Source organism: Notolabrus celidotus, chromosome 21, assembly GCF_009762535.1.
Source record: "Notolabrus celidotus isolate fNotCel1 chromosome 21, fNotCel1.pri, whole genome shotgun sequence".
Classification (NCBI taxonomy): domain Eukaryota; kingdom Metazoa; phylum Chordata; class Actinopteri; order Labriformes; family Labridae; genus Notolabrus; species Notolabrus celidotus.
The window spans coordinates 26,560,084-26,682,903 of record NC_048292.1 but is presented as its reverse complement, the minus strand read 5'-3'; the positions used below and the strand labels follow the sequence as shown (position 1 = coordinate 26,682,903).

The window sequence follows — 122,820 nt, the reverse complement described above, 5'->3', positions numbered from 1 at the left end:
AACAGTTTGAACTTAGTCCACTGCAGGAATATATAAATTATATACTCATTCTTATATAGTATGAATTCAGGATCAACTTTATTTTGAAAAGCTACAACATATCACTTTCACACATTTCACACATATTACACATTTCACACATCCCATATTTGAATAGACTGTGTTTTTTTTTTATGATGTGTTCATAAAAATCTGGTGCAATTTTATTTTCCAGTACCATTACAGTACTATATATTCATAAGATACAAGATTTGTACATTTTCTTTAAAGTGTGTTTCTGCATTGGGTATCAAATTCTATACTCAAGGATGAGTTAAAAATGACCTGTTTATTTACAGAAGATAGTCTTATACACATATAAGAAAACTCATCCAATGCTGACATGCTGCCACGTCTTTCTTTTGTCTTGTTCTGTTGTTGTTGTTTTTTGTGTGAAAACTACTAAATAAAAAGTATAATCTATCTATCTATCTATCTATCTATCTATCTATCTATCTATCTATCTATCTATCTATATATCTATCTACCTATCTATCTATCTATCTATCTATCTATATATATATATATATATATATTCAGATAGATAGAAGTGTACATAGTGTATACATCTGTAATACTTGCTAAATTTTATTTTAATTTGTTTTATATTTATTCTATTTCATTTTCACATTTTTCATTGATTATTATTAGTAGTAGTATTAATTATGATTTTTTAATATTATTATTAATATGAACATTCTTCTTCTTATAATTATTCTCAGCATTTTTTAACTATGTAAGTACATTGTTGTGTTCCTCTGTCCTACAGTATGTTGTAAGCTGCTGGAATAAAATAAATTCCCCCAAAGGAGGATCAATAAAGTTCATCTAATCCAAATATTATCTAATCAAATCTAATGACAATAACTCAAAACTTTGGAAATACATTGTTTTTTTACATCTCCATGAAAAGTAGCTATCTGATAAACTAAAAATATTCAAATATAGGAGCTGTGCACGATTGACTGATTGCTTTTTATAACTTGTCATTTGCACAAAGTGCCTTGCCCTAACCCTAACCCTTTCCAAGACACCATATACACAGATGCAGCGGTCCAATAACTCATTACAGAGTCATTTCAAAGTTGCATGTTCCCTTTACAGCTCAGTCTGGTGCTGCATTCACGTGTTGTCTGACACATCAGAAAAACTAGTTTCAGAGTTGGAAAATGCACATGCTCAAGTCAGAGCAACACCTCTGAATATCTGAATTCTCATATATGAGAAACATTTTACTCACAGAACAAACTCTGTCCTCTTCTTTGGAGGCATTAAACCTGCCGGCTTTTAACGCCAATGCTCAATATTTGGCATTAATGCATGCAATGGGTCTTGTTTTCTTAAAAAAAAATTAAATATTAAAAAAGTGATGATCGCTCATGTTTTCATAAAACATGTTAACAGAGCTAATTAAGAAACATCACTTTACTTAAAGTCCCAGATCAACCCTATTTATCTTCAAAGTAAAGTCACTGAAGGAGGCTTTAATTGACTTTCCACACTTGAAAGCCGACTGATATTTCTCATTTGCAATTTAAAAGAGGCGTGCTTCTTTTTCATTTAAACGTTAAAAGGCTCTTCATGAGATATTCATGCCCAGGCAGATGTCTCTGTTCCCCTCAGGCAAAGAGTTCAACAGTTTCCTGTTGATCAAGGTTATACTTCCACTGACCCCTGTCACTTCAGTGAGGGTGCATGCTTATTAATTTGTTGACATGGAGATGAAAGTCAGGCTCAGCTCGATGGTGACTGAATAAGAAATATGTCCCTCTGTATTCTTGAAAGATGCAAAACACGCTCTTATGGATTTGGTTGTATCAGTAAAGTTTGGGGGTTAGGTCATTCGGAGTGATTTACTTCATTCATCACAAAAAAACAAATATTTATTGACAAGTCAAGGTATCATAAGCATTCTTTGTAATGTAAAGTATCTGTTATCCTTCAAGATGAGCAGTAAACAAGACGAGTGTTTGAAACAAGATAACACAACATTCAAAAATCACAGCTTGAAAAGAGTTCACTAAATCAATTTTAAATGTTGCTTTTTCTTAAAACCCTGTGCCTGAATCCAGGGTCTGAAACCTTTGTAGGCATTGACTGTATATGGAATGAACAATATCACTTCATTTCTATCCAGTGTGAGCTATGAACCCTTAAGACTGCCTTCATATTGTGCTGGTGCAACCAAGGCATGCGCAGAAGCAGCCTGGCTGGTAGCATCACAGGACTGACGACATACCTGCAAGGCTAAAACCCACATTAAACTTACTGATAAAACATTAAAGATCCCTAAGGTGAGTACAGTCCATAGCAGAACAGATTCTTGTGTTGAGTTGAAGTGGACACTTGTGACTTTGTAAAGTTAAATGACTCTCTTGTGTTAGCCTATGTTTTCTCTTGCTGTCCCTGCCCTACTCTGCTAATCTGGTACAAAACACTGCATTTGTCACCATAGCTGTCAATCACAATGTCACACCCACTCTTCTTAACCCTAGAACACTATCGCCGGGTGATTTTCACCCGAGCAAACACATTTACATGATTTTCATTATGTTGCGTTTGTCTTGTTGGAGACACTTACCTTATATAAATTGGTCATGTAGGCCAGGGTTAAGCATGTTTAGGAGGGTCATTTAACCCTCCTGTTATGTTCGTTTCTCTGGAACAGCAATAATGTTCCTGGGTCAATTTGACCCGGGGCATATTCAATTATCCAAAAGTGTCAGAACCCAAAAACAATCCCAATGCACATTCTTTTAAATCTAGTTTTCAACTCCATTTAAATCAAGATTTAGTCCATTGGTGATCTTTAATTCTGGTTCATGGTTCAATGAGGATAACTCACTCGTTCTTTCATTGAAATTAATGTTAAAACATTTTTTTAAATGTACATTGGAAAGCCCTAAATATAAATACAATAGTTTTTATGACAGATTTTTGTTTATTTTATTTTAAATTTTGAATTTATTTAATTCTATGAAGTGATGTTGATAAATTAACATGACACCTCTTCTGTCACGCGCTGCCCAGATTTTTATGCTGTATTTAGCTGGTTTGGAAGGCATATATTGCCTATAAGAGACTTTAAAAAGGGTCAATTTGACCCGCAACATAACAGGAGGGTTAAGTAGTTAAGGGTTTTCCATGCAAGTTTTCTGAAACTGAAGTTTCATGTTTGGGGTTTCAATTATAGCTAACACAAATTGTGTTATCTAGCTTAGCTTCCACAAGTGTGAAGTTTCCACCATCCTACAGTGGGACTCTATGAAGTTCAGTCTTGTGCAAAGTTAAAGTTTTTCACGACTGACAGAGCAGCTTAAAACTCCAGATGTTGTTCATAATGGCACTTACAGTGTTGCCAAAAGTAAAGTTACATAGAGAGTAAAGGTACAAGAGTAAAACGGAGGACAACTTCGAACAACTGGAATTCAAACATGCAGACTACAGTAATAGCAGCGTGTTAACTTCTGGTAGTTGTTTGATTGCTCTATACTTTCAATAAACATATGGTGCCAATATATTACTGCACATGTTAAATGTCTTGACACACAGCCATGTAAAGAACCATCCTTAAAGTACCCGTAGCACTTTAATCCAATACACACCAGAAGACTGAATTGTTGAGGCTTTGTTTCGCTGTTACAATACAGGTGATTGGTGATAAGCAGTTCTATTGTTTTTTTCTCAGGTTGTCCTGATGGTGGTTTATTGCCTCTGTAACAGCTGCTCATAGGTGTGAGACTCTTCCTTTCATCAGATAGCTAACACCTTTGTATTCAAATGAGGGCAAATGGAGCCGCAACAAAAGAATGGCCCTGACGTACTGTTTAAAATGTGAGGGTTATTCATTCAAAGACGAAATACACACACATTTAACCTGATACACATCTTCTAAAACACTAATATCACTGTTTCTATAGTGGGTTACCTCATTTTTTGGTTGTAATATAGTCCTTAATTGCAAAAAAACTGCATGCAACATTTCCCTGCTGCTCCATTTAGACCTCCGTTCAGTCATTCTTAATTAAATGTTGTCAATAAATTGGATTGTGCCAGAAAGAAAGTGGAGTGTGGGACAGTGTATTGATTTTATACTTATGAGATGGGATATACATCAAGGGTGGTTTAATGACATTCTCTTGAAAAATAATGCTATCTCTATTACCAGTATGAACTCCAAATGCATGGACCTGTTTAATTCAATTCATACGAAAGCTTCATTTTAACTTAAGAGTCACGTGGCAGGAGACAAATTTGACTCATGTATAATAAAAGTAAATTAAATCAAACACTCTGCAGCTGCATATCTAACCACAGAGAAAATGTCCCACTGGAGTCAGCTGATCCACAGATAACTTACTTCTCCTCCAGAGTTTCTTCAGTGCCTCCGTGTGCTAACTTCTCTGTAGGGAAACACAAACACAAACACAAAACTTAGCAGGAATCTGGGGCAGGCATGGCATGTCGGAGTGTTTTGCTGGCTTGTAGTGATTGATTAGATCCCAGCAGACTCCAGCAGGATTTTGGAAGAGTAAAGGAGAGGGGGGGTCACACCATCCCCGCAGGCCCACTCATCGATGGGCTGATTGCTTCCTCATGCTCTTCTCTGTGGAGGCCTCACAATGGAAACTAACACCAGACAGCAACAGCACCTCCCTGTTGCTTGACAACTCGTTTCATTTAGAAGTAGAAGGAGGGAGCCTTACAAATTTTAACTTTGAGATCAAGTGACTTCCTTTGATTGGACTCCTGTTTTATTTAAATAATCCATTGACACATTTAATAGTGTAACACCAATTTTTTTGTACTGTAATTATGGAACAATGGGGCACTGCTATTTCCTTGAGGATGACTTAAGTTTTATATTATTTTAAAGTAACTCAAAATAATTGGCTTTCCTTACTTGATAGTTCAGTACAATCAGAAATATTTATTTTTTGCCTAATTTCCACTCACGTGTGTGTAGGTATAAGGACGTGAGTCAACCCAAAGTCCATTCACTCCTATGGAAATCTCCGTGATAACCATTGTGCCTCCAAAGCTCTTCCCCTTTGTAACATTTCAGTCCAGAATTTGCCTCAAGTATGTAAAAAAAAAAAAAATTTTGCAGTTGATTTTGAAGACCGCTTAGCTAGCATGCTGCCAGCTAGCTTACATGCGATTTCCTTCACATGAGTTTCTTATGTTGATTGTCAAGCTAGTTTTTATGGTTAGAAATAATGTGTTAATGTAGTTGTAACACACAATGAGTCTGAGAAACTTTCTTGTAAGATGTGGTTAAATATTATGTAGAGTCCGATTGTGTTTTGAAACGATTAGCCTCTCCCTTATTGCTACAGATAGTTTCTATCAGGTTGCTTTACATCTATAAAGAAATGCAATTCCTTAAGTTGGACACTAGATGCATTAATCAATCAATCAATCAATCAATCAATCAATCAATAAATCAATCTTTATATATAGCGCCAAATCACAACAAAACAACGCTTTTACAAACAGAGCAGGTCTAGACCGTACTCTATGTTCTATTATTATCAAAGACCCAACATCAAGACAGGATAAGATCCAGTCCCCTCTTACTGACAGGACTCTGATCTCATTTTAATCCACCATGAGCAGAGCACCTCACAGCATTTAGCAAGTTACAGTGGCAAGGAAAAACTTCCTTTAACAGGCAGAAACCTCCAGCAGGACCAGACTCATGTTAGACACACATCTGCCTCGACTGAGTTGGGGTTGGACAGAGGGATAGAGGAGAATAAGAGAGAGAGAGAGAGAGAGAGAGAGAGAGAGAGAGAGAGAGAGAGAGAGAGAGAGAGAGAGAGAGATGAAAGTGATGAGATGGATAGTAGGAGTAGTAGTAGTAGTAGTAGTAGCTGTTGCTGCTGGAGTCCGGCACGTCTGGAGTCTGGAACGTCCACATCATCAGGACGTCTCCAGCAGTGACTCAGAGGAACCTACGAGACAAGGGAGCTCAGGGACTCCAGAAAGGTCTATGGTTAGTAACTTTAATGGGACATCATCTGTATACTTATGGATCGACAGACACCAGTTAATACGTGAGAGAGCACCTAAATATTTTCATTCTGTCTTTAGCTGCTGATCCACTGCAGTCCCTGATTTTGGTGCGGTTGCAAAAGTAACTCAGGGTGTGATTCCACATTGCATTACAGGATTGTGCAAACACACAGCAGTAGTCCCACATACACATAGACTCAGACAAAGTGCTGTTCCACCCTGCTGGCCCTGACACTACACATTGCTACTGTTACGCCTCTACTTCTTCTGATGGCGGACGAGTGGTGAAAAAACATAGCTTCCCCTGTTAACTGTTGCAAATTTCCCACCTTAAACTTGCATCTCTGTCTCACTCTTCCTCTGTAACTTTTTTCTGGGCACACCAACTTGTGCCAGATGACGGTCCACCTATCAGTCTGGTTTTACTGGATGTTTCTGCCTGTTAAAAGGAAGTTTTTCTTGTCACCTTTACCTAGTTCTTGCTCACTGGTGGATTAAGTTTGGACTTTTGAGGAAAGATTACAAAAAGTACAGTCTAGACCTGCTCTAAATATAGAGTGTTGAAGGATAACATTTGTTGGGATTGGGTTGAAAGTTTGTCTGATTGATAAAGGACCTTTGGCTGCAGGCTCCTTGAAACTGTCCAACTGATCCCATCTCTCCTGCTCTCTGCACAGCGTATACAGTGTACAGCAGCCTTGCAGCGTGCCTCAGCTCTCACATTCCTCTCTTAGTGAAATCATATTTTCTAGCCGCCACTGATTTGTTTGGTCACAGCGGCGCCTGCATGATAGATGTTTTTCTGGCTGTGAAACACCTCCCGTACCCGTCAGTGCACCCCCACCCCTCCACCCTCGGATAGTTTGGAGGTATGTGGAGCTGTTAGTTGGTCTGTCAGTTGAGTAACGGTGCCAGAAACCTCTGCAGCCTGTGTGAAGCACGTACAGATGTTGGCAGTGAGCTTGCCAAGCTGCTAATGCTGTGTGTGGCAGGCTGCCAGACATTATACTCAGAATAGTAAGGGTGCTGAAAAATGCCTACCCAGCATGCCTAGCTCCAGGTATCGCTCTCTGCCAGTAACAACATACAGTTAAGGAGTGGCAAAGGTATGTCTGTGTGTACTGACGTGTTTTAATGGATATATCCAATGAAAAAGTGCAAGAAGCAAGGAGAGTGGAGAATAAACCATTTCATCCAACCATTTTGTTCCAGTATTAAAGTTTTTCATCATCAAGTCTGAATAAGAAATGAAATTGCAACCTCTGTTAGATTTTCTGTCAATTAAAACTAGTGACACTCTCGACTACTTCATTTAAGGACTACAATTTAAAAACCGTGGTAGACTACACACATAAGGACAGTTCTGACCGATTTTGAACATTCCAATACTCTAAATGCACACACTAGACGTTTCCTTAAAGGTGACATATCATGCAAAATGGACTTTTTAATGGTTCTCTACCTGAATGTGTCCCTGGCATGTCTACAAACCCCCCGAGAATGAAAAAAATCCATTCTGCCCCTGTTTTGATTTCTACACCTTTCTGTAAATGTGTGTGAAACGAGTCGTTTCAGACTTCTGTGTTTTTGTTACGTCACAACAATATCCGGTCTGTCACGGAGTCAGAGCTCGGAGCTTGTTCAGCCCATAGACTGTATAAAATAATACTGAATCCCTCCTCCGTTTTTCATTACCTGCACAAATGTGTGCTAACAAGGAGCTTAGGAGGGAGGCATGCTAGTTGTAGGCTGTCTTAATAAACACAAAGGTCGGTTTTACTCCCCACGTCTGCAGATTTGAAGATCTAGTGGATGATTTTTATTTGTCATGGATAAGTGCTAGCGCTAGTTAGCATAGCTACATAGCTACATATCGTAGCTGTAGCTGTGTACCAAGACACACGTCGACATACTTACAAATAAAACAACAAGAAACACAGAATCTGTGACCAATCCTTCAGAAAAGGTCCCGCTGCCTTTCTGGCAGAGGTCAGGTTTACTCCCCACGTCTGCAGATTTGAAGATCTAGTGGATGATTTTTATTTGTCATGGATAAGTGCTAGCGCTAATTAGCATAGCCACATAGCTACATGTTCGTAGCTGTAGCTGTAGCTCTGTACCAAGACACACGTCAACATACTGACAAATAAAACAACAAGAAACACAGAATCTGTGACCAATCCTTCAGAAAAGATCCCGCTGCCTTTCTGGCAGAGGTCGGTTTTACTCCCCACGTCTGCAGATTTGAAGATCTAGTGGATGATTTTGACTTATCATGGATAAGTGCTAGCGCTAGTTAGCATAGCCACATAGCTACATGTTCGTAGCTGTGTACCAAGACACACGTCGACATACTGATAAATAAAACAACAAGAAACACTAAATCTGTGACCAATCCTTCAGAAAGGTCCTGCTGCAGGCGCCTCTCCGTCAGGATCAGATTCTGGATCAGATTCAGAGGGTTGAAGTAACGTGATCTCTGAGCAGCCGTGTATATTCAGCCAACATGTAAACATTAGATCAGACAGACAAACGGTTTCAGCCTACCTGCTTCTTTGATTTATAAACAAAGTTGTATTGTAGTTACTGCACTTTGCCTTTGGAATACCTATAGAGCTGTTCAAAGAATTCCAACGGCAGAGTGCAGTATCTGCATTTTTGGGGCCATGGGTCACATCATGCATTATGCAACTCTCTACTGGCAGGCCTCCCTGCATTCACAGTTAAACCTCTGCAAATGATCCAGAACGCAGCAGCACGTCTGGTCTTCAACCAGCCTAAGACAGCTCATGTCACTCCCCTGCTCATCTCGCTACACTGGCTTCCAGTTGCAGCTCGCATCAGATACAAAACTCTAATCATGACTTACAAAGCAGTCACCAAAACTGCTCCAGTTTACCTGGAACCCCTCATCCAGGTCTACTGCCCTTCTCGCCCGCTACGCTCTGCCTCTGAAAAGCGCCTAGTGCTTCCAGCACACAAGGCCTCAAAATCAAAATCACTAGCTGGACTCTTCTCTTCTGTTGCCCCTAAATGGTGGAATGAATTGGCCAACTCCATTCGATCTGCAGAGTCCCTCTCTACTTTCAAAAGACAGCTAAAGACCCAGCTCTTTAGGAAGCACTATGCACTTAGCTAGACTGTTCTCCACTGTTGTCCCCAGTGGCAGATCATGTCTTCCAGCTACAGTTGACTCACACTGTCCTGCTCTACTCTGGGAATCTGTGTTCAGGTCTTGAGTGACCCAGCACTTGGTACTTTGGTCATTATTGTGGTGATGTTAATTGTTGATGATGATAATGGAAGGTCTTAAATTGGTTGGTTGCTTCATTGTAGATGTTCCTTATTTCGGAAAAAGTTTCACTGTTTGCGTAGTTACTGTACTTTGCCTTTGTAGGGCAGAGTAGTCTGATAGTTCCCCAATTGGAGCCAATATCTGTGAAGTAGTATTTGACCAAAAACAAGGCAGAGAAATTATGCTAATGCTAGTTTTTCTCAATCATCCTTAATCTGTAAATGATAAGCAGCTGTTTGCAAACACAGACTAATCATCATTCTGAAATTTAATTTGCCAGTGTTGCCCCAAAGCGCCTAAAAATATCATACACAAAGTAATCCAATGAGTTCTGCTGCCACAACACAATCCAGAGAACTTGTCAAAGACTCTGTTTAATGAGTCCTTTGGGTTTTCTTAGGTGGCTACAGCAGCTACAGAACCAGCCCACTGGTTGGTTTTTAAGTTGGTTACAAAACTTCAGTTGCATAATTTTATTACTCCAACAATCTGCTGCCGCTCCTCTTTTTGAGCTGACTGTTGAATTTGAATTCCACCCAATCTCTTTGAGTTTAATGAAGTCTGTCTATTAATTTGAAGCAACCCAGGAAAATAAAACACATCACTAAAGTTGCATAAGGATATGAGATATCGCTTTCATTAATTGGAAAAATCTGGATGTCAATGTTACAGCACAGCATTCTGTTGTTCATTCGCATGAGAACATATTGAAAGCGCTCGTGTCTTATGGAGAGGATCTCTGGGCTGTGCTGCGTTCAGGATCATGCCAGGTGTCGGGCCACATTCTCCCACTCAACCCCCCCCCCCAAACACAGGAACATTTAAACGTCTGAACAGTGTGTGTGTTGTCAAGGCTCAGCCTGTGTGAGGTTAATGTTGATGGGTGGCTGAGAGGCTCCAAAGTGGCCCCTGTTAAAGTCTGCGTTGTGTGGCCACCCCCAATTACAAGTCTTCAGCCCCAAAACAAAATGTGTGCTGTGTGAACGGGTCAGGGGGGATAAATGAGGCAGTGTGCAGAGCTGGGTTAGGATGCCTGCCTCTTATAATTAATGGGACGACTGACTTTGGCACGGAGTGTGGTGGGTCAGACTGATGGCCATATGATTTGTCAACATGAGTCCTTTCACTCCATAATTTCAGACCCCCCAAATCACACAGACACACACACATTGCCTGAAAACCAAGCGGAGGAGGTATACTTTCTCTCTCTGATAGAGTCCTAATTCTTAACTTGACTATCTTGCTCTTGACACCAGTGTAAACAGGATTCTCTCTCCTAATATGGAAATCATTACTGATATCAATACCACTTATCTAGGAGTGAAAGACTCCAGCAAACACAGCGGAGCAGCATTCACCCTGGGTTCAAGGTTAGAGTATATGGGACTTTTGCCTGAGGTTAGTATTGATTGTAATTATCTTTCACCCTGAGGTGTAATTGCAGCTCATTTGTAACCCATTTTTCTGTATTTGTTCGCTCTTATTAGACTGGCGTGCTTCATCCCATGATAACCCTGCTGCACCCAGACACACTGACCAAAATGCAGACAAGTCAGTTCAATATCCAATTTACCCTCCCAATCAACCTTTAGCACCATCCACACGAACATTTACTACTCTGGTGACTCTTCCCAACTTACGCCTGGTCCACAGGAAGGTGGGTAATTTTAAAGAAATTAAACTTTGTGGGTTTTAGGTCTTTGGGCCCGATCTACTAAAGGTTTGCGTGTATAAAAACACGTGCAAACTTGATAGCGCGCGCAAAGCTGACGTACTAACCGGAAGCACCGAGGATTGTGTCTTTCAAATGAGCAAAATAGCACTCGCTATCCATTTAGCGTGTTTGCCTTCATGAATATGTAGAATACATGCAGATCATCAGAACGCGCAAAATACTGGGAGGAGGAGATGCAAATGTAATCATTTAGCACACGCAATGTGATCTATCAAACCTGAAGCAGATAGCGAGCGCTGTTTTTGCGTCTATATTTAGCACGTTTGAAAGGCAGGTGCAAACTGGCACAGCGTTACGCACACATGGCTGCGGTCACTGTAAAGCTCATCAGAACATCGCTTTACAACATGCCCGCAAAAGTTGGGCTTACAAGCATTACTAAATGTTTTAGTCAATCAAACCAAGATAACTAAATAATAATAATAATAGTAATAAAACAACACAAATTCAAAGCAGTTCAGCACCACGGATAGCGACCGCATCATTCTGACACCTACTTTAACTTTTTCAACTAATGAGAGCACAGTAGGTCACTGTATCAACAGATATACAGTTTAGTTAAATTTGCACAGCGGCCCACATGTTCACATACAAACAAAAAATCAATATGAAGTACTCGGCCTACTCACCACTGTTTGGACGAGCCTTAAGCTCTGCGGACTTGTCCACGATGCGCTATATGTCCATTTTCTTTGATCTGTCATTCTCAATAGATAACATCATTCACCTTTTCACAGATGGCCTTTCAAATCGTGTTTCTAACGCTGAGATGTCTCTGCTGGAGTTCACCGATGTGTTTATTTCCCTCCTCCACAAAGACCTCCAACTCCATGTCTTCAAACTTCATTTATCGCTTAAGACCACTCTGTTCTCTCAAACTCTACATGGTGACAGCTGATAGCACACGCAAAATCCTCCTAAAATAGGGCGGTCCGCACCACTTTTGCGCTCGTTATCATTTGCGCACGCAGTCTTAGTAGATCACCCTCAACACGCCCAGAAATAGCATGTGCAAAATTATTATTTGCACACACAAATTAGCGCTCGCTGGAAAGTGTCGCCGGGGAGAGGGATGTCTGGGTCAATTTGCTTGGACTGCTACCCCCGCGACCCGACCCCGGATAAGCGGAAGAAAATGGATGGATGGATGGATATTTGGGATCTTAGTAGATCAGGCCCTATGTGCACACGCAAGCAGAGTTTTAGGTCACTGAAAGTATTTGATTTTAAGACCTCTTCAAAGTTGATATATTGAAAACAGCGTTTGTGTGTAATTGTGTGGACAGCAAAAAACAAAGGTTTAGGGATACACTGATGTCATTCCCTCAAGTTGCACACAACAATTGTTTATATGTGTCAACCAACAAACATTTGGAATATCCACTTCTTCTTGAGCTTTTCTTCATTCCAAACAAAGGTCGAACAAGGGTTGTCCACTTGTAGGACAAATGGCCTCCAAGTGGGCCGCCCTGCCATTCCAGATTTCACACAAAAGTGCTGTTATCAGAAATTGAGTATGACTATAGAATGCAGCATTGACATAACATTTCAAATGGAATCTGTAGCCCTTCTATGGATAGTCCACAACAGCACCGTAACGCAGCTCCATCGTCAGCATGCTTTTGTTCTTTCATACTGATGCTGCCATGGCGTAACGTTGGTGTCCCTGTTTGTGATTGGTTTGCTTTATCTAACAAGTCACTGATGCCAGTTGTATCATTGGGAATGAACGGTTTGGTCTCATTGGAATGTGTGAATGGGAACACCACATTACATGGGAGGTGGCATGTATTGGGTTCGATTTACATGACTCTGCACCAAGGGAACAATCCCAGTGAAAGTCAGTGATAACCAAGAATCCTGTACTAAGCTAGGTGATGAAGTATCATGAATGATAAAGGTTGCTCAGGGTGGCTTAATGTATTTGTATGTACTAGTATTTGTGTGAGTACTATCACCAAGGAGGACTAAACTTGCCTCAACTTGGAGACTGAAAAATCAGCATACAGCTTATGCCATCAAAATCTGACAGAAGCATCTAATTTACCATGGCCAAATAACTATACTTTAACATTTATCACCTGTTAGGAATTCTTTTTTTCTCCTCTCACATGCAATTTCCATTAGTGCTCACAAGTTATTATTACACATGCCACCACAATATGATGTAGTGTTACCAGATCCTTGTTATTCAACTCATTTTTGTGAGATCAGGTTTGAATGAGGACAACATTCCTGCAAACAGCCCCCTGGCCACGATCGCTGCCCCTTTATACCAAAGGGTAAAACAGCAGAATATAAACCACTGCACAGAGTAGTAGAAATAATCCAAAATAAACCAAACTGGTGCTGACTCTAAGCTTCAAATGAAAGCTCATGGTGATGATATATAAGGTGAAGTCATGTTAAAGTCTTGATATCTGGGGATCAACTGTGTTTGCTATTCCTCTTCTCACTAATCCGAATCCTTACATGGGACGCTTCTGGTTCTTTGTCTGGCTCAAGGACACTTCAGCAGATTATTTTAGTCTAAGAGGAGAGGCTTTTATGTCCCTGGAATCTCATCAAGAGTTCTATTCTGTCAGATATTTATAGACTTCTACCTATCATATCTTATTTTATGATTCATAAAACCCCTGCAGAGACGTTCTCTTGAGATCAGATGCTTTTTAAGACTCTTGCAGTCCTGCAGGTCCCTCAATAAAGATCTCTCTCTCTCTCTCTCTCTCTCTCTGGCTTGTTTTCTGCTGAACAAGGCAGTAGTCACAGCAGACCTCCTCCCTGCTGAGAGCCTCCAACCCCGGGACCCCCCACCTTCACATGCTCACCTCACTTACCCCTCCCACCAGGAAGAATCAGCGGTGGGTCCTCAGCAGTGATAAAGAAAGCCCAGCTGTTCAAACAGTGGGAAGGAACACAGCGGGGGAGGATGGAGAGATTCATCAGCATATTAGGTTTATAGAAATTCAACTCCATGTGCATCAACAGACCACCTAATAAACGGAGCAAAGTCCAAATGTCTGACCGTTACAATTAAAACTGGGATGTTAAAGCTTTGCACCGGTGCTGGACTGATGGAATTTAATTAGTTTGAGCAGCCTCTTAGCCTCTGTAAAGTCCCCCAAACACAGAGATCCTCCAAATGCTTAAGGAACAAAACATCCTCTTAATATCTGTTAAACTTTACCTTAAAATAAGACTTAAAAAACAGGAACATCTTTTAAATCTGGTTAAAAAAAAAAAATGCATTTCTGATAAAAACTGTTGCTCAAATAAACCAGACATCTTTTGCTCAAACAGCTATTTCTGTGAAAGGAGCTAAATCCTGGATCTCTGTACCTGATCACTTGAAACTAGTTACAAACCTCCCCACATTTAAGAGATCCACCAAATCCTTGTTAACTGAGCATCAGGCCTGCACTCATGTTGGATTTTCTGCATGTTTTGTTATTACCAAATGTGTGTTTAATTGCATCTTGCTGTACTTATCATACATTTCTTTTTCTTTTTTTATCTCAAAGCTAGGGTTGGAATTTGAATGTAGCATTTCCTCAGGACTCAACCCTCCCCCCCCTCCCCTTGGACCTCCTCCAAAAGGACGCCCCCGCTCACATCAGCGCCGCTGATTCACGACCATATGATGGTGACTGATTCAAAACCGGTCCTCAGCACATGGTTTGTGTTTTGCACTACGTCAACTCATGTCTCACTGAGCGGTAAGAAAACACCAAAACATTCTCATAGTGAAAGTTAAAAACACAAACAAACATGAAATGTACACTCTGCAGGAGGCGGGCAGAACGGCAGGACAGGATTTGATTGGTTTCATCATTTGGCTCCTGATGGCAGTGATTGGTTGGTGTTTTCCCAGGTTTACTCAGGCTGTAGATGGCAGCTTTTTTTTTACCTCTTTTTTAAGAACACATTATGTATTGATTACCATCGTGACATAAAGATCATTTTAACCAGTATAACAAAAAGTGGATCTAAATCTGACTACCAACCCCAGCTTTCATTAATTGTTTTAATATTGTACTCTCTCAAAAACCTCTCTAGGGACAGGTGTTGCAAATTAGCATTCGCTACAAACACTATTATACTTGTTCTCAGTTTGTCTATGTGTACTGTATCTGTGAATGCAATCTTCAATAAATGGATCAAATGTTGATAAATAAAACATAGGAAAAGGTTTTTGAATCAGTTCAGTGAGTGCATTTACAAAGACCTGCATTTGATCGCATTTTTTATTATTATTCAACATTATTTATAAAGGATTTTATTTATAATTTTATTCAATCAAAGTTCTTTAAGTATCCTGTTTCTGTGTTTGTGCATGTTAGCATCGTATCCAAATTTCAGAAACCAGAATAAAACCGTATCATTGATGTACCGGCTTCACGTATCCAGAAACCGCTGAGAGGCTGAGGTTGGGCCCAGAATACTGTCTGACACGTTAAAGCAAAAAATTGCTGATGTCAAAAAATACATTTAACCTTTTATTAACGAAAAAGGATAATCAATTCATGATAATGTGCACAAACTAATGGGTAAAGTGATCACTGTGATATCAATCAATCTTTATTTGTATAGCGCCACATCACAACAAACATTATCTCAAGACGCTTTTACAAACAGAGCAAGTCTAGACCACTCTATGTCAAATTATGAACAGAGACCCAACACCAAGACAGGGTAAGACTCAGTCTGTCCCCACCTTAATCCACCATGAGCATTGCACCTCGCAGTATTTAGCTAGTTACAGTAGAGAGGACAAACTTCCTTTAACAGGCAGAAACCTCGAGCAGGACCAGACTCATGTTAGACACACATCTGCCTCGACCGAGTTGGGGTTGGAAAGAGGGATAGAGAAGAGTAAGAGAGAGAGGTGATAGTGATGAGGCGAGTAGTAGAAGCTGTTGCCGCTGGAGTCCAGAACGTCCGCAGCGGGAGGACTTCTATGGCAGCTCAGAGGAACCTACGAGACAAGGGAGCTCAGGGACTCCAGAAAGGTCTATGGTTATTAACTTTGATGGGACAGGGAGAGTTAAAGTAAGTGATGGGGGGGTTGGGGGGAAGGGGGTGAGATAGGATCCCAGTGTGTCAGTGCGTCAGTTCCCCCGGCAGTCTAAGCCTATAGCAGCATAACTAAGAGCTGGTCCAAGCCTGATCCAGCTCTAACTATAAGCTTTGTCAAAAAGGAAAGTTTGAAGCCTACTCTTAAAAGTAGAGAGGGTGTCTGCCTCCCGGACCCTGACTGGTAGATGATTCCAAAGGAGAGGGGCCTGATAACTGAAGGACAGCGGTCAACAAAAAATACGGCGACCCAGCTAACCCCCTCTGTCCAACTCCAAACAAAAGGTAACATGTGGCTTAAATTAGTAGAATTTCCCCATCCCTAACATATTAGCTGCTATTTACCAATCAATATGACATCACAAAAAAACATACAATAAACAAACAACAAAAAATCACACCACAAAATATACAAAACAATAACTGACCCTAAACCTAAAAAAAATAGATACTATATACAGCCTCAAATCATTCATGGCTCCTACAGTGGTTGTGAGAAACCCTGTATTGTCACCAAGAGACCTTGGAAACTGCCTTACCCCAGTATCTGCCAGCTGCTGCCTACCTGTGCAGGTGTTGCCTCAGCCAAATGAAGTATCAGCTAAACAAACCTGGCAGTGGAAGTGAGAATGTCGTACTTCTAGACTTGCGAAAAAGAAACTCAGGTTTGTCTTTTGGTAATGGAAGGATTGAATATGATTGGAAGCTTAGATGGGAGAAAGCATTGAAAGGTGAACAGGTTACATGAATCCCTTGTCTTACATGGAGGCACTAACAGGCTAACAGAAGTAACAAAAGTGAGGGTAGTGATATCAACCCAGAGACAGTAACCATTGCTGAGGCTCAGCAATGATGCATGAACAAAACAAGACCTTTGGTGTTGAGAGTGTGTGAAACATGCATGCGTGTTCGCCACAGCGTGAAGCCTTCCCTGCTGAATGAGGGGAGTAGTGGATGGAAGATGAGTCTCTGCACACAGATCATGACATTTAAAGCATGCAGCAAGAGCCACAGTGGAATGTTTACAACACTGTGATGACAGTTTTTGCATTTATAACAATGGAGTGTGCAAGCCGGTGGATGACCGGACACTTCTCATCATAAAAATGATTCTCAACCTCAGGTGTTTAAGTCATTTTTTGGGGGGTTTGCAGGTTATAAATGTCACCAACCCTGCCAGATCGCTCGCTGTGACTTTCCTTCTGCATTCTCACATCGGCTTATCCTGCCTTCACATGCAGGACATTTTACTAGGGAGTTGGCAGGAAAAGTCTGGATAAAGTCAGAGGGAAAATTTCAGCTATTTGCGTTCACACATGCAGCCCACTCCATAAATTGGGGGATTTTTCAGGAGTTTTGCACACGTGTGAATGCAGCTAATGACAGTTTTTTGGGGGGGGAAATTTCAGCACCAGAAGGTCTTAAAGGCTGATCCTTCTCATTGTGATGTTTATGCATGTGACAGAGTCATTACATTTGCATTTCAAGGTGAAATCACTAAGTTCTCAAGTGATGGATCAAAGGGGGCATTGCTGAAAACAATGGACTCTTAATAGGTGACTCATTTTTGAATAAAGTGAAGGAAGTGAACAGGTCAGATAAGAGATAATGGACAGAGAGCCTGCAGGGGAAATGTGTCTTCTGGTGGTTCTTTGTCACCAGACTTGTTGTTGATTCAATAATGGAGGCTGTTTTACTCACACATATTGGTTGAAGTCTGTTGAAACACCTATACCAAATAACTTATAATCACTTGAAGTAGTTTATTTTATATTGTATAATAGAGCTACAATCTAAACTTAAAGAACTGAAACATCAATCATTTGAGACAATCAATTGTGTTTCCACCAATTGTCAGGGCAGGCTTTATCAGTGTAATTATTTGTGCTGTGTGCTCAGCACTGTAGAAGGCACAGGGGGGGGGTTGCGCACCTTTACAGCACTCCAGGGTTCCCTGATGATTTAAGCCAGCCCTCCTCTTAACTTTCATCCCCCACAAAGCTCACGCTGCCTGTCTCTGGAATGCATGCCCTCCTCTCGTCAGCTCCTCTGTCGCTCCATCCTGACCCATTGTTTGGTGACAGACCATGCATGGCATTCAAGCCCTGCTGGGGAGTTTTGTTTCCACAGCAGCAGGAGATACCTGGTCGACCACCCGGGAAATGACCTAATACAGGGGGAAAAAAACGTAACGCATGGAAATGAGGGAAAAATACATCATATCTTTCTTTGATGTTATTCTGAAGCTTTTGTGCTAAAAATAGCATCCATCCTATTTTTAAGCTAAATGTGTACCTACAGCCAGTTGGTTAGCTTTGCTTAACTTAGCATAAAGAAATGATGAAACATGATGAAAACAGCAATCAAGCATTGACCAGAACCAGTGTGCTTGGTCAAGTAACTTTAAGAAGCATCCTTTAACAAAACACTGACATGTTATCAACCTTATCAACTAGATGGCAAACATTTACCAGTTCAAACACCCTGCAGATAAAACCTAACAATAGCATTGATTTGGAGTCACGTTTCAGGCCAAATGCTTCAATATATTAAAACGCAAGCTAGCTGCTTCCACTGTCTGGCTGAATTTTTGGGGGGATTGTATTTGAACAGGTAGTAATCACTTTCCCACTAAGCCTGTAAACAATGCAAACGCAATCTATGCTAACGTGATGCATGCAAGCAAAGGCGTTTTTAGACCCATTTAAGGGGTGCTGAAGAACCATGATACATGGTACACTTTGAGAGAACACTGTTTAAGGCATTTTTCGACCGGAGGGATTTTACCCCTGAACTATGTGCATTTCGACCGGTAGACCCAGGGTCTAAATTTAGTTCAGGGGTAGATCATCTCCCCCCTAAAAAGCCCCTGCTAGGGGGGTAGTACTTTTCAAAGGTCCCGGGGCTTTCGGGGGGCAGGCCCTGCAATGCTGAACATGTCTAATTGGTAGATTAACAGCAGTGTCTTGTAACAGTGGTCTTCTCTCAGCCCACCATGAATGCGTCTCTCCCGGTGTTACGGTTTTATAAGTGACCCTGTAAACTGGAGACCTTCAGCTGAACGTGTCAGTGTTTGTGGAGTTTACACAGCTGTTGAAACACAGAGGGAGTTCCTGGGAATGCAAACTAGTTTAGTTTTCATTAAGATTTCAAAATATCCTCATCAGATATTTAATGATCGTCTAAAGACGTTTATGAGGGATGCATCCGGCTGAAAGTCTCCAGTTAACAGGGTCGCTGTTTAAACCAAAACACCTGCCGATCTCTGCCACGGCTTTTTGAGTTCAAAAGGATTTTAAAGGCGTGTTGAAACGTCTTTGCTACTCGCTCTTATCTCCTCTCACGTGTTGATTCAGTGAATCCATCTGTGATGAAATATAGCACCATCTAAAACAGCACCAGCTGAGTCTCTTCATGCTAACAGGCTAACTGTTGTGTTGCTCATAATGATACCTGCCTGTCCGTCTGCTTCTATGGTGTCATCTAAGATGAATGGTCTTCGTCTTTGTTTTACTGCCCTCTACTGGTCTGGTGGTGTAGTGCCTTTACTGTTTTTTCTCCATACATCACTGGCCTGATTTGCACAATCTACCCGGGACTTCCGCCCGCAGTTGAAACGCAGACAACAATGGGGGCACAGGAACCTTTCAGTTCAGGGGAAAGTAGTTCTCGGGGCTAAAAGACCCCGGAGCTCTTGGTCCAAATGCACCTTTAGTCAACTACTGCTTCCAAGATCACAATGAACTTGTGCTCCATTCTTTTGCCCTCTTTTGAGTTCTGCACAGTGCATATTTTTTAAAAAGGCAGCATAACACAGGTGGAGGGTGTCTGTGGATACAGCTGTGCGATGTCACCTCACCCCTGCCTTCATCCGCCACTCAGGAGGGAGGTGTTGAGGTGAGAATGCAGCCTCCCCCCAGCTGCAGCGCCTCTGACCCAAACAGCCAGGGGTCCTCGCTGCCTTTGTGGAAACAAGCTGACAGGAAAGGTAAACATCAAGGTGTGGAAAGATTCCCTTCCTTCGGTGGTCTCATCAGTCACACGGCCCCGCATGGTTTATACACACCTTTAAATCAGGGACACAGGCTGTAAACTTCAACATAAGCCAGGAGGAACAGAGAGCCATGATGTGGGAGGTGATGTGATGATCCTGCTTAGGTGGAGAGAATTCTGGTGCACAGTGACCTCTAGAGGTTGAACGCTTGCTCACACTGACCTTGCTCTGTGCACCAGACCCTATCTTTCTTCACTTAATCCCCAAGAGTCCTGCTACACTTCTTATCTTTTACCTTCATTCATGCTTCACTGGAGGTCAGAATTCAAGAGTCAGTAGTTTTCATTTTTACTTATTGGTCTGCAGATCATTCAACACTAACTGAATTATGTAAGGCATTTGCATTTTCAATGTGATCATAGAACACATACAGAAATTGCTAAAGTATCAATCTCTGTCCCACATTTACCCATACTTTCTTGGCACATAGTTTCCATTTTCTCTTTTTTTAATTTGCATATTTCCTCTGCCTTTCTTTTCTTCTGCCTCAGGGATTTTTTTCGCTGAGGCAGGTAAGCGGTGCAGACCGGTGGGTACAGATTTAGTTTCTGGAACAGGTTATGGTGGTATGATTCAGAGGCTTAAATGCAAATGTATACTGACACATCAAGTCAGGGGATGAGACACAACTCAGGTTTCAAATTCGAAGACTTTCCACTTAGGAGCAGGAAGATTCAAAACCACTGGAAACCTTGTATGCCTCTTAATTGTATTGCTTTCCACACTGCTCCAAACATAAAACTTTGATTTGATCTAGCTTGTTTTAACACTTTGATGACACTAAATTGCTCTACTTTTAGCAATGAGTAGCTTTAGGTCCTTCAGTGTCTGCAGCAGGCTTCTGAAGACCTTCTGTCAGTCTGTGGTGGCCAGTGCTCTGTTCTTTGCTGTGGCGTGCTGGGGTGGAGGTTTCAAGACGGGTGAAGCCAGGAAGTTCAACAAGCTGGTAAAGAAGGCCCGCTCTGTGGTTGGCCTAGAACTGGACAGTCTGGAGTCAGTGGCTGAGAGGAGGTTGATGGACAAACTGCGAGCCATCCTGGACAACCCCTCTCACCCTCTCCTTGATGAGCTGTGGCTGATGGGGAGCTCGTTCAGTCAGCGCATCATTCCACCACGGTGCAAGACTGAACGCTTCAGGCGCTCCTTTGTGCCCACCGCCATCAGACTGTTGAACAGACTGCACCATGCTGACCACTGACCCCCCCTTGAATAGGTCCATACCATCCCTGCTATGTCTGTCACACTCCATCATCTCATCCCGAACTCTCTCTCTTGACTGCTGCTGGCATTATAATGCATAATATACTGTATTATATAATTATCTTGCTATATTATATTATGTTATATTACATTCCTATTCTAACTACAACCCATGGTCATATTACATACAAATATTCTTTCTATTTATTGCTTAATTTGTCATTACCAACCATAATCACACCCTGTCAACCTGTCACTACTGAAACATTGTTTAATACTGCCTGTAATTACTGCTATTTATTCTTACAATTCCATTTGTAACATTGTATATATCTAAATTGTATTCTGGCTTTATTTATCTATTTTATTTTAGTTATTTTTATTTTATTTTATTTTATTTTATTTTTATTTTTTTTATTTTTTTTTATTTTTTTTTTATTTTATTTTTTTTTTATTTTATTTACTTATTTTGTACTTATTGAAACTTCTTTCTTGATTGTACTTATGTCTGGGTTGCTGTAACAACTGAATCCCCCCCCCCCCCCCCCCCCCCCCCCGGGTGGATCAATAAAGTAATATCTTATCTTATCTTTAGTTTGGCTTTTTGTTTTATCTTCATTTCCTGTTTTATTTTTGTAATATTTATCTTCTTTTTCATGTTGTCTTATGTTCTTGTCTTTTTTTCTTCTTGTATTTTCATAGAGCTCTTCAGTTGCTGTTTCTTTTGTGGGCCAGCACCCTTGTTTATTTTACTCCTTGTGTGTTTTATGTTTCCTGTTTTATTTTGTAGTATTCTGAGTGCATCAAGTCCAGTTTTACTTCCTGTGTTGTCCCCTCCAGTTTGATTGCTCTTCATTAGTTTCACCTGTGTCTCGTTATCACACCTGTCTTTGATTACCCTAAGTGTATTTAGTTCCCCTGTGTTCACCTCTCTTGGTTCATTGTGGGGCTGTTCCATTACGTGCACTTGATTGCACTTTACACACTTGAGCGTGCATGTGCTTAGTGTCTCCTGTTTCTCCAACAATCAAAAGTGCAGCGCTTGAATCTCTATTTTTCCATATTGAGTAAGACCACAGCTGAGCAGTATTAGCCCAAGTATAAATCCCACAATGCACCTTGTTGGTGAAATGTATTCCAGCAAAGTTATTATCTAGAGCCAAGAGATCACTACTGGATGCCACTGAAGAAATGTCACTGTGAGAAAAATGTTTAAAGGTGACATATCACGCTTTTTTCATCAATATATATTGGTCTAAGAGGTCCCCAAAACATGTCTTTAAAGTTTATGCTCAAAAAAACACTTTGAAATCAGATTTTGGTCTGCCTGAAAATCCCTCTTCGTCAGTCCTCCTCAGAACACTCTGTTTTCTCTCTGACCACGCCCCATCAGGAAGTGGATGTGCCTCGGCTCTCCAGCACGTTGATCTAATGTTTACATGTTGGCTGAATATACACGGCTGCTCACAGACCCGCGTTACTTCAACCCTCTGAATCTGATCCAGAATCTGATCCTGATGGAGAGGCGCCTGTAGCAGGACCTTTCTGAAGGATTGGTCACAGATTTAGTGTTTCTTCTTGTTTAATTTATCAGTATGTAGACGTGTGTCTTGGTACACAGCTACGAGCATGTAGCTATGTGGCTATGCTAACTAGCGCTAGCACTTATCCATGATAAATAAAAATCATCCACTAGATCTTCAAATCTGCAGACGTGGGGAGTCAAACCGACCTCTGCCAGAAAGGCAGCGGGACCTTTCTGAAGGATTGGTCACAGATTTAGTGTTTCTTGTTGTTTCATTTGTCAGTATGTAGACGTGTGTCTTGGTACACAGCTACAGCTACGACATGTAGCTATGCTAACTAGCGCTAGCACTTATCCATGAGAAATAAAAATCATCCACTAGATCTTCAAATCTGCAGACGTGGGGAGTAAAACCGACCTTTGTGTTTATTAAGACAGCCTACAACTAGCATGCCTCCCTCCTAAGCTCCTTGTTAGCACACATTTGTGCAGGTAATGAAAAACGGAGGGGGGATTCAGTATTATTTTATACAGTCTATGGGCTGAACAAGCTCCGAGCTCTGACTCCGTGACAGACCGGATATTGTTGTTACGTAACAAAAACACTGAAGTCTGAAACGGCTCGTTTCACACACATTTACAGAAAGGTGGAGAAATCAAAACAGGGGCAGAATGGATTTTTTTCATTCTCGGGGGGTTTGTAGACATGCCAGGGACACATATTTCAGGTAGAGAACCATTAAAAAGTCCATTTTGCATGATATGTCACCTTTAAAAGATGCCAAATTGGTAACATTACATTATATTCACATCTTAACAAGTAGTATGATTCCCCACTTGTATCTGCAAAGATGTTGTAATCCTTCATAATTTGGAGGATTTTATTACAGTCACAAATTACAGTTGATGTGTTGTGTTGGCCTACGTCTGACATGAATCACTCATGGCTTTTCTTAAGAAATTGCCCAAGCAGAGCGCCAAACAATGCCAACGCAATCAGCTGCATTTTTTTGTCTTACGCAATGTTATCTTCTCAATCTACTGCTCGATGACATGTGGGTCGGCAAGTGTGTTCCAATTGCTTTCGAAAAATCCCATTGCACTTGACCACCAAGTATGTGCTTACACACTATATGCTAATGTTCCTTTTATGTGGCAAAAACATCTCCAAAGTACGTGCCTAACCAAGCGCACTCAGTTAAGTGTGGAGAAACGGGACAGGGCGTTTGTGAACCAGAGCCCATGTTTATTTTACTCCATGTGTGTTTCATGTTTCCTGTTTTATTGTTCCAGTATTCTATGAATGTGTCAGGTCCAGTTTTACTTCCTGTGTTTTTCCCTCCAGCTGAATTGCTCGTCATTAGTTTCCCCTGTGTCTCGTTATCACACCTGTGTTTGATCACCCTGTGAGTATTTAGTTCCCATGTGTTCACCTCTCTTGGTTGGTTCATTCCGTCTCTTGTGTTCTCTATGATTCACCTCTTATCCTCACTATTCTGCTAATGGTTCGTTTGTTAACCACTATGACAAAATTGTAATTTGAAACAGTAATGAATTATCTTTGTACTTCTACATCATTGATCCTCAACACTTTTAATGCATATTTCCCCAGAGGAAAAATGTTACTGCTCAAGGCTTTCTCTTCTAAGTCTCGGGAGACAAAATTGGGATTCTCCCTTCAGCCTCATTCAAGTTTCAAATTGTTCTCATTCGTTTCTCCTAAAATTCACTAGGAGAAATAGTTAAACCATGACATGAGTCTTATTTGAGACTTCAATGAGAGATCTCATTAATGGCTCATTTTCTTCTCTTTTTTAATATATATATTTTGGCCTTTTTGCCTTTATTTGACAGGACAGCTGAAGAGAGACAGGAAATGTGGGGAGTAGAGAGCAGGGGACAACATGCAGGAAATGGTCGACTGGCTGGGAATCGAACCAGCAACCCCTGCAACAAGGACTGTAGCCTCTGTATGTGGGGCGCTTAGACCGCTAGGCCACCAGCGCCCAAAATAATCCGTCCCTTTAATTGTAATAATCTTGCTAAATCTGGTCAGCCCTTTTGCAGCCCATATTTTGAATAAATGGTCGGTCACACCTGGGATGAAATCTCTATCTGTTGCAGTTTCTCTCAAAGACACTAAATCTTTGTGAAGTTGTTTTGTTCTCAAACAGACTTGTAAAGGAAGGACCATATTGTGAAGTCAAAGAAGAGATCATTTCACATCTAAATATCTGATCTTGAAGTGGTTCAAATGTTTTAATGAGGATTGTAAGTTTGTGGATAATTGCATTGAAATCTTAATTTTGCAGGGCACTATAAATGTTGATGAAAAGGTGAGCTCAGGCTCTTTCTTTGCTCCATCTGAGCTCAACTTGAGACACAAAAACTGAGTCTGACAAAAACAAATGGATGAGGTTTGATTGAGACAATTGAGAGAGCTCCCTGATTTCTCCACCTGAGCTCAAAATGAGTCACAACACTTGAGAAATACCTGAGAATCATTTCAGATTTTGACCAGATCTCCTTTTGAACTGAAAGGGAGACTAAGCTGAGACTTTTTGAAACTTTTTTCTGGAGGCAAGAATGAGAAACAGGAGACATAAGCTTTAGTCTCATTTCGCTTTCAAACAGATCTCATTGTTGTCTAGGAGACAGAAATGAAACACTTTTGAGATCTCCTCTTTAAAATTATTTTCCTATGGGTCTTAACCCTCCTGATATGTTGGTTTCTCTGGAACAGCAATAATGTTCCTGGGTCAAATTTGACCCGGGGGCATATTCAATCATCCAAAAGTCCCAGAACCCCAAAAAATCCAATACACATTTTTAAATCAATTTTTTTACTCCATTACTAACCATTTAAATCAAGATTTAGTCCAATGGTGTTCTTTCATTCTCACAGATCATGGTTCAATGAGGATAACTCACTCCTTTTTCATTAAAATTCATGTTAAAACTTTTTTTAATGTACATTGGAAAGCCCTAAATATAAATATAACAGTTTTACATGACGTTGATTTTTGTTTATTTTATTTTACATTTTGAATACTTTTCTTTTATGAAGAGATCTTGATAAATTAACACAACACCTCTTCTGTCACTTGCTGCCCAGATTTTTTATGCTGCATTTAGCTGGTTTGGAAGGCATATATTGCCTAAATAGACTTTAAAAAGGGTCAATTCAACCCGTAACATAACAGGAGGGTTAACACTTTTACATTTCACAAAACTGCTGTCTCACTCATTTTAAGCTCAACACAGCTTATAATGTGTTTATCAAAAACATCCAGGGCTCAGAGCAGTATGCACTTAAACGTCCTATGAGAATATTAATAGCTGTCTATGTGTTACTGGACTATAATAAAGCCAGACTGCTGACTAAACATTTATATTTAGTCATGCAGTGTGCAACATTCTCTGTCCAGGCTCTTCTATTGACCAGCCACTGTCATTGTGCATACAATCCTCTGCCATCCCAACAGAGAGGGAATGTATTGTACATGTACTTATTTGTATTGCATATTAAACATAACAATTATCTTCTTCTGCAAACCTTATGTGATTTAAAGTAGAGTTTATTCAGTTAAACTACTAACATTTTTATGACATACTTACAGGAACTCTTAATATTGTGTACATTTGGAAGATATTTTTTATAGTCATGTCTATCTTTGTCAGGGAAAGAGTTATGTTTGGCTTAAACCCTTTTAATCCAGATTGGGTGAACAAAAAATATCCATTGGTGGTGCTGCTGAAAAAAAAAGAAAACACACATTACTTTCAACAGAGGTAAAGTCATTGGACATATTTTAAAAAACAGTTTCAAACAGTGTCTACAGATATAATTGAATAATACCCACTTAAAGTAATACTCATGAACTGGTTTGCCACTGTGACCTTTTTGGATTCTTTTACTACACTGCCCCCTGCTGGTAGGGTATGTTAGATCTACTGACGGTTCCTCACTCATGAGTTGCCCCCCAATCTGAAATCCAACTAACTTTGAATCTTCATAGGTGGACTTGGATGTGTTAGCAAGCATAGGCCGTTTCAAGTATGCATGTTTTCTTATTCAAGCAATCAATCAATCAGACTTTATTTGTAAAGAACTTTTCATACAATGATATTGTAATACAAAGTGATGTACATAAAAATAATAATAGGGGTAATAAAAAAGCTCACCAAAATAAAATACATTAACAAGAAAATATTAAACTAGCAAAGGGAATTAAGATGATACACTATAAGTGAATACTGATATTAAAATACTGAGAGGTAAACTGTATAAATCATATGATGACAAGATGTAATTTATCACTAAATAAATAATAAAATAACTCCAATAAATACAAATTAAAAAATAAGTGAATAAATAATGTATGTGTCTATAATAATATAAAGTAAGGCAGTATATAATTAGACTTAGTTAATTATTGTTCTGTGGTTTGATCTGTTCTGTTATTATTGTATTGTTACTCTGTGAAGCACTAAGAGGAGAAGAAGAAATTATATGTGGGATGAATGCACAATGACAGCCAAATCAGTTCTTCCTCATTCAGTATTTTTGGATTAAAGGAAACACTTGAGACATGTCCAGCACACTTCCATACCAGAGAACTGCTATCCAACAATCCTGTCATATTAGATACATAATGTTAGATAACGGACTACAAGAGCAGATACATGACACGACAGCTCCTCCGAAGTGAAGCCAAAACAGTGGCTTCATTATGTCCTGAAGCCTGCCTCCTCTGTCATTATAGCCGGGACATTTGTCAGTCCTTATCATGCTGTTTTGTGCATGTGTGTTGTTTTTCTGAGAGGTTTAGTTTGAACTAAATGCCAAAAAAGACAGTATGTGATGTCATGATTGACAACTCTTTTGAAATGAAATGCAGATCTTGTTGAACTCATTACCAGATAAGCAGAGTCAAGAAGGAAACAGGCGTGATGTCAATTACTCAATCCTTGGCATTCCAATATTTTGGCTTCATTTTTTATAATGGAAGTGGGATGGAGACACTTAATCATTATTAATGTACAGTCAATGGACTGGGAAGTAGCAACAGACTCTCAATATAACAAAGTGCTCTCCACCTCTGAGCATGTTTGCATCAAGTTTCTGGTTACAGGCATATCAAGCTAAATCTGGGGGTTGGTGGTGTCCAGCCAAGGTATTAGTTGAAAGGTTACAACAGGGTTAATATAGATATATTGAGAACTATGTCATAGGACAGTAAGTCCCATAAACCTGTTGTCTACTACAGTTGCTTGGTCCAATCCAATACCTAACAATCTGGTGTGCAAAGCAAAAGAGTGCCTCTCTCTCGCCTATGATCCGTCTTGCATCAATGTTGATTGGTTTAAAATGGTCTCAAAATTAGGAATCTGATTGCTCCAAAAGTATTTTGTTCTCCAGTGGAAACAAAAAGAATGAAACTGAAAACTGAATGCATCATTTTGTTGACTGAATTCTACCCTTGAGATCTTCAAGGAGCACTTCAACACAGTGCAAGGATGAGCCAGACCTCATAAATCTCTCCCAGTTGCCAGGGGACCAACAGCAACAAATATTGAATAAGTGGATTTAGATTTGATTTAGTAGTCTCAGATCTAATTTGATGAGATTTTGAATGTTTTGAATGCAAAAATAATTGTCCAACACTTTTTCTCCCATGTTTTCATAAAATGAATAGCTCCTAATAGATCACACAGCACCAAATGCAAGTAGGCTTTTGTGTGTTTTGGTCTAGGGCTCTTCAATTTGGGTCATTGCACAGAACAAGCTGGGAGTGTGGAAGTAATAATGAATGCCACAAAGCGGCACATGTACGATCAAATTAATGTAAATAGGTCATCCATGCATTATTGCCTGTATAGCTCACATTATTTATGAGGGATATTTCAACATAGAGCACACAGGAAAGTGCTCAGACATGCCTTCACCCCGCCCCTTAAGGACACAAGTAGAACAGGTGTTGCAAAATCACAAAGCTTGTGAGTGAGAACGCCCGCATGTAGACAACTGTGTCATCAGCAGATTAGACAGATATCTGGCCTATGTACTGGAAATTCATCAGAGAGCATATTACTCCTGTTTAATACTTTGAAAATGGCAAAAGTTGCTAAGTACAAACTACAGGCACAGTATCTGTTAATGTAAATGATTAAAGTTGAATATTCTTCATTGTCTGTGAAGTATTTGTGTGACTCTTGATTAACACACCATTTTAAAGGTCAGAGTTTTTGTGCTGCAGTATTAACTTTAGTTCACTTCTACAGTTTCAAGTGTCACTGGTGAAATTTTTGGACAAGGGGTACTAATGAAAACTAGAAGTAAGTTGATTCAGCAAATAACAAACTGGGTTCGTACGGGTGCTTGAAATCCTTGAAAATGCTTGCATTTTAATGTTGTGTTTTCAAGGTTTGATAAGTGCTTGAATTTTGGCTGTAAGTACTTGTAAATGCTTGACATTGTAATCATATATATTTCACAATTAACAGCAATCTAACTCAACAGATCGATTCAATGGAGAGAAAGAAAATAGTTGAATGTGAAAAATAAATAACCACTCTCCCTGATGGGCTCTAGTGTGTGACATGCTGGTCTGTTGCCATGTGTGACGTGACGTCGCCCCCTAGAGGACAGTGCCTAGACCAACATGCCGGGAGGTTGTCGGTTTAATGAACGTTGTCTGGAAACCATAAATATAAACTATGGATAAGACGTGGAGCAAACCCACGCGTTGCCTACTGCAAAGTCTGCAAAAAAGAGATTAGACTTTTGGCTATGGGAGAGTCGGCACTCTCCAGTCATATGAAAGGTAAGTTTACAGGTGTACTAGCTACCACATTAGCCCTACATGTTAATTAGCCTATTATTTGTTAATGCTAACGGCCTGTTTATGCTACATGCAAGGCATGTGTGATGTAGAAGCACTGTGCCATATAACGTGTAGGTGGTGTGATGATTCCCAGCTGCCGTGCCGCTCTCACCCGCGTGGTGTTTGTAGCTCGGGGCAGGTTATCGCATTGCCGTGGATGGTCGGCGACGAGTCTCGTCTGAAAATACCGTGTGGTGCCTGAGCCAGCGGCCGTGGAGTGGTAGGCTCTCCCGCTGGATACGAAGGCACAACACACTGTTTCTCATCGAAACCCGATTCTATCACATTATGCAATTTACAACTGCTTACAGTACTTAAAAAGTTTGAAAATTGACCTTAAAAGTCTTTGAAAAGTACTTAAATTCAACCATGAAAAAAGTGTGATCAACAGCGACTGTATCAGGTTTTAACCTTACACTTTATATATGTAATGGACTTAGCCACAGTGTTATCACCAAGCGGCATCCTCAAGTCTCAAAATATGAGTCCAATGCAGGAGTGCTAAAAACTGCAGTTCATCAAGTGTCCACTTGAGGCTGGCTCTGGAAGTACCGGAAACCACATACACACCAATTCAAAGAAGACGATCTTTAAAGCAGAAATAAACATGTTTACAGCCTGGTACAAAAGACGAGTGTAGTACTGCCTTTTCATGACATGGCATTTTCAAAGATATTAAGATAAGGAGTTTTCCATTATGAGAGTCACAGCTGACGTGATAGCTGTTGGCTAGGAGGCTCAAAGCCCGCCTCTTTACCTCACACTAGCTCGACAGCAGTTAGATTGACGTCACGGATACTAAGTCCATTATTTATACAGCCTATGATCGGGACAGCCTAAGACTTATTCTATTCTATTCTAATCTATTCTATTCTAACTGTCTACACCTGTAGTGGAATTCCCAAGTTCACTGCAAAGTTGTAATTGTGGCGGTGGCTGACGACAGCAGGGTCTCTATTCTCTCACTAAGTTCAGGTGAGAGTGAAGCTATACCTGTATTATAATGAATGAACACTATTTCTTTAGCTTTAAAGTCCAGCATTTTAATGTGAGGCCCATCTGGAACTTCTTGGCCTTTGACCTTACCCGTAATGGACACCCAGGGAATTTTTTTAAATTTTGCATTCACCTCATTTTTTTAGTGCAGAGGTTGAACCACTTGAGACAGACAGGAGTGATAGCTCTACCTCTTCATTTTTCACACTTTGTAAGAGGAAATTTCACCTTTTTTTTTTTTTGTATAATTTTTTTTATTCACATTTAACCTTAAACACATGACACCAAAACAAATAAACAATAAAACACAGGGGACAATTACATTAACAGTAACACAAAACAACAAAAAAACAAAAACAAGATCCACAAACAGAACAGAAAAAAAGGAAAAGAAGGACTTATACAGACATTAAAGGTGACATATCATGCTTTTTTCATCAATATATATTGGTCTAAGAGGTCCCCAAAACATGTCTTTAAAGTTTATGCTCAAAAAAACACTTTGAAATCAGATTTTGGTCTGCCTGAAAAACCCTCTTCTTCAGTCCTCCTCAGAACACTCTGTTTTCTCTCTGACCACGCCCCCTCAGGAAGTGGATGTGCCTCGGCTCTCCAGCACGTTGATCTAATGTTTACATGTTGGCTGAATATACACGGCTGCTCAGAGATCACGTGACTTCAACCCTCTGAATCTGATCCAGAATCTGATCCTGACGGAGAGGCGCCTGCAGCAGGACCTTTCTGAACGATTGGTCACAGATTTAGTGTTTCTTGTTGTTTTATTCATCAGTATGTCGACGTGTGTCTTGGGACACAGCTACGAACATGTAGCTATGTGGCTATGCTAACTAGCGCTAGCACTTATCCATGATAAATAAAAATCATCCACTAGATCTTCAAATCTGCAGATGTGGGGAGTAAAACCGACCTCTGCCAGAAAGGTAGCAGGACCTTTCTGAACCATTGGTCACAGATTTAGTGTTTCTTGTTGTTTTATTTGTCAGTATGTCGACGTGTGTCTTGGTACACAGCTACAGCTACTGCTATGAACATGTAGCTATGTGGCTATGCTAATTAGCGCTAGCACTTATCCTTGACAAATAAAAACATCCACTAGATCTTCAAATCTGCAGACGTGGGGAGTAAAACCGACCTCTGTCAGAAAGGCAGCGGGACCTTTTCTGAACCATTCGTCACAGATTCTGTGTTTCTTGTTGTTTTATTTGTCAGTATGTTGACGTGTGTCTTGGTACACAGCTACAGCTACGACATGTAGCTATGTAGCTATGCTAACTAGTTCTAGCACTTTTCCATGATAAATAAAAATCATCCACTAGATCTTCAAATCTGCAGACGTGGGGAGTAAAACCGACCTTTGTGTTTATTAAGACAGCCTACAACTAGCATGCCTCCCTCCTAAGCTCCTTGTTAGCACACATTTGTGCAGGTAATGAAAAACGGAGGAGGGATTCAGTATTATTTTATACAGTCTATGGGCTGAACAAGCTCCGAGCTCTGACTCCGTGACAGACCGGATATTGTTGTGACGTAACAAAAACACTGAAGTCTGAAACGGCTCGTTTCACACACATTTACAGAAAGGTGTAGAAATCAAAACAGGGGCAGAATGGATTTTTTTCATTCTCGGGGGGTTTGTAGACATGCCAGGGATACATATTTCAGGTAGAGAACCATTAAAAAGTCCATTTTGCATGATATGTCACCTTTAACTCACTCCTCACACCGACAAGCTCGACCTCAATGATTTCATACTTTTTCTTCTTTAAATAAATGTTAGCTGTTAAAAAATTTAAATTAAATATAGATTGAAATGACAGAAAATATTTGATCACAAATCAAATTTTGCACTACTCCCACAAAAACTTAGGATCTAAGTGCGTGTAATACTTTACCCTATATGTTTTCAAAATAAAATATTTTCAAAGGCTGATGATTTTTCCAATTTCAAATAATATCGCAATTCATCACTGCAGTGTTTAGGTGAGGGAGGACATGTAGCTTTCCAGTGTTTTAAAAAAACTTTCTTAAATACAATAGAGGAAAACAGAACAACCCAGCTTTATGGATATCTGACTCTTACATCTAAGACATCTTGAAATATGCAAATATAAATACTGAAATTAATTTTCACTCCCAAAACCTCAGACAACCAACGCTCTAAATCAGGGGAGTCAAACATGTGGCCCGCGGGCCAAAACCGGCCCGCCAGAGGTTGCAATCCGGCCCACAGAACGACTTTGCAAAGTGAAAAAATTACAGATTAGACATTAACTGCAAATTTTCAATAAAAGTAACTACTATCTTAAATTTGTCCTCTGAGGGTCGCATACAATCATAGTGCTGATGGAGCGCACCTGAACAGCACTTTTTCCTGGGACTTTTTTCTCAAATTGAGAAAATAGATGACTTGCTGTTTGCATAATCCGGTTGAGATTCATTAAGTCTTTTTAGAGCACTATAAGATGATCCACTAACTACTAACACTAGCACAACACCCCTGCATACAACACTGTCCAGCAAGCAAACAGTTCCTTTCGGAGCTGAGGGGTCCAGGATAGCCAACTTTACCTTCTTCATTATTATAATCTCTCTGTTCTTTTGCAGTAAAAATGACACTCTGTGTCAGGTGAATTGAGAACTTGTTTGGTGTGTTTGCAGCAGGTTTCAGTGCTTAAAGAGTAAAATGTTCTGCCCCACTATGAGACTCATCATGGAGAACTGTTTTTGTAGAAAGATAGTTGATTACATTTTCAGCACATACTTGTACTATTTTGCACTAAAACAAAGGGAAAAATGTAAAGTTGTCGTTATTTATAGGTTATTATGTTATGATTTTACTGGTCCGGTCCACTTCAGATCAACTTGGGCTGTGTGTGGCCCCTGAACTGAAATGAGTTTGACACCCCTGCTCTAAATCATGCCAAACTTTCTGAACTTTACTACAGCTCCAAAATCCATGAATCTGAGAGTCCGCATTTCAGACAGTAACCTTTTTTGAACCTATGACAGAATGCAATCTGCAAGATACAACTTGAATTTTTGGGAAGTTTAAAATTGAAAAAATAATGAGCTTTAACTATAGACACCACAGAGTTGTTATACCAAATTAAATCAATAGAAAATAAATTACAGATTTTTTTTTAATAGCACTTGTTATATTCTTCAAGAGTTGTGTGAAAGAGGTAACACAAGAGTTGTTAAACAATAGAAACAGGTAGACTCTTATCTGAGTTTTCCCTCATGGATCATGTTTCCCATAAACACTCCCTCCCACTGGTCTTAACTTAACTCTGTTGTGAGACAAGAAACACATTTTTCTTGGCTTCCCCTGCGAGCCACACCTCTACCTCAACAGCGCATGCCTGTCTGAAGTTTCTGTTTGGATTTGGGGAGTGTCAGCTTCCATAATCTGAGCTTTGATATTTGTGTTTTTATCTATGATCTAGAGTCTTATTGTTTACACTTTCAGACAGTAAGGTTCCTATGAATTCTCAGTTTTGTTGGGATAAGACTAACAATAAAACAATAACTGGTATTCTTGTTAGATGTATTTATTTATACACTGAAGAGTTTGTATGTATAGGTCATTAGAATTTATTAAACAGTTTGTAACAATGAAGAGCCATATACAGTCATGGACGAAAAAGTATTGGCAACCCTGGAATATTTCCAGAAAATACACCATTTCTCCCAGAAATTGTTGCAACTACAAATGTTTTGGTAAACACATGATTATTGCATTTATGTGCATTGGAACAACACAAAAAAACAGAAGAAAAAAAGATAAAATTGACATAATTTTACACAAAACTCCAAAAATGAGCCGTACAAAATGATTGGCACCCTTTTTAAAACTGTGGGTCAATCATTTTATTTCAAGCATGCGATGCTCATTTAAACTCACCTATGGCAGGTAACAGGTGCTGGCAATATATAAATCACACCTGAAGCCAGTTAGAGTGTATAGAAGTTGACTCAACCTTTGTGTTGTGTGCCTGTGTGTGTCACAGCGAGCATGGAGAAGAGAAAGAGGAGCTGAGAATTGTCTGAGGACTTAAGAAGCAAAATTGTGGAAAAATATGAACAATCAAGGTTACAAGAGCACCTCCAGAGATCTTAAAATTCCTTAGTCCACTGTGCGTAATATAATCAAGAAGTTTATAACCCATGGAACTGTGGCGAATCTCCCTGGACGTGGACGGAAGAGAAAAATGAACATAATAATGCAACGCAGGATAGTGCGAATGGAGGATAAAGATCCTCAGTCAACTTCCACAAAAATTCAGGCTGTCCTGCAGACTCAGGGTGCAGAAGTGTCAGCTCAGACCGTACGTCATCATCTGAAAGAGATGAAGTGCTATGGCAGGAGACCAACCCCACTGCTGACAAAGAGACATAAACAAGCCAGACTGGAGTTTGCAAAAATGTAAAAACTCCAGTCTGGCCTCAGTCCTTCTGGGAGAACATTTTGTAGACAGATGAGACTATGGTAAAGCTTTTTGAAAAAGCACGTCATTCTACTGTTTACAGAAAACAAAATGAGCCCTACAATGAGGTTGTTTTGCTGCCTCTGGCACTGGGTGCCTAGACTGTGTTCAAGGAATGACAAGGAAGGAATGACATCTGGAGACTTTCAAAAGATTTTAGGCCACAGTGTCAGAAAGCTGGGTCTGCATCAGACAGGTGTTCCAGCAGGACAATGACCCAAAACATACCTCATAAAGCACCAAGACATGACATGAGACAAAGCGCTGGAGAGTTCTGAAGTGGCCAGCAATGAGTCTGGATCTAAATCCCTTTGAACACCTGTGGAGAGATCTCAAAAATGCTGGGTGTGCAACCAAATATTAAGTTGAGGGTGCAAACAATTTTGTCAATTTTTTTAGTTTTGTGTAAAATGATGTCAATTTTGTCTTTGTTCTTCAGTTTTTTGTGTTGTTCCAATGCACATAAATGCAAAAAACACATGTACAGTCATGGCCAAAAGTTTTGAGAATGACACAACCATTAATTTTCACAAAGTCTGCTGTTTCAGTTTTTATAATGGTAATTTGCATATACTCCAGAATGTTATGAGGAGTGATCAGCTCAACTGCAATTAATTGCAAAGTCCCTCTTTGCCTTGAAAATGAACTTTATCACCAAAAACACATTTCCACTGCATTTCAGCCCTGCCACAAAAGGACCAGCTAACATCATTTCAATGACACACAGGTGTCACACACATTAACACAGGTGTGGGTGTTGATGAGGACAAGGCTGGCGATCAATCTGTCATGATTGAGTGACTGGACACTTTAAAAGGAAGATGGTGCATGACACCATTGTTCCTCATCTGTTAGCCATGGTTACCTGCAAGGAAACACGTGCAGCCATCATTGCATTGCACAAAAAGGGCCTAACAGGGAAGTATATAGCAGCGAGTAAGATTGCACCTCAGTCAACCGTCTATCGAATTATCAAGAACTTCAAGGAGAGAGGTTCAATTGTTGCCAAACAGGCTCCAGGGCGCCCAAGAAAGTCCAGCAAGCGCCAGGACCGTCTCCTGAAGGTGTTACAGCTGGGGGATCGGGCCACCACCAGTGCAGAGCTTGCTCAGGAATGGCAGCCGGCAGGTGTGAGTGCATCTGCACGCACAGTGAGGCGAAGACTTTTGGAGGAAGGCCTGGTGTCAAGGAGGGCAGCAAAGAAGCCACTTCTCTCCAGTAAAAACATCAGGGACAGACTGATATTCTGCAGAAGGTACAGGGACTGGACTGCTGAGGACTGGGGTAAAGTCATTTTCTCTGATGAATCCACTTTCCGATTGTTTGGGGCATCTGGAGGAAGGCTTGTTCGGAGAAGACGAGGTGAGCGCTACCATCAGTCCTGTCTCTTGCCAACAGTGAAGCATCCTGAGACCATTCATGTGTGGCGTTGCTTTTCGGTCAAGGGAGTGGGCTCTCTCACAATCTTGCCTAAAAACACAGCCATGAATAAAGAATGGTACCAGAACGTCCTCCGAGAGCAACTTCTCCCAACCATCCAAGGGCAGTTTGGTGATGAAGAATGCCTTTTCCAGCATGATGGAGCACCTTGCCATAAAGCAAACGTCATAACAAAATGGCTCGGGGAACAAAACATTAAGATTTTGGGCCCTTGGCCAGGAAACTCCCCAGATCTTAATCCCATTGAGAACTTGTGGTCAATCCTCAAGAGGCGGGTGGACAATCAAAAACCCACAAATTCTGACAAACTCCAAGCATTGATTATGCAAGAATGGACTGCCATCAGTCAGGATTTGGTCCAGAAGTTGATTGACAGCATTAGAAACATCTGACAAAAACACCTAAAAACCCTGAAGCAGCAGACTTTGTGAAAATGTAATATTTGTGTCATTCTCAAAACTTTTGGCCATGACTGTATACCAAAAACATTTATAATTGCAACAATTTCTGGGAGAAATGGTGTATTTTCTGGAAAAATCCAGAGTTGCCAATATTTTCGTCCATTACTGTACAAGAGTTCACCTAGGTAGTTTTCGTTGTCTTTATTGAAAAATGTATCATACAGTTATTAATGTGGATAATAAAAATTGAAGACCAGAGTCAGTCAATATATCAAAAAGATAATTCTGAATTAAAGGTGATGTATTGATAGATTTTTTTTTAACAAATGCTGCTTGTATTTTTTTGATGACCATCCTTGAAGTGATATGTTCTAGAAATGAATATCATGAGTTTTTAAACTCTTAAGAGACCAAAACATGTATGACCAAACGACTACAGCACTGGTTCAGGTGACCCCTAAATGATGTTTTGATAAGCTCTTTTCTCATGGATATTTAATGCTACCTGGTGTGGAAGAGTCTCTGAAACAACATCTAGACCTGCATGGGGCACTCCAAACGTTGAGTGAATCCAGCCTAAGAAAACTATTTTTGTGCAGAGAGCTGTTGTAGGGCAGAGTGAGGCACCAAGTTTGACAGTCCTTTGAATATGAGAAAAGACTGACAAAAATAATATCTTCATAAATTATTGAATTGGCAAAATGGAGCCTCCTTCAAAGACAGACAAAAACTTGATAATGTGATATCTTATACAATGCCAATTGACATTGGTAGGCCTAGCATGGCAATATTTGAACTATTATTAACCATGGTGCTCTCAATACTCAATGTCATCTCTATTTCAGCCCATGCTGATGTGTTTGAACTGCAAAGTTAATTCTATACTTTGTGTTATTCTTGCATATGTAGATATTAATCAATGGAAACATGACACTGGGTTTCAAGTGGCATATTAGCTGTACATGTTCTGCAGTTTCATTTTTCAAATAAGCCAAATCAAAATGCAATGTCAGGTTCTCTAAATAGAAGAGAAGAATAGAGAGCATCAACCCTCTGCTATACTTAGAAACGTAGTCACTGCTGCAATTTAGGAATGAAAATTTAATGATGGCATCCAGGGCAAGCTGACAACCAGCACCCTCTGAGCTCAATAAAGAAAGAAAAAGAAGTTCCCTTCTTATTATTTAAATCACTTACAGCACAGAGATGCCTCAAAATGACTCCAAATCAAATGGTATCATGGGTAAAAGAACCCCAAGAGAAACAGAGGCAAGCAGCCAAACAGAAGTGTTTGGACCAAGGCCTAAATTCATCTATTTTTATTCATGTGCCCTTATCTGGAAATAAACACCACAGAGGAAGAGTGCAGATAAAACCATACCACATTTGTCTCCAAGCTTCTGAACTTCCTGAAAAATGCAGCAAAGATGAGGCAAGGTGAGTTCATACAGGATTTATTACGCTCTATCTATGCCTGTGCTCTTGATCCAGGCTTACACTTCACATACTATAAGACTTGAAGCTAAAGATTGAAATGACTCACATGAGGAAATGAGGACATGACCCAGCAGCTGATTGAATTGTTACCTTGCATTTCTTCCTGATAAGAAATCAGGGTTGGGATAATTAAGCCAAGCAAGCCATGCACAAAAACAGATTCTATGTTGGAGCAAATGACTGCTGCTAATGCTTAAAGCAGGGATGTCAGAGTTCTTCTCTTTGATGGGTTTTGAATTGAAGCATTCCAGTGATCACTAACTTTTAGAGTTAAAATGTTAAATAGTAGTTTTAACATTACTATATTACTGATTCAGAATAACACAGGTAAAGCTCTCGACTACAAAAGGCAACATTGCAGCCTCATACATGGGACATTCAAAAATGTATTAGAATTTGTTTCTGCGTCTGTCATTTTTGCATTGCCTTTATATTTACCCCGCTCCTTAAAATTGTACCAGAGGTTATTTTTCCATGTTAATGTTGTTTTGTTGTTTTAGTACTCCAGTTTCATTTTCAGATTTGACAAGTCACTGCCACCATATGCCTGAGCTCCATGACCCTCACATTAATCCCACAGATTGAGCTCAAATGACCCAGATTGGGTTTGGCATATGTGATGCAAGCAGATTTACTCACGCAAAGAACATTTAGGATAAAGAATGCATCTGATACAATGTTGAAGACGTCAATATGAAACAGTTTTAACTAACGGCTTCTTTTTGACTCATGTTGCAACTCAGAAATAACATTTTTACATCCATTTCAGCTTCTTTAAGTGATAGAATTACACCTGACACTATATGTTTTATTTTCTTCAACTACTACTCCAACTACGCCGACAACCACTCATGATACATTGCACTTTTCATATTTTAGGTATTCAATTTGAAAATATCAGGTAATCAATTAAATGAACAAAAATAATTTCCAAGACTATATTGACAAACATGTTCATTTTTATTTTTATTTTTCAATATACAATAGGGGTTATAAGCATCATGGTTTTCTCTTCTTTTTCACTTCTTAATGTAATACTTTATTCAAAACGTGTGCAACGCAAGTAATGTCCAATATACACAGCTCAGCCATAACACTAACCACATGTGCAACTTGTGTTCCTAATATATCGCTCTATATATCACTCCTCTAATGTATGTCAAAGGAGTTGACAAAACATTAGGAACACCTTACTCTAGTACACCACAACCACAACCCACTACCTCTTTAATAATAAACAGAAAGTACAAAGATGGGTCCAATTATTGACCATATAGAATGTACAGCGTCATTTCATTTCCACCCATTTCCAGCTTTGAAGCCAACAGATCGCCTTTAAACTAAACTTGTAATAAAAATGAACACTGGACATAAACAAATATACCAGCATTATAAGAACTAACTATCATGACTGAAAGCATGTTTTAGAAAATGTATTTGACGTTTAACTTTATCTTATAGTTTCACCCATGTTCCCCCTGGAATAATGGTGCAGGCAGGGTTTATGATTTATACTGCTGCCAGTCAGCAGGGGGTGCTGTAAATCCCCTGGCTTCAGCCCCATCAATAATGACAATGTCCTTTTTAAAGGTGACATATTACGCTCTTTTTCATCAATATATACTTGTCTAAGAGGTCCCCAAAACATGTCTTTAAAGTTTATGCTCAAAAAAACATTTTGAAATCAGATTTTGGCAAGCCTGAAAAACCCTCTTCTTCAGCCCTGCTCAGAACACTCTGTTTTCTCTCTGACCACGCCCCCTCAGGAAGTGGATGTGGCCTCGGCTCTCCAGCACGTTGATCTAATGTTTACATGTTGGCTGAATATACACGGCTGCTCGGAGACCCGCGTGACTTCAACCCTCTGAATCTGATCCAGAATCTGATCCTGACGGAGAGGCGCCTGCAGCAGGACCTTTCTGAAGGATTGGTCACAGATTTAGTGTTTCTTGTTGTTTTATTTATCAGTATGTCGACGTGTGTCTTGGTACACAGCTACGAACATGTAGCTATGTGGCTATGCTAACTAGCGCTAGCACTTATCCATGATAAATAAAAATCATCCACTAGATCTTCAAATCTGCAGACGTGGGGAGTAAAACCGACCTTTGTGTTTATTAAGACAGCCTACAACTAGCATGCCTCCCTCCTAAGCTCCTTGTTAGCACACATGTGTGCAGGGAATGAAAAACAGAGGAGGGGTTGAGTTGTATTTTATACAGTCTATGGGCTGAACAAGCTCCGAGCTCTGAATCCGTGACAGACCGAATGTCGTTGTGACGTATGAAAAACACTGAAAACTGAAACGGCTCGTTTCACACACATTTACAGAAAGGTGGAGAAATCAAAACAGGGGCAGAATGGATTCTTTTCATTTTTGGGGGGTTTGTAGACATGCCAGGGAAACATATTTAAGGTAGAGAACCATTAAAAAGTCCATTTTGCATGATATGTCACCTTTAATATACAGTTAATGGGTCCAATGAAAGTAGGATAGTAATGTGTATTGTATCATAATGTATCTTTTATTGCACCATCAAATCGTCTCATATTGTATCGTATAGTATCGTATCGTATTGTATTGCATTGTATTGTATTGTCTCATATTGTGTTGTATCATATCCTATTATATTGTGTCGTACTGTATAGTATCATATTGTAGTGTATTGTATTGTAGCAGATTGGATTGTATGGTATCATATCTTATTGTATCGTATCGAATCGTATCGAATCATAGCCTATCGTATCATGTCACATTGTATGGTATTTTATCAGCTTGTTACATATATTCTCATCCTCTATTTAAACTTGAATTATATATTTTTCTACTTCCACTGTGATTTTAAGTAACATTCCCCTCAGGACCAGTAGCTTGATTTCTTATGTTATCTTCTCTTAACTGTTAACAGGTTGTGATGTAAAACTAAATCTTCAGACTCCTTGTTAACAGCCCAGTTTAACAGAGGATTTTAATTATCTCAGATTTTAAATTCTAACTGCACTTGGACTTTTATTCTTCTTTTTTTCAAGATTTGTTTTTTATTGGCAAAATGCAAGCTTTACAATACAGGTCCAGTATTTCAAACATATTTTCATGTTTTAAACATAGTCATATGAAAGCATATATATACACATACAAAAAATAATAATAATATATACATTCATAAAATGAAATAATAACTATATATATACTGTACATACATACATGCATACACACACACAAATAAATCAATATAAAAGATAATAATGTTAAATAAAATAATTGTATATATGTACTTCTAATGAGTAAGCAGGTACGTAGTTGAATAAAGCAATGAATATAACAATGATAATCAAAATAAGAGAAATAATAGTTAGTTATAAGATAAGGAGAAAAAAAAGTATATTCAATGGACTTTCATTCTAGTGATGATAATATTATTTTTGAATTTATTTGTGGTGCTTTAAGGGGTGATTCGAAGAAATCTCTACACATCATCATGTATTGTCATTTTGAGAGCTGAACAAATTGATGTCCGCTGCTCATTTGTTGACATTTCAACAGCTGTCATCTGTCACACTTACAGAGACAGTCCTACGAGGCTGCACTTTCACAGTGGGTCAACTGACATCTCTGTTAGAGTTTAAACTGATGCAGCTTTTTATTGTTTTGGCTTATGCTTGAGGCTTTGCAAAACATTGGTCTGTGAACCTCTTCTTTAAACCAGGGGTTCCCAAACTGTTCAGCCCGTGACCCCCAAAATTCTGGTGCCAAAGACTTGTGACCCCCACTGTCCCTCAAAGTGATTTAATGTGGCTTCATTTAGCTGGTCTGCAGAAAATGACCCTACCTATATGAGCATGTGTCTGTGTTTCCTGTGCTGTTATGAATGAACCTGCTGCTACTGATGCTTTATATAATGAACTGTTCACTAACCCTAAACTTAGGAGTCATCTGGAAACAAAGAAAGGCAGGAAACTCATTACATTTACTATTTTCAAGGTTTTATTTCAAGTTTAGCTTCTATTTTTGTCAATATTTTTTACTATAATGGGTAAAATGTACTATTTTAAGATAACTTTTGTCATTCAATTTTTTGTATTGCATTTTTTTTCAGTATTTCTTTGTTCACCACAAGTTATCAAAAATGTAAAGGAAGATAAACATAAGAAAAGGAAGGTAAATAAACAAAATAAATAATAAGAAGAAGAACTCATTTTTGATAACTTAAAAAAACATTCTGGAGGACATCTCACAACCCCCCATTTGTGTCTCAACTCAACTCAACTCAACTTAACTTTATTTATATTGCACCTTTCATACATAAAATCCCATTAAAGTTACTAACCATAGACCTTTCTGGAGCTCCATTGTCTCGTAGATTCCTCTGAGCTGCCGTAGACGTCCTCCTGCTGCGGACGTTCTGGACTCCAGCTGATACGGACGTGCTGGACTCCAGCGACAACAGCTTCTACTACTCGTCTCATCACTATCACTTCTCTCTCTTACTCCCCTCTATGTGTCTTTCCAGACCCAACTCAATCGAGGCATGATGGCTGTCTAGCATGAGTCTGGTTCTGCTGGAGGTTTCTGCCTGTTAAAAGGAAGTTTTTCCTCACCACTGTAACTAGCTAAATACTGCGATGTGCAATGCTCATGATGGATTAAGGTGGGGTCAGACTGAGTCTTACCCTGTCTTGAAGTTGGGTCTGTGTTCATAATTTGACATAGAGTGGTCTAGACCTCCTATGTTTGTAAAAGCGTCTTGAGATAATGTTTGTTGTGATTTGGCGCTATACAAATAAAGATTGATTGATTGATTGATTGATAAAAACATGCAGCCCAAAGTGCTTCACAGAATAAAAGATAGACAGAAAACAACAGCAATGGTAAAATTATAAAAGGCATGACTATAAATAAAATACTTCAAAATAAAATAAAATCAACACAGTAAAATTAATAAAATAAGTAAGAGCGGGAAGAAAAGTTAAAAATAAGGTAGCGTTAACAAGATCAAATGAATACAAGAAATAAATAAATAACTAAATAAATGAGATAAATAAATGTTAAAGCAATGATTCAAATAATAATGATTAAAATAATAATTAAAATAATACAAATAATAATGCAATCCAGGGTTAAAAATAAATTACTCCAAATTAAAAACTAGATTAAAAAGATAAGTCTTAAGTTTACTTTTAAAAACAACTTTTAGCAGGTTGTGATGTAAAACTGAATCTTCAGACTCCATGACAGCTTAGATTAACAGAGGATTTAAATGATCTCAGATTTTAGATTCCAACTGCCCTTGAACTTTTATTCTAGTGCAGTGTTTTTCAACCTTTTTTGAGCCAAGGCACATTTCATACATAAAAAAAATCCTGAGTCACACCACCAACCAAAAGTTTTACAAAATGACACATTTAGTCTTTCAATATATGAATGTATTTATCTGAGAGAGGGACTTCGGCTACTTCTTTCACTGTGTCAGGGCAAAGCATCTTATTTACAATAGCTTTTGCAGGTAGTATTATTGTCCCTGCCACAGTGTGTGGCTTTCTTAATTTGGCTAAGAGTTCAGCTACTAAGTAGCTAGCTTTGAGAGCTCTCGCAGTCACCGTTGTAGTTTTTTCTCAACCACCCCTATTACGCTCTTCATCTGGGTTAGAATTTTGTCCAGGGCCCTGTTTGGAGTTTTCATTTTTATGATTCATAGTTTATTGTTATTTTCACAGTAAACAAGCACAAACAAGCAGGGGCACCCTGAACGGCAAGGGCCACCTAGAACTAAAAAAACAAAACAATAAAATTACATACACAAATATACAAATAATAATCATAACAACAACTTCATTTTTCCTTTTTGAATATTTATCCATTGCTTTTGTACGTCTACGTCTTGTCACATACACCTCACACGCATCATTAATTCTATTGTCTTAAATTAACAAGGTCATAAGTGTGCTTCATTGCCACCCAGTGGGTGGGAAGCGCAGGTCAGTACATGGACGAGGACTGAATTACTCCGCCAGTCACTACACTGCAGGCACAGACGCACTACATGGCAAATTATTTGCAGGATATGAATAATACTTTTTTGGAATAACTAAGTGAAATTTGATAATGTCCCACGGCACACCTGACGATCTGTCACGGCACACTAGTGTGCCACGGCACAGTGGTTGAAAATCACTGTTCTAGTGATGATAATATTATTATGTATGAAATTATTTTCATTGTATTAATGGAGGACATCTCACAACCCCCCATTTGTGTCTCAACTCAACTCAACTCAACTCAAAGTTGTTGTGCTTTAAGGTGTGATCCAGCTCATGTGTTGACATTTCAACAGCTGTTATCTGTCACACCTACAGAGACAGTCCTACGAGGCTGCACTTTCACAGTGGGTCGACAGACATATTTCTTTTAGAGTTTCAACTGATGCAGCATTTTATTGTTTTGGCTTATGCTTGAGGCTTTGCAAAACATTGTTCTGTGAACCTCTTTTCAATACAAATAATAATGCAATCCAGGGCTAAAAATAAATTATTCCAAATTAAAAACTAGATTAAAAAGGTAAGTCTTAAGTTTACTTTTAAAAACACCTTTTAACAGGTTGTGATGTAAAACTGAATCTTCAGACTCCATGACAGCTCAGTTTAACAGAGGATTTAAATGATCTCAGATTTTAAATTCTAACTGCCCTTGAACTTTTATTCTAGGGATGATAATATTATTATTTAAGCAATTATTTTCTTTGTATTAATATTTTATTTTAAGTTGTGGTGCTTTAAGGTGTGATCCAGCTCATTTGTTGACATTTCAACAGTTGTTATCTGTCACACTTACAGAGACAGTTCTACGAGACTGCACTTTCACTGTGGGTCAACAGACATCTCTTTCAGAGTTTCAACTGATGCAGCATTTTATTGCCTTGGCTTATGATTGAGGCTTTGCAAAACATTGGTCTGTGAACCTCTTCTTTAAACTGTATCTTCAATTCTGGGACCAGACTTTTGGTTCTTTGAAAACAATCATATGAAGCAGCCCTTGTGTTACTTCCTGCTCTAACAGCACTCCCTATCAACCTATCAGATAACCGCGTCTGCCTGTGTGCTTATCTCCTGCACGGCCCTTCATTCGAGCTCATAGAAGTACTCCAGTGTCCTGGAGGAGGGCTGAGAGAGAGCTGTGGATGTAACGCGTAAACCAGGCTTTACGTGTACTGAACGGCTGAGTCAATCCTTTGGAGCTGCTCGGGTTTTAAAATAGCCACGGAGGCAGCACCGCCCTCTGCAGCTCCACGTCAGGCAGCGGCTCAGTCTGAAAAATTCAAACACTGAGCTGTTCACAACACAGACACACACGCATCTTGTTCCTGCTCCAAGGTCACCGCGCCGCCGGCCATCCCGCACAGGACGCACGCCTCCGTTCCATCCGAAGGTAAAGTAACATTTAATGCGTGTTTACAGCTGACTGCGCTGAAAAACGAGCTGCTGCTGCCGGTGATCAGGAGGATTAACCGGGCTTCTGCTCGTTTTCAGGACGCCACGGTATGCAGAGATGAGCATGTGCTGCGCTGAATGAGAAATATACCAGGAAGGAGGCTTAGTGAGGGGGAATTGAGGCTGAGGATGGATGTTTGAATATATTTGCGTGATGCATTCAAGAGCCTTTGCAGAGTGGGAATCCAAGCCATGCGGTCAATTCATACAAGGAAATGGTATAGGAAAAAAAAAAAATCTTAATTAAAACCAGAGTCATGTGCCTCTTAGCGCACGATGCAGTACATGTAGGCCCTGGGCTTTTAAACTGGCTTCATCCGGTCCCTGTCCTTACATCAGCAGCATCATATGATAAGCCTGCAGTGCTGAGGAATCACTCTGCTGTTCCATCACTGTGTCAGCCCTAGTTTCTCCTGATGGAGACCCAACTCACAGTTATCCATTTTTCAGAATGACACATCACACTGAGTCTATTTTGACTCAGAATATGAAGAGGTTTGTGTATGGCACCAGATGAGGATGTTTCACTTGAGGTCAGCTGATGAGCTGTAAAAATAACATGCCATGTTTCATTGTGCTAGTTTCCTCTGGAAAGTGCAGCATTGTGCTTCTCCTGAACAGTTCAGTATCAAACAGGCCTTTTACCAGAGTAGTTTTCTAGTCTCATGTTTGTAAATGAGAACTGGTCCTCAAACATTGTTTTTACCTGGTAAAAAAAGGTAAAATAAATAAACACAAGTTGCACAGGTGGTTAGTGTTATGGCTGAGCTATACTGGACATTACTCCTGTTACATTAAGAAGTGAAAAATAAGAGAAAACTAGTCCAATGTCCTTAATATAGAAATAAACAATTAGCTTGTGTTGTCTGTCTTGGTACTTGTTGCTGTTGCACAATTTAAGCTAGCTCTTGAAAATGTTCCTGAACAGCAGCCACTTTGGCTAACCGTTACATTAACAGGGTAAGAATAGCCTGAATGATGTAATACAAGACTCAAAGAGACATTAATAAAATACTGTCATGTCATGTCGACCTTGTTATATAACTTGTTGGCTAGCATGAGCTTACACTTGCTTCCATCCAACTGTAGAACTAGACCAAGTGAGGTGGAAGTGGGTAATGGTTTATTTCATTCAGTATTCAACTTTCTTCCTTTGTTTTGGATGGAAAAATACAAACTTCTTTTTTAGAAATAGTAGTCTTGTTATAAAATTGGCAAGGAATTTTTATTAGAGGTCAAGTGGACTTCCTCCCTTGAATTAAGACATCTGAGATAAATTACCCTTAACAGGTGGTAGTTCCATTATATGAATAACTTGATATAGGAACAAGGAAAAACTTGACTTGTTGTAAGTTAACAGTTTTTTCTACTTTAGTCACAGAAACTAGCCCTAATGTTTCACTTTGACGCTTTGCCATCATGGGAAAAACTTAACAAATACATGCACTAAATACCCAGCTACAGCCAGCTGCAAATAAGCTACTGGTTGTTCCTGTTATCTCTGCATTAAATAGCCGTAATAGGAAGAAACACTTGGCCTAGCACAAACCAAAGCCAAAAAAAATCCACCTGTTCAAGAGCCCGCCACTTTACATATTATGTTTCTGTGGTTTTATGTGTCCAATAACTAAAATGTAAGAATAGTTAAGGTAGTTAATGGCTTTAAGGGGGTGTATAAGACTGTTTCTTTGCTAGGTGCAGTCTCTTGTTAGCTTAGCGGCTGCTGGTGGCAGCTCATATTTACTGTACCAACATGGGAGTGGTACCAATCCTCTCATCAAATGCACTTTAAAAAGTGTTTCAGCTTACTTTAAGTGTTGTTGTTTTAAAACAGGGCTGTCATTTCAGTTTTCTTGTTGTAGAGGATAACTTGAACGATATGATTAGATCCTGTTATGGGCCTCTGTACTATAGAACAGTGGTTCCCAAAGTGGGGGTCGGGACCTCTCTGGGGGCCGTGAGACACTTATAATGGGGTCGCGAGATACCTTCCAAAAAAACAGTACGAATTTAGAATGATTTAAAATAGCATATTTTTCCATTATTGTAATAATACAGAAATATAGCTAACTTTGAGATGAAACCATGCAAATAGAAAATGTTGATCTTCTTTTATTTGTCACCACATGATCGCTGAGGTAATTATGCTACTTCTAGCACCTGGAGCTTCCAGTCCCTGGTACTGTTATTTTCAGAGTTGTGAACTAAAAATTTTGGGAACCCCTGCTATAGAAGAAAGAGTGTGTTCATTGTTGCACTAGTTTGATGAATGATCCATTACTGGAACTTTATTTTTCCCACTTCCTAGCTAAAGTTAAGATAGCTCTAGGTGTTCTACAGTTCATTTAATCCCTGTCCATTGGTCAGAAGGTGAGATGTCTCACACCTCGCCCCCTTTTGTTGCTTTCTCTTGCTTTTTAGTGTTGTCCTGCATGTAGATTCAGTCTGTAGGTAAGCTAAACATGCTTTGGTTGTAATTGTCCACACTGTTTGTTTCCCTCAAAAGCAGTGGAAGGTCTGGTCATGTGGGCAGGACATTTTCTTAAGGTAGGGCTCAGGTTTCAAGATCAGGACCTTGTTCCGTGTTCCCTGAGGGGAGTTTGTTTTGGACACAAACCTGCGGTGAGCCAACATCAGCTGATACAAAACAGGGCATTGTGGTCCTACCTAAGAATACATTACACTATTAAAACTAAATAACTGCTTGTAAATTATAAAAAATACCTATATGGTCAAAGTCACTTTTATACTTTGTTTATAATTATAACATGATTAATGTGTTTTGCAACAAAAGAACACCAAAATCATCCTAACTTTAATGTTAGGATGATACCCTGGGAGGAACAGCTCCCTCCTCCTTAGGGATGGTAATCGAAACCGGATCCGACTCAGAACCGGTTCCAATTGATCAATTGCATCGGAATTGTACACCTCAAATGTTATCGATTCTTCTTACCGATTCATTTCCCAGCATGATGTCACGTCACGTCGCGGTACGCTGCATTACGTCACACACTCTGCGACGCAGAACTCCTTTAATCATGAGGAAATTCAAAACATTTCCCTCAAGGCTCCAGGGGCCACATCCGTACTCACACGGCCGAAAATGAGGCACCGAGTGCGGGTAAAATACCTCCGCGATGAACCCTGGAGGAAAAACGTTTTCCCTCTCCAAATTCAAAGTCTTTTCATCCAAGCTCGAGGGGCCACGTCCGACCCACGCGGCCGAGAATGAGGCACCGAGTGCGGGTAAAATACCTCCGCCATGACCCCCGGAGGAAAAGCATTTTCCTCTCCAAATTCAAAGTCTTTTCATCCAAGCTTGAGGGGCCACGTCCGACCCACGCGGCCGAGAATGAGGTCAACCTATTGTTCAGTATGTTCAAGTTGAATATGTTCATGTTCAGTCTTGTGCAGACATCATTTTGGAAAAAATTAAATGGTTATTTTTGGTGTGGAAGACTATGTAGAACTACTTTTTTCCCCTCTAAAAATGCTCAGGAATCATTAGGAGAATTGATAAGGAATTGGAGTGATAAGCAGAATCGACAATGACATTGACATTGATAAAATCTTATCAATTCCCACCCCTACTCCTCCTGTAGTGTAAAAATGTATTTAACAGATTTCCCTCCAAATCTGACTTTATGCACAATGTTGATAATACCTTTAATTTTTCCATTTATGTTTGATTTTAAAATGAAGATGAAGATGGAAAAGAAGAGTGCTTCATGTGACTCCCAATGACTAACAAGACACTTTAGTACACAAACTTGAAGCAATTAGGAGAACTGTCATCATAATTAAGTTTTCACCACCAACAATAGCTGTCAGCAGCACTGATTTTTCAACTGTTTAATGAGACATCATACCTGTCAATACAACTTAATTTTGGGATATTTCTTAGTAAAAGTTTGTGTTTCAAAAAAGACATTGTGGGTAAAATTCACTTCAAAGGCATCAACTAGTGGCTCATTGGTGATTGACAGGACTCTGGTAGAGCAATTTATCTCTTCGATCACCTGTCAATCAAAAAGCTACATCAGTCCTTCACCTTTATTCAAACTTCAGCGTCACTCATTTTGCACTCCACTTGATTTTATAACCCAGCTGCAGCTTCAGGTATGTGACTTCTTGGGACTTCAAAGCTTCTGTAGCATCTGCGTATTCTAAAGTGAAAAGCTGGAACAAAGATTTAAGTGCCTCTGACCTTCACAAAGCATTTAGAGGAGGGGAGCAGAGGGAGCTCTGGATTGGATGCTGAATGTGGGTGTTGGCAGCCGGCATGGAAATAAGGGAGAGAGGACAGCTTCCCATCATGCTGTCAGGTTCAAATAAGTGACGTTGTGTGCAGCTGATGATTCATGATTCTTTCGTGCTGTAGTTTTCCTTTGAGATAATGACATGTCTCGAGGTCAGGTTGTCATAAAGGGGTGTGGGAATTTGCTAGTTCTGTTATTGCATCACAAAAAAAGAAGAAACTATACACGTGTGTGGGAAGCGTGTGTAACATGCACTCTGTGTTTGTGGTTGTCATTAGAATGTGCTTTTCTGTAACATGTTCAATGTAAATGACTGTGTTTTTATAGTTTCTATACTACACTGATTCTATAAACACTTCCTTTTTACTTACTTTTGGTAATTGCTGAACATGTGTAGTAATGTAATTGTTCTTTTCTTTTCTCTTTCCTATGTTGCTGCTCCTCTCTTGTTTAGTTTTGTAGTGTTTGTCTTGTGTCATAAGTCCATATGGGCTGGACACATTTCCAGTGCATGACACAATGAATAAAATAAACTAAACTGAATTTAACTAATCTAAACTATTGTAAACTAATACTAACATTGAGCAGCTATATGTGCTTAGAATTAGGGCTGGGCGATAATTTGATGACGAAAATCATTGTGATATAATTTTTCTCAACAAATGTTCTATAAACATTTGATATGTTTAAATTCAACTCAACTCAACTTTATTTATATAGCACCTTTCATACATTAAAGGGGACATATCACGCTTTTTTCATCAACATATATTGGTCTAAGAGGTCCCCAAAACATGTCTTTAAAGTTTATGCTCAAAAAAACACTTTGAAATCAGATTTTGGTCTGCCTGAAAAGTCCTCTTCTTCAGTCCTCCTCAGAACACTCTGTTTTCCCTCTGACCACGCCCCCTCCGGAAGTGGATGTGCCTCGGCTCTCCAGCACGTTGATCTAATGTTTACATGTTGGCTGAATATACACGGCTGCTCACAGATCGCGTTACTTCAACCCTCTGAATCTGATCCAGAATCTGATCCTGATGGAGAGGCGCCTGTAGCAGGACCTTTCTGAAGGATTGGTCACAGATTTAGTGTTTCTTGTTGTTTTATTTATCAGTATGTAGACGTGTGTCTTGGTACACAGCTACGAACATGTAGCTATGTGGCTATGCTAACTAGCGCTAGCACTTATCCATGATAAATAAACATCATCCACTAGATCTTCAAATCTGCAGACGTGGGGAGTAAAACCGATCTCTGCCAGAAAGGCAGCAGGACCTTTTATGAAGGATTGGTCACTGATTCTTTGTTTCTTGTTGTTTTATTTGTCAGTATGTTGATGTGTGTCTTGGTACACAGCTACAGCTACAGCTATGAACATGTAGCTATGTGGCTATGCTAATTAGCGCTAGCACTTATCCATGACAAATAAAAATCATCCACTAGATCTTCAAATCTGCAGACGTGGGGAGTAAAACCGACCTTTGTGTTTAAGACAGCCTACAACTAGCATGCCTCCCTCCTAAGCTCCTTGTTAGCACACATTTGTGCAGGTAATGAAAAACGGAGGAGGGATTCAGTATTATTTTTTACAGTCTATGGGCTGAACAAGCTCTGAGCTCTGACTCCGTGACATACCGGATATTGTTGTTACGTAACAAAAACACGGAAGTCTGAAACGGCTGGTTTCACACACATTTACAGGAAGGTGTAGAAATCAGAACAGGGGCAGAATGGATTTTTTTCATTCTCGGGGGGGTTTGTAGACATGCCAGGGAAACATGTTTCAGGTAGAGAACCATTAAAAAGTAAATTTTGCATGATGTCACCTTTAAAACATGTAGCCCAAAGGGCTTCACAGAGTAACAGACAGTAAGAAAACAACAGCAATGGTAAAATTATAGAAGGCATGATTTAAAAAAAAAAAAAGAACTACTTAAAAAAGAAAAGAAAATCAACACAGTAAAATTAATAAAATAAGTAAGAGTGGAAATAAATGTTAAAAATAAGGTAGAGTTAACGAGATCAGATGAACACAATAAATAAATAAGATAAATAAATACATGTTAAAACAATGGTTTAGATAATAATGAAAAAAATAATTAAAATGATAATAGAATAATAATAATAATTAATAAATAATGAATAAATCTGTATTTATACCACGCGGCAACCTCCGGTCTAAAAATATGAGTCCAATGCCGAAGTGCTAAAAACTGCAGTTCATCGAAGATCTGCTTGAGGCTGGCTCTGGAAGTACCAGAAACCACATACACACTAATTCCAAAAAGCCGATCTTTACAGCAGAAATAAAAATGTTTACAGCCTGGTTCAAAAGACGACTGTAGTCTGGATAGCTCATTCTTCGATCAGCACACAATGTATGGGGGGTGAATTTATTTCTAATGCAGCAATTTCAAAGATATTGAGATTACATATCTTCCAATGAGAGGCACAGCTGACTTGATTGACAGGCGGGAACACTGTAGCTGTTGGCTAGGAGGCTCAAACTCCGCCTCTTTACATCACAATCGCTCAACAGCAGCAATATGGCTCCCGCCGACGATTGGCCTCAAAACAGCGCTTCAGAAACAGATGGGTGACGTCACGGATACTACGTCCATATTTTATACAGTCTATGGTTTACACCCACTGTAAAAATGAGGGATTCAAGAAGTTTAACAGAGAACTAAATCCAAACACAAGCACACAAATCATCTTTAACTTTCACTCAGGAGCAAAAATCTACCTTTAAATTTAAATGAAATAATGACTTGATATTTACTGTGATAATTAGTGATATCGACTGACATGAAAATTGTTATCGTGATAACACTTTTTTCAATATCGCCCAGCTCTACTTATAATCCAATTTTCATATCTGTAGGATGCAAATTATTGAAGCAGTTTCCTTATCAGTTCTTATTATGGTAATGTAGTTTATAGACATAAGATAAGAGATAAGATAAGATACTCCTTTATTCGTCCCACAATGGGGAAATTCATGGAGTTACAGCAGCAAACAAAAAGGTGTACAGTACAAGAATTTCAACAAGAATATACATAGAAAAAAAATGTTCATCATGCTGCTGTTTCTACACTGAAACCTCTATGCTATGCTATCTATCCTCTATCATTCATCCCTCAGTTTGTTCTAGATCTTATCGTAATGGTTCTATATCTTTTAATTATGTAAAGTATCACATTGCTTCTTTTAGTTAGTACCATCTCTTTTGGTATAGTTTCATATCATAGACTCATGCTCTATCTTCTTGTATTGTATCGTCCACATGGAATCTACAGCTTTGCAGGTCGCGTCATCCAAAGTTTCTAATCTACTTTCAGTGTTCAAAAGTTTGTAATGGAACTTTTTTTTAGACCACTTGAAAGTTTTCATCAAGGATTGTCCCCAGGAATTTTCAGAAGTTGGCTTCAAAGTTCATGGGCTGACAATTGAGCTGAGAGCGTATCACAAGCGTATTGTTTCTGTGGTATTTTTCTCATGTGTTGTTGCTCCAGACCAAGGTGTGTGTTTGATGTAGTGGGATTAGATGTCATGTTGATAACAGGAATGTATTGTGTCCTCTGGGCCATGTTGTGAGAGTTGCCTATTGGGTTAATGATGAACTACTTCTAAAACAAAGTGAATAGTTTTACTGGAAGGTTACCTTAGAGCTAATCTTGCGTTGCCATAACTTTAAGTCTCATGGGACATGGGTGGTAGTGGTGGAGGGGGGTAGGGGGGAGAGGGTAGTCAGGTTCATGCTGGCAGCCGCTGACTGTAGAGGTCAAGTTTCCTTTTGTAGAGTCTGACAGGACTTAAAGCTTCTATCTATCTAAAATACATTTCACTGGAGCGATTGAGTCCTGTTGCTGTCTCTTTGCCCTCTAACTCTGTCAGCGTTCCTTCTGCCGTCCTTCATTACATTTACAGTTCACCAGGGCGTCACAAAAGCCCACATTAAGAGACCATTATTATGTGTTCATGACTTGACCTTTAACTATCAGTGAAAGTAGGAAAAGAACCTTCACTTTGCAAATAAAAAATCAAAAGAAAGATTTTCGCAGTGAGACGAATGGGAGGGAAAAATCCTTCATTCAGGTCTTTTTCTCTTTTAATTGCTTAATATGGGCAGAAATGTGTTCGGTTCCCAAGTGTGAATGAAGTTTCTGTCAAAATACGAGATATCCTCAAACTCCAGGGATCATAACCTTCAAATAATGAGAAATAATATAACACACCATTCTAAAAACCTACTTTTTGTGTTGGTGGTGTTTCGGAATTATTGTTATGGTTTAAGACAAAGTTGCATTTCAGCTCCTTTCAGCTGACTGTTTTGGTTTTGTGGCCCAAAACGTAATTGTTTTGGATCAGTCTTACTGCTCTCATTCTCATTGTTTCTGGAAAAAGATGACTGTTTTCAAGCTCAATATTGAATTGGAGGTTCTTGAAATAGATGGCAAATTCAAGTCGAAGAAACCTACAGCTAACTTTGCGAGTACTTCTTGTTAACCTGTGGTAGCCTCCTTCCTTGAAAGCGACACCCCACTTCTCCTAAATCGCACCTGAAATACAACACTCAGGGCTCAGCTTGGCTCTTGTTGTGAATTAAACCTGAGATCCTGTCTCTGTCCATGCTACAAAGAATGCAGTCTTTTTAGGCGTACTGCCAGGGTACTAAGTAATGTCCTTGGAGGACATAAAGACAAACACCCCCATTCACACACATAGACACGCATAGTTGCACCTTTGCTGTCCAGTACTATGTAACTCAGTCTCTGCTCTTGCTAGTAGGATGATTTGATTACACCATTTGGGTTCCTGGACTCCCGTTTCCTCGTTGGTGCTCTCTGACTCAGGCTTGTTGTTTTAATAAGCTCCCCAAGGTGAAGGCCAAATGGACGTCTTAAGTACACATAGGAGACACTGGACCAAGCAACATCATTTATTTATCAGTCACTTTTTCCTCAATGGATTACCTCTAAAATTATCTAGCACTCTTATCACAAGAAATTTTCCATACTTCAGTTCATAACAAGAAAAGTGTGAAATGAATTACCTTGTCACTAGTTTCCTCATTACTTTGTATTTGAAACCAATCAGCAAATTTTAGCATATGCTAGCACATTGAAATGGCTGTAGACGTTTAGTTATCATCGCTGCTGGTATAACTCATCATGCTCTTAGATGGTGATTTGTAAGAGTGCTTTTGATTGAGTGCATATTTTTGCACTGCAGCTAACTACTCATTCTATTGAATCCATTAGCCCAATACAGTTTATGCATATTAATGCTTGTATGCTCACCAGGTTGATGATTTGATGACCCAACATTGCAATCCCTGTTTTAATGTGTCATCCTCCTCAGTCTCCAAAGTCCTCTTACCTGGGTGACTGAGGTAGGGCCCTATAAAATCCATGATATTTTTTTTCCAAATTCCATTTTATTTTTTTCCCCAAATTCCGTTTTTACCATTCTAATTTTTTGGAATTCTGTTTTTTACCCTTTACACTTATTTTACCACCATATAGTGTGTGCTTTTTGTGCCAGTGAATAAAATGTCCATTGTCATCACATGTATTTTTACGTTTCCAGTCAACAGTATGTTGGCAGAATGTTTAAAAAAGCATGTCACCTGATGCATAGAAGTCATTGGTGAACTGTTCAGCTCTGTATTTTGGAGTAAGAGATGAGATTCATAGTTTTTATGCAGACTTAGCCGACATGTTTAATTTGGAAGGGGGCAGTTGAGTGTTTGTGAGGAGATGCACGGGTGGTGCCACGAATGAGCGGTCCCCGGAAACATTTCCCCAGACAAACATTCTTTGGGAATGTTTGGGAATCTTGTTTCCACTACAGTCAGTATTGTTACCACAAGAGAAATACAAGGTCATGTTAATAAGTGACTAATTTCCTCGTCACTTTAAGTTAATTTAAATTTTGCCAGCCGACTAGTTTAATTTTTTTAATAAAACACTTAGAAACAATCAAAATTTTACACAATTTATTTAACATGGACCCCATGTGGGTTAGCAATGTGCAATTTGGTTTTCTGACTGTGGCTAGTGCTTGCAGAGTTAGCAGAACCAGCCTTTGGTCTTCCTGGCCAGTTAGCATCCACATGCCTGGGCTGATTACCAGTCCCTCCAGGAAGTTGCGATTTCGCGATCGCAACTATCAACGCAAATTTAACCAATCAGCGCGATTTTTTCGCGGCCCTGCAATTTTTTACAATCACCGCAACTTTCCCGCAAATTTGACCAATTACCTCAATCTCAGCCCCTGTACGTCATCAGTTTTGTCATCAATTTCACTTCCTAGGAACATAAACGTAAGTCCTCCCTTGATCGGCACTTTTCAACAACAAAACACGCACAGAGAACGGGTGAAAAGAGAGAGGACAGCAGACAGGACAAGTGACCATGACAACGTTATTATTTATAGATTGAGGGGCTCAGTGTTAGCTTGGTCTCTACCTGCAGCAGGTGTGCTTTATGAACCAGCTCTCCTCACCTCAATGCATCTGTCTCATCTTCATTAAGGATTTTTACCCCCGGTGTGTGTTAGTGACAAAGACACAACCGGGGGACGTCTGTTTACTATTTGATGTTTGACGTTGTTGCCGTGGTTACCGTAAAAAGCTCTGCGTCTACAGCTTGATTTAATCCAGTTTGGTGATTTAACTGACACATTCAGTAAGTTTTGATCAACTCCTTGTCATCAAAGATTCAGATTAATTTCAGAGTGCCGTGAACGGACTGTCCATCAGTCGCTGCGAGGTGCATTCAGGGACCGTCGTAAATGTGCAATACAGTCCTTTCATGGCATTTTTCTGTGAATCAAGAGAATCAAAATACAGTCAGTGGCCACATCAAGAATGTTTTCTAAAAACAACTGTAATTTAGTGTATTTACTTGCCCCTGAGATGTTATTGGGGGACAAAAGCAAAAAAAAATAATCGCAACTTTCACCGCAATTTTTTCAAAAAGCTGGCCCAAATTCAGGCTTTTTTGGGACGCAACAATCACAAAAAAATCCCGCGAAATCCTGGAGGGACTGGATTACGCATTGCTCCAGTTGGTTAGAGAGGTTATATGCCATTTCAGGCTGACACAGCCTACGTATAACTTTCCTCCATTCTCTAGATTAAAGTACTGCCAAAGCACACCACACTACCATTTATGAGATATCATCTGTCCACTGTGCTTTGTTTTTACATCCAGGTAATAAGCAAGAGTAAGAGAGGCAGGAAACGTAGGAAGCAGGGAGTGGGGGAAGACATGCAACAAATGGTCGCGGCCGAGGGTCAAACCAGCGACCTCTGCAATGAGGGCTATAGCCTCTGTGGGGCCCGCTTAGACCGCTAGGCCACTGGCGCCCCAACTGATAAAGCTTTGACTGGCATATCCAAAGTACATTAATGAAATAAATTATTCATTATTTGACCAACTAGTTATTCCAGGGTCGACTAACAGGATTACAATGTTTAATCGGTTAGTCTGTGAACATTCACTTCCCCTGACATGTTCACGTGGCCGGATTCATACCCAAACTGAAGGGAGAAAAGGTCTAAAGTAAAAACAGACTTTGAGGCCAGCTCCCTTACGGTTCCCCACTCCCCCCACTTGCATGGCCCCTCACACCTGGAAGAGATTTGCACACTACTGAGTGCAGAGTTAAGTGTAGATTTGGACCATAGGGGTTTTTGCAAAATAGTAGTTTCAGCTACATTTTTCCATTGTCTTTCAGATGCATCTAATAGAATTGGCATGGAAATCAATATAGCTATCTACACAGGTAGCTTACTGGGTTATACTTGAATCCTTTTGTAACTGACCATGCCGTGTGTCAGCAGAGAGAGGGCGCTGAAGCTGATGCTACTCAACCAATTTGTTGCTTTCCTTATTGTGCTGTACAGATATTATGTAATCTGCATCAAAGTCAAAGTTTAACACATTGAATCACACTTTATGATTAAAATGGTGAAAAGTGACACACAAATTACCCACAGGTCATGGCAAGGGGGTAATAAGGGCATGCCAACGTAACAATTTCAAGGATCTGACCTTTTTGACCTTTCTGTGGAGAGGAGAAGAAGAATTTTCCAACAGTGATCCAAAACTTGGACAACTACCAGACATGTGGACTGCCTTTTGCAACTGATGACAGATTTAGATCCAAACCGGTCCAAAACTATCATCATAGTATCACTACTATTTTCCCTGCATGTAGAGCGGTCCTGTTTCAAGTAGAAGACACCGTCATGGAAAGCATTACGGTCCATATTTTCTTGTTCATCAGTGTCACCAGGGTTCACCCAACTTGATCCTCACACATGCTTTAATACACCACTCAGAGCTGGCTGTGAACGCAGCCTGTCAGTCAGCCCTCTGTCAGCTGCTCTCTCAGTCTGTGGTGTCAGGTGAAGGACGCAGCAGAGATGGCCCATGACGACAACCTGGGTTTATGGAGTTCAAGAAAGTGTCATCATTGTCGTAACTGAATGTTGACCTTGGTTTACTTGACTCCTTCAATACTTGTGGTGCTGATCAGAAAGCAGATTCATCAGGCTTGTTTTGTTGCTCTTTTACGATTGGCCAGTTTTGAGCTTCATATTCAAAACCCATCAACATAAGCTGCTTATGAGTTCTGAGGCTCCATCGTGCATTGTCGTCACGTTCAATCAATCAAAACCGGGATCTACACTGTAATGCAGTGGACAGTCACTAATCTGATTAGTGTGGATTAGACCCCCTGCATGGAACTATGTAATAAAAAGGCACAATCTCCAGCTTTGATGAAAGGGTCAATGCGAGCCATGTAGAGAATTATATTGCTTCTGGGATTTTTTTCCAAGTTCAGGATATTTTGAAATGATGAAACCAGACAAGTTACCATGACCAAGTTTCCAGTTCTACAATGCTTTACACAACTACCATTACAAAATACAAGACCAAAGTTGATAACTGTTTGAAAATGAAACTTAGTCTAGGTCAGATTAATGTGGTTCACCTCAGGTCTGGAAAATGTCCATGTGTCATGTTCAAATTCTGTTTTCCAAGTATTTTATGAATGACAGTTTTGAAGAGATATCTTAACAGATTAAAGGCTGTAACGATTACTATGATAGAGAAAGCACTTTGTAAATGCAAACTGAATTTTGAATCATGTTTAGAAAAGTCAAGTGGCAACCTCCAATCTCAAAATATGACGCCTATACTGCCCTTGCAGTGCGTGGTCTTGTGCAAAGCTAGACAGCTAGCTAACAAAAGATGAAAAAGTCCAAAGTCTTCAAATAAACACACAGGGCTTGCTTTTCCTGTCTTTACTTGAGTCTTGACTGTTGGGCCAATATCTTGTTTTTTGTAAAACTGAAACATTACAGAGAAAATGAAACACATCAGTATACAAACACTGATATATTAATATATCACACATTTACTGAACTGCGTGTAGATTTTACCAACAGAAACTGCAATATACTACATAGAACAGTTTGACTGCTTAATAAGACAACACATACTTCAAACAGGACATTCTCTAAAAACTGCATGTGTTATGTGCTTATGGACACATTTTACTTACAGACAAATAATCTCCAAGGCAGAAGCGTGTGATAAACACATTAGCATCAGCATAAACTGGCATAAACTCGACTCTGTCCGTCTTGGCTGTTTGTGATCCTAACGGTTGACGTAAGACGGAGAAACTGCAAAGATAGGCCGACAGAGGGCAGAGCGGTGAGAGCGCTCACTCTGTAGCTACTTCGGAAAACTAAACAAGAACGCAGAGCGCTCACTCTGATGCTGTTTTCAAAACCCAACTCAGAATAGCTTGCTTACTTCTTAGCTTTTTAATCTACTTTTATCTAACCTATTTAGCTTATAACTTACTAACTTTAGAGACAGCACAACGCCCATGCGGAAGTGTCATTAACTGCAGTTCATCAAGCGTCCACTTGAGGCTGGCTGCAGAAACATCGGAAACCACATACACACCAGTTCAAAAAAGACGATCTTTGCAGCAGAAATAAACATGTTCACAGCCTGGTTCAAAAAACGGTTTAGGTCTATCGGCACACACCGTACGGGGGAGAGGTGAATTTTTTTATAACGTGACAGTTCAGAAGATATTAAGATTACAAGTTTTGCCCATTTAAAAGGAACCCCGACTGTGGGGACTAATAGGCATAAATCTGCTTTAATGTTTGTCTCATACTAGAATGCTTTGTTAAATAGACATGAAGAATTGTTATTTCTTTAAACAGTGAAATTTAGCCAGCCATTGTTTTACTAGCGCAATGCATGCTGGGTTGATGACGTGTAATGGTTGCGTCTTGCCGAGCCTCTGGTTTTCGCCGTGTTTACTCGCTGTCTTTCAGGAGCGTGAAAACCATAATAATGCCACACTGTGCTGCGTTTGGGTGTAATTCCCAGTCGAAGGGAAACAAGGCAGTCCCTCCAGGAAGTTGCGATTTCGCGATCGCAACTATCAACGCAAATTCAACCAATCAGCGCGATTTTTTCGCGGCCTTGCAATTTTATACAATCACCGCAACTTTCTTGCAACTTTGACCAATTACCTCAATCTCAGCCCCTGTACGTCATCGGTTTTGTCATCAATTTCACTTCCTAGGAACATAAACGTAAGTCCTCACTTGATCGGCACTTTTCAACAACAAAACACGCACAGAGAACGGGTGAAAAGAGGGGACAGCAGGCAGGACAAGTGACCATGACAACGTTGTTATTTATAGATTGAGGGGCTCAGTGTTAGCTTGGTCTCTACCTGCAGCAGGTGTGCTTTATGAACCAGCTCTCCTCACCTCCATGCATCTGTCTCATCTTCATTGATGATTTTTACCCCCGGTGTGCGTTAGTGACAAAGACACAACCGGGGGACGTCTGTTTACTATTTGATGTTTGACGTTGTTGCCGTGGTTACCGTCTACAGCTTGATTTGGCTTGATCAGTTTGGTGAAACATCAGACACATTTAGTAAGTTTTTATCAACTCCTGGTCATCAAAGATGCAGATTCATTTCAGAGTGCGTGAACTGCCTGTCAAGTGCCTCTGTCACTGCGAGGTGCATTCAGGGACCGTCGTAAATGTGCAATACAGACCTTTCATGGCATTTTTCTGTGAATCAAGAGAATCAAAATATAGTCAGTGGCCACATCAAGAATGCTTTCTAAAAACAACTGTAATTTAGTGTATTTACTTGCCCCTGAGATGTTATTGGGGGGAAAAAAGCAACAAAAAAAAAATCGCAACTTTCACCGCATTTTTTTCAAAAGGCTGTCGCAAATTCAGGCATTTTGGGCCGCAACAATCACAAAAAAATCCCGCGAAATCCTTGAGGGACTGACAAGGGGACTGGTGCAAGTCTACACAGCTTTCCAAGAGACAAAAAGAGAAGAAAGGAGTGGGAAATTGCTTGTGGACGTACACAACTTCCGAAGGACCCGCGGCTATGTTCTCGCCACTTCACTCCAGATCATGCATTTGATGCATTTAGCCGACGCCCACGCTGGTGAAAGAGCTCACAGGTGCTGCTAGTTATTAACAGACTGAAGCCAAATGCTGTGCCGTCAGTTTTCATTCATAAACAGAGAAAACACCCACGGGGAAAGAGTGAAGTCCACTCGAGGAAACGCCATAGGCAGGAGACGCTGGATGTGCTCCTGAGGGGATGTCAACAACCTGTACCTGCAGATGTAGCCTCTGATGGCGAACCATCTGGCACAATCACGACCACGACCAAGGAGGAAGCTGACAACGAGTCCCCCGATCAGTCAACACAGCAGTCCATAAGTGTGCATTGTTCTCCAAATAAGAGTGATGTCGCAACTCAGGCGGAAAAACACACATCTGATGCAGCGGTACAGTGGCCAGCTGATGCACACCAACTTATTACTCCGGACCACGTTCATGCTGCTAACTGTGAAAATGAGCTGAAAGAACAGTTTCAGGAGGACAGTGAGTCTCTGGATCTTTTCCTCTCAGATGATGTCTTTTTCAGTGAGGGCAGTCAGCCACTGAACAGACAGTCTGATCTGAAATATAACATAAGTTCATCAGAGCCTTCACAGAGCACCCAGGAATCACATGCTTCAGCTGACACGCATGAAGAAACAGACTGTTGCAACCAAATGACGTCACTACCCAAACATCATTGCGACGCAAAGAACAATGGCGGCACACAGTCACAAGCACAGAAAAAAAAAGGTTTTCTTTCTTTTCTTTTGCTGCAAGAATAAATTGCATTAATATTTGACAGTTTGTGACAAACATGACACAAACCAGAAATATATATGCAGACAAGAGGAAGGGGAAAAAAAGAAGAGAAAAGAGAAAAAGAGAAAGAAAAAGAAAAAGAGAAAAAAAAAAGAAAAAAAAAAAAAAAAGAACAATTGCGGCCTACGAGTGAAAACATTTTTTCCAGTTTTATACAAACTAAGATATTTTGAGAGATTTTATTATTGTTTTTATATAGCTGATACAAACATTCATCATATAGGAAAATACGTTTTGGTAGCCGGGGTTCCTTTTAAGGACATGACTGACTTGGTTGACAGCCGGGACACTGTAGCTGTTGGCAAGGAGGTTCAAAGCCTGCCTTTTTACCTCACACTAACTAAACAGAAGTTAGGTTGCGGCCAGCATTTTCAGTATAGCTCCTGCCGAAAATTGGCTTCAAAACAGCGCTTCAGAAACAGATGGGTGACGTCACGGATACTACGTCCATTAATTATACAGTCTATGAGAAAAGTATTTAAAGGCACTATGAGGAGTTTTTAACTGTCTGAGAAACAGACTGAAACTGATACTGATGCCTCTTTATGACCCTCAAAAGCAAACAAGACCATCTACAACAACACTGATACCTTCTCTGTTGTCATTTTTAATGTCTAAAACTGCTCTGAGGGGGTGGGTGTCAGAACAGATGATTGACATCTCGCTTTAGAAACACCCTTTTTTGGCTGTTTTCATGGCATATAATCACATTGTAAGATAAGTCTAAATGTTAAAAGACAATAGGATGAGGTTATTGTCTGAAGACAATTGTTTTGCATGTACAGGACAAGAGATAAGAGGTATCACTTTGTCCACAAGGGGGCGCCATAATCGATACAAGCTAAAAGTTCCTCACAGCAGCTTTAAAGAGTGAAGAACTACCAATGAAGAAAAAATAAATAAATAAATAAATAAATTATGATTTCTTTTCATTTCTTGAATCATCATTTCAGATTAATTACATATATAAAATATAAACGAAATTATTCATTTCAACCTTTGCATTATTTTGTTGACACTCTTTGGCCTCCATACAGATCAGCAGCTTGCTTTATTTATGATTTTTAAACTTTGGGAAATGTGTTTATTGGCACTGCAGTGAGTCATCCTGCTAATGGCTTCCTGTTGACACTTGTATAGAACTCACTGTGGGTGAGCCGCTTCAACACCGCAACCTGATCAGGCGAGAGTCGCAACAAGGGACCAGAGGGAGGTTATTTATTGATGTCGGTAGCTGATGTTCACGGGTCATTTACTGACACTCTGAAGCCTCAAGTGCCCACTTCCTTCCCAGGGCGTTGAAGCTCTTAAATACAGCTTGCTGCTGTGCAATGGGCACTTCCTCGACATTAACAGAGTTTTGTATTTAATAATTGCAAGAATCATGGGAGGCGGCATGGTTCTGCATGAAAAAATGCAAAACTTAAGATTTGTTGTACTTCTGAAGATCTTAAAACATGCTCCTTGGATCAGAACTAATGAGGAAATAACTCACAAGTATTAATCCAGTGTTTCCCCTACCATTATACTTGTGGGGCGAGGCGCCCCCCCAACAGCGGCACCCGCCCCCCTTGGTAGTTCAGTTAGTTTTATTTTCTATAGAGCACCAGATCACAGCAGAAGTAATTCAGGGTTACCTCTCTTATAGATCAGGTCTTAAACTTGTTCCTTTATTAAACAGACTAAATACCCTTGTGTTATTTATCTTATTTACATGACAGGATGTCATTATGCTCCTCTGCTCTTTGTATTACGCATGGCAGAGTTTCGCCCCGATGTGCACACAGACACACAAACACGTGCGCTCACATACACACATCACAGCACAATGATACCATAAATGTTCATCAACAACTCGGTTTTTCAAGACCAAAACGAGACTATGACGAGCTGAAGTTAGGCGTGCAACGGATCAAAAAACTCACGGTTCGGATCGGATCTCGGTTTTGAGTCACGGATCGGATCATTTTTCGGATCAGCAAAAAAAAAAAAAAAAAAAAAAAAAATACGAATACAACTTTGTCCCTCCATTTATTTTGTAAAACACTTTTAAACTTTTGCCAATGAAATAAAAACAAGATTCAACTCAAAATGTACTGCTTGTGCAAAACACCCTATCTGTGGGCCCAGTCCTGCCTCATTCACTGCATTTCATGGCATGACAAGTGAAGGAGCAGAGGAACTTCAAAAGTTTCACCCCATTCTTCTTTCAATCGCTGATTTTCACCGTCCACTTTTCTTTGAGCTGCAAACTTGGAACACACCGTTTTCGTGCATTCTAGGGTCCTACAGCTGGCAAAGTGCCAATATATGAACTGCTCCATAAACGAAAGTGAAAGTTAAAAATTTTACTCGCAGCAGTGGACTCTAATTGACCCAGTAACAGGCTGTCTGCGTATCGTTGACATGGAGACAAGTCCCGGTAAACACACGGTGACCCGACCAAAACACAGAGTGAAGGAATAACAGTTCGGGGGCCACAAATAGGCGGCCGGACGTGGCCCGCGGGCCGCGTATTGACGGCCTCTGGTCTATTGGGTGCGCAACGGAATTTCATAACGTGGCTCAAGCACATTCAGCATTCACTGTATTTCACAGGGAAACCAAAATGCTCCCATACATGTGACTTACAAGATGCAGGAGGTTTTTCAAGTTCCTCTGCTCCTTCACTTACCACGACTACCGCTGCGCTTGACGAGTGAGTGTGGATTGAACATGCGGTCATCACGTGAAATCGCGCAACTTTTTTCATCAACCGATCCGCGGAGCACGTCCGTGCCGAACCGTGGAGAGACATCCGTACGGATCACGGATCAACGATGATCCGTTGCACCACTAGCTAAAGTGCATCACTGATAATATAAACTCAGATGAAAACTTTAGTGGCGGACCGTCGGACATTAAAAGTTCATATTTTCCCCGCTGTGCGTCTAATCTTAAGAAATGAAAGCTATGCATTCCTGTGACAGGCTGAGTTATTATCTGAGGGGCTCAGTGTTAGCTTGGTCTCTACCTGCCTCAGGTGTGCTGTGTGAACCAGTCTCCTCTTCATTGAGGATTTTTACCCCCCGGTGTGCGGGAGGCGTCTGTTTATTATTTGACTTTTCACGTTTTTGCCGCCATTACCACAAAAAGCTCTGCATCTAGAGCTTGATTTAATCCAGTTTGGTGAAACATCAGACACATTTAGTAAGTTTTGATCAACTCCTGACTGTCTGTTCCCCCCAAGCTGGCTTGTCTCTGAGTTTAAATGACTTTGGTGGGAAAGTGTTCAGGACAAGGCTCTAAAAACTGCCTCGAGAATTTCTTCAAAGAATCACAGCAAAGGAGGTATGTCTAGCTGCAGGTGACACAGCAAAGAATATTGTTTACCATGACTTGTCAACTGCAATGAGGAAGATGTTATCTGTGGGAGTGCTACTCTGACAGAGGGGTTTGAACTGTTGATTTGCATACACAGCAGGGTAAGGGGACAGGTCTCAGCCTGCTGAGCTGACCATTTACTGCATGAATTCAACTAACCAGTTTTACCAACTTTTTCTCTACATGTAAATCTTGTCCTGCTGTATTGCAGCAAAGTCCCATGTTCACTGGTGTATTTGAAAGGGCAGCTTAAAGTTCAATCAAAGCCTGTCCATACTGAAATGTTCAAGTTGTAGTGGTAAAGCTGCAGCTAACAGTTGATTCATTGATATAAATTACTTCTATTACAAACACATTTTGTAATATCTATCTCCATCATACACAATGCAACTGTAAACCAACATTTTTTTAGAGTTATTGTTCAAAAATTGCTCTGAATAGAAAAAGAAAACGTGCTGTGTTTACAGGGAGAGGGAAAACTGCAATTCTTTTAAAAAGGACATCAACTACTAAAACACGTATTTCAGCAGTAGGTGAGCAAATTTAGATTATTATTGAACTTTATGTATTTTGGGAAAGACCACTGTCATGTTTAAAAAAGAAAAGTCAACATGGAAGCAGAAAAAGTGAAACTTTACAAGAGGAAAGGATTGATTCAAAAGACCTCACGCTTCTGAAATGCATTTCTTAATTACCTCCACAAAGAGGGATTTTAAGATTTCAGGCTGTTCCCTTTCAAAAAAATAAAAGAAAGAAAAGCAGTTTTTATAACCAACTTGAAAAGGATGATGAAAGATTTAGAAAATTATACAATAGCTAATGTTAGGAAGTTACTAATCAGTCCCTCCAGGAAGTTGCGATTTCGCGATCGCAACTATCAACGCAAATTCAACCAATCAGCGCGATTTTTTCGCGGCCCTGCAATTTTTTACAATCAGCGCAACTTTCCCGCAAATTTGACCAATTACCTCAATCTCAGCCCCTGTACGTCATCGGTTTTGTCATCAATTTGACTTCCTTGGAACATAAACATAAGTCCTCCCTTGATCGGCACTTTTCAACAGCAAAACACGCACAGAGAACGGGTGAAAAGAGAGGACAGCAGGCAGGACAAGTGACCATGACAACGTTATTATTTATAGATTGAGGGGCTCAGTGTTAGCTTGGTCTCTACCTGCAGCAGGTGTTCTTTATGAACCAGCTCTCCTCACCTCCATGCATCTGTCTCATCTTCATTGATGATTTTTACCCCCGGTGTGCGTTAGTGACGAAGACACAACCGGGGGACGTCTTTTTACTATTTGATGTTTGACGTTGTTGCCGTGGTTACCGTAAAAAGCTCTGCATCTACAGCTTGATTTAATCCAGTTTGGTTAAACATCAGACACATTCAGTAAGTTTTGATCAACTCCTTGTCATCAAAGATGCAGATTCATTTCAGAGTGCGTGAACTGACTGTGCATCAGTCGCAGCGAGGTGCATTCAGGGACCGTCGTAAATGTGCAATACAGTCCTTTCATGGCATTTTTCTGTGAATCAAGAGAATCAAAATACAGTCAGTGGCCACATCAAGAATGATTTCTAAAAACAACTGTAATTTAGTGTATTTACTTGCCCCTGAGATGTTATTGGGAAAAAAAAAAAAAAAAAATCGCAACTTTCACCGCAATGTTTTCAAAAAGCTGTCGCTAATTCAGGCTTTTTGGGCCGCAACAATCACAAAAAAATCCCGCGAAATCCTGGAGGGACTGACTAATGTTTTATGTTAACCTACCATACCAATAATATAAGGTAAGATAGGGATATATTCTAAAAGTAATGTTAGCTAACTTACAGCAGTGTTAGCTAGCTTAAGTCAGGGGTGTCCAAAGTACGGCCCGGGGGCCAATTGTGGCCCAAGGTCCATTTATTTATGGCCCCAAAGCTTCCATCTTAAATTGTGTTATTTATATCAAAGAAATTAATCACAGTTTCTTTCTACAAACAAAACTAAAGTCAATCCAGAAACGTCTCAAAAAGCTTCATATGGACTACCTCAGGGTTCCCACGCGTCCTGGAAAAACTGGAAAACCTGGAAAACAGTTGACCAGTTTTCCAGTAATGGAAAACATCTGGAAAATGAGAAAGTAAAAAGGTATAAAGGTATAAAAAAGGACAAGATAAAAAATTAGGAAATTGTACAGAAAAGGCAAAATTTGCTGCATCAAAAATGTTCAGAACTCAGGAAAATAATGATTTTGTTCTTAAAATGTTGTCTGCTGGTCAGAAAAGTCTTAAAAACAACATAAAAAAGAAGTGTGATGAAATCCAGATCGTGATCCTGCCATAGGAAAATAATGAGACAATGTTTTTCCCACATTGCCCGACCCTAATCAAAAACATTTTCCTCCAGAAGAAGATAACGTTTGCTTATGTGTACATGGCTTGTGGAGAACTGAGGACTTCCTAGTTACTGATTTATTGAGACAACATTTAAAATGATTGTTATTAAATAGAGATTTCATATGTAACTTTTATGATTGCTAAGTCTCAGTAGGAGACACTGACCCTGAGGTATTCTGACAACATCATATGTGGCCCTCTTTGAAAAAAGTTTGGACACCCTTGGCTTAAGGTAATATTTGTTAGCATATAGTAATGCCATCTAGAAAAATGGTTAGATGCTTTTGTTAGCTGCTGTGGGCCTGTGGCTTGGCCACACCTCATGGGTTCAAAGTAGGGGCGTATGATATGATGATCTTAGATGGTGAAGGATTAGAATGTGATGACGATCTGCCAAAGCACAGAGATCATAGAACCAGCTGTAGTGCACATTCTATCCCTTGTTGTGTCGTGTCTGTGCCTTAAGTCTGTGTGCCCATGCACAGCCGCATCCAAAGGTTTTCTTTCTGCCCATTTATTAGTCCACTTCAGCACTACAGACACACGGATGAACCAATCAGAGCGAGCTGTAGGCAGTGTCTTGGTTTGTTTATCCCCCCTCCCCTTTTGCCCCAACTACGTGAGAGAAAGTACGGCTGCTAATGAAAGTGAAAGTGAGGAGTTGGTCCCTAAAAGAAACTCTACCTCAGTAATATGGAACTGGGTTGGATTTTCCCAAAGCGACACAACGCAAACAACTATTATTTGCAAAGTTTGCAACAAGAAGGTCCACACCTGGGATGGAAACATAACTAACCTTATTCAACCACCTGAAGAGACAGCATCCGAAAAAGCAGTATGCAGAAAGTCAAAAGGCGAGGAGACCGGTGTCGTGCCTCCATCCACACACACACAAACAACTCTGACACAGGTGTTTGATAAGGACACTCTGTATGAGAAAAAAAGTAAGAGCTGGAAAGATGGAACTGAAGCAGTAACGTTTTATCTTGTAAAGGACATGATCCCCCAGCAAGTGTGCTCCTTACTTTAATGTGTGTTTAAGTTGTTTTGAGTTTTGAGTTAAGAAAAGAAAAAGACTTTGACTAAAAGAAGTTGAAGTTATGCATGTCAATATTTTTGTTTGATGTTAATTGTACTTGGCACAAGTTTTCTAAATTGCTTAAAGCTAGGGTTGGTAATCTCGGAAAACCAGCATGAGTTTGAATGTAGCTTTTCCTTAGGACTCCGTCTAACCCCTCCCCTCCTCCCTCAGAGCTCCTCCAAAACGACGCCCCCCCCGCTCACATGCACGAGCGCCGCTGATTCTCGACCATATGATGGTGACTGATTCAAAACCGGTCCTCACCAAAACATTCTCATAGTGAAAGTTAAAAACACAAACAAACATGGCTGCTGTTAGCACTCACAACTGTCATGCTAGCATTATCCAGTTGTACCGGTGACACGATATCAGGAGAAAAGTTATAACACACATATAATACTGTAACAGCTCTACTGTTGACGTTAAGTGAAGGCATCAGGAGAGGTGTAGAGTGTGTGAGCTGGAGAGAGAGGAGAGACAAGAGGAGAAGTTCTTCATTCATTCAAACATTGATTGTTGTTTTGTTGGTTGGCGTGATCACGGCCAACAGTGACCGGTTATTAAAGCTCAACGTGTTCACGAATCGGCTCATCATCACTACAGCGTCCGGACTGACGCTACAATAAATCTATATTTTCTGTAGGACTTACTGAACGTCATTAATTATTCTGCTTGTTGGTGAGAGCTTTTTAGACTCTGATCCGGACTACAGTCCTGAGCAAAGCACCTCATCAGGTCAGAGGGGACAGGCCTGAGGACGAGCGAGAGGGGCAGTAAATAGAGTCAGGGGAAGTAGAGGCAGGAGACGGGGACTCGGAGGAGTGCACGCTGGGGAAATGTACGCGCAGGAGGAGGGCAGAACGGCTGGATGGGATTTGATTGGTTTAAAATTTGGGGAGCCAAAAAACTGTGATTGGTTGGTGTTTTCCCAGGTTTACTCCGGCTGTAGATAGCAGCTTTTTTTACCTCTTTTTTAAGAACACATTATGTAATGATTACCATCAGGACATAAAGATCATTTTAACCAGTATGACAAAAAGTGTATCTAAATCTGATTACCAACCCCAGCTTTAACTAAATTAAAACAGTGTTTGAACAGGATCCTGTCTGAAATGATCTTTTATCCTTTTATCTTTTTAAGGCTATGATTTTAAAGAGTTAAATCAGTTTGTTTTACTGGTAAATGACTTGTAAAACAGTCTTAATAATCTAAATGAAAGAATCGTGATAAAATAGTGATCGTGTTTTTTCCCCCAAAAAAATCGTGATATGATTTTTTTTTTCATATTGCACACCCCTAGTTCAAAGGACTTTCCAAAGTGGCTAATATCCTTTCCATTTTTCATTCTATTGGCTGACTGTATTTTTGCTGCGTTCTGATACACTGGTTGTTTCACAAGCTTACTGGAAACCAGATTTGCCTTTTCTTATATGCACCATGGGATTAAAAAACACTTATCTCCAGTTGATTATAAAGGTGAATGCTAATGAGTTTAGACAGAAAGCATTACAGCTGTGCACTCTGTCTGCATAAATGTATGTGTTTGTCTGTGTGTGAGGGTGTGTGTGTGTGTGTGTGTGTGTTTCTCCACGTTGGTGAGTTTTGAACCAGCAGTGAGGTGTTGGCAAGCTCTGTTCTTGGTTTTACACCTGTAATAAGGGTTTGTTTGCTTTGCATACAACAGCACCTGCTGATAAACTGCTTCCACTCTTTTTTCCAGTTGATAGCCTCTTCCCTTTTTTTCCACTGCTGAATAAGAGGGGGAGGGCTCAAGGTGAAAACTGGGCAGGCTGTTCTGGTCTATCAGGTAGCGGATATGGATAATTAAATCTCTGTTTGTGGGTGTGTATGTGAGTAAGCACGTCTTCTCCAGGATACAAACCTCTTCTTCCTGTAGTATGTCAGGTGACTGCCGGCAGTTGTTTATGTGATTAAAAGAAAGGACAAAGCTTTTTAAACTCCTTTGTAATTCCAAAGCCCTCTGTATACTGTCAGCACGACCTCCTGCTGCTGATCTGATCTGATCTGTATATGTTGCCAGTAATGAGCTATGACTTTTTCCTATAAACAGCTGCTCAGGCTCAGTTTCATTTATTTCTAAGCTCGTTTTCAAAGTCTATGTGGAATATGTAGAATCTGTGCTTGGGGGTGTTTTAGTACAGGAATGGATGTGGGTATTTTATTTCTTTTGGTAGCACATTTATTGTCAAAGAAATATTGACTGATACACATCAGTTGACCTTGATGTATGCAGTCAAAATGGTTCTGGAGCATAATATACAGTACATGGAGTTGTCTGTAGCAAAAATGCATGGGGCTGGTCAGAAAGCAATCTGAACCTGGACCTCTGCAGCTGCAATGGTTAAAGACTTACTGGAATGAAGAATGTGTACTTATTTGTGACTTTTTGTTTATTTACTTATTTATTCATTTATTTATGTAATAATTGTTTTTTCTTTTCTTTTCTAGAGAGGCATTTAAAGAGAAATGCTTACAACCTGGTGCACTACTGCCTTTTAAATATGTCATGCCCTTCTCTTTTGGAAATAAAAAACAATTGATCGCAAAAAAAATGGTTCTTACGGTGAAAAGCCGGCTGAACACAATCCTCTGTTGTCAGAACACAATCCTCTGTTGTCAGATTACTGCTGACTCCCATTAGTGATAATATGACCAAGTGAAGTTCATTTTAAAAACTGATATTTGAATGCTTGTTGTTGATGGCACATCCCAACAAAAGTAAAAAATCTGCTGGACCCTCTGTCAAAACGCAAGTTAGTCTGAATTTCTGGAATTCATCAGAAATGATTGATCCAGCAACTGTTATTTTTTTTCCTCATGAGTGCAGACAATAGACTTGACAAAGAAAGTCTATTTTGAATATGTAAAATCTGTGCAGTGAATCTTAGGAATGGATATGGGATATACAGTAGTCTCTTTTGGTAGCACATTTATTGTCCAAGAAATATTGACTGATTACACATCAGTTGACCTTGATGTATGCAGTCAAAAGTGTTCTTACTGGGAGCAAAAGCAGGCTGAACACAATCCTCTGTTGTCAGATTACTGCTGACTCCCATGAGTGATAACATGACCAAGTGAAGTTATTTTTGAAAAGTGATATCCGAATGCAACAATCTGTTGTTGATGGTACATTCCAACGTGAGTTAAAAATCTGCTGGCGGGTTTTATACGGGGGGGGGGGGGGGGGGGGGCAGATTGTGATGCAGTAGTGCACTACGGCTCTCCCCCCTCTCTCCCGCCTCCCTTCCTGCCCCCCCTATTTTAATCCACCTCACTAGCAAACATACATACAACAAAAAAACAAACAAAACAAAATTCAAATCATATCACACACACACAGTTCAGGTTTGGCGGGGCCTTAGTGTTTGGCTCGGCCCTACTCGCTGGGGGTCTATCGGGGCTGGGTGGGTGGCTGGTGTCCCTGTCACCCTCCGTCCCCCTGCTGCCCTCTCCCCTGTGGGGGCCTGGTCCGCGGCTGCCCTCGGGGCCGGGTTTCCCGGGGTTCCCTCGCGGTCCTCTTTGGGGGGTGGGGTGGCGCGCAGCTGGGGGGGTGTTACTACGGCAGCCATTGGGGTGTCCCTCCATGCCCCCGCGGCCTGGTCCATCAGTAGCAGGGCGTGGCTGGGGGGCCTGGCTGGGGGGAGTGGTCGGGCCGTCTGGGGGGGGCAGGGGGGATTGGCCCTGCCGCCTCCGCCCTCCCCCCGCTTCGGCGCGGCGGTTGGCGGGCTCTGGTCCTGGTCCTGCCCGTCTGCCTGGCAACTATTATACAATAGACTTGACAAACTGGCCTTTGTGCTTTTGGTGTCCGCCTATCTCTAACAATCTTCTTTTGGGTCAAACAGTAATTTGCAGACTTACCTGGAGGCGCTCTGCATTTGAATAACAAATGGCCATTTCTGGAGTTTCTCTTAGACTTTCAACAATGAAGTGCTCAGGAAACAAACTCTTGACTTGAGGGTGTTGCTAACCACTGGGGTGATTCCCAGAGGCAGAGTATAGCCAATGGCCGATTCTGAAATTCTGAGATTGAGTTACCTATAACCCTCAAGAGTCCGCTTAGTCCATAGCAAAATTAACAAAACACACTTCGATTTTTAATCCCCTCCTTTCCTCTTCTTCTGTTACTGCAGTGAAAGTCAGCGTCAAGGTGGGCCAGTGATGCCGCCCCCAGCCACGGGTTCTGCCGCCGTGCCCCCACCAGACGGCGGTTGGGGTTGGGCTGTGATCTTTGGATGTTTCATCTCCATAGGCTTCTCGTACGCGTTCCCCAAAGCCATCACAGTCTTCTTCAAGGAAATCCAAGTCATCTTTGGAGCCTCCTACAGTGAGATCGCATGGATCTCCTCCATCATGCTCGCAGTCATGTACGCTGCAGGTGAGTCATTGTTTGCTGTTTATCTCATTTTTGACTACAATCTAATTGAAAGGCCGTGCAGTTGGCAATATGGCTGTCAGCCATGGCTGTTTTTTGGAACCAGAAGACTCTTTTTTTTGTAGTGTTATACAACAGGGGGGAGCTGGAGATGAATGAGGAGTTGGCTAAGTGATCAAAGATAAACAGTCTCTGCTTCAAGGCTAATTCGTTAGCATTTTAGCCATTTAACAAGCTTAAAGGTGACATATCACACTTTTTTCATCAATATATATTGGTCTAAGAGGTCCCCAAAACATGTCTTTAAAGTTTATGCTCAAAAAAACACTTTGAAATCAGATTTTGGCATGCCTGAAAAGTCCTCTTCTTCATTCCTCATCAGAACACTCTGTTTTCCCTCTGACCACGCCCCCTCAGGAAGTGGATGTGCCTCGGCTCTCCAGCACGTTGATCTAATGTTTACATGTTGGCTGAATATACACGGCTGCTCAGAGATCGCGTTACTTCAACCCTCTGAATCTGATCCTGACGGAGAGGCGCCTGTAGCAGGACCTTTCTGAACGATTGGTCATAGATTTAGTGTTTCTTGTTGTTTTATTTATCAGTATGTAGACGTGTGTCTTGGTACACAGCTACGAACATGTAGCTATGTGGCTATGCTAACTAGCGCTAGCACTTATCCATGATAAATAAAAATCATCCACTAGATCTTCAAATCTGCAGACGTGGGGAGTAAAACCGACCTCTACCAGAAAGGCAGCAGGACCTTTCTGAAGGATTGGTCACAGATTTAGTGTTTCTTGTTGTTTTATTTGTCAGTATGTCGACGTGTGTCTTGGTACACAGCTACAGCTACAGCTATGAACATGTAGCTATGTGGCTATGCCAGTTAGCGCTAGCACTTATCCATGATAAATAAAAATCATCCACTAGATCTTCAAATCTGCAGACGTGGGGAGTAAAACCGACCTTTGTGTTTATTAAGACAGCCTACAACTAGCATGCCTCCCTCCTAAGCTCCTTGTTACCACACATGTGTGCAGGGAATGAAAAACGGAGGGGGGATTCAGTATTATTTTATACAGTCTATGGGCTGAACAAGCTCCGAGCTCTGACTCCGTGACAGACCGGATATTGTTGTTACGTAACAAAAACACGGAAGTCTGAAACGGCTCGTTTCACACACATTTACAGAAAGGTGTAGAAATCAGAACAGGGGCAGAATGGATTTTTTTCATTTTCGGGGGGTTTGTAGACATGCCAGGGAAACATATTTCAGGTAAAGAACCATTAAAAAGTCAATTTTGCATGATATGTCACCTTTAACTAGTAGGTCAGGTTTGTTAGTCATGTAGATGTCTATAAGATAGTTGACTTTAATAAATATCATGTCTATAAAAAGAAACTGAACTATCACTCAATGAAGAAAAATCAAGCACACATATCCTTGATGGTAAAATGAAACAATAAACCAAACATTGATCCATATTGGTTGTCCAATATTTGCATGGAAAGAGATCTGGAAGGCTAACACAGCTGAGAGGAAAATTATAATGACTTGAGTGATAGAAAAGTTTGCTCCCTGTGCACTTTACAATATGAGAAAATAAGCTGTAGAGATCAAAAGCAGTCATTACTTGGCTCGCTTGACTTTTTCTTCAAAGCTAAACTTAAACACAATGGTTGTCCTTGTTATTTTAACATGGGGGTCCATGGGGCTTTATCCATTTTTGGAGCCAGCCTACTTAAATTTGGCATGCTGCCGGATGATTGTTGGTTTCATTATTTGATGCAAAACAAAGTCTGTTTTCAGAAAATCGATTGTGTCAGTTTGGTACAACTGCAGGCCTTGATCCAAGTACCCAGACATAGCCTCAGTGACGTCACCCATTGGTTTCTTAAGCAGAGCTTTGAAGCTTATGTTGGAAAAGCTGACTCAGCCTCACTTTCGGATCGACCTAACAGTTACAAAGGTGGAGTTGAGGCGGGTCTTTAGCCTCCTCGCTAACAGCTACACTGTGCCCACCTGTCAGTCACGTCAGCCATGCCTTTAATTGTGCAAAACTCTTTAATCTTAATATCTTCTAAACTAATGAGCTATAACAAATGAACAGTGTGTGCAGTATGGGGTGTGTGTGTGTGGTTTGGCCCAGAGGGAGGGAGCTTAGCCTGAAGGCAAAGCTTTTGGTTTACCAGTGGATTCATGCTCATACTCTTACCTATGATCATTAGCTTTGTTAGTGACCATAAGAATGGGATCCCGGATACATGTGGCTGAAATGAGTGTCCCACAAAGGGTGGCTGGGCTCAGACTTCGGGACAGGGTGTGGAGCTGGAGCAGGGACCCCACTCCTTCGTATTGAAAGGAGCCAATGGAGATTGTTCATGCAGCACCTCAAGCTGCTAAAGACGGGCCAGACTCCAGCTGCTACAACTACTATTATCCGTCCAATCACTATCACCTCTCTTTTTTCATCTCCCTCTATCTATCCCTCTTTCCAACCCAAACTCAGTCTCAGCAGATGTGTGTCTAACATGAGTCTGGTTCTGCTCGAGATTTCTGCCTGTTAAAGGTTGCCTCTCTCATGATTCAGGTCTATACCTTGTTCTTTTATTTAATAGACTAAATAGCCTTATGTTATTTATCTTATTTACATGAGGGGATGTCATTTCTGTCCGTCCACAATTCTCCTCTGCTGTCCTTGCTGCTGTAACTTGCTAAATGCTGCAAAGTGCTCTGCTCATGGTGGATTAAGATGAGATAAGATCAAGTCCTGTCTGTAGGATAGGACTGGATCTTATCCTGTCTTGATGTTGGGTCTTTGTTAATAGTATAACATAGAGTATGGTCTAGACCTGCTCTGTTTAAAGCGTCTTGAGATGACATTTGTTGTGATTTGCTCTTGGTGGCCTAGTACTGTGTTTTTATTTCAGATTCAAGATACAGTAGAATATAACAGGATAGAGACGGAGGCTGGGCTGTGTCATAGCATCATGACCTGGATTTTAAACCAAAGCATGACAGGATGAAAACAGAGAATCACATGTCCTGCCAAGCTCAAACCACACAGGAGGATTCAATGGAGTATCAGATACAGAAAAATAATCTATGTTAATTCATGGCAAATAATTAAGAACCTTTGGAGCCAGGAGAAAAAAGTCACCATGTTAACAACTTAGAATGTGTTTATTGCCACAAAACAACATCAAATAACAGCTAGAGCTCACTCAAAGTATTCATGAAGGACACACATCCTTCATTATTTGATAAACTGGCAACATTGCAACCTAACTTTCTGAATTAAGAACCTTCAAGGGTCATAGAGGGTCTCCAGCAGGTCATCTCCTCCATATTGCTATGATCACCTGCTGTATCTCCCTCTCTGGTTCCAGCCTTGCAGCCTCCTTGCTTGGCACCGCTACTGCAGCCATCTGTCCAAGCTGTAATCCTCCTGTCACTCGATCTACTGCTGCTGTCACCATCTGTACCGGTCAACAGCAGGCCTGGAAAGCTCATTTGCAATGTTGTGTTTTGTGGTTGCCAGCAATAGCAGGAAGGGTACTTTGAATAATGCTCCACTGAGATGGAAGAATTTAGATCATCTTGTTTTAGGGATGTAATAAATAAGTGTTGGGCTGTTGGGGCCAGACATAGGCTAACAGTATGTTGAGAAAAAAAATGTCCAGGATAAAACTTAACAAATGAAAAACATATATATAAATACATGAGAAAAAACACATATATAAATATTATTCCCTTTTCGTTTTTTTTTTCTGATACCCTGTTACAAAAAGTTTAATTTTACACTCTTTGACAGCTACAGTGATATTTTGTCCTTTTTGCTTCCTTTACACCACTGCTGACACAGCTTTGTTGTTTTTGTTTCCAACTGTCAGCAGTGTATTTTGCATTCTGGAGTTCCTCTTTCTTTCCATTTGTGGAAAGGAAACAGATAGAACAATAGGTGGCCTCACACTGTCATTTTATGGCATTGGTTACAGTAAACATTAATCTAGACGGAACTAGAAATCCTAAAATGAAAAGACATTCATCATGTTGAACATTTTTAACATGGCTGATTAAATCTGTTCAGTTTTCTCACATCTCTCACATCACAACACCTGGCAATAGTGATTTCTTCTTCTTTTGTTATTAACTGGCAGTAAGCAAACATCTTTTAAATGGGCTACAGCCACAGCGTTGGGGTTGTACCACATTAAATCCAGGCCCCAGAATTATAACAATAATATTAAGATATATTCTTGCAGTGAGATAATAGTGGCATGAAGGATTCAATTTTTAAATAAATCAAAGACTATTTGAATATCCGAAAATCATGACTCATCTCTGAACACCTCTCCAACTATAAGACCCTTGCATTTGCTCCGTGTCAAATTGGGGACTGAGGGACTAAGCAATTTTCATTAGTCATGAAACAGTTGCGTTTCTGCCAGTCTGACATTTCTGTGGTTTAAACTGAGCTTGCCAGGGCTGGGTGTGGCTCAGTGGGGTGTGTGTCATGTATCTCAGTGGGTGCATGTCATTTTGGCAGTTAGGTGGCCCATTCACAACAAACTGAGTACCTTTTTAGAGTGATATTCCAAAATCAAAAGCAATGCGTATCTGCCTCCCTGTGTCTGTGAAGGTTCTCAGTCATCCAGGTCATGGTAATCCAAAGCTTGATCCGTAAGGCAACTGGACTGGTAGGAATTAAGACACCATTTGTCTCCTACATACAATGCTGTTTTTCAATTCTCTGTCAAAACAAGTAAGACCATACTCACACCAAAGACCATGTGACTCTTAAGGCTGATTTATACTTCTGCGTCTCCCCTACGCAGCAGGGGCTGACGCGGACATGAGCACCACATACTTGTGCATCGGTGTGTCCGTGTCACGCAGCAATTCTCCGCCGAAACGCCTGAGGGCAGTGTGGTCTCTCTGAAAGCCGGCCGCCTGCTTCTGGTCCCGCTACAATCTCTGTTTACTTTTCCACAGAGATTCAGAGCGTGTTCTGTTAATCTACAGCTGATACATGTTGCTGTTTATCATACAGACATGATTACATGAAGAATAGAGAGGAGGAGATGAAATACACGGCCGATGTGCGGCCGATGTCCGGGATCCCGGAAGTGTTGTAAATGCGGGAAAGACAAAGCCGCCGAGCGGACCAATCACAGATCTTGCGGTCCGCGTCGGCTCCACGGGGAGTTACATTTTGGAGGAGGTGCACGTCAGCTACGTGCGTAGGCCTCGGCGTAGGTTCGGGAGCTATGCAGATCCCCGGCGTAGGGTACGCCGTTGATTCAACGCAGAAGTATAAATCAGCCTTTACGACTCACAGCTGACCCATCACCCTAACGACTGTCAGGAACTAGGTTAACGATTGTCAGGAGGTACAGAACAACTAACAGAAACTAGACTAACGACCTCACTTCGGACCCTTTGTGACTCCTGGACACACCCACGACTGTTAGTGGCTTACATCTTCGAGCTCTTCCCCAGTCTGGTCAGAACTGAAGAAGCCTTTTGGAGGGTAGGTGAAACGTCTTCAAGAATTTCTACCAGTCCAGTTGCCTTGTGGATCAAGCCTTTCGGAGGAGAGGTGAAACATCTTCAAGAATTTCTATCAGTCCAGTTGCCTTGTGGATGAAGCCTTTCAGAGGAGAGGTGAAACGTCTTCAAGAATTTCTATCAGTCCAGTTGCCTTACGGATCAAGCTTTGGGTGCCTCCCTGTGTCCACTGCCTTTTGAAATTCATACAATTGTCATTTGATGCCATATTCCTAATTTTTGTTCTAATAGACCAGATCTTACTGAACCAGCCCAAACAACTCAGAAATATAGAATTGGCTTACACATTTAAGTTAGGATGGTGGTCTAGCAAAACTAAGTTGGAATAGAGACTTTGTAAGTTAGTTCAGTGTCACCTGTTCTTTTTTTTATTACTATTTTTACTGGAATCCCGGCCACAAAAAATGACTGTGCACTTCCTTGAACATAGTGACTCATCACTATGATCAGGCAGACAAAGAAAGCAACAGCAGTGTCAGAGTTGCCAAGCAAAGATAAACACAGATCTGTGAGATTGTCACTTCAAGGGGCTGTTAACATGGAAACGTTCTCAACAGAAAATGGTTCTATGATTTCTGTCACTATGTAAATGAGCGATACACGGATCCCATGAAAACAGTGGTGGAGTACTGACTGGTGTTTGTGCTGCTGGTTCTACTGAGTTTATTAATGCTTCTCCAGATAAAGTTGGCGGACTTGGAGCGTGCGTTCGCCACAGTCTTCTTGTTTGTTCGTACTCGCCACTCTGCTGAGGAACAGCTTCATGCACAGGCTTGTGGTGTCAATCGCCACCAACTGGTATGCATGCTCAGTCGTTTCAGTCCTTTTTGCGTTGTCATGTGACCGCAGTTGTTTTTTTTTAAAACACAAAGGAAAGACCTCCATTTTTAATGGGGACAGTCTTCAATCAAGTCCTTCTTTGGGCCCCAGCTTGTCTAGCGATAAGCATGAGCCCAGTCTGCAGAGTCTATCGACCACTCCTGTCGACTTCCCTTTGCTGCATGTCTTCCCCCTTTCTACCTTCAACATTTCCTGTCTTTCTCCAGTTGTCTTATCAATAAAGACCAAAAAAGCCCCAATAATAACTTTAAAAAGAATACTTCCAAAAAACCTCCATGAAAACAACACATAGGATAGAGGATGAGCAGTATAAAGAGGACACACATTTCAGATAGGTTAAAGCTATATTGATATTCATGTTGATAAAATGTGAGAAATGATTCACATTCACTTTATTATGAGATCATTGATATTTGATGAATATTTGTGTTTGACCTTTGACCTCACCAGGATGGTATTGACACCACAATGAAGTGGTACACATGTCGGCCACAACACAGACTTTTTCTAATTACCAACCCCTGCTTTATCTCTTCACTGACTGTATATCATTATCATGTGAAGATGTCCTCTATGTGCAGTTGCTAAGCGAGCAGCTCTTGTTACTTATTCATTCATATTGATCGCACTCATCAGCCATTCATTAAACATCTGCTCTCCTGTTTGGCCTCTTATGCTGATGAAGCAATCACTTGTTTAATACCGTTCTAATCCTTTGGTGCTGTATTCTCTTTGAATGTGTGTGTGCTCAAGTTTACGCAGACCATCTTCTACTACGTGAAAATAAACCACAGACTCAGATTCTGTCCAGTGCAAACTACATGTGAACTACAACCTGTTAAACATTAACAAAGTTAAAATAAAAATAACTGGGTTTTTTAAGACTGATAGGCAAAACTGAAGATTTAGCTAACCATTAGCCTCTCTGTATGAGATATGTAGCTTAACAACTAGCCAAAACCAGCGCACAAGACCACCACTGTTCTAAGTTTTACTTTGGTACAACCCTTGGTACACTATCTCAACAACTGTTATTCATTTTACCCTGTGGGCTAGTCCTACAGATAGCTCATTAATGCTGCTCTTACTTTTCAACTAGCATTAGGTGCATTTCGACCAAGAGCTCCGGGGTCTTTCAGCCCCCAGAACTACTTTACCCTGAACTAAAAGGTTCCTGTGCCCCAATTGTTGTCTGCGTTTCGACCGCGGGCTGAAGTCCCGGGTAGATTGTTCAAATCAGGCCAGTGACGTATGGAGAAAAACAAGTAAATGCACTACACCACCAGACCAGTAGAGGGCAGTAAAACAAAGACGAAGACCATTCATCACAGATGACACCATAGAAGCAGACGGGCAGGCAGGTATCATTATGAGCAACACAACAGTTAGCCTGTTAGCATGAAGAGACTCAGCTGGCGCTGTTTTAGATGGTGCTATATTTCATCACAGATGGATTCACTGAATCAACACGTGAGAGGAGATAAGCGCGAGTAGCAAAGACGTTTCAACACGGCTTTAAAATCCTTTTGAACTCAAAAAGCCGTGGCAGAGATCGGCCGGTGTTTTGGTTTAAACAGCGACCCAGTTAACTGGAGACTTTCAGCCGGATGCATCCCTCATAAATGTCTTTAGACGATCATTAAATATCTGATGAGGATATTTTGAAATCTTAATAAAAACTAAACTAGTTTGCATTCCCAGGAACTCCCTCTGTGTTTCAACAGCTGTGTAAACTCCACAAACACTGACACGTTCAGCTGAAGGTCTCCAGTTTACAGGGTCACTTTTAAAACCAGAACACCGGGAGAGACGCATTCACGGTGGGCTGAGAGAAGACTACTGTTACAAGCTGCTAAATCAAGAGAATCACAGCTTCTTCTTTTGAAAAGTACACACACATACAAAAAAGATAGAACAAATAAAAACTAATGAAAGAAAGAGAAATCAAGTGAATCACAGATGTGTGTGATGTTATTGTGGACGGAGGGAGGAATAACAACACTGCGGTTAATCTACCAATCAGACATGTTCAGCAATGCAGGCCCTGCCCCCGAAAGCTCTAGAACCTTTGAAAAGTACTACCCCCCTAACAGGGGCTTTTTAGGGGGGAGATTATCTACCCCTGAACTAAATTTAGACCCTGGGTCCACCGGTTGAAACGCACGTAGTTCCAGGGTAAAGTTCCTTTGGTTAAAAAAAAAAATCGCCTATAGCCAGGACATTAAAGTTCTCACACAGAACTATGCTAGCGACCAAGCAGATGTCATCATGTTGTATGTGCACCATATTTTTGAACAAAGTCACAATTATACCTGTTAAATATTCTGTTTAACATTGCCATAGTTAGCATGTTGACGTTAGCACATAGCTCAAACTTTTTGGTCTGCTACCCCCAAACTAACATTGCCAGAGACTGGAGACCCCATTGTCCTCAGCTGGTTGAATGTTACAGCTGCACACAAGAACTAATAGGACAATTAAAAAACTAAATACTATCACATTGTAATTTCAAAACAGTGAGAAGCAGGATTCAAGTAATATCCATGTTTCAACTGTTACAGTGAGTTGACATTCAGTATTTAATAAGCAGACATATAAGTGATGCCTGAGTTTTATACTGGCTTAAAGCTTAACATGTATCATTTAGCTGGTCTGATGTGTTCACTGAGCTGCTGTAAGTTCACTTGCTGCAACTGTACTCACCAGTCATAATGTCATCATTTCACAGGCAGATGTGTGTCTAACGTGAGTTCTGCTGGAGGTTTCTGCCTGTTAAAGGAAGTTTGTCCTTGCCACCCTAACTTGCTAAATGATGCAAAGTGCTCTGCTCATGGTGGATTAAGATGAGATCAGACTGAGTCCTGTCTGTAAGATGGGACTGGATCTTATCCTGTCTTGATGTAGGGTCTTTGTTAACAATTTAACATAGAGTACGGTCTAGACCTGCTCTGTTTGGAAAGAGTCTTGAAATAACGTTTGTTGTGATTTGGTGCTATATAAATAAAGATTGATTGATTGATTGATTGTTGATAATTTCCTCAGGGGTCATGTGGCAACAAAGGAAAGAAGGAAATTGATGACATTTTTTCAAATGCATGGTTTTATCTCAAATTTATCTACAGTTTTTGTTTATAACTTTACAATAATTGATCAAATATGCTTTTCTAAATATTTCAAAATGTTTAATGTTTATGAATGACCTCTTGTGACCCCCAATCAGCGTCTCATGATCCTTCGGTGGGGTCCCAACCCTCAGTTTGGGAACTGCTTTAGACTACTATAACACTGATGGATGTGCATAGCAGATAACTTATCAGAAATCCCTCATTACTTCTACAAAAAGAACAAACTGTGCATATGTAAAGTCCTTTGATTTGCTCTTTGTTTGAAAGATGCTTTAGAAATGATTGCCTGGCTGTGGCTCGAATATCCTCCACTCTGTTGGCACAGTTTTTCCAAATCATGATTCAAAACTTTTGAGAATGAAGCCACTTTTTCTATATCAATAGTTTGTAGAATAAAAGACAAGTTGAGGCACATTAATATATTAGCCAATCTCTACAGTCTAACAGCTGGTTCTGTTTTAGGACACATAGCATTGCTTAATTATCATGTTCTCTTTGCGACTGTGTGACGAACCTGTCTCTACAAGACTATGAGAGGACATCCAGTTAATTGCATCACTTCTGTAAGCCCTAATTATCTATCAGTGTGAACCTGAAATGTGGGAATGGTGACACAGAGCCCCACCTTTGTTTATGAGATTGTAAACAAACTATTCCCTGAATGTTGGCGGGACACCTACATCGCCCTAAAGATTTGCGTAACCGCTGATTGACCAACATTGCAAATAGACTAGCATTGTCCAACAAACACAGCAGAATGTTTTTGTCGTATGGAGAAAAGTGTCATCATCTATTCTTCCCAATAATTTATTTGCATTACTTTCTGTATAAAGAAGAGCCGAGCATATTTCCTTTGTACAGTGCAGTCCTTGATAGCATTACATCAGACAGCTAGGATGAGACGCATCCCTCATCCTCCTCAACACAGCCAGCGTCGCACAGTGATGATGCCATTAAGCTGCAGGCTGTGTGCGTCTGTGGTGGATCAGTGTTGTTAATCCAGATACGTACAGAGAGACCTGACCTTGGGCGAGTTGGCGTGTGAACAGTACACACCAATGTTTCATCTACTGCCAGCTATAAATACAGGTAGATGATAAATACACAGAGCTGATCTGTTTGCCAGTCAAGTAATTTATCATGGGGCAAGAAAGAAACTGTATTGAGGGAAATACATTAATTCGAAATACAAGGAAAAAAACGCATAGTTGTATTAAGTATTAAGGAGCATGATTTGTTTCCATTTCCATTTTAAGACCTTGTAAATCAAGGTTTTTTTTGTAGAACAGAAGTGTCCCTGAAGAACTATCTGTTAAAAGTGAAAAGTGTTTTCCACATCAAGAGCACCTTGAGGTTTCTGGAACATACTGAAAGTGAAACTGATGGAGTTCTTGGCGCTCGCAGCCTGTCACTGTGTATCTTAGATTGAATAACACACTGTGCCAAGATGTCACTGATACTATTTCCTGTGTATAAAAACAGTCTGTAAACTGTTAGTTTAGTTCAGATCAGAATAATTGAGCGTTCTTCAAGGTAGGGTAAGGGAAGCTGCTATAATAGATGTCTTCACAACAATACATAAAGAAGAAATGACTACTTATGATATGAAGCTGTCACCTGTGACATTTATAATGGCTTACCACAAGTCTCTGTTCTGCAGTTTCTTGCATAAAAACAAGGTGTTTTTGCATCTTGCAGTAAAGAAACTAGACATCAGTTTTTTGATACTTTGCTGTTTTGATTCAGTCTTGAATAAATACAAATTTGTTACAATCAAAAAAGAACAATTGGGAGCTTAAAGGTGACATATCACACTTTTTTCATCAATATATATTGGTCTAAGAGGTCCCCAAAACATGTCTTTAAAGTTTATGCTCAAAAAAACACATGGAAATCAGATTTTGGTCTGCCTGAAAATCCCTCTTCTTCAGTCCTCCTCAGAACACTCTGTTTTCTCTCTGACCACGCCCCCTCAGGAAGTGGATGTGCCTCGGCTCTCCAGCACGTTGATCTAATGTTTACATGTTGGCTGAATATATATGGCTGCTCAAAGATCACGTTACTTCAACCTTCTGAATCTGATCCAGAATCTGATCCTGACGGAGAGGCGCCTGTAGCAGGACCTTTCTGAAGGATTGGTCACAGATTCTGTGTTTCTTGTTGTTTTATTTATCAGTATGTCCACGTGTGTCTTGGTACACAGCTATGAACATGTAGCTATGTGGCTATGCTAACTAGCGCTAGCACTTATCCATGATAAATAAAAATCATCCACTAGATCTTGAAATCTGCAGACGTGGGGAGTAAAACCGACCTTTGTGTTTATTAAGACAGCCTACAACTAGCATGCCTCCCTCCTAAGCTCCTTGTTAGCACACATTTGTGCAGGTAATGAAAAACGGAGGGGGGATTCAGTATTATTTTATACAGTCTATGGGCTGAACAAGCTCCGAGCTCTGACTCCGTGACAGACCGGATATTGTTGTGACGTAACAAAAACACGGAAGTCTGAAACGGCTCGTTTCACACACATTTACAGAAAGGTGGAGAAATCAGAACAGGGGCAGAATGGATTTTTTTCATTCTCGGGGGGTTTGTAGACATGCCAGGGACACATATTTCAGGTAGAGAACCATTAAAAAGTCCATTTTGCATGATATGTCACCTTTAAGAGAGATCTTCCTCTCTGATGCAGCAGAAAGGAAAATGGAATTAAATGTCAGGAAAAAGTGGATTATGTGCAATTTCCTCTCATTACTAACGCTGTAGAATCACTATCCTGACCTCACGACTCAATAATCGAGCATTAGTAAGACAAAAACCTTAGTTTAAATGTGATTCACTATGAGCATTGCTCTCTTTTTCAGAACAGCTTCATTTTCATTAACACAGCTGAATTTTCAAACTTGGAAACTGCCTACTAGAGCCATAGTCTCATCTTCTGGATGCAGCTTAACTGGGAAAGGCCCTCAGTAGTACCCACTAACTGAGAAGATCAGTTTCTGGATTTTAGAAGCTGAAATATTGTCCCATTCTTACCTGATATAGTATTTAGATTGCTTAACAGTTCAGTCTCCTTTGTCAATTCTGTTGCATTATTTGTCAAATGTTACAAAAGGGTGTCAAGTTGGGACAGCAAGCAGGACGTTTTGGTAGGACTCTTCTACTAAGGAGCCATGCTGTTGTAGTATTAGCAAAATGTGGTTTAGCATTGTCTCGCTGAAATATGAAAGGCCTTCCCTGAAAAAGGTATTGTCTGGATGGCAGCTTATTGCTCCAAGAAATGTATGTAACCCAGATGTATCAGCAACCCATGCAATGCCCACATATGCAACCCCATGCCAGCAAGGATGTGGGATTTTTGACTGTGCCCTGATAATAAGCCAGGTGGTCCCTCTTCTCCTTAGAGCGGAGGATTTGGCATCCATGATTTCCAAAAGAATGTCAAATTTAAATGTGTCAGATCACAAGACAGTTTTCCACTTCACTGGTGTTGTCTGTATCATGTTTATTCGGTTACCTCTTTGCATGATCCAATTTTAACCTGCATTTGTGGATGCAACAACAAGCTATGTTCACAGGAAATGTTTTTTTGAAGTGATTTTCAGCCCATGCAGTGATTTCCACTGCAGAGTCATGTCTCTTTTTAATACAGTGCAGTGCCACCTGAGGGGTTGAGCCATACAGTTTTGATTTTGGGCCTAGATTTCTCTGGATTGTTGAACTATCCAAGCCTCTTACAGACTATTGATCCTCTTTCCATCTGTAATTATGAGGGATAAAGCTTCTCTTTTTATACCCAGTCATGTTACTAACCTGTTGCAAATTAACCTCATTAGTTGGAAGATGTTCCTCTGAGTGCTTGTTCTTAGCATTTCTCAACTTTTTCAGCGTTTTGTTGTCCCTGCCCAATCTTGTTTCAAACCTGTTGCTGGTATCAAATTTAGAATGAGCACACATTTTTCATTGAAAATACAACTATCACAGCTCCATCATCCAGTGTGAATTTGCTTACTATTATATGCCTTTACACATTATCTTAAAGGTGACATATCATGCAAAATGGACTTTTTAATGGTTCTCTACCTGAAATATGTGTCCCTGGCATGTCTACAAACCCCCCGAAAATGAAAAGAATCCATTCTGCCCCTTTTTTGTATTCTCCACCTTTCTATAAATGTGTCTAAAACGAGCCGTTTCAGACTTCCGTGATTTTGTTACATAACAACAATATCCGGTCTGTCACGGAGTCAGAGCTCGGAGCTTGTTCAGCCCATAGACTGTATAAAATACAACTCAACTCCTCCTCTGTTTTTCATTCCCTGCACAAATGTGTGGTAACAAGGAGCTTAGGAGGGAGGCATGCTAGTTGTAGGCTGTCTTAATAAACACAAAGGTCGGTTTTACTCCCCACGTCTGCAGATTTGAAGATCTAGTGGATGATTTTTATTTGTCATGGATAAGTGCTAGCGCTAATTAGCATAGCCACATAGCTACATGTTCATAGCTGTAGCTGTAGCTGTGTACCAAGACACACGTCGACATACTGACAAATAAAACAACAAGAAACACTAAATCTGTGACCAATCCTTCAGAAAGGTCCTGCTACAGGCGCCTCTCCGTCAGGATCAGATTCTGGATCAGATTCAGAGGGTTGAAGTAACGTGATCTCTGAGCAGCCGTGTATATTCAGCCAACATGTAAACATTAGATCAACGTGCTGGAGAGCCGAGGCACATCCACTTCCTGAGGGGGCGTGGTCAGAGAGAAAACAGAGTGTTCTAAGGAGGACTGAAGAAGAGGGTTTTTCAGGCAGACCAAAATCTGATTTCAAAGTGTTTTTTTGAGCATAAACTTTAAAGACATGTTTTGGGGACCTCTTAGACCAATATATATATTGATGAAAAAAGCGTGATATGACACCTTTAATGCCTGCAACATGGATAAACCAGACATAGTTTCACAAGAAAAGCCTGTGTCCCTTTGCAGCAGAACATCCTACTTTAAAAGTGATGGACAGCCAGCATCCTCACACTCTTAGCTACATTAGCCTCTATGCTGTTATTCACATTAAATAATTATTAGACATTGGGTTTTGTCCAATGTGTAATGAAGGCCATGCTGCGTCTGGTCAGGAGATGATGAGCCTTTTACAGTGAGATAATGTGCAGGCCCAGGGCCTTCCTCATCTTTCACAATTCTGGTTCGACCAGGCCCCTGAGAATACTGATCACTGCTCTGGATGCAAATGAGGAGAACTCTCCTCAAGGTTGAAAAAGATTCATGCAGAGGATATTTAAGTCGAATGACTCCTCGGCCAGTGTGGCTTTTTAAAATGGGCCTGGCCTGGGGAAATATGGTACATCTTCTGGACAGTAATGAAGGCTTTATTCAAGGAAAAAATACGTCTTTCATTACTTTTCTTACTGCAGTTTGATTTACACCCCCTGTACTTTATATTCAGCAAAGGAGAAGGTGTTAGTTAAAAGGTGGTGAGTACTCTTTAAGTGGATGTTGTGCAACAGAACTTTTTTCATTAAATTAATGTAATAATAGAAAGTTACAGCACAGTAATACGTTTCTTTAATGTATTTTACATTTCTTTTTAATATTTCACTCGAGAACAATTGATTCACTTTAAAAAAAAATTTTTTTTTTCCATAAATACAAAAAAAAACCATACTGAATTTGATGAGTAATTGTTATGATTCCCCTTTTATCAAAAAACTGGACAACATCAGCAACAATCAATGAGAGCTATTTTTGTATAGTGTACAGTAAGGCTCCTTTAAGTATTAGTGAAAATATGTTTATGAACTTCTTTGGCAAATATGTATCTAATGCATCATAAAATGCAAAATTATTCCTTAAATACATTTTCAAGGTTGTCATAAAGATGGTGACCTATAATAGAAGAGAGGTGCCTTCATTATTGACCCTCTCTACCTTGGAAGCCTGTTCTTGTACTGCGTAACATGGGCCGAGTCAGTGCAATTTCTTGGCAAGACTTCCAACAAAAGCCCTAAAGGCAAACACTTCTAGTTACATGTCTTACTTCTGCAGTGTTGGTACTGACGTCAGAGCAGCAGCAGAGATACTAAGGGTTGACCTCAGCAGAGAGCAAAAGTTAGTTTGAAAATCCCTCTGGCATTGTACTGACTGGAATACAAGACCAGACAACAGACGAGAGAAATATGACTTGCTTTGACTTGCCTGCAGGAGTGTGGGAGTATATAAGGCTCTGAGGTTAGAGGGGCTCAAAGAGATAAGCATCAACAATAGTAGTTGGGAGTAGCCCATACAGTATGCTTAGTGGAAGGCTCCAGTGTTGAAAAAAGAAGCCAATGCAGAAGTGTAAAAAAACTGCAGGTCCTCTAGTGTCCACTTGAGGATGACTGCAAAAGCCACAGAATCCTCATAATGCCCCATGTTAAAGGTGACATATCACGCTTTTTTCATCAATATATATTGGTCTAAGAGGTCCCCAAAACATGTCTTTAAAGTTTATGCTCAAAAAAACACTTTGAAATCAGATTTTGGTCTGCCTGAAAAACCCTCTTCTTCAGTCCTCCTCAGAACACTCTGTTTTCTCTCTGACCACGCCCCCTCAGGAAGTGGATGTGCCTCGGCTGTCCAGCACGTTGATCTAATGTTTACATGTTGGCTGAATATACCCGGCTGCTCAGAGATCACGTTACTTCAACCCTCTGAATCTGATCCAGAATCTGATCCTGATGGAGAGGCGCCTGCAGCAGGACCTTTCTGAAGGATTGGTCACAGATTTAGTGTTTCTTGTTGTTTTATTTGTCAGTATGTAGACATGTGTCTTAGTATACAGCTACAGCTACGAACATGTAGCTATGTGGCTATGCTAATTAGTGCTAGCACTTATCCATGACAAATAAAAATCATCCACTAGATTTTCAAATCTGCAGACGTGGGGAGTAAACCTGACCTCTGCCAGAAAGGCAGCAGGACCTTTCTGAAGGATTGGTCACAGATTCTGTGTTTCTTGTTGTTTTATTTGTCAGTATGTAGACATGTGTCTTGGTACACAGCTACGACATGTAGCTATGTAGCTATGCTAACTAGTGCTAGCACTTATCCATAATAAATAAAAATCATCCACTAGATCTCCAAATCTGCAGACGTGGGGAGTAAAACAGACCTTTGTGTTTATTAAGACAGCCTACAACTAGCATGCCTCCCTCCTAAGCTCCTTGTTAGCACACATTTGTGCAGGTAATGAAAAACGGAGGGGGGATTCAGTATTATTTTATACAGTCTATGGGCTGAACAAGCTCTGAGCTCTGACTCCGTGACAGACCGGATATTGTTGTTACGTAACAAAAACATGGAAGTCTGAAACGGCTCGTTTCACACACATTTACAGAAAGGTGGAGAAATCAGAACAGGGGCAGAATGGATTTTTTTCATCCTCGGGGGGTTTGTAGACATGCCAGGGACACATATTTCAGGTAGAGAACCATTAAAAAGTCCATTTTGCATGATATGTCACCTTTAAAATGGTCTGAATTGCCTACTTCTCTTTTCATGACTACTGTTCAGTGACATATTTTTTGAAACTCACCTGTACTGATTGTATAAAGGCTAAGAGTTATGTACAAATTTGTATAGTTAGGGGTGTGGTGAGTTGACCTTTGCCCACCTACATGCTTGTAGTTAGATTGATCAAAAGTAAGGCTGAGACAGCTTTTTTCAAGATGGCGACCCCCATCATTGCTCTTCATAACGCCTCTCCAGGAACCAATGGGTCACATAACTGAGACCACATCCATGATTTATACAATCTATGGTACGGCACCAACATTTTGGCGACCTCCTTGTTGACGTAACAGTTTATTTCACTCCAATTCCAAGTTCCAATTTTTAAAAAAAGTTCTAAACACAACTCAGTGATGAGATCCAATTTTTCAACATGTCACAGTTTTTTTTTGTAATTTGTTATGTTATTAGATGGACATTACACTGTTATAGCTGGTGTGTTGACAACTATGACACTGTACATTCACTCTAAGAAGAACCTGTAGTTAATTGTAAAAGAACCAATCACAGTGGCGGTAATGCTATTATAGTTGACCCACACTTCTAATTGGATAAAGATTAGTTAGATCAATAAGTTGATCTGGTGAACTGGGGATTTGCTTTCAACAATTCACTTAATTTAAGACATTTTCTGACAGCTCTCAGTGACAGAGATGTTAGCAAAGAAACCAAAATACAGGAATAATAAAAAAAATGCTGTGTCATGTCCTCTTTAAGTGCAATGTGTTGGGATTCACCTTTATACTTTAAGCAGCTTAAAACCCAGGTTGTAGAGTAAATGACTTGATGTACTGTAACTCTTTGTTTTCCAGCAAAAACATTGTGTGTTTAAATAAGTGAATGAAATAGCAGTCGACTCTCTTTTATGAACGTCTTCTCCAATTCTTCACACGGTCACTCACTCATCTCAATTTGATTAAACACAAGCCCGATGGGAGTGCAGGGTTTAAAAATGGAAACAGCCCATTGCTGCTATGAATAGAGACTCGGCTCCTGCTGGTGTATAGCTCTAATGGGATTAAATCATTATACCTTCACCTCCAGTGACCCTGAATACCGTAAACATCTGACATGTTTGAGTTGATTTGATCGTGTCCATTTGTTTCAGGTCCCGTCAGCAGTGTACTGGTGAACACATATGGCTGCAGACCCATCGTCATGATGGGGGGCTGCCTCTGTTCCACTGGCATGATCTTAGCTTCCTTCTGCAACAGCGTGGTCCAGCTTTACATCTGCATAGGAGTAATTGGAGGTAAGTCCCCCTGAGTCTACCAAAGGCTATTTGGGTTAATTTGATTAGCCTCTACCTCCAAGTAGCAGGTTCAAAATAAAACCATTGTTGTAGGCAGTATATTGGCTCTGTTATTGTGCTGTGTTTCAGCATTATTTCATGTGCTAACTTCCAGCCAACTTATAGTAAGGCCTTTAAAAGTAGCACAATACTTAAAACACAATAATTTTCCCATGGTAAAGCTGTGGTTTTACCTCACTGAACAACATTAAATCCTTTAGGCTTATATGTCAAAGGGCAGCTGTAGATGCAAAATAAATGTCTAGCCATTTCCCCTGTAAATCATACCATATTATGCATCAAATAATCGATACCCATTTAAGAGGGTATACTTTAAACAGTGCCTTATGCTACACTGGAGCTCTTTAACAGGCACTACTTAATAGAGTAGGTTTTAATATTTAATTCAAGGCAAGCAACATATGGCTTAAATGGGCTTAAATTTGTAATCTACAACCATAATACATTAAGATATGGTTATTTATGTTTATTGCATTGCAAAAATGAAAGAAATGTAGAAAAAGTGCAGATTGTGTAAAAAAAAAAAAAAGAACTGCAGAGGTTCTGCTGATTCACAGAGGGCACTTTAAGGTAAATGCTAACACTAGCATGGTACCGTGCTTACTGTGACATTGATGGCATGATGATTGTTAGCTAGCATAATGCTTAGCTTTTTCTCTATTTTACAAACTAATCGTGGCATGCTAACATTTGTTGAGTAGCATGATACAGTAAGTATCATTGGAGCAAATTGCAACAGACAGCAAAGGTATGTTCTCATTGACCTAAAATATTGGACAATTCAAAGAACCACCTCACAAACATGGCTACATATCAAAAGGATCACTTTGATGGGCAGGTTGCTAGCTTATTTTTTCATACAAGTAGTACAGAAGTGCACAGTTACTTCTAACAAAGCAGATGTTCTAATTGGTTCCTTTTCTAGTTGAGTTTAAGGTGAAATCGATCTGTCTGTTCTTAAGAACTGTTACATTAACAGTTGTAGCATGTCTAATAGTGTTTCATGTATGTCTGCCATCTTTCTCTACAGGACTTGGCCTTGCTTTTAACCTGCAGCCAGCCCTGACTATGATAGGAAGATATTTCTTCAAGAAGCGTCCTATTGCTAATGGGCTGGCGATGGCGGGCAGTCCAGTCTTCCTCAGCACTCTTGCTCCTCTCAACCAGTACCTCTTTAACTACTTTGGCTGGAGAGGAAGCTTCCTCATCCTGGGCGGCCTGCTACTGAACTGCTGCGTGGCTGGATCACTCATGAGACCTTTAGGACCCCCACCTGGCAAGATCAAGAAAGAAGAGGAGTTAGTTGCAATGACCACTACAAAAGAAAAGCGGACTGCTTGGAAAACACTTAACAAGTACTTGGACTTGTCACTCTTTAAGCACCGTGGCTTCCTCATTTACCTTTCAGGCAATGTCATCATGTTTCTGGGCTTCTTTGCTCCTATTGTCTTCCTTGCGGCCTACGCTAAGGACATGGGTGTGGATGAGTACTCGGCTGCCTTCCTGCTCTCAATTCTTGCTTTTGTTGACATGTTTGCAAGGCCCTCCATGGGGTTACTTGCCAACTCACGCTGGGTTCGGCCAAGAATCCAGTACTTCTTCAGCTTCGCTGTGCTGTACAATGGGGTGTGCCACATCCTCTGCCCACTAGTAGAAAGCTACACTGGTCTGGTGGTGTATGCCTTGTTCTTCGGCTTCGCCTTTGGCATGGTAAGCTCAGTGTTGTTTGAAACACTGATGGACCTGGTTGGGGCTCAGAGATTCTCCAGTGCTGTTGGACTCACCACCATCGTGGAATGTTGCCCCGTCCTCCTGGGTCCACCTCTTGCAGGTATGATCTATTTGTTTGAGAGCACATATTGTCAAAAATGTAAGTTATATGAGCCTCAAGTCAGCTTCATTGGCAATGTTTTCAAGGCCTATTGTAACACCTTTAAGGTACTTCAGCTTGCACTTCTTACACGTGCATTAGCGAGTAGGGCCTTTTCTAGTGTTCTTAAGTCACATAAAGCCCTCTGAGCTAGCTTGTCAACAACCAAGCTAACACTCAGCAGACTTGGTTGGTTTCTAAATATTAAATGAAAACAAGCAACTTTTACAGCTGACTTGTTTCATAAATATCTGAACTGTTTTTAATTATTTTGTGTGGTAGAGGATTAGTTTAGTCAGTAGTTGATAGATTCAAGTGGATTACTACTGAGATAAGCTACAGTAGTTTCTCTCATTTTGGGCTCACAGCTCTTTACACTAGGGAAGGGAGGGAACAGGAAGTATTAAAAGCAGCTGATCTTTAGACATATTTTAGGGAAAATGTATCTCTAATTAGGGATGGGTACCTTTCACATTTGAACCGATACGGTACCGATACCCGGTACCTGGGAATCGGTACCGGTACTCAACGGTACCAATTTTCGGTACTTTTGTGTTTTTATGTAGTATAAATATTAATTTAAATAAAAAATCTCAAATTTGTTTAATTTAACATATTTATTCAATTTAACATGAAATGAACAGAAACAGGATTATATAGGCGATTAGATATATTAGCTGACACGTGCTCGTGGCGTCTAATTGCTCTATCGGGAGTTTATCAATGGACACACGTGAACGCCTGCAGACGGGGAGGAGTCAGTTCTCCATCTCTTTATAATAACAGGACACACAACTTACTTGTTGGGCATTCACGCACACAGGAGTGGTTATAAACAGGGTTAGGTAGTCGGAACGAGAGGGTCAGTCTCAACCATAGACTGTAGAAAATAAACTTAATCCTCATGAAGTTCTGCCTCGTGGTTAGTGCACGCGCCCGTCAGCTGCAGGCTCCATTTGGCGCGCTCCTGCGCAGATCCAGAAAGCAGAGAGCAGAGACGTCCACCCGGTCAGTCTGACTTTATTACAGGGCGACAGTATGGAAAATCACCTACTCCTCCACTCCCTCACAGTCACAGGGATGCGTTCAGGTACCGAAACATGGTACCGTTTGATTTTACGTGAGTCGGTACTCGGTAGTACCGACGGAATTCGGTCAGTACCTATAAAAGTACCGAATTCGGTACCCATCCCTATCTCTAATGTATGTGTTTCAGGTACTAATCTATAAAAACCTTCTGCTCTTTTACAGGAAAACTCGTTGATGTCACAAAAAACTACAAGTACATGTATTTTTGCTGCGGAGCCGTGGTGATTTTTGCAAGTATCTGGCTCTTCATTGGGAACTTCATTAACTACAGACTCTTGGAACGCGAACGCAAGTGTGCAGAAATGTACAAACGGACTGAGACAGAAGATCCAGACCAGCTCAAAGATCAAAAAGAGGCTGAAGCGCAGATGTCAGAGGAGTTGGCTGACAAAAATGAAAAAGGTGAGCAACCCATGCAGCGGGAAACTAACATCTAGATCCTACTGCTCTGCCAACAGCTCACCTTCACCTCAGTGGCAAGCTCGCATCTCCCTCCACTATGATCAAACTGAGCTCCAAGCCAAGAAGGGCCTCCGGGTGTTCCACAAGGCTCTATTTGGGGTCCTCTGCACTTCTTTAAAAACCAACTGCCAAAGCAACAGCTATGTTGTCCGAAGCTGTGAGGTGTTGTGTCTATTAGTCAAAGAGTATAAGCTTTGACTATGACAGAAAAATATCAAGCAAAAGGAAAAGTGTAACAATATGTATGCATGTGAGGAGACTTTAAGTCAGAAAATGTAACAGAGTGTAGTACTAACTGTGTTTTGTTTTTTGCCACGTTCACCTCATATCGGATTAAGTGTAAATACAAGACTGACGGACAAAAACATTCATGACACCTTGTGTCAATCAAAGCCAGGATGGATTATACAGCAGGATGTATGTACAAACTCCAAATTTGTGTCAACAGCTAGCTTGCATAGTAGCTAATTCAGAACTGTTAGCAGATTTGAAAAGTTCACAGCCAGAAAATAATTTCTACTTCAGAAATGTGTTTTCTTTTCCAGTTGGTCATGGTTGACCTGTGTTAACTCTGCTCCGAAAATTCTGAATATTCCAAGTTGTAGCCATTCCTTTCTTCCTACTGTCTTCCGATATGACGTGAATGCAGCATCAGTGTGTTGCCACTGTTCCAATAGCACCAGCAACTAAATCCAAACTGAAATATTTCTCAAATAGATATGAAGAAGCAACGACAGGGTTTATTTATGATCACAAAGAACTTTCTTGTGTTGAAAGGTCATTAGTTTAAAAGCTGATAACAGCCAGTGTCAATATTCACTGTACATTCATACCTCGAGTAACTTTATGCATTGTCTTTTTAGACAGATTGTGATTAGTTGGAGGCTCAGGTTGCACCAACTGAACAGCTGGATCAAATTCTACAATCAGGCAGCAACTTCTGCAAGCAATCTCAAAAATTACTATTAACCTTTAAGAATGGAATCAACTCCTAATTCTAATGCTAATGCTTGTAAGATCATATCAGCAGGGAACAAAGGGAGAGTTCAGACCTGTCTTAATGGCAACAATTATCAAGCCTAAAAAGGTTGTCTTGTTTTCCCTGGTTGGTTAACTCTATGGGAAACAATAATCCTGATGACTTGTTGATTGTGTTCCTCGCAGTGTGAATGTAGAGTTCGCAATCCCATTGCACTGGAAATAGTCCATCCATCTGGCGCCAACTGTGAAACAAGAACGCAAAATCCTAATTGCACTATGTGTAATATGGCAATTGGGTGTCCTCAAATTCCCACTTCTTGAAATACAGAACAGATGTTCTCACAGCTGGTGACGCTGGTGCCCGTGTATTATGCTGCCCTCTTGAGCACTGTAATGCTGTGTGGTAAAACCTGCACAATGTCACACTTTAATACTTTTGATCAAGTCATAAAATGCTTCCTGTAGGTTGTCTAGTGTTCCATATACTCTGCACTAAAAAAGAAACTACCATACATCACCCCTAACATCTCTCTAAAATTGCTGCAATCCAATAAATTTAATTATGGTTGAATGTAATTTCCTCTGTGGGCCTTAATAAGGTATTAATGACCAAAACCATCTGCAGAATAGGGTTTTTTGTTCTGCACCTAGAGCCCATGAGCAATATAACCTCTCATTTTATAACAGATATACAGGGAAATATATTTCTTGAACCACTGGGACAGTCCATCAATGATACATTGCCTTAAATGTAATGTAATGAATGCTGGGGAGTTGTACAGTGAATACTTGATAGTATTACATGACGCTTATAGACCGTATTGTTAAATGTGTGACAAACTTTTAAACTTGCAAGAAATCAGTGCAATCTGCTCCATTTGTCTCCGAACATGTCTGAATGTGAAAAGAAACAATGAAGCTATGAGATTAAGTATTGTTGTATAGTGTCACCATTAACTAATCCACTAACAACATACTACTGATGATACTAATCATGGAATGCTTCTCAAGTCTACCTGTATTCACAGTCGTATTGTGTGCTAACAAATCTACTTGACTAACCTATCATTTAGCAATTGAAATGTTGCTGTGAATATCTGTATTGTTCAATATTCTATCCATTCCATGTGTGAGTTTTTGTAAATGTCATCCTGTCGTGCTGTTCGGTTTTCATAACAAAAGCCTGAGGCTTTGGTCTCATACTCCCACCACATGGTGTCCTGTCTCAGATGTTCTAACAAAGCCAAACGCATTTCAATAACAAATGTAATTTTTCAAAGCAATCATGAACAAAAAAACAATGTCATTGTTCCTGTTTTTGTGCTTTGAGTAGTCAAATGTGTATTCACAGTCATGAAAATGGATGTCCAGCTGTGTAGCGGTGGCTCTCCGCCATGTACTGTCCTCACCTAAGACTCATTACAACCAAACACTACGTAAATGTGAAATGTTCTTCTGGTTTGTGATGAAATCCGAGGGAAACGGTGTTGTTGTGTTTGGCTGAATGAATTCTCAGGGTATCAGAGGAGCGTTGTTGAGAAATTCTGCAGTTTCACTTATTGTAAATAAGATTTAATTGAACGATTTGCACACTTCTGTTGATAGTTTATAAAAGCACTTGATCTTTTTCAGCTTGTTTGTCTGACCTCAACTTGGTCTAAATCTCTCCACTTTGTGATAAGGAAGGCTCATTATGACTGCAGCCACAGCAACTGTTATCCTCAGTTCACTGCTTCACTATCGAGGTAAATTGTAGTTTGTTTGTTTGCAAAGCTATTCAGAATTAGCATAGTCCACCAGCATTTCATGCCAACACAGAGTATTTTTATATCACCATGTCTGTACTTTCATTACAGCTTTAGCTGTCGAACAACTTTAATGAAACAGTACACTTAAACAGCAAAAAGAGTGATGCTTTCACTGATGTCACTATGCTCATGTACACATTGACTCTGAATGAGGGAAATACACTGCTGTACAATCACTTTCTGCCAAATAACACTGCCCCCTACTGGTTAAAAACCACCAAGACCAAACGGCAAAGAAAGCCCAGCTTCCCTCTAGGCAAGAGAACACACTCACTTTTTCATTTTTCTTTATAAATGACCAAACATGGGTTCAGTTCCATGGGTGATGGATTTTTTTATATTTTTATGTTGAAGTAAATAGAACAAATCACAATGTACAATCAAAGGGTTAAGTGGAATATAAGGGAATATAATTGAGTCATCATTTAACTTTTTTTTTTTTTTTTTTACATTCTTTTAGACTTTTTTTTAGATATTGTTTGCCAGAAATCAGTATAAAAAGAAAGAAAATGAAGCAGTTTTATTTTCTCTTGGAAATGAAACTTGGCTTTAAGCATTTAGGCCCTAAAAGAAGTCATATAATTCTTCTCAGGGGTCCAGAGATAATTAACAGGATGGGAAAATGTTAAAATTAAGTTGTTCCATGAAATTGTGTAATTCTCTACACTATTCAATCATTGTATTTATTATCAAGGGCCCCCCTATCATTTCATTATAGCAAAATTGAACCAATACAGGGTATCAGGACCCCAATGCAGACCCTAAAAGTCCTAACTTAGGTTCCACATTTTATGAAATTCTACCTGTGATGCAAGACCATGATGTTCAGATTTAAGCAATGCATTTTTATGTTCAGCATTTTCTGTCCTTATTGTTTATTCTATGAACAAAAGGAAAACACCTCTTTTGATTAAATCCTACTAAGAGATAACTGACAGAATAGGACATGCACCAATAGCCTTACCGATCTTATCACTTAGTATTGTGTTGCTTTCTTCATATGTGTGGAATTTGTGTAGACACAGAGGTTTATTTTGAGGTTTTGCTTCTGACCAAATTTGAACGAAATGTTAAATTGAATAAGAAATATTTTCTCTGCTCTTGTTTTATTTTTGTAAGCGCACATAAATGCTGTTTGAAATAAGATGTTTGAGTGTTCACTTTAGGAAAAGAGCAGGATGAATATAGTTTTGTTTTTTTAAACTATTGTGTAGATTTTTTTTTTTTTTTCCTGATTACGGCTTTAAAGTTTGAGAGAGTCTGGAAGACTTGCCTCGTAATGCTCTGTTGGATTGTATGCTGGTTAGCTAATGTTTTGGCTTTTAAAGGCACGCACTTAGCAGCTCACATAGTGTGTAGCTGATAGATATGACTGCTTATTGTATTTCAGAAGATTCATAGTTTGAACTGTGAGGCAGAAATTGGGTGAGTTTAAATTTGCAGGGTAGAGTCGAGAGAGAAGTTTTGTAGCTTTGGTGTGAAGAGTTAGGGGATAAGTGTGTTATCATGGCCGGATTAAATTCCAGTATGTAATCTGAGTTTCTTTTTTTTTTTTGATTGACTTGCCCTGGATTTGTTTTTACTTTGTTGGAAATCCAGTCTCTTTATTTATACCAGATTTTTGGTTATCATTCAAAATCCCATCTTCAAATCAGTGATTTTACATAAACATGTACTCAAATATCTTCCAATCAAGAACAAATCTCGCAACTTCTTCAACAAACTTTCTTTTTATGACTTTTTGGTATTGATTTGTTTAAAAAAAATGTATCAGCATGTGTCGGTGTTGACTGTATACAAGGTGGTTTGCTACTGGGAGGCTGAAGGACTCAGGCTGTTATGCTTCCTGTGCCTTACTGTGCTATATTCACCATATGAAACAGGTTTTTGTGAACACTGTCAAAACCATTAATTTCTATCTCCGCTGATATGCACCCTTGTTTACATGTCATTGTAATCTCTCATTTTATGTTTTGTTGCTAATCATCAAAAATTCAATCCTGTTGTCTTAATGATAAAACCTTGTTTAGACAAACACACTGTTACACCGGTATAGAGTCAAACTATCCATAAACGATTTCATCTTTGCTACAGATTGTGTAAATAGGACTTTGTACACATAGTAAAGGATGCAAATATTTCTATTTTGAGGACAGTTGTGTTCACATGTTTTGACTTAGTGCTGTTCTGTGAACTCAGTCCGTTACGTCCTTCCAGTAGCAGACGCGCTGTGTGCTTTCTCATCAGGGCAAATCTGTTCTGTATTCTGGCATTATTTTTCAGCGTGTCAATCCTTCCACTACCTCTGCAGCTGTCGTGTCAGAGTGAGGAAAAGTACCACACGGGTATCGAAACCTAAGTTATGTTTTTGTAATTCTAATAGAATGTTATCATCTATCACAGTAGTGAAATAAATAAAGTATATATCCACCACGTGTGTCTGTTTGTGATTTTATGGTTTGACTGAATTTATACCTTTAAATGTGGCTATGGGTAAAGTAAGACCATGGTGATAGAAAAGCTTTTACTTTTTAAAGATTAAAAAAACAAGACAAAAATGAGTTAAATGCCCAAAAGAAAACAAATAAATTGTGGTATTGATGTTCTTTTTCCTGTGGAAGTTAAGACATAACTTCAATGTAAATTTTATTATTCCCAAGGAGCATTTTGTTTCACAGCTAGCAATGCAAATGATTTAGTTCAGATTTTTTTAAACTGCATGGGACAAAGTTATTCCTCATTTACCAGAAACTACCTTTCAGCAAAGATGTTATTGTGTTGTGTCAAATGAGTCATATAGTAAATTCTTACTGATTTAAATGCTATATGCTAATTTATGCTGCTAGTTTAAAAAAGTTATGAATCAATCCATTTAATTATTTGTAGAGAAAATGATTGCACACTCAGAACCAATGATTTTATGTCAGACATTTCAACCATCCCTAGTCTTTCAGCAGACAAGTTCATTCCATTAAGTTTCAGATACAGACACACTGAACAGTGATTTGGGGATTTTTCCAGATGATCGGGCTCAGCTCAGCACTAACAGCTGGCTCTGTAGGCCCATTCAGCGCTTTATTAAGGAGTTGTTCTGAATTTAACAAGTGTGTTAAATTTAACAATGATATAACTTAATGAATGGTTAGTATAGGTTCACATACTTTACTAAAGGTATTAAGTATAATTATACTTTTATGTAAAAAAGAATCATTTCTTAAGCACCATACATTAACATCATGTTTGGCATAAAAGAGAACCCATAGGGATATCAGATAAGATGCATGCATAGATAGATAGATAGATAGATAGATAGAGAGATAGAGAGATAGAGATAGATAGATAGATAGATAGATAGATAGATAGATAGATAGATAGATAGATAGATGGATAGATAGATAGATAGATAGATAGATAGATAGATAGATAGATAGATAGATAGATAGATAGATTAAAAATAAATAAATAGATTAGAAACATATAAAGTGGGCTGAATGGTGGTGCAGTGGTTAGCACTGTTGCCTCTCTTCTCATAGCAAGACGGTTCCTGGTTTGAGTCCCTGTGCATGTGTGGGGTATCATTGGGTACTCCAGCTTCATCCCATAGTCCAAAAACATGATCACCAGGGGCCCGTTTCAGAAAGTAGGTTAAGTGAAAATTGGTAAACCCTGAAATGAGGGAAACTCCGGTTTTCGGTTTCTCAAAGCCAGTTCAGCGTTAAACTGACTCAGTTACCCGGGGAACTTACTCCATGAAACTAACCTGCTCGCTGGCAGGTTTGCTTCACCTAACCCTGAGTTACCCCTGCTCAGAAACTGAAGCCTGCAGACTGAAAGCAGTCATACGGGGGGGCACTTTGACACTTTGACTAATGTGCCTGTCGTTTATATTAACGGGAGGAGGAGAGGAAAGGAAAGTCAGATAATACAGATTTAGTAAGAAGCTACAAAGTCCTGAGTTCTGAACAAAAAGAGGATTATAAAATCATCTGTCTGTGGTCTCAGACATGAGTTGAATGTTGCATGGCAGACTTGTTTGATGGGGGTCATAGTGAGTAACATTTTCAAATTTGTTGCCATGGTGAATCGTGTTATCTGTGTTCCATTGAGGAGGGCTTTTTACAACCCCATGCACGAGCTTCACTCAGGGTTAACTTCACTCAAAGTTGATTGAAATAACTGTTCTCACCTGTTCTGAAACCAAACACTCTGAGTTTGACAGCTCAGGGTTCGTCAACCTAGAGTTCAGGTTTTGACTCTGTGTTTGTTAAACTTGCTTCCTGAAACAGGCCCCAGGATTATTGGTTACTCTTAATTGCCTGTAGATGTGAGTGTGTGCATAAATGGGTGTCTGTCTCTCCAGGCTAGCCCTGTGGTGACCTGTCCAGGGTGTACCCTACCCTGCGCCCAGTGACAGCTGGGATAAGCTCTAACCTCCAACGACCCCAAACGGGATAAGCAGTAACGATAATGAATGGACTGTTGGATGTACAAAGCAGTGATTATTTCATTATTTTTTCCTTTTGTATCAACCAATGAGAGATCAGTATAAATATGAATAGATATATTCAGAGAGAAATCATATGTTTGGTCACAATATAAAACTGAAATGACCAACATGTTGACAGCCACAGTAATGGCAACGTTTCTGTCATTACAACAAAAGTTAAAAAGTATAGGATGACACACCCTCCATGTACTGTATCAAAGTTTTAAATATTTTTCAGAATAACAAAAAAGGCCACTTAACAAAGATGTGTTTTAGAAAGTACAGTTGTATTAATGTACAAATCCATTCGCCCCTTCTTTCCTTTTTCATTGTCTGTGGTGATGTACTGTGACTGCTTTGGTATATATTCCAAAACTGTGATCCTTTTTTATCTTTGCTCTGAAACTCACTGACATACACTACCGTTCAAAAGTTTGGGGTCACCCAGACAATTTTGTGTTTTCCATGAAAACTCACACTTTTATTTATCAAATGAGTTACAAAATGAATAGAAAATATAGTCAAGACATTGAGAATGTTAGAAATAATGATTTTTTGTTGAAATAATAATTTTGTCCTTCAAACTTTGCTTTCATCAAAGAATGCGCCCTTTGCAGCAATTACAGCATTGCAGACCTTTGGCATTCTAGCTGTTTATTTGTTGAGGGAATCTGAAGAAATTTCACCCCACGCCTCCTGAAGCACCTCCCACAAGTTGGATTGACTTGATGGACACTTCTTCCGTACCATACGGTCAAGCTGCTCCCACAACAATGGGGTTGAGATCTGGTGACTGCGCTGTCCACTCCATTACAGACAGAATACCAGCTGCCTGCTTCTTCCCTAAATAGTTCTTGCATAATCTGGAAGTGTGCTTTGGGTCATTGTCCTGTTGTAGGAGGAAATTGGCTCCAATCAAGTGCTGTCCACAGGGTATGGCATGGTGTTGCAAAATTGAGTGATAGCCTTCATTATTCAAAATCCCTTTTATTTTTTTTACAAATCTCCCACTTTACCTGCACCAAAGCAGCCCCAGACCATCACATTACCTCCACCATGCTTAACAGATGGCGTCAGACACTCTTCCAGCATCTTTTCACTTGTTCTGCGTCTCACTAATCTTCTTCTGTGTGATCCAAACACCTCAAACTTTGATTCGTCCGTCCGTACCTTTTTCCAATCTTCCTCTGTCCAATGTCTGTGTTCTTTTACCCATATTAATATTTTCCTTTTATTGACCAGTCTCAGATATGGCTTTTTCTTTGCCACTCTGCCTAGAAGGCCAGCATCCCGGAGTCGCCTCTTCACTGTAGACATTGACACTGGCGTTTTGCGGGTACCATTTAATGAAGCTGCCAGTTCAGGACCTGTGAGGCGTCTATTTCTCAAACTAGAGACCTTACTGTACTTGTCTTCTTGTACTGTTGTGCACCGGGGCCTCCCACTTCTCTTTCTACTCTGGTTAGAGCCTGTTTGTGCTGTTCTCTGAAGGGAGTAGTACACATCGTTGTAGGAAATGTTCAGTTTCTTGAAAATTTCTCGCCTGGAATAGCCTTCATTTCTAAGAACAAGAATAGACTGTGGAGTTTCATATGAAAGTTCTCTCTTTCTGGCCATTTTGAGAGTATAATCGAAACCACAAATGTGATGCTCCAGATACTCAACTAGCTCAAAGAAAGGCCAGTTTTACAGCTTCTCTAACCAGCAAAACCGTTTTCAGCTGTGCTAACGTAACTGCACAAGGGTTTTCAAGGTGTTTCTAATCATCCATTAGCTTTCTAACGCGATTAGCAAACACAATGTACCATTAGAACACTGGAGTGATGGTTGCTGGAAATGAGCCTCTATACACCTATGTAGATATTCCATTAAAAACCAGACGTTTGCAGCTAGAATAGTCATTTACAGCATTAACAATGTATAGAGTGTATTTCTGATTAATTTAATGTTATCTTCATTGAAAAAAACTGTGCTTTTCTTTCAAAAATAAGGACATTTCTAAGCGACCCCAAACTTTTGAACGGTAGTGTACATAGATCAGCTTAATTAAAGAACCCTCTGGTAAGGAAAATTATCTTATAATAATCTAGCATAATTTACAATGAAAATAAAATCCACCTGTGTTTCTCATTTAACATTCAGCACACAAGATGAAGTCAAAGTGCAGCACCTCCTGTATCAAACCCTCTAACAATGAAGCATGAGCCTATCAGTTATTCTGCCTGGCAACCAATCCCAACCCATATTTTAAAGATGCAAACTTGGACCCCCAACCCCCTCCGAACCCCTCCCCCTTTTCATTGGTATGCAGAGCTTTATCATGGCAGCACATGCCAATGATGGCTGGAGACCCTCAGGCAGTGTTTCAGGCTAGGTTTTAATGGGGCGGTGAGGGTCAACAGCAGAGGAGAGAACAATACGCCTCTCCGGTTTCCTGTGATAGGCATTTCAGCAGTACCGGGTACCCCATGGGGCAGACCTGTTGGGGCTCGAATGCAGAAGTTGACCTTCAAAACAGAGTCAGACTGTATTTCATGTAAATCTGTGGAGTTTCAGGTCTGCTGCATTTAAGTCCTGCAGGTTTGAAATCAACCATCAGGTTAGCACATAGTCCAACCACATTTCATTAACAATGCTTTCATAATAGGTCAATTACCAAAGGGATGTGGCGGCCCAGTGGAGATGTTAGCATGCTTTTGATGAAGTGTCTGCTAATTTCCACAATCTACCTGCTTCAATCAGCTATTATTCCTCTTGACCTAGACCTACTCTTTATGTAAAGTGCCTTGAGATTACATTTGTTATAAATTGACAATGTATAAATTAAGATGTATGGATTGAATTGGCTGTATAAACATGAAAACTTGGTTTTAATTCGTCCACATTCTAAATATTAAAGCCTCACATTTAAGGACAATTCTCTGTTGCAAAACAACAACTTAATCACTTAGAAATTATTAATTACATGATGCCAAATCAAAACAAATGTTATCTCATGACACTTCACAAAAAGGGTATTTCTGGACTGTACTTACTGTTTTATTATTTAGAGGAACCTGAGTAAAATCCACCATGGGCCGGGCCGGCTTGTGGCAATGTGGTGCCCCATTGGCAAGATTATGATCTGGCAACCCAAAATTGAAAACATTTTATTTGAGTTCTAAAATGCATTTATGGGGATATTTCACCAGGAATTACTGAGAAATATCAAGGAATTACACTCCCAAACAAACAAACAACCCCCCCCCCCAAAAAAAAACAAAAAAAAAACACTGAACTTAAGGGGAGCAGAGGGACTTTGGCGTGAAAGGAAGAAGCAGAGATGATGATGGTTTAGGTTAAGATAAGATAAGATAAGATGGGGGAAATTCTTTTGTTACAGCAGCTTACAACATGGGACAGGGGAATACAACAATGTACTAACATAGTTGTTATAACAGTAATAATAGCAATGACAAGGGTAAAATATAATATAATAAAATAAAGTAAAAATAAAATATGGCAACTATTACAGATATATACACACTATGTACACTTCTTCATGTACATGATACAAATAATTATGATTAGTACTATGGATATTATTACTGTTATTTTTATTATGACTATTAATTATTTACTATTTAGTTATAATATTTTTATTTATTTTTTCGAACTAATAACTATTATTATTATTACTATTCATACTATTATTATTATTATTGTTAGTAGCAGTAGTTGTAGTATTATATCCCTTAATTTATATTAATTCAATTTCTTACTTGCCCACTGAACTAGTTCCCCCCCTCCTTTTTTTAATCTTTAATTTTTAATGTATTTATCTATTATTATAATTATCCAATTTTGCGTATCTCTAATAATCCCCCCTGAATTGTCTTCACTACCTTCTCCCACCCAGTTTATCTCAAACTACTGTCCTATTACAAAGAGACAAACGCCCACACAATCACCCAAACACACACTCACACAAACCCACACACACACTCACACAAACCATAGACTGTAAATAAAAATGGACAGCATTGCTCCGCCTCTTCCCGTTGTAGAGTTCTGAAGCAAAAAAATCCAGCTCCTGGGCGCAGCCTTTGTGCAGCCAGAGCCTGTGAAGCCTTTGTAATAAGCTCCACCCTACAGCGTAACGTCACAAGACGCTGTGTGTCCTTTCACTGCAGCGGCTGTGAATCAAAGGAAACCTGGAAGTAAAACCCTGTTGTTTAAACTTAAATAACTAATGAAAAAGAAACTTTTCAGAAAAAAGAGGCCTTGGACACAAAACAGTCAAATACTAACTACATATCACCACAGCACACGGATGTGGGAAACATTCGTACGACGTGTATTTATTTTTTAAAGTTTGACTGCTCCCCCATTCAAATGAATGGGGGAGACAGATTTTTTGACCTATACTGCAGCCAGCCACCAGGGGGCAGTCACACTGCTGAAAGCCTCACCACCAGGGCCGTATCCGGCATGCTTGACACAAACCCACACACACACACACACACACACACACACACACACACACACACACACACACACACACAATTCTCTGTAATGTTCACTTGCTGTCTTGTCTTTCACTTTTTGTATATTGTGTATGGTAGTGTCATGTCTCACCCGTCTTGTATCGTTAAGCAACACTTTAATAAAATAAATAAATAAATAACTAAAATAGAAAATTATACTCCCTAATGTCATACAAGCATTTATATATGAATATATTTGGATTTGAACATTGACACCATTCTTAGTGTTCTGGCTCTGTACACCACCACAACAAATTTAAAATGAAACAATCAAGCTGGCTTTAAGTTCATACTTTCAGCTTGATTTTGATGGTATTTACACCTCAGATGAATGGTGTAGGAATTACAACACATTTTATATATGCCCTCCACCTTTTTAAGGGACCAATTTGCCCCTAGTATGATCGACTGGAAGTTAGGTTGAGTCATCATTTTCAATATGGCACCCACCATTGCTGGGCTTCGAAACTCTGCCTCAGAAACCAATGGCTGACATCGCTGAGACTGCCTTCATATTTTATACAGTCTGTGTTAGAGCAAGCCAAGTAGGGGGATGCTTAAGTGATCAATTCAACAATATGGGTGCCAGTGAATTCATGAAATTACTTTAGTCATTTTCAGGTCAAAACACTCCAAGATGATGTCAAAAATATGCATTGCTGTTACAATTGGTGCAGTACATCCTCATCCTATTAGACTTCTTTCCTGCCCTTGGAGTGCGGCAGCTTTTTGGACCTTCCAGATTTGCATTTGCACAATTGTGTCTGTCCATAAAACATGAAACTGACACAAGCAGTGTGACTCTGCCTGACTATGACATTTCTTAGCCAGGTACTTCAATTGAAAAATGTCTCAGTGTGTCATACTGTGTCTTTAACTTGCAAATCATCCATCCAATTTTTACATTTCCTGAAAAATCAAACACTTGACTCGTGCAACAAAAATAAATTGAATGTAAAATGTGAGAAATAAAAGCTTACTGACAGTATCCCTGATCAGAATCTGCACATCAGAAGTGGACATTTTCAACCGCCTGATATCAAGCATGTACAAAACCAATGTGTTCTACAGAGTATGAAGCCGGGACACCTGCGTTGGAGTTAAACTGCTCTCCAAGCATCAGTATAAAACCTTTTAATGGCGCTGCTCTCATTGATAGCATGAATGACACCAATAAACGGCGGCCCACAGGCATTCTGACCCAAGCTGGACCTCAAACCATCATGCCCAAAAGCTACAAGCTGCTCTGGTGTCTCAACAAGACACACATTAACCTTTCCTCCGTTATTTTTCTGTGGAGATCTCCCACTTTGAAGTGCTTCCATTTAACCTTCATTTAACTTTTGTGTCATGCGCTCCCAGGCGCCCCACTTTGACAGCGGAAGCCTTTAGAAGTCAGAAACGGCCTGCGGCTATAGATGGCATATCAGCACATCTGTCTGCTGTAGCGCCAGGTTGTGGAGGATAGATCCGGCTGTTTGTTCTCCTGTGAGTGTTCTGCCACTCAGCGACTGGATCTCAGCTCAGTGTCAGGGAGACACTGACACAAAGACATTATCCTGATCTGTAAGGGGGCAATGAGTCTCATTTTTTTAATAATGCAAATCACTCGCTCTTGAGTATAAATCCACTGTTAGAGCGAAATGATTAACTGCTCAAATGTGTTTGCAATGAAAGACTCCCCAATTTGTGTCTATTTTGAACTGAAAAGAGAAGACAATATTTGATAAGGATTGCTGCCATTAGAGCAATTATTAGGGCCTGAGCACTGTAAGTACGAGGACCTAATTATTCCAAAGCTGTATTCCAAAGCTCGAGCAAGGCAAGGGGTCGTTCCCAGACGAAAAAAGAAGAATGATGCATCTCTTCACTTTGAAATGTATATTGAACTCATAAGGGGAAATTATATCCCCATTAATCCTCAAGTTTAAGAAGAAACCTTAAGGAAGTCACATGACTCTCTGACTGCTGATGACACTATAATTATACACATATTACATTATTATTAATACAGATAATAATAATGTTGTAACATTTTGTAATTAAGGTTTATATATATATATGTGTGTGCATGTATATGTATATATATATATATATATATATATATATATATATATATATATATATATATATATATATGTGTGTGTATATATACATGCACATATATACATATACATGCATATATATATATACATATATACATATATACTGTAATTAATTGTAATTGTGTCTTTGGAAATGGTTAAAAAAACTCAATAAACATATTTTAAAAAATGCATATTACATTATATTATATAATATCTTTTTTTATATTATTTGATGTTATATTACAATATTATTGTTTACTATAAATTGCGGTCAAATAATTCCCCCATATTTATTTATTGTATTGTTTAATCTGTCATTACCAAATCATAATCACACCATGTCAACCTGTCATTACTAAATATTTTTTTACTTTGCTGCAACAACTGAATCCCCCCCCCCCCCCCCCCAGTTACTGGGTGCAGGTACTGCCAAGCAGTGTAAAGGCAATGCACAAAAGGACAAAAGGATTTATCTATTAATAGTAAAATAAGGAACATCTACAATGAAGCAACCAAACCATTTAAGACCTTCCATTATCATCATCAACGATTAACATCACCACATTAATGATCAAAGTACCAAGTGCTGGGTCACTCCAGACCTGAACACAGATTCCCAGAGTAGAGCAGGACAGTGTGAGTCAACTGTAGCTTGAAGACATGATCTGCCACTGGGGACAACAGTGGAGAACAGTCTAGCTAAGTGCATAGTGCTTCAAAAAGAGCTGGGTCTTTAGCTGTCTTTTGAAAGTAGAGAGGGACTCTGCAGATCGAATGGAGTTGGCCAATTCATTCCACCATTTAGGGGCAACAGAAGAGAAGAGTCCAGCTAGTGATTTTGATTTTGAGGCCTTGTGTGCTGGAAGCACTAGGCGCTTTTCAGATGCTGAGCATAGCGGGCAAGAAGGTGCAGTAGACCTGGATGAGGGGTTCCAGGTAAACTGGAGTGGTTATGGTTACTGCTTTGTAAGTCATGATTAGAGTTTTGTATCTGATGCGAGCTGCAACTGGAAGCCAGTGTAGTGAGATGAGCAGGGGAGTGACATGAGCTGTCTTAGGCTGGTTGAAGACCAGACGTGCTGCTGCGTTCTGGATGGTGGTGACAAGAGTAGTCAATGCGTGACATTACAAGAGCCTGAACCAGGAGCTGTGTTGCGTGTTCTGTCAGGTAGGGTCTGATCCTCTGGATGGTATAGAGGGCAAAACGGCAGGACCGAGGAACCAGGAACCTTCTAGCTGTGAGGCAACAGTGCTAAGCGGTAATATTATCAGTTTTATTTCATTTCACATATCTAAGCCCCTGTTTGATTATATTTGTTTTGTCTTGTTGATACATTAAAAAAGTTACAAATAAAACATGTATATATATATATAAAGAAACCTCAAGCAGAGCCAGGCTCATGTTGGACAGCCATCTGTCTCAACCGTATAGTTTATGTGAGTTTGTGTTGCTATTTGCTCTTTTAAAAAAGGCCCAGCTGACATAAGTGCTCTATGCATTAATCCATGGCATGGTGGTAACAATGGGAAATGTGAACTGAAGTTAGTTTCATGGCTGTATGGGTCAACAGCAAAGAAATGTGTGTTTTTTCATATTATAGATTTTTATTATAGGTCTGGATTGAGGATGTTTAGAGGGTGCAGCTAGCCCAAATGAAAAAGGTCTGCCATGATGGGTGGGCTTCATCCTCTGGGGAACTCAAATATAATGACAGCAGGTGAGGTATTTCGGCGTGAACCATTAATTCCCCCATTCATTTAAGCCAAAAATTCTCATTTATGTTGGAACTTTGAGGTGGATTTTTCTCACTTTGATAAAGGGTGAAGTTTTGTCCTTCGATACACCAATAAGAATCCACAATTTGAATCCAGTGTGGGGTTTGTGGTTGTTTGCCTGTGTTCCTGAGCCAACGCAGGTCAAATCAGTTTAAACCCACAAAGATCTGATACATTTTTGTACGACAAAATCTCGTTTAATCAATCCCAAGGACATTTTTGCTTTTCAGTCCTAATGAAAGGTTCATGTTTCAGAGAAAAAAAAAAAAACACGTTTCCAGGGCTTTGAAATGCAGCCTTACACCAGAACACACGGCTTGATGAAACGGTATTTTGACTTCTACATTCAGGTCAGCTATCGGCCACCAACCGACATGTCAGGCAGAGAGACATCAGTGAGGCTTCTTTAATTAACAGTTTTAGAAATGCCCATGCGTTTCTAATGAAACCAGCTCCCCAGAAATTTTAACAAGATAATTCCTGTTTTAAGGCTTTCAAAGGATTTGGCCTTCCTTTTCTTCACAGTATCATTAAATATTCCCTATGGCCTCAATGCTTCTTCACTCCTTCATATCTGTCCTATTTGAAGCACAAATTGCTTTACTTTTTTACACAACACTATTCATATCTTTGTTTTACAAATGCACAAAAATGAATATTTTATGGTTTGTGTGGTTACGTTTACATAACCATCCGAATCTGCAGACACTGTTATATCCTCTTCACTGCCTCACATATGCTTATGTATATTTATAGACATATCTGAGTGTATGTTAACAAAGCTCTTTCCAGTGATATTTATAATTCAAATGCTTTTTTTCTGTGGATTCATGCAGTGTCACAGTGACAAACTCTGTCTTTGCATATTCTGTCTGCAGAGAATCAGGCGGGATTTGGACACAGACTCCAGATTTTTCCATCTAATTGAGGTTTTTATAGCTCTGTAATGGACTTATTAACCAAACACATCTTCAAACGGAGCGCTTTGATTCGGGTTACACAAGCGTGACTGCTGTGCGAGGCATCATCCGGCGCTGGAGGGAATAATGAGTCCAGAAGGGGAAATGGTTCTGAGGTTGTGTCGGGGTTTCTCTGGCTTTAGCAGCGATGGAGTCAGACAGTGAAGATCTACTTTTCTGCTTTGATCTGGACTGCCTCCCCGCTTAACTTGTGATGACACTGCACTTAGAAGGGGCAGCTATGACGTGGTCCTCTCCCTCTGAATTTTACCTTAGATGCTCTTAATATGGAGCCCACATTGAAAAGTGCAGCTGCTTATAGGAAAGCTACAGGGGACAAAGTTTGAGTGATCAAAATTCAAGCCGAAATGTTCAGTTGCAGCTCAAAATCTGTGAGACATGCCTGTTTGTGTTCATTTGGTGTATGTCTTGGACATTTTTGCACGACTGTATGCACATTTGCATTCACAAAGCTCCATCCTGCACATAGAGGGCACTCTTAGCTCGGTTTTCTCTGCATGTAACACCACAGGGAAGTTATTTATAGAGGCCTGCTTCAAAGGAGGAGAGAGAGGGAGCAAGTTTTATTGAGGTGATTTTGCTTTTGTGTGACAGAAAGGACAGCTTGGTGTCTTTTGTCTTCAACTTTACAGACTGCCTACACATTCCCTAATCTCTATCATTTAGCAGGAGAAAATTATACAATGGAGAGGCCTGAAATGACTGTGTTGCAGTGACAGCAGTGGTTATTCAAAGCAAAGAAGTCCACCCTGAAGGAGGATTCTTGTTTGATTTTGGACAGTTCGGTTTGGATGAAAAGACTCCAAAATCTGCCGTCACTACACACAGACTTTCTCCAGCTTTATTGACACTGAGTGGGAGGCCAAATGTGTGGACTCCAGTCTGTGTAGAGAGGGAATTTTCTGGTTTATGAGCAGATTTTGTGCATCAGAAATGTCAGTCGGAGTAAGAAACAAGGTTTGGGTGTAACAACTCAAAAACAAGCTCACTGGTTAAGCTTTGGTTTTCTGTCTGAGGCAGGTTTTCATTCATTCATTATGTTTTTTTAAAAAGCTGATCAGGTTTATCAATTCAACAGTATCAGCTGTCCTTGGTTCCTGATGAATTCTGCATCAATAAATAATAACAAAAACAAAACAAACAAGGCCATGGGTAAAAAAAAATGGCTGCTGCCACTGATGAAATGCCAAAATTTATGTCTCCCAAAACTGCCTCTCCTTGGCGGAGTGTCCTTGTTTTGTCCTCAGTGTGTGTTGTTGTTTTTCTTCACTGAGAAATTACGGACTTTAACAAGTAACAAGCAGACTGTACATCAGAGTGTGTCATGTTTTCTGTACAGTCATTTGTCTCTCGTGTTGTGAGAAATTAAGATTACAAATGAGTTTGATCTCTTAATTATGCAGGAACAAGCCAAGTTGCTCTAATTTCTTTGTTGCCAAGTGGAAAAGTGTTTCACATGTTTTTCTTGTGGGACACAACAAGAGCTGTTTTAAACACATGTTTATGTATTATAAACAGTTCTGTAAAGTATTTTATTTTTATGCAACTCTATGCACTTCAGCTTTTTTACATTCTAGATGAAATGATAGATATCTTTGCAACATTATTACCAGGCAATGGATGGTTATGGGAAATAGAATAGAATCTTGAAAGGGTGAGCCAAGACCAAGCAGCAACCTCCAGTCTTAAGATATGAAGCCCATGCGGCAGTGTTAAAAACTGCAGTTCAACGATTGTCCACTTGAGGCTGGCTGCAGAAACACCTGAAACTACATACACACCCATTAGAAAAAGACATGTTTACAGCCTGGTTCAAAAAACAGTTTAAGTCTGAGTAGTTCATTTCTCTGTCAGCACACTGTACAGGGGGATGATATATTTTATAACTCTGTATTTTTGAAGATATTAAACGTACAAGTTTTGACCAAATAGGGACATGGCTGAATTGATTGACAGGTTGGCACCCTGTAGCTTGTGGAATCTTGATTAATATCCTCTATTATAATCATGCATTTTCTTTAAATATAATCATGTTTTTCTTATTATGCTCATGTATTCTTCTTTTAACAATTATATTCATATGTTTTCCATTTTATATGTTTTATTGAAGAAACCAGCAAATAGTAAGGCATAAGGCCAGAGATCTGTGCAGATCTCTGAATAAAGGTGAGACTGAGGTCAGAGCCCCAGTTTCTGCAAGATTCAATGTAGGTTTAGCTTAGAGGTGGAAAAGTTCATCTATTTATATGTTGTATTGCAAAGATCAAAGAACCAATCCTAGCTTTATATTACATTTAAAAGCTAAGCGAAGGGGATTTTTGGTAACTATGCTAAATGTGTTGGTAGATAAAAGAGCCGATGTACGCTTTTAAGAATTGTTGATATGTGCTTTTGATAACCACAAATGTCGTAAGATGAATACGATATGTGCAGACGTGTGCTTTTTGTAAACCACTAGACTGAGGAAATGTCTCTGTTGTTTCCAGGGTACGATGTTCACTTGACAAGACCCTTTGCTCACCCTTTATTGCAACTCACCCACACCTGTTAACCCCCCTCCTTTCTCCCCCAGCCTTTGTTCTTCCTTACATATGAACAACTGTATTAAGGTCACACGTACACATGTTTCCCCCCTCCCTTTTTCCTCCCTTATGTTTGAAGAACTATAAAGTATTGAGCATCTCTGTCATTCAGTGGAGAACTTCAGATGCTCTTGAGTATGCTGTAACTTCTCTCTCATGCTGCATGAATAAACTTTGTGTGTAAACTTTGATACTGAGTTCGAAGCCTCATTTCTGGTCACTGCTCCGCTGGACGATCGCCTCACGGCTGGGTCACCCTACCACAAGCTGTTAGCGAAAAGGCTAAAGGCCCGTCTCTATATGGGTTGTCTTTCGAATTTTGAATATCGCACCCGCTGTTGGTCGGCATCAAAACAGCACTCATGAACAGCTGGGTGACATGATGGATACTACGTCCATTTTTAATACAGTCTATGGCCAAGACCCATGTAAAGCGAAGACCCGCCCACTATACATTATCAAACTCATTACTGGGCTACCAACAAAAGAGCCAAACAAGCTGATCCAAAGTATTGATCTAAAGATGTTTCTATTGATTTGCAATGATTAATTCATGCTAAAGAAAGAGGTAATTCGATGGTTAGTGCTTCCATGGAAACTTGTCAGCCTACTTGCAGGTCAAATTAACATTTGAATATTCATTCTGTAACTCCGAAACAAGAATGTGGACCCTAATATAAAACTCAAAAGGCAGTTCCAGTGTTCAAAGTATGTTTAACCAGGCCAAAGGTCCGTACACAGGAGAACAAACAGTTCATGCAAAGGTATCGAAATAACAAAGCAAAATGCAAATGCCATGTCCAAATTCAAAAACAGGTCAAACTCTGGGGCAAGCACAAGGAAAACAAGGCTGACACAAGGGTATGAAATGAACTGGCACAGAAGGAAGAGGAGAGGGAGCTTACAGCATTTCTCAATTGCTAAAACACATTTCTTGACATCCGCCATGCTTTTCTCAACACTATAAGCACAAAACCCAATTTTCAAACTACATTCACCAAACCTCTGACTCTTCCTGCAAAACCAAACAATGTAGTCAGATCATACCCTGAGTCAATCAGAATTAAAAACAATGCTGAGCAGTCATTACACACTACATTAAAACACTGAACACACAACGCTCAGGACATGAAGCTGTAGAAATGTTTATTGTTCACAGTAGGCAAAATTCATTTTGCAACAACAAAAAATCCTCAAAAAAATCATCCTAAATGTAGCTCCTGTATACAGTAAAAATAAAGTGACAACAAATATAAATGAGAAGAACATTACAGTGTAATCCACAAAATCAAACTGAATCATTCAGCCACAGCATCAGGTCTACGTGCTGGATCAGGCCTCAGGACTTCATTCACATCACAGACCACATTCTCCCTGGCCAGGCAACGGGGGAAAGAAACCCTGGCGTGCCAGATCCAGGCTTATACTGTTTTCATCACATCATTAGCCGCAAATGGAGCGCCGCCTGCAAGCTAGTTCAGGCAGACAACTCGAGCCGCGCTCATCATACTGACACGTCACCACCTCTCATCAGCTGATCTCAACATCCTCATTCGGCGGTCTATTTAAACGGCAAGCCTCCCTGTCTCTGCCTCTGCTTGCAGTGCTCTGCTGTTCTGCTCAGTGCTGCGTGAAGTTTGTCCCCACCTCCTCCCCGGCTTCCACCTGCGGGCTCCGAGGGGGTTAGTCCTATCTCATTGCTCCTAAATGTCTGCTTTAAATAATCTACAAGGAGTAATGAAGTCGGAGCCCACACGCCAAAAACAATACTGTATGCTGCAATAAACTTATTAAGTAAACGTGAGTTGTCTGACTGAAGTGTGATCAGTTCTGAGTGATTGTGTTTAAGCTGTGACACATGTGCTTCAAACATGTTTAACTTTTGCTACCTGTGCTTACCTCTATGCAACACATGTGCATCACAGTGCAACATGGGTTTTAGTGAGTGAGAATGTGTTTGAAGTTGTGTCTAACAGGTGAAAAGTGCTTATGGTTTTGCCAAAAGAGGGACTGATTCAATACATGGGTTCAAGCCGCTAAGAATTTTGTTCAGACAATAGGGTTTAGTGTTTTAGCAATTGAGAAATACTGTAAGTACACACTGAGAGTGGCATTAACAAGACACAGGCGCAACACATTGGGGTAATCAGGAGAGCAGGAAGTCAATGGACCTGAACCAGAGACAAGGGTAAGTGACGAAATATAACATGAAACACAAAAAAGTGCTTCTCTGGTCGCCTGCTGTCATCAGTCTGATTAGCTGCACCTCTGAGCTTAGCTTGTATATGGTTGCTTAAAACTCCTTAAAGTACTTCCATGATATTTTAATTCCATTTGACACCAAGTGCTTTTTTTCCCTTGTCAACAGAGACATTTGTGAGATTTTTGAAAGGGAGATATGCCCATCAAAGCACAGCAGTGTTGTTATTTTCGATTATGGAGTCAGTAAGAGCAGAGAGGTGTAGGGGTGTGCATAAACGCTGAGAGCCCTGTGATTCTTTCTTTAGCTTTTTTTTATTTTTCATTAAGTTTACCTGCTTATTTGAAGAATCTATCTACTGTTTGGCTCTGATGCATTTCATAAAGTTTCCTGCTTTGGCTGTAGAGGATTAAAAGAGCTGTGAGACTGAATCAAAATACTAGTTGAGCTTATTGGAGGGTTTGGCATCAGACCATGAATCAAACCCTCAGCCACATTGCAAACTATTATTAGGTGCATTTCGACCAAGAGTTCTGGGGTCTTTCAGCCCCCAGAACTACTTTACCCTGAACTAAAAGGTTCCTGTGCCCCCATTGTTGTCTGCGTTTCGACCACGGGCTGAAGTCCCTGGTAGATTGTGCAAATCAGGCCAGTGACGTATGGAGAAAAAAAAAGTAAATGCACTACACCACCAGACCAGTAGAGGGCAGTAAAACAAAGACGAATGCCATTCATCACAGATGACACCATAGAAGCAGACGGACAGGCAGGTATCATTATGAGCAACACAACAGTTAGCCTGTTAGCATGAAGAGACTCAGCTGGTGCTGTTTTAGATGGTGCTATATTTCATCACAGATGGATTCACTGAATCAACACGTGAGAGGAGATAAGCACGAGTAGCAAAGACGTTTCAACACGGCTTTAAAATCCTTTTGAACTCAAAAAGCCGTGGCAGAGATCGGCCGGTGTTTTGGTTTAAACAGTGACCCTGTTAGCTGCAGACTCTCAGCCGGATGCATCCCTCATAAACGTCTTTAGACAATCATTAAATATCTGATGAGGATATTGAATCTTAAAACTCTCTGTGTTTCAACAGCTGTGTAAACTCCACAAACTCCACATCGGCTGAAGGTCTCCAGTTTACAGGGTCACTTTTAAAATCGTAACACCAGGAGAGACGCATTCACGGTGGGCTGAGAGAAGACTACTGTTACAAGCTGCTAAATCAAGAGAATCACAGATGTGTGTGATGTTATTGTGGACGGCGGGCGGAATAAAAACATTGCGGTTAATCTACCAATCAGACATGTTCAGTATTGCAGGCCCTGCCCCACAAAAGCCCCAGGACCTTTGAAAAGTACTACCCCCTAGCAGGGGCTTTTCAGGGGGGAGATTATCTACCCCTGAACTACTTTTTCGCCCTAGGTCCGTCGGTCGAAATGCACGTAGTTCAGGGGTAAAGTCCCTAGTTCCGGGTTGAAGTTCCTCCGGTCGAAATGCCCCTATTGTAAGATATCAGGCCATGAAGTAAACTTTCATTTTCATTGTAAACTGTTATTATTATTTCCAAGATCTCATAAGGTCAGTTAAGGCTGGAGACACTCCTTCAAGTGAACTGTAGACTGTGTTTTGGCTAGTAGTGACAGATGCTGTGACGTGGAGATGGCGTTCTGATAACATTTAACAGGAAATCTGAACTCGTGTGGTAACTGGGAGGAGAGCCACAGTATACTTCTAAAAAACATTAGTCATAGGATGCTACTTGGGAAACCAACCTGTTGCCTAATATTGACTTGGTGTGCTTGGAAGCCGCCACATTGCTTAAAATTGTATCAGGTTATTGTGTCGCTTTGTGAAGCATGTAAAATGAGAGTGGGTTATATCATTAAACATGCCTTATACTCATACGTTTAACTGACTTATCTCTGTTGTTTTGTTCATACATCTGCTACAACAAGCTGTAAGACTATAAAATTTGTGGGATAAGTCCATGTGAGTTTGTCAACACAAGTGATTCCCAGCACATAACTTAAAATCATGTGATGACATGCAGATTATTGCAGCTTTAAGTCAATCAATCAATCAATCTTTATTTGTATAGCGCCAAATCACAACAAATGTTATCTCAAGACGCTTTTACAAACAGAGCAGGTCTAGACCACTCTATGTCAAATTATGAACAGAGACCCAGCTTCAAGACAAGGTAAGACTCAGTCTGACCCCACCTTAATCCGTCATGAGCATTGCACCTCGCAGTATTTAGCTAGTTACAGTGGTGAGGAAAAACTTCCTTTTAACAGGCAGAAACCTCGAGCAGAACCAGACTCATGTTAGACAGCCATCATGCCTCGACCGAGTTGGGTCTGGAAAGACAGATAGAGGGGAGTAAGAGAGAGAAGTGATAGTGATGAGACGAGTCGTAGAAGCTGTTGCCGCTGGAGTCCAGCACGTCCGTATCAGCTGGAGTCCAGAACGTCCGCCGTAGGAGGACGTCTACGGCAGCTCAGAGGAATCTACGAGACAAGGGAGCTCAGAGACTCCAGAAGGGTCTATGGTTAGTAACTTTAATGGGACAGGCAGAGTTAAAGTAAGTGATGAGGGGGTGAGCTAGGATTCCAGTGTGTCAGTGTGCAAGCTCCCCCGGCAGTCTAGGCCTATAGCAGCATGACAAAAGCTGGTCCAAGCCTGATCCAGCTCTAACTATAAGCTTTGTCAAAAAGGAAAGTTTGAAGCCTACTCTTAAAAGTGGAGAGGGTGTCTGCCTCCCGGACCCTGACTGGTAGATGATTCCAAAGGAGAGGGGCCTGATAACTGAAGGTTCTACCTCCCATACTACTTTTAGAGATTTTAGGTACAACTAGCAAGCCTGCATTTTGGGGGCGTAGAGTTCTAGAGGGGTAATAGGGCACTATGAGCTCTAAGTAAATGATCTGAGTTCTTCTTCTGCAAATTGCTAAGGCTTGCCTCCTTGGACAGTGCAAGTCAAAAGTTTGGACAAGCCAATGTTTTTTATTTACTTGAATTATTTTTAACATTGTAGATTAATACTGAAGACATCAAAACTATGACATAATCTGGTTTTGTCATAATCTGGATTACAACTGTAGTCAAATAGGGCTATCCATTGTGTACTAACCCTAACTCTGAACAACACAACTGATGGTCTCAAACACATTAAGAAGGCAAGTCATTCTACAAATGAACTCTTGACAAGGCTCATGTTAATTAGAAACCATTCCAGGAAACCACTTCATGAAGCGGACTGAGAGAATACCAAGAGTGTGCAAAGCTGTCATGAAGGAAGAAGGGGGCTACTATACCGAATCTAAAATATCAAACACATTCTGCTTTGTTAACACTTTTTTGTTCATTCAATAACTCCATATATGTTCTTTCATCATGATGATGTCTTCAGTATTAATCTACAATGTTGAAAATACTTAAAATAAATAAAAAAAACATTGAATGAGAAGGTGTGTCCAAACTTTTGACTGGTAATGTATCTTCAAAGGGACAGTAAACAGCAGTAAAATCAGAATAAATTGGAACTGTCCAAACTTAGCTTTAAATGTTGATAGTAGTAAAATTTTACTTGCTCAGAGAGTTGAAATGGGGAAATGTCCAAAAAACAAACAAAAAGCAACTCCTTAAGGAGACAGGACGACATCCTGTCAATATAATAAGAGAAAACAAGCACAACATCGAGAGAGACAATAAAGTAGGACAGGCGGAAGCTAGTGGGACTCGCTCAAATACTGTATACTCAAACAGCATAACTAATGAGAGCTGGAACAACAAGGATGCCACAAATGCACCATTACGCATAAAACTGGAGAATCTGCTGACATCAGAACAGAGGAGAACACAACTGCAATCTGCAGATTTTGGAGTGAAAATCCATTCATCACTTATACTGCATCACAAAGATGTATTTTATTTGACCTTTGTTTCGCCTGCAAAGAAGATTAAGTGCAAATGTCTCTGAGATGACAGCCATGCAGGAGAAATGTGGCTTTGTTTAGAGAGAAAAAGTGAAAAGAAGTCATTAAAGTGAGGTCAAAAATCTTTGAAATCTGTATTTAACACTTTGTGTAACTACAGTGTTTCCATCACTTCTGTTTAAATATATCATCCCTAATCTTTTGAAAGACGCAACTGGGTAATGCATATATTAGAAACGATGCACTTGAACAAAGAAGCCGTCTCACATACAGAATATCAACACAAAAAAACAACAACAACCAAAAGATGACATAGACTTTTCTCTCAGTTTCACACATCGATGTCATTAATCACGTCCTTCAACCCGGCGGTGCGGAGATAATGTGCTCGACTGCCAAAGTTGAGCAAAAGTAGGGCAGTGGTTTGGTATTTAATTACAATCAAAGTGCTGACATCCAAACTAATGTGCTGCAGGTCACAGCGGTTTCTCTGACACCTCGCCTCTCTATCCTGCAAAAACAATCCTTGCACCGTCTGATTCTGATTTCATTTATTACTCAGTTGTTTCACATAAACACACAAAGACACTGATTCCAATATCTTTCATACGCTGCCTTATGCATGTGAAATAACGTCATTTTTTAGGGCATCAATTAATAAAGGGTATAAATGCTGCAACTGAAGCATGCAAAGGTCTGAGCTGTATTCTGATCTCATATAATTATAGCCGTCTGCCCTGCAGGAGTGTCACAACGGGAAGTTTGAATCTGCAGGAAGAGTTCACTTCAGGCTCAGGTGCCAGCATGTCTCCATACCGTATCTTTCCACCTCTCAGCCTGCAAAAATCCCATCAAGCCTCACTTAACGTCACTTCACATCATCACATAGTGAATCCTGAGCGTGCACTCTTTGCATGAACTCAGGATGCTTTAGCCGTTGGTGCCTTTTTGAAATGCAAACACAGGTACGAGCAGGACACCAGGATGCTATGATCACAGAGTGAGCTTTTCATACAAGCTGGCCGCCAACTGACCTATCACACGGCAGGCGGCTATAGTTAGGCATTTCCTGCCCAAGGGGGCAAGGTTACCCAGAATTCATTGAGCAGCAGGTTGCATCTTTCATGCCATGACGTGAGGTAAAAAGGTCAGCTGTCTGGGCAGCACGTCGGACTGTGGATGAACCCACACACCCTCTCTCTCTGAAGTGAAACTGCAGCAGATCCCAACAGACCTCAGAGATTGTAATTCATCACACGTATGATATAGTTTGTGTGCATGTGTTTTTAATTTTTTGAAGAAGCTAAAGGCACTGACACACTTTGACAATATGCTGGCCACAGTCAACTGCAGAACGTATTGTGTTCTTTAAACCCTGTAATAACTTCAGATTATTCTGTAACTTCAAAACTTCAAGACTTGAGGAGATACAACTTATTGAATGTTGGTTTGTGGAAAAATACTTTTTAAACCAAAGAGTTGGACAGTGTGACTCCAAGTGACGTACCACAAAAATAACAATACTTTTGTAGTGTTAGGACAAAGGGATACCTTAAGCCTCCTCTTCTTTTCTTTTCTTTATTTTGTTTGACTGGTTCTGATGTGGGAAATTGGGATTGGGTTTTGGTTGTCACTGGTTTGTCCGACACTGATAAACGCACCCATGAATTGGGCTTGTT

The 122,820-nt window shown here is 40.1% G+C and overlaps 1 protein-coding gene across 2 annotated transcripts; it reads left to right on the top strand.

Annotated features, from left to right (window-relative positions):
- Positions 1 to 45,705: 45,705 nt before the first annotated feature.
- Positions 45,706 to 100,993, top strand: LOC117805395 (monocarboxylate transporter 2-like). 2 transcript variants are annotated; one of them, XM_034674113.1, is made up of 5 exons: positions 45,706 to 46,091; positions 73,691 to 73,935; positions 92,147 to 92,290; positions 93,381 to 94,181; positions 95,472 to 100,993. In XM_034674113.1, exons 2-5 carry the CDS (start codon positions 73,719 to 73,721, stop codon positions 95,744 to 95,746), a joined length of 1,437 nt encoding a protein of 478 aa, XP_034530004.1. In that variant the 5' UTR covers positions 45,706 to 46,091; positions 73,691 to 73,718; the 3' UTR covers positions 95,747 to 100,993. The 2 variants fall into 2 exon arrangements, with proteins under 2 accessions (XP_034530004.1, XP_034530005.1); XM_034674114.1 differs by lacking the exon at positions 45,706 to 46,091 and adding an exon at positions 65,988 to 66,039.
- Positions 100,994 to 122,820: the final 21,827 nt, after the last annotated feature.

What these genes read in the sequence shown, in the direction of transcription:
- LOC117805395 (XM_034674113.1), top strand. Translation starts at nt 73,719, where the DNA reads ATGCCGCCCCCAGCCACGGGTTCTGCCGCCGTGCCCCCACCAGACGGC. An exon ending in CTGCATAGGAGTAATTGGAG is followed by an intron (nt 92,291 to 93,380) that starts GTAAGTCCCCCT and finishes CTTTCTCTACAG; the next exon opens with GACTTGGCCTTGCTTTTAAC. An exon ending in CCTGGGTCCACCTCTTGCAG is followed by an intron (nt 94,182 to 95,471) that starts GTATGATCTATT and finishes GCTCTTTTACAG; the next exon opens with GAAAACTCGTTGATGTCACA.